The 109,819-nt window shown below is 40.6% G+C and overlaps 4 protein-coding genes across 6 annotated transcripts; all 4 read right to left on the reverse strand.

The window, feature by feature from the left end:
• Window positions 1–7,838: 7,838 nt before the first annotated feature.
• On the reverse strand, window positions 7,839–14,084 carry epas1a (endothelial PAS domain protein 1a). The gene is made up of 9 exons (XM_075458227.1): window positions 14,059–14,084; window positions 13,229–13,395; window positions 12,189–12,427; window positions 12,025–12,109; window positions 11,808–11,905; window positions 11,524–11,687; window positions 9,190–9,296; window positions 8,938–9,106; window positions 7,839–7,902 (listed from the first exon to the last, which is right to left on the reverse strand). The coding sequence occupies exons 1-9, from the start codon at window positions 14,082–14,084 to the stop codon at window positions 7,839–7,841; spliced, it is 1,119 nt and encodes a 372-aa protein (XP_075314342.1).
• A 1,745-nt stretch (window positions 14,085–15,829) lies between these two features.
• Window positions 15,830–60,957, reverse strand: prkcea (protein kinase C, epsilon a). The gene is made up of 15 exons (XM_075458280.1): window positions 59,777–60,957; window positions 34,964–35,027; window positions 28,336–28,501; window positions 28,192–28,226; window positions 26,327–26,415; window positions 25,907–26,036; window positions 24,351–24,493; window positions 23,072–23,174; window positions 22,334–22,518; window positions 21,210–21,383; window positions 20,969–21,123; window positions 20,506–20,644; window positions 19,256–19,444; window positions 18,251–18,397; window positions 15,830–16,279 (listed from the first exon to the last, which is right to left on the reverse strand). Exons 1-15 carry the CDS (start codon window positions 60,119–60,121, stop codon window positions 16,130–16,132), a joined length of 2,214 nt encoding a protein of 737 aa, XP_075314395.1. The 5' UTR covers window positions 60,122–60,957; the 3' UTR covers window positions 15,830–16,129.
• Window positions 60,958–64,154: 3,197 nt separating this feature from the next.
• six3b (SIX homeobox 3b) lies at window positions 64,155–66,058 on the reverse strand. The gene is made up of 2 exons (XM_075457424.1): window positions 65,333–66,058; window positions 64,155–64,718 (listed from the first exon to the last, which is right to left on the reverse strand). The coding sequence occupies exons 1-2, from the start codon at window positions 66,025–66,027 to the stop codon at window positions 64,580–64,582; spliced, it is 834 nt and encodes a 277-aa protein (XP_075313539.1). The 5' UTR covers window positions 66,028–66,058; the 3' UTR covers window positions 64,155–64,579.
• An 11,918-nt stretch (window positions 66,059–77,976) lies between these two features.
• On the reverse strand, window positions 77,977–104,052 carry ppm1bb (protein phosphatase, Mg2+/Mn2+ dependent, 1Bb). Of its 3 annotated transcripts, none has more exons than XM_075456873.1 (6): window positions 103,669–104,052; window positions 90,316–91,165; window positions 86,247–86,364; window positions 85,928–86,039; window positions 85,007–85,064; window positions 77,977–78,904 (listed from the first exon to the last, which is right to left on the reverse strand). In XM_075456873.1, the coding sequence occupies exons 2-6, from the start codon at window positions 91,144–91,146 to the stop codon at window positions 78,875–78,877; spliced, it is 1,149 nt and encodes a 382-aa protein (XP_075312988.1). In that variant the 5' UTR covers window positions 91,147–91,165; window positions 103,669–104,052; the 3' UTR covers window positions 77,977–78,874. The 3 variants fall into 3 exon arrangements, with proteins under 3 accessions (XP_075312988.1, XP_075312987.1, XP_075312989.1); XM_075456872.1 differs by lacking the exon at window positions 77,977–78,904 and adding an exon at window positions 80,572–82,136; XM_075456874.1 differs by lacking the exon at window positions 77,977–78,904 and adding an exon at window positions 82,143–82,926.
• Between the last annotated feature and the right edge of the window lie 5,767 nt (window positions 104,053–109,819).

Raw genomic sequence — 109,819 nt, forward strand, 5'->3', positions numbered from 1 at the left:
ATCTTTATTTTATTATCATCGGTCAAGCGAACAAAGACAGCTTTAGAATTTTATCTTCCAGAAGACAAGATGGTTGCGTTACTTTAATGCAAAAGGGCCATCAATGGATTTAATATAATTCAAATATTTAAAGTGATTGCATGACAGACATGCAAAAATGAAGGAGAAATGCTTCACATTTATGCTACATTAAACACAGCACAATGTCATTTTGATTTTCAGAAGCATTAGCTTCCAGCTGCTGCATGATGCTCACCAGCCTGGTCATTCATTAGCTTTTCTATAGCACGGCTTGAAAGTCTTGTACTTTGTGGTTTGCGATCAAAGGGTCTATGCAAGGCCTGCTGTCATCAGCAGTTCCCTGACCTGTTGGGTGTGTCACACAGTTGTGAGGAGAGAAGGCAAGTCAGGTGGGAGATGCTGAGGAGGCCCATTATGCTTGCATCAGTCATTAACTTTCTTCATGGGCAGAAATGATTAACGAAGGAGATGACCTAGTTGCTGGAGTTTATGTTGGTATGTTGCATGCTATCATTTTCTGATAACAAGCAGGACACAGATTTTGTTAGTTTCCTAAAGGGTCCCATGAATTTCTTACAAACTCACCCAACAGCTGGTAAGACATTGGATTTAAAAGCACAAATGTCAATAGAAAACTTAGACAATCTGCAATTTTAGAGGAATTCATCTTCTCTGAATCATCAAAATGATACAGTTTGACAGACACAAGATAGTATTTTCCATCAATAAGGTGATTCCCAAGGAGCTATTAGACAAAAGCTTGGCATAGTGTGCAGTGTATTTTAAAGAAACTGTAGAAATGGGGGGACAATCTATCTAAGACGATCTACTGCAGGTAAACAGTGTCTCAATGTGATTTCTTTAAGAGACAGAAAAAAATCCAGCAAAGACTTGACACACAGGACCTGAGGGATGCATCTGGCCCTTGAGTAGATCCATTTATTGTTAACTAGAGCTGTTGAATGTTAAATGGTCTCCATTGAAGAAAAGGAAACAGGAAGAAAAAGCTGAGGTATGCCACAAGAACCTGGCTGAAAATCTGTGGAAACAGGTCTCATGGAGTGATGAATCCTCCCTAGAGAACCTTGACATTACTGAAGCAGGGTGGGAACAAAAGGCAGCCAACAGCCAAAGAGGAGCTTTGGAATGTCCCTCAAGAAGCATTTGGGCAGTTGTTGTGTCTAATCAAGAAGTCATAATTTTGAGCAGCTTTACATTTGTGGTGTGCATAAAATTTGAGTGAACAGAGGAACACCTGGAAAGCGTTTCAGAGACAGCTGCGATCAGAGACTATATTGCTATGATATCACTGTAGCCACAGAACTGAGAGGTTCTCTGTCTTTACTTTGATGTCAGCCACACATCGGTAAAGTTCAATGACCATCGCTTTTTAGTATTGCCCTCTTTGGTAGGTATCTACCAAAGGTATCTATCAACTCTTCCTTTGATGAAAACAATACAACTTTGATGTTGCAGCTGGCAAAAGTCAGAGTGTGTACGCATGTGTCTGTTTAGGTAGGGAAAGGTTGGTGTCTTTCTTTGGGCGGTGATGAGACAACCAAGATAGTAGCTCAACATACATTTCGTTAGAGGTTTTCTGACTCAGCAGAGGGGCAAAATATCAAGGGTACCAATCAGCCAATCAGCAGGGCTTTTTACATAGCCTTTATGCATATTACAAGCAGAATGTTTTCCAAAAAAAACGTGATGTCCCAGACTGTTGGACAGTAGACGCCAGCAGCAAATATCATGTAGGGTAATGTTTAACAATGTTTTCCAGGATGACACTGACCACGTAACCATGTGTCCTATCTATCTGCATGCACCGTCAAAGAACAGCAGAGTGCGTGAATGTTGCTTAACATTATCATTATTTCACACATATACACAAACGTGAACGCGTGTACATTGTTTACTGCTTGATATGTCAGAGTGCTGAGTTTGTCTCAATGAGGCCCTGACCGAAGCCTGCACCTGTGGACTCTGCACATGAGATAAGATTAAGTCTATTTCCTGGGATGCATGTACAAATATCAATTCATATGGATACACAGTAGTACAAATGCATACATTCTACATAGTACAGTATGAAGAGCAAGTTGATTAATAACTCAGCCGGTTGTAATTTTTCATACAGTACGCAGAGTTTTGTGGAGATTTGAGAATCAAGAGTAACCATGGCACTCATTACAAATGGCACATAATCAAGGCCTTCAATATACTAATGCAATAATGGTAGGGCTTATCTCCCAGTGTGTTGCGTACTGCCATGCCATATAACGGTTTTTATCAACTTTTAAAGCTGATATCTGTACAGCAAGTTGAGATGAAACAACTGTGCATTTGAAAGTATTCACTGTACAGTCTGAACATTCATATCCCTGTTTGTTCTCTTTGTTCTCTCAAATAGATAAGCACACAGCAGTAAAGATAAAGTCCGGCAAAGGTGCAAGACAAAAACAGCATGCAAAGGAAAAGGAGAGATTGTCTACATACTGAGAGTCAAGCTGCAGAAATGTTAGAATATAACGCAAACTGCAGAGATCTGTGATATCCTGGTTACTGGCCATACAAAAACGTAATTCCATACGATTGGTGCTGTGGCTAAGAAATGTGAAATATGTGCTCACATTTCTTTAATGTGAGCTTCGTGTCCTTATAAGTGTTGCATCAATTAAGTTTGAGGAAAACAGTGCTCAAAATCCTGGACAACCTCCCCTTTTCCATTCTGACAGCAATCTCAGATCAATAAAGATTTTCACACTGGAACATGCTTTTCAACACACAGTCAAAAACAAGCTTTATATTCTTTGTTTTGTACAGGTCCCTAATCACAGAGCTGTACCCCCAAATCCACCGTCTCTGTGATAAGTTTTCATTTTTGATCATTTCTTATGTCTTATTTTGCCTTTTGTGTTAATTTTCCATCCAATTGGGTTGTTTTATGTCACATTTTGGTCACTTTGTGCCTGGCGTTGGTCATTTTATATCTTCTCAGAGTTGTTTTATGACTTCAGCGGAGTCATTCTGCATCTTTGTGATCACTTAAGGACTCTCGATGATCTTTTTTTGCTGGCATTTAGTCTCTTTGTGATAATTTTGCATCCATTCATACAAGTCTGTTTTGTGTGCTATGTGTGTTCCTCAGATAAACTGTATATTCAATTTCTAGAATAGGTTGGGCAGTGCTTGGAAGGCCTTTTCAATACTGACAAGTTCTGAGATTTTAGTGTATATTTTTTATTAATTCAATTAATGGGAATATCAATTCCCATACAAATGTATGATGGTATTAGCACCATCGCCTCACAAGAAGAGGGTTCCTGGTACAAATCCCGGCTGGGGCCTTTCTGTGTAGAGTTTGCATTGTCCCCAGGAGTGAGTGTGCATGGTTATTTGGACTACTCTATCAGCAAAAACTAATTATAACTTTTGACAGCACAGCCATTGGATTATCCAATAAACCTAACACTTTGTTTCTGGAGTGATTATTCTTTTAAAGCTATAAGTATCTTGAAGGATATTCTTTTGATTTATTAAAAAAAATTCAGAACATTTTGTCTTTATTTCTTTTACTATACAGTTTGGAGGAAAAACGTCCATTGAGTCTCTAAAGAGACACGGAGAAAAATAAAGTAATAGAATAAAAATTAGGACATTAATTATGCAAAATCCTACATTCATTTCTCTCAAAGTAAACTATCTTTTATTCTCCAGCATCCCATCAAGGGCTCAGATGCTTCCAAAGGTTTCAGGAGTGAGACAAAAATGTCTACAATCTAACACAAAAGCAGCTTCGGCACAAGACCACCTTGCATAAAACTTCGGCCAATATTTGCGTGATTTTTTTTGTTTGTTTCTTATTTATCATTTTTAGGTTTCTTTTTATGTTTATCTCGTGTTTTTTTTCTTCAGTATTTGCTGCTGTAATGGTGCTACTTCTTAACATTAGATTTTCAGAAGAAAGTAAAAAAAGTAAAAAGCACTGTACAAAGAGCAAAAGCCTGTTTTTCTGTGATGTTAATCAGTTAAAGAACTTTGAACATGGACTTTTGGAACCGATATCTGTTAAGTTCAGCTCAGGTGTTTCTCATCATTATCATGTCAAAAAAGACCAGTTAGAGAAACTTTTAATAACTGGGTGGAAATAACCACGTGAAGGACGAGAACTTTAGTGCCTTGGATTATTAGAGCAATATATTTTCAATCACCACACCGGTGCACCAGTTTCCAGCTTGTGTGCTCCCGTTCATCTTTTATTCGTCCCTTTCGCTTTCTGTTTTCCTCATTGCACTGACACCCTTTGATTTATCAGGGCCTGTGTCAAAGGGTGGACACTGCCGAATCATTGGCTGACAGCCTGACAACTCCCACCCAATCATAGGGGTGTGACCAGGGGAGGAGTGCAGGGTAAGAGGGGGTATGTGAGTTGAAGTAAACAAGGGCCTGTTCAGCTGAGTCACATGGTGCTTTAAATGGAACAGAAAGTGTCTGTTGGATAATGTGGTTAAAGTTCTGTTTCTGCCCATGTTCGTTCCTTTTCTTTTTTAATTTCAGACCATCAAGCAATCACTACTGCAGCCATTTAAATCCACTTTATAGTATATTGCACAGACATGGTTGAACTAAAGTGATCAGGCCTCTTAAACAACATGAAAGGTCACACACTCCCCAGTCGCTGAGGTCATCCTGAGAATGAGCTTCAGTATCAAGATTTACTGGTTTTGCAGAGGGATAGAGGTAAATGATAAAGAATCTTTTTAAGAGAGAAGTAGGTTGAGGAGTTAATGTTAAACATGCGCTAGCTTCACTGTGAATAATCACTAGAGATCAAAGTTCAAATAATCTCTGAGAAGGATAAACATTTCCAGGTAATTAGACCCCAATACAGTTGTCTTACACATACTGCCAGGGCCTTGATAATGATAGAAGCAGCCTCAGATGGACTGTACGGCACATTTGTTTTTACAGAGTTTGGTGTGGCTTTAATACATTTCACCCCACTTCATCCCTTACTTGTGACCAACCCTCAATTAATCAACTAAGAGCCCCATGTGCCAGAGGACCACACCTCCATTATTATTCAGAACTTTTGTGTGGAAGGGTTCCTCCATATCAAATTTTTTGCCTAATCCTGATATGGGATTTCATCCCTAAAAACACAGCAGTTATAGTAGATCTATACTTCATTACAGACTAAAGCTCAAAGATTTAAAAAAAAAGAGATAAAGACAAAGAAAAGGCATTTTTGGTTCTATAGTTCTTGACACTCTATGGTATTATGTTTTTCTGTTCTACTCTACACAGTATAAATAGTAAGGAGCTGCCAGAGGACAGCACTTCCTCACACTAAAGACCACAAGAGGATCTGCATAACTAAAACGGTTCGCCAGCAACTTACCAACCATGCAGATAGTTTCACAAACTGAACAAATCACCAATACAAACTTTAAAAAGAAGCCCTGGCACAACCTCCCTTGTCTGACATTGTTACCGACCTCAAATGGAGCTCAGAAGATATCGCCTCGTTTAATTTGTATGGTTTGGTTGTTTGTTTCACAAAGCTAGTATTCTTATGATACATCTTTGACTCAATTGAACAAATATATTTATATGGTTAACACAATAAATTATTTTAGATGCTTCAATAAAACAACTTTTTATTTCTGTAGATGTTTACAGTTTTATACCTAATAACATGTATGTGCACGTAGCAACCAAACTGGTTATCTGTAGAAATAATAAGTGAATTATACAGCCAGAGTCGCTCAACTTACCTCTTTAGACTTCCCCTCTTCTAAGTGCTCCTTGGAAGAAGTCGTGTCTGACATTTCCACTCTGCTCAACCATGTAAAGGATGCTAATTTCAGTAACTACAGTTAAACACTAGATGGTGCAACTAGGTCAGTCCAACATGCTACTGTCTGGCTGCATAGGTGAGAGAAGATGATAGAAATCAAAGGAAGCCCTTTGCTTTAATGCCACGATGAGCTTCCAAAAAGTTGATACACATATTTTGGAGAACTAATAATGGATTCATTAGTACTGAATGTTATGCTGGATCATTAGAAATCTGACATCAACTGGTAAAGGATCGTTAGTAAATACATTTAAACATAGTGTATAATTTAAATTTCAAATCTCTACTTTTTTTTCTTTTTTTTTTTTATAGTTTTGTACCATCTTGACACAAGGGTACAATTTGCAGAATCAACGCATTGTTTTTAAAGTGATTGCTTTCACCACTGTGGAGATAAGGAAAGGGTGAAAAGTTATCTCAGACAATCAAGAGCAAATAGAACTCAAGCGTTTTCTATCGGCAGATTATCCAACCCAGCCTCAGGGCGCGTATGATAGTGACGTTGGTCCACAGCACAAAACGTTTGCTTCACAAAATCCATTTTCATTTAGGGGAGCTTATGTGATGATGTATAAGTTCAACGTCCGCCTCGCATTCTCTCTGCCTGATGAGTTTGTTTCATTGAACACTGGATTTGCCCACTTATAAGGACGCCCAGTCTGATTTTCCTACAAGAGACCACAGGATCGAGATCCAGCTGATGTTTTCAACAGCCCTTTCCTCGTTATTTATTACTTGTGAAAGCTTAGGGGAAAAACTGATTAACGTGATTAGGTTTAGATGTTTCTGAATACATGTTGTGTTCAACTGTTTGAAAGATAGAAATGTTTAGTGCTGAGATAGTCTAATATTCAGGCATCACCATTACAATAATAAACAAATAATAAAATTAGGACACAAGCATGTTTCAGGCAGGTACGAACACAGCTTAACATTTACTTGTAAGAGAGGGCGGCCAAGTCTGTGACTGTTCTGCTGAGTAGTTAAATGTGGTTTTCACCTCACTTGGCTCAGTAAAATTTGACCATGTTGCGAAGTATCACAGTGAGCAGAGAAGGAGCCGAAGAGTGGGGGAGAAGACTGACATTTAATGCCAAGAGCCACAATGTATGTTTGGTATGAGGTCACATAGCAAAATTTGATATTGTGAGTCCGTAATTCCTCATTTTCTTACAGTGATTATAGTCCGTCTGCATTTTGCTTTTCCATTTTGATTCAGTTTTACACCAGTCAAGTCAGTTGAACTGAAACTTAAAATGCTGTGTGTGTGTTTGTGTGTGTGTGTGTGTGTGTGTGTGTGTGTGTGTGTGTGTGTGTGTGTGTGTGTGTGTGTGTGTGTGTGTGTGTGTGTGTGCGTTCGCACTTAGAAACCGAGAGGTAAAAAGTTGATAAAGTTCCCACGAGAACTTTCCTATCGAATGTCTCTATTCAGGAAGCTGCGGCTTTGACTTGCGACTACTCACATCTCCTCATCAGCACAGAGCACATCACTCTGTGTGAACCCTATATGTACTACGCGTGTCAGGTGGCCCAGAAGGAAACCCCATAGGAAGTACGGTAAGGCTCAGAGAGGTCATGAAAAAGTCAAACAACCTGCTCACATAAACATATTTCACTACACCCGTCAACTGTCTGTCAACCACAGTCTACACAAAAAAAAGTTCTAGTTTTCTCTTTAGAAGACAGAAGTGCTACTGCAAAGATTATGCAACTGTGTGACACAACTGAGAAATGATGGGCTACTGTGTCTACCTGAAATATCACTGAACTTTTATTACAACATGTCTCTAATCTGCAGTTCAAATAATTGCAGCTGTAAGAGGAACACACAATAATCCACTTTGACTGAGAAAGTTCACATTTAATGAGAGTTAGATAAACTAGCAAAATATTAGAAATTTACTGAAACAGGAAGAGCAGATTGCTGTTCTTTAGTTGGGTTCTGCAGACTCTGCTTTCAGCACAGGTATCTGTTGACAGTCTGGTCCAAGGAGAGCTGCAGAGACGGCTCCTCCACTCCACTGCGACACGGGCACATAAAGCACACAGCATTAAACATTTGTAAAAGATGATACTCTAGAAACAACTAAAACCTGCTTTATTTGCAAAATTTCCACTGAAAAGCACCAAAACTGCATGCAACACGCATCTTATGCATGTTTGAGTGTGTTAAATGTAACACAGTCATTCTACAATGCTTTCTATCAGTCAAAAGAAGTATAGTAAAGCCAAAACCAATTTCTAAACTAATTTGGGCTATATATTAATTTTGATGGATATTCTCGTACTTTTTTCCACTAAAACTAATCAAGTTTGATCAAAAATACTTAAACTATAATGAAACTAATCTTTACTTACAGCCCTGAAACAAATACTTGAGTGCTATAAATCGCAGCATATCAAGATCAACTTCAACTTGCCTATCTGTGGTCCAGAATTTTTTATTTATAGTCAAAGTTACAATTTCACATTAATGAGCAAGCAACAGAAACTGGCTTTTGAAAACCGTCTTGTTAGAGATTATTCCAGGTCAATTAAAATCCAGTCGAACAGCAAAAGCGAAGAATATTAAAAAAAGATTTTTTCAAATTGAATTGGGTTCTTTTTTTGTGTTAGGCACGTTATTTAGAGTGAAAGTAAGGGGATTTAAGAGGAATTTTCAGGAAGTACTGAATGTCCATGGCTATTTTTCTACATTTCCAACTAGCAAAGGTAAAAAAAAAACAGAGTCAGTAACAGCCGCAAAACTGTAACAGTTAAATGACTATAGCTTTTTGGACAAGAGACACTTTTGAAACACACAGAGATCTATTGTCCCGATCACCATGACGGAGAGAGATTTCACAATGTGTCATGAAACATTGATATTACTAAACCAGTGAAAAAATGCAACTGAAACAAAAGGGTGATTTATGACTTCAGCCAGTCGAGTATCATTAGTGTTGTACAGTTCTAAATGTTCAAAACATTTTTCTTGCAGATTTGTCGTATTAGTGCAGTTTTAACTATCTGCAAAAAGCTTCTCGTGGAAAACTGACGTGAAATGATGCACGCACCTGAGGACATAAGTAACGCAGAGGATGCAGAGCGGCTGGTTAGAGCTGTGCCTGGACCTGGGAGTTCGGATACTGGGGATGACAGCACTGTGACTCTCCACCCAAACATAACCGCCCCCTCTCACCAGCATCCTGTACTGACCGCTGACTGACTGACTCTTCAAACACACTGCAGAGACAGGTGTAAAAGTCACAGGCGTGAACTGTGACAATGTGTGCAGTTTGTGAGCGTGTGGGTGCGTTGGCGCTTACAGTTGAGATGATTTTTGTTCAAACAGTTTGTGTCCAAAGTGTGACAGAGATCGTAGATGGAACGGCCCAGCAGCTCCTCAGGCCTGTAACCTAAAAGAGAAGTGACTCTGCACAAGCAAGAAAACATGCAGAAGAAGAAGAAGAAGCATTTGAGCATTAACAAAGCTCACGTTTGACTATTTTCAGGAAGTTGACAAGAACATAGGCAGCAAACCAAACCAGTTTATGGTTCACTGATACACGCACTCATAGCTCTCAACTTAAGTTGAGAAAGCCTCTCTAAATCTTTGTCACACAAAATGAACAAAACAAAATGCAGTTTCACAAAGTCTTGTACTTTCTTTAAACGGAAATAGACATATTTGGTATCTTTAGGAGGTCCTAAGTGTCGGTTTGAATGACGCTTGGCTGCACAGTATGAGCCTAGTGTAACAGATTATGCTCTGTAGAGGTTTTGTGTTCCAAACATAGATTGTCTACAACTCTATTTGTTTAGAACTGTCCTACATCATATTGAGTTATTATTTACTCAATTAACTATAAAACCACACCACAGCATATTCAACTTTTCAAAAGTATCTAAATCACACTTTTTTAAAGCATGAATGTGGAGCCTTGACACTCCCGCTGTACACCGCTACGCTGCTACAACAATGGTGACTTGTTGACCAGAATTGTGAATTCTGGTCCAGAACAGTTGATGTATGACGTGAAATACGTTTTATTTGAATGTTTTCATCCTTTTTTCTGTTCCATTAAGTATGGCTCTGCGTTAAAAACAGGAATACAGGAATAATGAAGTCCCGAAAAATACCATGAGTACAAATAGATAAAAGGATTGACCCACTCGATCTCCATTTAATTGGGACAGTATGTATTTTCACCATATTTATTCAACAATTCTTTGTTACTGAATATGTGTATCTTTTAATCTTTGTGTACACATATTGGTTTATTCATCAAGAAACATTTTTATTTAATGACTTTTTGTATTCCTGTGTAAACAAAGTGGGTGGTGCTCACCTCAGATGTTAACAGAAAGCTTAGGAGGGTGGGATTGTTGCGGCTCTACTTCAAACTGTTAAAATAGCTACTTTGTTAAAGAATTGTTTGTTTGAAGTGCTCTTTGGGTGGGGGAAAATAAACCTGAATGTGAAAAAAAACTCTAAGGCGCTCTCGTTTGGTGAAATCATTTAAAGTGCCTTTATTTTCAGGGCATACTCACAGTGACTTCTAAAACACTATTCTCCAAGCTGAGAATTCCTGTTGGTTGAATTCCACTAGGAAAGGACCTTGAACTCCATTAAATCGGTCTGACTTCTTGAAAAAGGCTAAGCCAAAACACGATGGTGTTTCAGAAGTCATTATGACTGTGCCTTTAAAAGTAAAGGCCTTTGAAATGTTTTTTTTATTATAAAGAGACTGCCTTGGAGTTTTTTGACATTCTCGCTACAGCATTAGTCTTAGTTTTCCATAGGCCATTTATCTATAAGTCGAGGACCATCATTCATTCAGTTTTTGTCAGGCATAGTGTGGAGTTAGGACTGAACACCTATTAACAAACCCCTGCAGAAATGTTGAAATAAATAAATGCATCAATGCATAGAAAATAATCCATCCATCCATCCATCCACTGCTACATATCCAGAAGCAGGTTGCAGGGACAGCAGATCCCCAAACCTCCGTCTCACCATCCACATCATCCAGCTCTTTTCCGAGGGGACGCTGAGGCATTCCCAAGCCAGCCGAGACATATAATGTGTGTATTTATAGAGTCACAGCAGACCCAAGATTCCCCAAGCGTAGAAATAAATAGAAGAAGTGCAAAAACAATGCAGTGACGTTTAAAGAGAGACGTGTGAGACGCCTCGATCTAGTTGACACGCTCTCAGATGGTTCACGCAGCCGTCTACGTTACTTTTTTTTTTAAACCAGGGTTTACAAATGATTGTTTTGATCTCGTGGAGAATTACAGAAAAAAGAAAGTGAAGAAAATTTCCGTCGTCCACATTGTTAACTTTGTTCTAAGTGAGATAACTATTTACAAAACGAACATGAAGCGCTGTTAAACAGGATGCGAAACTGGCTAGACTAGACTTTTGAAACCACAGGAATCGCCCCCCCTGGCCAACAGACAGAACGCAGATTTAGAGACTTCCTAAATATAATGCATGAAGATCCTATACTGTGAACAGTGTCTTTTTCTATTCCTAAAATGTGTGCATATATTCATTTGTGCACATGATAGCTTTCATCTTCCATTCCACAGAAAATTCAGCTTATTCACAAGTTCAAGTAACGCAGGAATGGAGGAGCTCACGTGTGTATACGCACCTCTGGTCACAGTATGTGAACCTCATGTCCATGCTGTGCTGGCTTGTGAATGTGTGTGTGTTGAGGAGTGTGTGTGAGAGGGGCAGAGGCCGGCAGGTCAGGAGTACACAGGAAACCGAAGACGAGGCCACACACATCTTCGCTCTGCCCTGACAGTGCAGGACCTGAAGTCACAGATCCCAGAACCAAAACATTAAAAAACTTCACCGGAATCTTTTTTGACACTAATGATGTTTTGAGGGGCAGAAATGTTTCAGTTTAAAGTTGCATTGTTTCTCTTCAACCTTCCAGGTCGCAGACTTGAGGCTGGTGCTCCTCCCTCTGTGCGTCAGAGCGCTTTTTATCCTCAAGACAAAGTCCCTCTTCTGACTGCAACAAACTTCTAGAAAAAGAAAAACAAGACATTTACTGAGCTACATGGATGAACCTGTGAAAATCTGCAAAAACAGAACACACAGACCGCTCAACCGAACTCCCCTGAGTGTTAACACACACACACACCTGCAGTCAGACGCAGATTATTTCGGATTTCCTCATGATCACAGGGGTGTGTATACTCAAAGATATTGTGCCCCATCAACTCCGTCTGTCAGAAAACAACGAGCAAATTTATCTTTAAATCCTGAAACATTATTCTTATACTGACTGCATGAGTTTAGTCTCACCTGTGTCAAGCCCATGTATTTGCTGACATTATCTGACAGGAAGATCATGTCTCCCTCAGTGGACAAGACCATCAGAAATCCCTCCAGAATCCTCAGGTACATGTTTGACTCCTCCGACAACATGAGTTCCTTTGTCTCTTTCTCCTCCTTATCCAATCGTCCATTTCTATTCAGTTCCTTGGCCCCTTCCACCCCTGGTAGATATGTGTGCCTTGTCCCTGCATTTGTCCCAGAAGTTTCTAAAACAGAGAAACGTCGGATTATCTCCAAAAAACAGAGTTTCTTGCTTGAGAAACTTTTCTATTCCATATTTTGTTTGTAGTGTTTGTAGGAACTATAAATACAGGAGAACAAAAGGCTGTGGTGTGTTTTTATAATCACTGCTCGCATTGCCTGTTGCAGGTGTTATAAAGGATTTCCTAAGTGAAACTACCAGTTAGGCACCATTGTTTTCAGAAGAAAAAATACCATTTTAAAGTGTATTTTTACATGTCTGGACTTATTCTAAATAAACACGTTGGGCGGAAATAAGAATTCATGTATGAATTGCTCCAGAACCTTTGGAGGGTTCATTGTGCAGTTTTTAAATAATTTTTAGGGCAGGAGAGTTTTTTTTTTTTTTTTACATCTGTGATCTGTAAAACTAACTCATCTTCATAATGTATTGATTAGACATAGCAAGAGCACATGCACAGACACATTAAAAAGGCGTTCAGTGGAAATTTCATGACTGCATTTGTCTTACATGAAGACATTGGGTCCTACGCATTCTGAGATTTTTCAGGTGCCAAATCTATAAAAAAAAAAATGTTTTGAGCAAAAAATGAAGCAAGTGAAAGTGAGAAAGTGCTGCCACAGCATATGTTACATATGTTTTATATGTTTTACATTTAAATGCACCTTTTACCAACATCTGCCCGATTCTGAAACATACTACTTTTCCTACTTTTTAATCTCCTGATCTAGTTTGTTGAAAGTACAAATAACCAGAGATGGTGTTGCTGATCTCTTTTTAACAGGTACGACGTCTGTTTTCTTACCTTTGAGCAGCGTGTGCATGCGTATGTAGCTGAGGGTGAGGCGGATGATAGAGGGTTTGTCCATGTGAGTTTGGACAGAGGGCTGCAGTGGCAAGAGACGAGATAAATCTCCAAACACGTCAGACTCTACTCGCCGTCTCCGTCTGGCTGCCTCACGGCTGATGGCTCTACGGAGAGCAGAAGTCAGGAAAAAGAAAAAAACGACAGTAACTTAACAGAAATAACTGAAATAACAAATGCACTGTACACTATCAATCTTTTAACTTGAGATTTATCTACATTCATGTGATGAAATTACAATGAGCACTTTAGAGGTGAATTTACTTCAAAGCACACCTACAACGTAATGATACTTCGCAGAAGTGTTTTCACTTTGTCAGAACTTTAGACTATTTTAGACGATAATATTTATCTCTTCCAGTGCACCTTTGCCTTGTACTGTTGTTACTTTGCAGATTTGGATTAAGTTGTTGGTTAGATGGGACCTAAAACTGCAAAAACACCATGAGTGCATGGTGGTTGGGGGGAAAAATAGCTATTTAAGTACTTAACTTTTAATGTTTCAACTTGATGGCACAGTGACTTTTTGACCTCAACTAAAAGGGTTTTAGAACGTTTCTCAATACGTAGGGAAGCATGTCCCACTTCTTCAATATCCAGTTTCAGCTTATTTTCATGCCTTTCCCTACTTTTACTAGCACTGCTAATACCGTTTTGCTTTAGATTTTGATTGCACGGCTTTAACTTGTACTTTCCTCCCCTTTAAAATCTTTTTTTCTCAAAAAATATTTTCCAAAACATGAAGTTTCTCAATGCAACACACTCTTTACCTTCTTCTCTCCTTGTCAGCCGTCATCGTGTCCTGCAGGAGTCTCCAGGTGTAGGCATGGTGAGAGCTGGCTCGGAAAAGTTGTGATGGTTCACAGCTCTAGCGGGAGTCCAGAAGAAGCTCCAAATCGCACCATCACAGGTAGCCTAATTCATCGGTGAGGCAATTAGTGGTGTCATGTGTCACAAGGCAAGTGCTTCCTGCAGCGCGGGCGATTTGGGCTGACTCCAGTGAGCGTCTCCTCTCCCCTCTGCATGCAAATCACCTACAGGGTGCAGTGATAGGACAGCTGGCCAGGAAGAGCATCACACACCTCCTCCCTCCACTCTACCCTCCCCTCTCTAACAGAAACTTTTGAGCATCCCTCAGATTTGCCTCTGTAAAGCAGGGGCAACACAAAAAACACAAAAAAAGAAAGGCAAAAAAGACACAGAAGCCCCTGGGATTGATGTAGACAGCTCAGTGTTTTATTGGAATCAGACCAGACAGGACTAGCCCGGCTGTTGCACTACATTTTGGCACAGAGTAAGATAGTGTGACCAGGAACAGCCCTACCCCTGGGTGCACAAAGCTTCACTACACACCGACTCTACTGCACAGACAGCAACCAGCTCGTCTTCTCATCACTGTACAACAGTCCTTCTCAGTGTGTGCATGTGTTTGTAAGAGAGACAGTGAGGAGGAGGGGGAGGGCTTGAAGAAGAGTCTGTGTGTGGTATTCGGTGTGTGCGTGTCTGAAATGAGAGGTAATTCAGCTGCTGGTTCTCCACATTTCCTATCAACCGGCTGTAACAGACCTATAATGGTATAGTTATAGTAATATACATAAAGGTTTCCTCATGATACACTGTACAATAATAATAATAATAATTATAATGATAAAAAATAGAGAGCAAAAAGAAATAAAAGCCATTCTTGAAAAAAAGCTAAAGAGAGAAAAGCAAGTGGTTTTGGCAAAGAGAAAGAGAGATGGCTGCTGGAGGTGGAAAAAGGGAATTGGTGCTTTGGAGAAGGGAAGCAAAGGAGGGAGGCTGAAAACACTGATGGTAGCTATAGAAACAGAAATGCTGAGGACAAAAAGTCACAAGACAGGGAGGAAAAAAAAGAAAGTTCACACATTCATGCACACAAAAATGTACATTCACGATTTTATTTTTATTTAAAAAAAAAAAAAAAAAAAACAACCACGGGCCAACACATTCACACCAGTAGGGCAGGCATGGAGTCTGAAACGAGCAGATGGATGAAATATCCGGACACTGAGCTTTTCACTGCTACACAGGCCGCCTGTAACGCTCTGCTCCACATAATTAGTTCAATAGCCTGTAACATTCACTTTATATACACAGGACAGGAGGACAGAGATTGTGCGACAGTGAAAGAAATATTTCAATCCCACAAAAAAAAAGAAGACATTTCAAAGAGGAAAAAAAAGAAAACACACAAAAATAAACACATGAACAAACAAACCATAAAATATATAGATAGTCATGGTATTGCACAAAGGGAATTTGGCCCTAACTGGTCCACAATAAGGACAGTAATAACACAGGTAGGGTGCTTGTCCATGCGCCACGACGCTCCTTTACTAGCAGACAATACCAACACGATACAGCCATTTAACACAGGCTATATACAGGCCTCAGCACCCAGCACCTTCAGTTCACATGTGTACAGGTGCCGGAGAGAGAAGCAGTGTAAGTGTGAGTGTCTGGTTGTCTGAGCTTGTGGATGTCTGAGAGCATCTCAAAGATTGTAGTGTTTGTGTGTAAATCTGCGTTAAAAGGGTGCGGGTGAGAGTGTGTGTGAGAGCGTGTGCAGCTGTGCATATTCATATTTATTCTCATAGTCATATTCATAATAAACCCAGGCAACAATAACAACACAATGCAAGAAATAATATTCCAAAAGTAACAACAACCAATAGCTTCAAAGAAAAGGAGTGACCGTGTTTATGTGTGTGTGTTTTGTACATGGAATTACGGTTCTACTGAGTGTAAGCATGTGTACGTACGAGCATGCCATGTAAAGTGTTGCTGATCAGTGTGTGTGTGTGTGTGTGTGCGTGCGCGCTAGGTCTGCGCCTCCTCGGGGGCGCAGTAGGAGAAGTCCTTGAACTCTTCCTGGTTGATCTGTCGGATGATGGCCTCGTCCGTAGGTGTCAGCACCGGGTCCTCCTTGGTGAAGTCCTGGTCAAAGTTATTCACATCTCGCTTGGTTTTCTGCCGGAGCACACACACACAAATAAAAGGGGAAGGAGTCAGAGAGAGAAACTGCACAACAATGTAAAGACTTACAACTGACATGTATACAGCGACACCGTCTGACCACTGAGACTTACTGCATGTTTGTCTGAGTACAACTGAAAGACTACAACAGTCGTTTCCGTCCAGATAACATAAAACAGTACTGACTGCAAATACATCTAACAACGGCTTGGAAAATGTTTTTCAGTAATAAGGACCAGTAAGAGAAAATGTGAAGTTGACACCAAGCCATGTAACTGGGTTTGTTTATGCACCTTATTGTGAGTCGAGTCAAATTATTTGATATGGCACATTAAAAAGCTGAGGCACAACGATGACACTGGCAATTAAAAAGACTATAAAAACTATAAAAGTTAAAAACAGAAAGGGAACAGGTATACAATCAATTATAAAATCAATTAAAGAGATGAATACCAGAGTACATAAAATGCTAAAGACACTGAGAACTTGTATGTCTTCAGATGTGTTAGAATGATTTCTTAAATCTGTAAGGACACCACCAGCTGTCTTTTATATGGGGTTCTACATACTGACCTCAGAGATTTCCTGTAAAACTAACCTTTAAAGTCTCAGTCCATTTCTACTACACTTAACAAAATGATTAACATCTATCTGCAAGTTAAAAATACATTACAAAAGCAGTTTTTAACTCATTCAAAGACTATAGCACGTCTGTATTGACTAAGACTGTAAAATAAAGAAACAAAGGAAGGCATTTACCAGTGGTATGATTGGTTTATCAAACGTTGATGTCATATCGTGTCATATTTTGCCAAGAATCAGATTTTAGTATGATACCATCTTCTTAGATAGCAGATCTTACACACTATCACCTCTGGTGAGCTTGATTTCAAACTCGCACAAAGATCATCCACTCACCCCAAAAGCAAAGTTTGTAGTGTGATCAAACACAGCGGGAGTCCCCACCAAAAACCATGCCAACCATGCATTGGCATTACTCCCATGACCCCAAAGGCGGCAACCGGTAAATCAAAGTCTTTGAGTTGGTGGAGTGATTTGTCCGGTTAATTCCGATGACAAACCAGACTCCGGCATGCTAACCAGTTACATGACCCCGAGATGTTGGCAGCAAACCTCTTAGAGGGAAAAGTGGCTTTCGTCCAAACGGGATTGAGCAATTGTGACGCCCTTAGATGTCCGGGGATAGTGGATCAGCGTCTGTCTACCCTTCACAGAGAGGTGCGGCTAACCCGCTGAACACCACTGGTGATAAAGATTAGGTAGTGCAAGTTTTGCCCATGAACGAGGAATTACCAGAGACACGGGTCATAAGCTCATGTTGAATAAGTCCCTGCCCTGTGTTCATCCGTCGCTACAAAGCAGGAAGTTGTAACAAGGTTTCCTTAGGTGAAACCTGACGAAGGATCATTAACGGTTTGTTGGGCCGGCCCGCCCTGACATACTGGGACAGCAGTTTAGCTGTTATTTTCCAGATCATGCCAGTGGTCTCCTGCCTGGTCTGTTGCCAGCGGCACGTGGCTGTGATCACTGATAATCCAGACTGTCGCTGCCTATGCCTCCTTTCTGTCAATGCAGGTACCCTCCTGAGGCCTGCAGCCAGGGGGGGTGCCATGTCCAGACGTGCTTTCTCCCTCTGCGGTCAAACTGTCCTAGGCTGGGCTACGCTACTCCCTGGGAACACTGCTGTCTTCAGACACAAACAGCGTTAACGCTGCATTTCAGCTGGTGCCTCTTTTGCTGTCCAATCAGACTGTTTTCCTTCATGCAACCAGTCCTCACAAACAAGACTGGTCAGGTCTTCCCTGAGAGCAGACTTATTTTAATCTAGGAAACATATTTATCAAAAGACTGTTCATTTGTCACTTTTGTACATAAACAATAAATAAATTAAGCATCTGAAAGTGAGGTCTTAATATTAGAGTGTTTTTGTGAGTGAGTTCTTACAATCCGGGGTTTAAAGGGTGGTTTCACTTTTCTTTGCTCCAACATCACCCAATCAATCTCTCTGAAGAAGGGGTGGGTCTTGATGGCCTCCTCGCATCCCTGACTCACCGCACAGCCCAAACGCTTGGCTGGGTTCTTTGTCATGAACTGCACACAAAAACACACAAGTTTGGTTGGAATTAGCCTGAAAATCAGCCCCTTCATGACGGTCTACTGTGGTATCATCCATAAAATAGCAAGGACAGAAACAGAACGTTTGTTTGAGCAGAAAACATTTTTGGAACTAATAATAGAGCTGAGGCATTAATGGCTCTGTGGATGGTTTAAACTGTGACGCAGACATGGCGCTGTTCGCATTGATTTCTTTGGACAAGTCAAAAAGAGTGAAGAAACAGTCATTTCTAGCCTCTTGAAGAAAAAAAACTGTTTTGAAAATGGGTTTATCCTGCAACAGAACTAGCTCTGTACATCCCATATCATTGGAAGAACATTTGAGCGGTTGGTAAATTTATTACGAGTGATGAAAGAGGATTTTTAGGTAGACTCAAACGCTCAGCTTCATGAACCAAGCTATAAAAAAAAAAATTCAATCCAGTTTTAATTTCTTTTGACTGAAAAATCAGCTAATAAATGATAACTAAAACATCAAAGTTTTAAAAAAAAAGAAACAAAAACGTTTTAAAGTCAATTTTAAACAGTTTAGCAAAATTAACCCATATTGGCCCATAATGACACAGGTGTAGCAAATAATTGAAACTACAATAAAATGTTGGTACTTGAATGTGATATATGAGGTCCATTTGGTCGGTTTCATATTCCCTATAACTTTTCTTTAAGGACAAATTGGGTTCTTATGGGTTGATGCAATTCAATTTGCTTTACACCCTTCTCTAGCTCAAGGAATCAGAAGGGAGTCATGAGCAGAATTTATCAGCTCTTCAAACAAAGAAAAAAAAAAAAAGGAACAATGATGAAGTTTTTCTACAGTGAAGTGACGTCACATACCGCTCGAAGGATGGAAACAGCTTCCTTGCTGAGCCACACAGGATAGAGGACGTCATCATGGAGAATCGACTCAAACAAGTCGTCTTCGTTATCAGCTTCGAACGGAGGCTGTCCAGCCATCATCTCGTACATCAGCACCCCCAGTGCCCACCAGTCCACCGAGGCTCCGTACTCCAGCTCCTGCAGGATCTGAGAACAACAACACAACACAGGTCAACGTGGAGGACAGATTACTCACCTTCTGCCCCAGAGATATTCTGCAGCATTAGGCCCACTGAGGCAAAAACGTTCACTGGAGCACAGATGGACTCCAAAGTACAAAGATGCGACTTGTGTCACATCTGAGGCCTGATTGATGTCAGTTGGCAGAATGATTCTGGTTGAAACTGCATTAAAAGTAAATCGTTGTGTAAATTGAGGCCTAAACATTCGAGTGAAATCAAATTGGCCACAACTATTTAAAAGGAGACGAGGTCTTTAGGTAAAAAATGAAAGTGATTTGAGCTTGGTCATCTCTGGTTAAGAGACAGCCCCTGTCTCCAATGCGTCTGCTGGATGAAAAAACGTCCCCCCTTCAGAAATGACAGAAGGACACACAGAGGGAGAAGAGGAGGAATGAAGCAATGAGGGGAAAACGAGCCAGTCTGAACGGTGCAAGAAAAGTGAGAGTGAATGTGCTGTTGCGTTTCCTGGAGACAGGGCTACAGGAGTTAACTCCAGACCCCAACATTATCATTGATAGCTTTCAGACGGTTCAGGAACACAGTAACGAATGAGAGAGGAGAAAAAAAGAGGTGGATTTGTTGATCACAAATAGTAGCACCATCCAACCCTTCTGCAGCCCAGATGCTGAACTGTTAGTCATGGAGCTGCGTCCACACGACATACGGGAGAGCTTTCACATGCCACCTTAGTTGTTGTTTGCATTACTCCATCTGCTCACTAGGCAACGGCATGCGAGACGTCCACCTTTATAAAAGTATGAAGTATTTTTCTTCCGTGAATTATTAACTAAGGAAAATTATTTTGCAAATCAAGGTTAGAGCTAAAAATGTTTGTCAACAGTTTCTACATCTAAGAGAGGTCTGTTTTTTCCAATTTGTCCTAGGAGATATACTTAAATATGCATTCAGCTAATGAGTCGGGTCAGCTCTTGCAGCCTCTGATTCATCAGTGTTTCATAGGAAGGTTCAAGTCCACCAGTCTCCAACATGTGGCTGAAATGTATGAATACGAGAGACTCAGCTCACCTCTGGAGCGATGTAGTCAGGTGTGCCACAGAAGGTGGTTGTGGTCACCCCGTTCATGATGCCTTCTTTGCACATCCCGAAGTCTGCCAGCTTACAGTGGCCCTCTGCGTCTAAGAGGATGTTATCCAGCTTCAGATCCCTTTGAGAGAGAAAAAACACAGAGGAGATGGGGTGGGTTAGCGCAATCCGCCTCCCACAACTGTTTAAATTCATTGGGAGAAATTAAAATGCAACATATAAAAATGACCAACTACTAATCTGCATTCCTGGTAACTTTCACTGATAAGCAACTTCCTCAACTAAAATATTATTAACTTCTCCAAGCAGGATTTACCTCAAAAAGAGAGAAAAAAGGATGTGAATAGGATGATTGGAGGTTTTATCAGTTTTCCTGAGACAGCTTAGCGTGTCCTTGGGTAAAAAAAAAACCCCATAAAACCAAAGGAGGCATTGTGAATATTACCTGTATATGACTCCGTTTCGGTGCAAGAACATGAGGGCAGAGGTGACTTCAGCAGCGTAAAAACGAGAGCGAGACTCGTCAAACTTCCTGGATCGCTGTATCTGGAACATCAGATCTCCTCCATTCACATATTCCATTACAAAGAATAAACGGTCCTGCAGACGGAACAAGAGAGGAAGATGTACGAGACAGAAACGCAGAGAAGAACCTTTAAATGTGCATTCTTGTGTTGTGGTCCTACCCGTGTCTGGAAGCAGCAGTAGAGCTGGGTGAGGTAGGGGTGGCGGCGGGCGAGGGCCAGGATGCGCTTCTCGGTCATAGTGCAGTCCACGTCATCGTCCTGGAGAATCACGTCTTTCTTCAAAACTTTGACAGCATAAACTTCCTCTGTCCCCTTAAGCTCTGCCAACATCACCTGGAGAAGAGGTGGATAGTATGAAGTCACGTGTTCATTTTTCTACCCCTTGCATATACAGTTCCATTTTTGAGAAAATTCATTGCATTGAAGAACTGCAGACTCACTCCCTCCTTATATAAATATATAAAACTAATTATGTGGATCAAGCTGTGTACAGAGCATTAACATATCAATGTATGATCACCTTATAAGGCTCGTATTACAAACACATCAGCACATATTTGCTCGATTATACATTTGGAAGTTTAAAATCGTCTTAAGTCATTCTTTTGTGAGTCATGATTCTACCCATGCGGCAAGTGTTAGATCAATATCAAGTCTGTTTTAGCTCCGGTTTTGGTCCCTTTATGCACAAATAGAGAAAAAAATCTCTTTAGCAGCTAAATGTTCCACGATTAGTTACCTGCAGCCTACAGCTTTAAACACCAGCAGTTTTACGTAAGGGCTGATGGATGATAAGAGTGGAACCGAACCGCAAACCTGTGGGGCGCAGTGTGGCTAAACTTGTGAGCAGGTTTCACATGTACAGAGGTTGAAAGTTCGCACCATAGCAGACCCAGGTTCAAGTCTGGCCTGTGGCCTTTTGCAGCATGTCATGCCCCTCTCACTGCCAGATTTTCCACTCTCCTTACACTGATAATAAAAGCCACTAGGACCCACAAAATCTTATAAAAAGAGCAAATCTGCAGGCCAAGTAGTAGAAACAATGAGGTGAAAGAAGAGCCGAAGGGAACTACAGTCAGGTGGTTTAGTCACTACAAACAACCCACTGTGAGCTTTCACATCATATCCAGCGGAGGGTTAAAGTGAAAAATGTGAAAAACATCTCTTCACTGATAATGGAGCTGCTGGGTTGCCAATGTTAATAGAAAGCCATTTAATTATAAACATAATGAGCAGCAAACTAATAAACATCCCCCTCAAACGCCTCTTCCATGCCGCTGCACCTTGCCGAAGCTGCCTTTGCCAAGAACTTTGATAAAGTTGAAGTCCTTCAGGGTCCTCCTCTGGCTCTGTCCGTTCTCCCTGGCCGCCGAGGAGGAGGACGAAGAGGAGTTGGTGGAGGAGGAGTGCTGGGGCCCCTGCTGGTCGAGTGACAGCACGTCCTGCAGGCGATCTAACTCTGCCAAGTCTGTGGGTGTCATCGGAAAAAGCAAATCCGACATCAGTGAAAATCGTCTGACTGCCTTTTTTCTGTCAACTGTGGTGTTCTTTTAGAAACACTATTTATTTCCTATTGATTCCTCTTCAATAAACTTGAAAGTAAAAAAAAAAAAAAAGAAAAAAGAAATAATCAACAAATGCTGTATATCAAACTTGGGTGGGTTCGGTAACAGTATGCCAGGGCAGGGTGATAAAATAACAGCAGAGATCAGTGTTGTCATCACTGCTCGATGAAATACGGGAAAAGTTCGACAAAGAAAAAGTTAACTTTCCACTTCTCAGCTTGCAAAGTGTGATGAAGTGATGACTAACTGTGACAAACCAAATGGTGGTGGGCGGTGCAGGATTGTTTCTACAAAAACACACTGATGTACTCTTGAAAGGAGAGACAATGTTGTATTGAAATCAAATTGCTGCCTCTTACGAGTTGAATTAACACATTCAAACTTCATGCTGTTTGGAACCCATCTCCGAGGACCTTGAAAACTTTTTCAATAGTGCGTGTTTGCGTGTTGTGTTACCCTGCTGTGAGGGGGAGGTGGGAACAGCTGGCTGGCTGAAGCTGTTCTCCTCAGATTGAGATATCTCAGGAGGAGACTGGGGAGGGTCCTGCCCTGGAGTCAACTAGAAACAGAGAGAAAACATGATCATTCCTCTATAAATCTTTTACTTGCATCATGAGTCAGAGATCTGTATCTCTGTTTTCCAGCTAAAGCGTGTGACGCAAGTGAAACCAGCACCCCTGTAGCTCAGTAATTATCATGTTAGACGTATATTCCTGCTGCGTGAGAAAACTCGGCACAAGTCTTCAGAAAGAAAACAAGCTGTTGGGGATGTTTCTGATCCAACTCTTAAAAAAACACAAGAACACCTTCCTGACTCAGATCTCCAGTATAATAAATGAACTGCATGCTTTCACGTGATACTGACTCCTGTATTTTTGTATATATTGTCTGATATAACCTGCAGATAAAAAGCCATTCAAACAGATAATGCACCAGTGTCTACGCAGGAGTGATGAAAAGAATGTCTAAAAACTAAGGAACAAGATACTAAATAGTTATCATTATCCTCAACGTTGATATTGATCAGTCCATAATTTATCCACATACCTGCAGTCTAATTCACATGCAATGCCCTTGCTGAGCCCCTGGCATATGCAGATATGAAATACAATGCTTTTACTTGTACGTGTTCACTGGGCAAAATAAATCAAACACTTCAACTCACATGTAAAACATGCACACGTGATATAACAGTTTTTATATATTAACACTATACTCGAGATGCACAATATTTCATTTTCCTACACATCAAATATGCCGATAATGTGTTTCAAAGCTTTTATAAAACATTACAAACTCTGTGCAGCCCAACCAAAAAGAGATGAACATATCTAAAAACAAAACCACGAAAAAATGGACGATTAAAAGAAGAACCTCATTTCCAGTATCATGAAGGGCTTCATTGACCCCCAAATAATCAGATTACTGGCTGATCTGCAGATCTGACCTGAACATCCTCTGCATCTAACTTTCCAACAATAAGATAATATTCTAACCTATTCTGACTTGATGCAACATTAGCACAAAAGTACCTTTCAGACAACAAAACAAACAATGACAATAAAAAATCTATTGTTTTTTTTTTTTTTTTAGTTCACATTAGCAGAAAAATAAAGATTTGTGATTTTGGAATGCCCTTTTAACAACACCTTTGTGAAATGAATGTGTTGAGTAGTGGATTTAACTTTTAATTGTGATGGGCTGCATTTTGCAGTCCGTCAGTGGGACTCGTTACCTTCCTCCTGCGCTGTGCGGTGTTGGAGATCTTGTCAGGCGTCACCCCCAGGTCTGACAGGACCTTAGCGATTCCGCGGGCGTCCACACCACAGTTTGGAGCTACGTTGGTCTCACACCGCCTGTGCACGTTCATCTTACACACTGATAAAACAACAAGAGCGCATGAGAAAAATCTATTTTAGCCAAAGAAGAGGTTCGGACTCAAACAATGGACTTCTGTCGACAGAAAGGTGCGCTGGCAGGCCACAGGTGTCCATTAGTGTACTGTAAAACCTTTTGCTCGTGACATTTTACCTCTGGACAATTTTGTCTGTGACAATCCAGAAAAGCCAGTTCTTTCATACAAATATATTTTAGTCACAAGAACACAGGTACAGTGTTTGGATCTTCAATAGTACACAATAGCTAGAGAGCTATGAAAGCAGAAGGGTGATAGCTTGGCTGTGATGTTAATAAGTCTGCGACTATTATGACTCATGTTCCCTTTGACCTTTCTCAATATACAATATTATTGCTGACTATAGCTCTAAGTGACTGAGGTTATCACAAAATAAAACAATTCATTATTAATCGGTTCCAAGAAAATAAAATCCACTCTTCTACATATGAATCACTTTATAATCTGTCTGTCTACACTTTTCTACACTCAAATTTCTACATTCTTTAGCCTGTTTTTCAGCCATTTTTAATATCTGAGTACAAACATCTACTGGTTTTGAAATCCTGCAGTGAATATGTATGATGTTTTTTTTTTATCATGTATGGCATCATGTTCACAAATGTTTGTCAGACGATTGTAGCTCACACAAGTGAATTATGACCAAAATCAACAAACAGAAAATCAGCAGCATCACTGTCCAAGGAGAAAGCAAAGCTAACCTGTGCTATTGGTTCTCCTTTGACCTCTGCTTAACATAATGAATTAACAATATTGCAGCTTGTATCTCTTTTTATTAAGAAGAATCAAAAACCGTTTCTTCCAAAATTCAATATCCATGATGATCGCAAACTTTTCTACAACATCAAGCTCACTCAGACCTTCAGGGCTTCGCAAGCTGCCTCATCCAACAACCATGAAAAACCATAGACTCGATAAAAACATGGATACAGCCTCCAGACTGGAAAAGTGCCATTATTATGTTGCTTCCCTTGATTAGACAGCAGGGGGCAACACAAGTAATTTAAAAAAAAGAGGGCAAACTGTAGTTGAGATGGCCCTTTTCATGACATTTCAGTCGATTTGTTACCTGATTTTCTAATGAGTCTGGAGTATTAATAACTAAGTTTATGTCCTCTTCAAATCAAAATATTGTGAATTTAAAAAAAAAACAACTTTGGCCCCATTTAGAGTAAAATCAAAAAAGCATGGTATGATGCTGCCATACAATTTGTTGCCTTTGGGAGAAACTTGGGATTTATTGTCTTGTCCAAAGACACTTGAAACATATGGAGAGGATGTGTACTGAACCATACCACACTGCAAAAGAACCCTGTATAGTGCTCTGCCGAGTCGCAGTGAGTTCTCTGTAAATTCCCAGCTGTTCGTGAACTCACCTTTGCACTGCAGGCCCTGCCTCATGAGGCCCCACAGCAGGGAGCCACAGTGGTCACAGAAGGTGGGAACTTTGTAGTTGTGGATACTGAACTTATGGGGCATGTTAACACTGAACCGCTGCGAACCCACCTACAGAGGGAGACACACAAAAACACACACGCGTGTGTGGCGTGCGCACGCAAACAGGTCTTATCAGCATGTGGTTAAAGTGTGAACGCTATCTTAAGTAGGAAATTTATTCATGAAAACTTTGAATGGTGTTTCTGTCCAAATGCAGTTGTTCCAACAGGACTTCAAGATAAAGTTTGCATGATTTCTAATTAACCGTCTATCAACAAATAATGAATATCAAAAAGGATACATCCATCTCAAACATTTCCAAAGAATATTTGCATGTTTGCAAGCGTGTGCGTGTCTACCTCTTCAGGCGTGTCTTCCTGCTTCTTCATCCCAGCGCACTTTGTGATGATGAGCTCATGGCAGCGCTTGTGGACGACACACGTGCACACTGAAAGCACCGACATCACAAATATTGTTCAGTTCAGTCAAACAGAAATTTGCCTGGACTGCAGAATTTGAATCATGGAGGGGAATCAAATCTGTAATTAATGCTAATTTCAGTTTTGCAGCCAAACACTGCTTTATCCTAATTGAAAAGAACCCTGTTTTTTTTTACAGAAGCAGCTTAAAGGACTTTATACTGTACATACAATAAACTTTAAAAAGAATGTGGGTATATGAACATTCCTTAGAGTTCTGTGTTGCTGCAGTCTCTCATACATGAACAGGAAAGTTTACTGATTACTTGAGAGAGACCGAGGGCACTGATACTTTATTGTGGCTGATAATTCTCTTTATCACGGATCCTTGCTGGGAGTGAGAAAAAGTGAAAAGTGAATTAAATTACTATCATGACAACCATTTACGCTGTCTGAATTCCCTTTAATATGCCTTGAAAATGGAAAATCATTTTAAAAACAAGCTGAAATTTTCATGATAATATTGTTAGATGCTTCACAGCCATTATAGAAGAAACGTAGCACGCTACAAAACATTATACTAGACAATGCTGGAAACTTCTCAATGTCAATTTGTTAGAATGTATCATTTCAACGCTTTAAAGTCACTGCATATACTGTAACTTGTTAAAAATCTCTGGAAGTACACCTGCTATAGCCATCTTTGCCTCTTGGTTTAGGTATGTATTGCATAAAAAGAGAATATGCTGTGCTGATACTTTTTCAAGTTTTGATACTTTTATCATGAAGTGACACCTGAAAATATATATTTGTTTTAATCAATCATTCCCATTCTCTTGCAGTATATTTAAGAAGTGCAAAGAAACATTTTTCCTATGTTTTTTTTTCTCAGTGGGGACATTAAAGGGTTAAAGTGTTGTTAATGTAACACAGTCTACATGGATCTCAGAGTGATGAGCAACATATCAGCAGGACGGTCACTCAGGCAGCTTTAATGTCTCCTCTCAATCTACACAACTTACAGATTTGACCTTGCCAGGGTCCGTGACATCTGTTTGTGGCTGAAACACAAAAGTGCCAACTTTTTTTGGAATGCGTTGCTGCCATCAAATTCGAGATGAGCTAATCTTTTTCATTAAATGTCTCACTTTCTACTGTGAATAAAATATTGGTTTATGAGGTTTGGAACTGGCATTGTATAGTCCAGACAGTCCAGCTGGAATAACTGAGAACTGCATTTAAAGGCTCGTCAGAGGCCCAACTACTTCACCAAATGGGTTCTTTTAATACTCAGAAACTTTGGGGATTCTATAACTATGGTGTGTTTCATTCAGCTCTCACTGGCTGACCAGTAACAATTTCCAATAACACACCATCATATTTTCCAGAGCTGCATTCACTGCACATCTCTTTGCATGTGCAATGAACCTTTCTATTAAATGTACATGTTGTTCTACAGAGCTGTCCAGCATGAAGGGAAACTCTTGAAGCCTGGGCTGAAAAGCAATAAAGCACCTCAGCTTTAGTTTGGTAACATTTTGGCTTCCAGCAGAATTCTCAGGATGTTTGCATCCACAGAGAAAAAAAGCCATCTTGAAGTAATACTTGTAAAAAGTTTAATACTGTTACATATTCTGATGATTGCTGGTGTGATATAGTAAATGTATGATGCGGGGTGGTGGTTTGAAAACAAATCACAGCTGTCACTCAGCAACACGTAATCCCTCTTGTGTTCTTGTGCTTGAATAATGAATGAAGTGCAATGTTACTTGAGAAATTAGAACGTGCCAAAGAAAAGTACTCACCCTGACACTGGTATCCCTGCTTCCCCAGCACACCCCTATCAGATCACAGACAGAGGAGGCAGCATGTCAGCTGGGTTGGTTGAATGAAACTTAAGTGCAGATACTCCAAGTTAGGTAAGCCAGATGTGTTTGTGTGTTGCCTACCAGATAAAATCTCTGCAATGTGAGCAGTAGGTTGGCTGTCTCAGGTAGGTGGCCATGAACTTGTGCCCATTGACTTGATGAACGCGCCTTCGGACGGCGCCCTGCCGCCGGCGAGGACCGATTCTCTCGCGAAACACCCGCTCCTCATTTTCGTTGGTTCCCGAGGCTGTAAACGGATACAACAACAAAGATTTATGTGCAAAAAGGAATTTCTAAGTTTATTCTAGCTGAGTATTCACACACATACTTTCTTACAGTTTTATAAAACAGTTTTATTTCCATATATAGTTTGTAACAATACGGATCATTTGCATCATGTTGCTCAGGATGGTTAATCATTCAACGGCCTCTCATCTTCCTCTATCCCCCCTCCCGCAAACCCACACCTACCAGAGGCCTATACATACGTATGCGTGCAAGCTATTTATACTCCATGTGTGGGCACAAAAACGAAGGACAGCATATCAAAATACTCCTCCTCAGCGAGAACCGTCCAACCAGTCCTTCACTTCCTTTCTGCATCTCCCCGGGAAGATAAATGCTTTCCGAGGATAACCTTAAGACAAGAGAACCACCTCCACTCTTACTCCCACACACACTCCTTCTCTCTGCGCTCCTGTCCTATTTAGCCTTTCTTTCACTCTCCCAGCATCTCTCTCCAGGGTGCGTTGTACATGTGGTTACTGCTGAGCCTCTCCAGAGTTCCATTACAGACAGAATGTCTAGGGACTCTGGATGTGTGTGTGTGTGTGTTTGTGTGTGCGTGTGTGTGTGTGAAAATGTGAAAATGTGGGTTTTTTGTGCATTAGTGTATGCAAGATGGTGGTGTTGGCTTGAGGGGAACAGCAGCTAAACAGGCCATTACTGGAATCATATTGTTTTACATAATACATCATCCATCTGTCTGGAACACACATATACACAGAGCACACTGACAAGGAAAGGAGATGAGGCATAACAACACCCAAGAGTTATCGTCGTGGAGACAGATGTACTCTGGACCGGATGAATGACCAACTGGGTGGTGGTAATCCAATAAACACTCTCAAACACACACAAGTTCAGATTTGTCATAACAGACCAGTCGACAGTGAGGACCAAGCAAGGAAAGTACAACAAAAGTAAATAACAATACAACCAGGAGAGTAAACCTTATGCATGACAAATAATGGATGAGATGATATATTCTAACATTTGAAAAGCCTTTATTTTCTATTTTTCTAAGCTGTAGAAAAGACAGTAACAGCAGAGGATGGGCCACTTACCATTAAGCTGTAGCTGAAGTTAAGTTATGGTGAAGTAATAACCTTTTTGTGTAAAGATTAAGAATAACAGAAAGTCAAACATAAAAATCTGTTCGCTTTTGGTGTACGTTTCAAAAGTTTTTTATTGATAACAAAAGGATACTTTGTGCATGGAAATCATGAGACGACAAGTCTGAAAAAAGGATTCAGTCCTCAGACTGAAACAGGATAGTAAAGAAGACATTCAGTAGAAGCCATCTTATTGCAGGTATTGGTAGAGTGGTCGCCCCTTCAGCCGTAAGGTGGCTGGTTCAATCCCCAACTTGGGTTGATTCTAAATCTAACATTGCCTCACTGGTATATCACTTTGGACAAAAGCATTTGCTAAATTAATCTCATATAACACATTAGAAAGGCATACCAATCTACAAAATAGAACCAAATTTCCAAATATCACTATATAAAAGTTACAGGTTCTTGACAAAAATGTATTCAAAGCCATCTCAAGTACAGACTGTAGAAATAATGCCCCAAAGGATATCACTGCCTGATAAAAAAATTTAAATTGCCCATTGAGAGTATTATTTCCACTCTGCAGACGTTCTGTTTTCAGCTAGGATGCACTTGTAAATAAATCTGTGTAGATCAATTTACAAGGCATGTGAATAATTTGATAAAATATTTCATAATTAATACCAGGTCTCACAAAACTCCAATGGATAAACACGAGTTTGCAGTGAGACATGTATTACTTCAAAATGAACACCCATCAAGGGCCAGTGTTTGTTGATGTTTTTACTATAAGAAGAGTGGTAGTTAAAGTGCACTGATAGATCTGATGTTGTGACGCTAAAGATGAGTTTACATAAGAACAAACAAAAGGTACTTTTGGTCAAATAATGCATGATGCAATTTTATGGTTGTTGAAAGGTGCATTTTGCTGTTTAATAAATGCTGCACGTGTTTAATAACTGGATAAGCTTTTAACATTTATGTTAAGAAAAGATTTTCTGGAGAGGCTTAGCAACAGATCCAATAATACATCAACTTTTAATTTGTCCAATATCGAGACTTAATAGACATAAACTTTAAGTAGCACTGAAAAAAGACGTACCGAGCAGAATTGAAGCGTGCCCACTCCTTCTAAGGGGAAACATCTGTTCCACTGAAAGCAATCATTCTTAAAGGCTTTAATAACTGAAGTCGAGGCTTCCAGATTCACCGCACTTTTAGTTGCAGTTAAAGTCTGAAGCACAAGAAGATGAAGTGGCAAATAACAATCAGATAATAGATGAATATACTTGTACAATAGACGATGTGACTGAATCACAATAACCTGAAGGAAAAACCTGTATGTTTCTGTTTAATAAAATAGTACGCCAACATTCTCGAGATGGCAGCAATAAGTAAAGAGGACCTGAAGACACGGCTGACTGTGAAGCACTGAGAGAAGTTTAAAGGTCAATTTAGCAGGGTATCAAACTGGTTCACTGACTGATCACCATCCTTTCAGCATCTCTTGTACGTACTGGTGAAACTCTTCTTTTTCTTTTCCTGCTCTGAAGAAATCAGGTTAAAACTAGATCGGCCTCAGTGCTTAACAGCTGTTTGGGCTCTCATTGTGAATATCCACATTGGACATACAAGTGCAAGCTAAGTGACAGATTTATTTATTTATTTATTTTTCACAAAGCATATAGAAAATATGGACAATATGTGCAAAAGCATTAACTATTGTCACAAAATGATTTCAGCTCCTTTCTGATGAATAAGAGGCACTGGTTGACATCTTCACTAATTTATTATCACCAAGGAAAGATTGATCCTTTATCTCTTGGATATTTCAAGATTTACTTCTACCTTAATGCCCATATGGTAACGGCTGGAGTTGTGGAAACGTTATGGATGGGCGTTGAAAGTTGCATCAATGCCTGCTATATGGAAGTCTTCAAGCTTTTTAATTCTCATTCTATATCTTAACTGCATTGTTTTTTGTTTCTTTAGGAGTTTACAAAATATTTCATCCGTTAAAATCATGACATTGCACTGCAAAACAAAATTAAACGACTTGACAAACACCTTTAAATGCGAGTTGGACTGAGGAATCCCAGTGCAGTTTTGAAAAGAAACAAAAATGAATGAAGAAAGTGAGTACAGGGAATGCAGAAACGCAGAAGGAGAGGGTGCAGATGGTCAGATTAGGTGAGATTATTGTTATTCACTTCCCGAGACTGACAGATGCAGCAGGATTGAGAGGAGCAAAGAGGAGAAAAGAAAGAGAAGAAGGAGAGGAACATGTACTTCCAGCCTCTGAAGCTGCAGAGAACAGACTGCACCAAGGGGAAAAAATAAATCTGCTAAAAATACCACCTCTTCCTCTAGTTCTCACCCTCCATCTCTCCAGCCCTCACTGCTCTCCATCCCTTCTATTAGCACACACACACACCATTTGTTTTTATCAGCATACATTAACATGATGAGCTCTTGAGCCAGCTGAACTACGGGAGGAAGTTCAGGAGTGGGCGGAGAGTGGGTCGTGAGGTCACAACAGAGTGTCCAATCATCGATGAGGAGGGCATGACATGGATGCCTGAGTCTGGTGTGTGTGTCGGTGAGTGTGTGTGTGTGTGTGTGTGTGTGTAATCCGTAGCTCAATCTCACCTACTATTTTGAGAATCTACTCACTTTCTCATCTCTCTCTACTGATCCCTTTATCCATCTTTACACAGAGAAATATACTCTGCAGTGTTCTGCTGGGCTTCTCTGCCGCATTCACCTTCACTCAGGCTATCCCACAACCTTCACACACACACACACGCATATATATATATATATATATATATATATATATATATATATATATATGCATGCTTTCACTGCAGACAAAGAACTGTTTCTATTTATAACCAGGTGTGAAGCTACACAGATGCAAGGTAAAATCACTCTTATCAGGCAGCATGCGAGTGAGTGACTAAGTGTGGATGGAGTGGCGAGCAAACAGAGATATTCTGGATGTTTCCATATCTAATCAATGCAAACAAACAGAGGCAACTGGAAAAATAGAGCACAACAGAGAAAGATCAAGGATTTCTTCGGCTTTCTAGGAAAACACGACAGCCTCAAGGTTCATGTTCTGTTCCATCGCACCCCACGGCTTCTACTTTCAAGCAGTAACCTGGCAAGGATGCACATCAAGTGCGCTTGTTCAGCTTGTAACGTCTAGCCACTTGGGGGCAGCGGAAACAAGCCGCGGACAGAGCGCTGGCACATCATCCATTATCTTTTAATACCATTCCTGTGGCTAACTTGTTTTTTTTTTTTGTTTTTTTTTCTTCACAGAGTCAGCAGTTACAAAACAACAGCATTTATTTTGAGTTGTATGTCTGAGCCCCTGGCAGATGAAAGTCCAACATTTGCTGTCTTTTAGTTCTCTTTTAGGTCTCGACTGACTCCTCAGGGAAATATCTTGCTGTTTAGCTGCTGTTTATCATGAAGTCTCTACCAGTGTTTGTCAGATATGTGGTGTTGGACAGGTAGTGTAAGGTGGTTCTTTAAAGGTTTTTCACAGACAAGAACCCTGCATAAAGCATAGTGAGACTCGAGCTAAACAACAAGCTGAAAGAATATAAGATTAGATTTAATATTAACTTTTTTTAATGATTCAGGGCTTCCTGACAGCATTTTTCACCCATACAGGGGAAGAAAACTTATGAGGACAGAATTTCAAATGGCGAAATATTAGATCTATTTTATGATTATACTGCACATCTATTGTAACAGAATTTATATTTAGGCTTGTTGTCACTCACATCCGCATGAACAGATAACTAAACGGGCTTTACAGGCACAAGAAGTTTGGTCTCATCACCAAAATAGACATAAAAAAAAATAAATAAATAACACACAAAAGAAACCACAAAGAGACAAAATGGCAAAGAAGGCACAGAGACAGGCAGTAAAAAGATGCAAAATTAGATAAATGAGACACTACATAAAGCACATAAAAAGACAGCGAGGAGACACAACGTAGGTAAAAAGAGACAGTGAGTCAGTTGAGCCAAAAAAAAGAAATTACATGCAAAATTAGCAGTGAAGACAAGATGTAAAATTACATAAATGGAGACAAAAGAGTTTAGACTGGCACAAAACAAATTAGACAAAAAAAATAAGAATACCCATATTGAGACTCATCATAATGCATTTATATATATTATATCTAAGACACGCAGGTGGAAACGCAGAAACCGAAACTTTTGCATGTTTGAGGCCATTTCTAACTTTCTTTGAACTTGTTAGAAAATGTCATGAGGTTTAGAAAAGATGGCTGAGAAATTCTTGCGCACTTAGGAAGAGATGACCACGCTACAATAAGAATTTGTCCAGTGACACTAAACTGTGATATTGGTCTGCTTTTGACATCTTTTTGGTAATCATGGACGCTGCATCCTGTGGACTTAAGATGGGAACGACCATCCGACTTGTTATCAGTTCAAAAGCCTCCATCTCTGATGGTGTGGGGGTGCATTAGTGCCTATGGAACTGACAACTTGCACATCTGGAAAGGCACCATCGCTGCTGGAAAGTACGTACAGACTTCAGAGCGACATGTACTCCCGTTCAGAAAATGTAATTTTCATATGAGGCCTTGCATTTCTCAGCAAGACTATGCTTAACCGCATACTGCATCTGTTACAACAGCATGGCTTCGTGGCAGAAGAGTCCTGGTGCTGGACTGACCTGCCAGAACTTTAGCCAACTGAAAACTTTATGAACACAAAATAAACAAAATCTTTAGTATTTTATTGCTCTCTGTGTTTTATTATGAGTCTTTGAAAATCACTTGATTCCATTTTTTATTTACATTTTAGAATTAGGATTTCATCTGAGAAAAGTCATGATCATGCCCTGCATAGCGGCTGCAATCGTCCTAAATAAATTTCCAAACTGTTTTCCACCATTTAACTTCAACTTTATTGTTTTTTTTCCCCCCTTTCCTGTGTTCTCACTTTGTCAACTAGAGGCCCGTGTTTGCTGACATGTTGGCAGTACTCTCTAATACTGCTTCAGGTCTAAATGAGGCACTAACGCACTATTTTCCGATAACAAATAATGTATTCACTCAGAATTCTGAGCTTAAATGAAGTTAAATCAAACTGTGATGAGGTTCAAAATATGCTCGTAGAGATAAAATACTTGCAGCATATCATTTCTAATTAATCCCACCTTTCCAGACCTTTCGTTTCTGCATTTTCTACCTGCACCACACAGTTGTGAAACTAGGGGCCTTTATGTACGCATGGCTGTTTTTATGGCTGTCATGTGTGTTGTCTTTCTGTAACCGTCTCTTAATTTGCACCAGTTAAATGGTCTTGCAGTGATCTTACCCTCAGTGGAGGATCCGGACAGATCAATGACCACGTACACCTTCCCCTCTGGCTCCAAGTCAATCTGTGGCACACAAAGACGGAGAGAAACTCAACGTAAGTCTGTGAGAAATAACACAGCTGAATAGTGCGTTCATCCGGGGGCCGTCCTCCAGCGCAAACAAACACACCAGCACACACACACACACACAAGAGGTCATTATCTTCTCTGGAATTACACTCCAAACCACCACTTGTATCATTATCACCATTAGCATCCCTGTTTTTATCACCGTTTCTCTAACAGCATTACAGTCCCCATTTACTCCTTGTATTGACTGCAAATCTGTATCTGATGTGCTATCTGGATTCTTTGCATAATTCTTTGCAGGCACATCTTTTATTTAAAAGCTTTCCCATTATCTTGATCTTGCTCTTTGATCAGCGGAGCTGACAGATTTCACAAGACAGGTGATAAAAGTCGCATTAGTTTAACTTAAGCCATTTCCACACATGCACTGGCAGCCCTGAGATTTTCCAGACATAATTATCACCTGGAGGAGCTGTATGTAAGGGGGGAAAAAAGGGGGGAGAAAAAGCCCAAATGAAGAAGATTTTGTGTTTAGTCTGTTGGCGTCGTATTTTAAGGCATGGAAAATGTCCGAGTGAAGAACACGTGAAATGTCAAACATTACCAGAGTTCAGCTTGTAAACTGTGGGGATTGGACGTCTTATGAAACACATTTACAATAAATACAAACACACTCTTTCAGACTACATAGCCGAGCATTACCTTCACCGCTGTATATAAAGCATCACCAGTGGAACACTTTTGTCACATATTTCCACCATTATTATATCATTACAGTCATCCTAATGTTAAATCATCGGTGGCTGCATTATCGCTGATATTTGATGCTTTTTCATGGTCAATTTCAACTCAACAATACTGATGAACTGCACAAAATAACATCTAGTTTAAATCTTCACGTCTCCACGCTCAGTTCAAGTCTTGCTCTGTCGTACGTTTCTCACTTTTATACATTTTAAGGTGCAGCGATTTATCAAATCATGTGCAAACATAAACAGAATTACAGTATATAAGGTGAAAACAGAGTTTGGATACTTCAAATGAGATTGAAAGTCAATATTTGGTCTGAGCATCTTTCAACTTCCACACAGTCTGAACCCTCTTAGACCATCTTTAGTCTTTAGTAGTCTTCAGGAATAGTTCTGCAGGCTTCTAAAAGGACATCTGAAACTTTTTTTTTGGATGTTGGCTGCCTTTTGTTCCCTTCTCTGTCAAGATGATCCCACACTGCTTCAATAATGTTGAAGTTCGGGCTCTTGGGAGGATTCATCCCTCCATAAGACCTGTTACCACTGATTTTCAGTCCAGTTCTTGTGTCATTTGGCACAGCTCAGCCTTTTCTCTGGCTTCTTGACGGCCACCCTTCCATGGAGGTGATGCAAAAATATAAAATTTTTGTCTGTTAAACTGAATGATCTTTGCCATTTTTTGTAGATGCAACAATGTATCAAAAATGTACTGTCATCGTGATATCAGCGTGCACAATAACAATATTGCAACAGACTACTTGGACTGCAATAATTGGTAGGCTGAAGGCCATTTCCAATGCAGACATTTTGACTCGAAACGGATGGATGACCACACACTAGGGATGCACCGATACCGATACTGGTGTCGGGTATCGGGCTGATACTATTCTAACATACTCGTACTCGTACTCGTTAAAGTTAACCGATACCATGAATCGATACCAATTCATTTAGACCGCGATCAGAGGGTGTCCAAGTCCTGGTGTGCAATATACAACTACACAAAAATAATTATTTTTTAATTTACCATATTAGTACTTTGTATGTACTCATTTCATAATACAGAGGAAAACTCTATTCCTAAAAAAATTATTTAAAAAAAAAAAAAATCCTCAGACAACCCCACATTTCGCTGTTAGCGCAGTTGCGCAGGTGGGAATTATGAGACTGTGACACATCAAAGGCTGAAGGACAACATTAAAACCACCAACCACCAGTGCAGAGACTGCCGACAACCCACCACCAAAAAGAAAAGGAAAAAAAAACAATTGTCAGCCGACAGTATCATGAAAGTTACCGTCTTATGGCTTCAGTTGGACCGGGGAATGTCAAAAATCCTCAGCCCGAGTGCGTCCTGTCGGGAGCAGTTAGCTAATGCTAACTTAACTGCTAGTTAACTAATTCTTCTGCATCCAACTACCCAAGCATCTCCCACCACGTGATTGAGCAACTTCTTCCTTTCCCCGCTACCTGCCTGTGTGAGTTGGCGTTCTTAACCCTGGTTCACATGAAGAACAACAGGAGGTCACGGCTCTCTGTTGAACAGGACTTGCGAGTGACCCTCTGCTCAGTACCACCAAGGATTAAAGAAATCTGACAGGCACATGTATCTCACTAATTTGTAAGTAGGCTAAATATTTGCAATAGCACATGTTTCAGTGATTGCTGAAATGTTGCATTGATAATTTGTAGTTCAGGACCATGGGCAGTGCAGCTTCCTTGCATTGACAGTTCTCTGTGCTGAAATTCTGCGTTCTGAGTTTCCTTTGCCTCATTTTTAATTTTGTGACCTCTGGTTTAAATGAGTGTTGCTGCTTTGATCAAGCCTAATTTGATAAAGTTTCAAATTCATTTTTGAAATATTTCGTTAATATATAGTTGTCTTTGTCACATTTTATTTGGCATTAGTAAATAATTATGCACATTTACAGATATTTTACATGATATGAATGATAACACGTGTTATAAGGGCTATTTTGCACAATAGGTGCACCTTGAGATTTTTACTTGTCCTTTGGTGTGCCTTGCCAAACAAAAAGTTTGGGAACCACTGGGCTAGTGAAACCTGTCTTCCAATTCATTGCATTTTTTTGTGGTAGAAGTATCGGCATCGGTACTCGGTATCGGCAAGTACTCAGATCCAAGTATCGGTATCGTATCGGTTTGAAAAAAAATGGTATCGGTGCATCCCTACCACACGTATCAATGAGCCCTGCATTCTCCTGAAAGGAAGTTCTCCTTTTTTGCATGTTCTACCACTAACCCCATGCCCAAAAGGAGAAGTGGAATGTGGCCTCTGTTAATACATCTAACACCATATAGTCATCGCAATATTGATCAATGACTTCACGTTTAGCATGTTTTTATTAATGTTGTGAAGCTCTAGGTGCAACGAAAGAAATGAGAACTAATAATGTGTCTTTGCAACAGGCTGCTAGTTACAAAGTGCCAAAAAAACCTCAAAATTGGTTCTTTGCTAAGTTTTCTTTTATGTGTAGACGCAGCACTGCAGCACTGGTTCGTTACTTGAGTTCAGATGTCGTCTTTATACCTGAATGATTCATAGGTCACAACAAATGGTTTCACAAACAAACAAAAAAACGTTCCTCTCAAAACGGTACAAGGACTGGAGTGAGAATGAGTGAAAAAGCTTTCAGGAAACCTGGAGAATTGTTGCTCAAAACCACATTTAAAAGATTTCAGCTAAAGTCTGGATCCATGGTGACGTAATTATAATGAGTTGGACAGAATTCTTAATGTCTGAGCTCTAAAACTAATCTGTTCATCAACAACAACAAAAAAAAAAGTCTCAGTCTTCTGGTAATCTGATTTGAGTAATTTCACAGGAATCCTGTTTGCTACGGCTGCTGGTAACATAAAAGAAGCCTTTCGCTTATACGCTATAAGAAAAGTTTTCACTGACAGGTATTTTTCAAAAGTGCAGATTTATACACAAAAAAATGGCGGCCCTTCTTAATACGGCCCCATTCTGAGTGCAGACCCATTGTGAAGTTTGGTCTGTCGGTCGACAAGAGTCCCAAAACCTGGACTTAAACTGGGAAGATAAACATTTTTGCAACTTCTAGATGTCTGTTTCTTAAAATGGACTATGTCAATATAACTGATAACTTGAGAAGCCTAATTTTACTTCCCAAAAACAGGTTATGTCATGTATTCACTTGACCTTCCAGTAAATTGATTACAATCATTTCCTGTAACTGGTGCGCTGAGAACACACATAATTTTCATACTTAGATTAATAAAGCATAGAATTAACTTTCTGTATATTATCATAGTGGAAACTATGCTTTCATTAATCCTAGATGCAATACAACTGTTAACGGCAGCTTAATACAGTATACTATCTCAGTTAGTACTAGCAGGCTATTTAAATCCCTCTGCGATAGAAAGTCAGATCAACTGCTTGGCAAAATATTTGTTTGCTACGAGGAGTGAGCGGCCAACAGATTTGCAGAGCTGTATGTTGACAAAGTAGAGTCTCATCCAAATCTCTTATTTCTAGATCGTCAGTGAAGCCAGTCCCCTGTTGGCTGAAGGACCTCAGAATATTGAAAATTAAAATCTACATTTAGGGGAATGTGAAGAGTTGCCAAAACTAGAGGACGAGGAAGCAAAGCTGCCTGGATAGAGCATGATGGAACTATGAGATGTCTTGTGGAGCATCAATGATGGACCAAAATTACCCTAAGAAAAAAATAGACATGATTTGAATTCCCCTGTATCTTAAATGCTGCCTCCGCTGCAAATTTTGGGATATTTTGAAGGTGAATCAAGCTCGTATTAGCTCAATCATATTTTTGTCTTGTATAAAGACTTTTCTTTGGGTCTCATCCATTCTTTCGTGAACAATACAACAAAGGTGGTTCAAACACACCAAACAAAAAAAGCAGGTGAACACTATATGCAACTATATCTTAGTAACAGACGGTGTGTATTTAAGCTATTAAATATGTCATATCTGCCCTGTGCGATCTTTGTTTTTGAGCAAATTGAAAACTAATTCTCATTTCAATATTCCACCTCTTGAATTGATTCAAGAGGAATAAAATTGTATTGACAATAACAATGATAATACTAAATTAATTACTAATATAGTGTTATATAATGCAATACAAACATAATCCAAGTGATTTTGTTTCTGCTGTATTGACTGCAGATGTCCAATGTCTATAAAATGTCTATAAAGTGATACGGTTTCATTTTGAACACAGTTTGCTCACAGACTTTTCTGTCTTTTCAATTCCCTACTTGTATTTTGAGTCTGCTAAAAAAAAGAGAGATTAAACACATTATGAACAAAGTTAAATATTCATTCCTAAAACTAATAGTATATTTTATACTTTCTGTAGATTTTAAGATCGCTCCCATGTTGAACTCTTTTGGGCACAATAATCATAATCATGTAGTCCTTATATAATCCTTTTGAATGGGTCTTCTTTCTACAGTGTGACTTTGTTATCAAACTATTGTAAAACAATCTCATAAAATGAATAAAAAAGGCTCATCAACTGGGCCTGCATCACACTTACTATAAACAAAACTCAAAAAAATAATCCGTTGATTTAAGAACCCTTGATTCAGAGTAAATACTGTGGATCACGAAAAATCAGCAGCTAAAAAGTTAGAGCGTGTTGCCTTTGAATTAATGAGCCACAATAGACGTTTCACATCCTGCAAAGTGATAACTGCACACGCACCCATCCCACTGTTGGTGCACAACTATGTTCTGCACAGCTCTACAACACGGTACGTATGTTTAAAATCCATTTATACAAGACATGATCTCTACAGAAAGTCCTTTTTCTTTGCTTTCACCAGCACCAGGCAGTGACGCATTACTCACTAGTACCGCAAGGTGGTGATAATGTCCAGAACTGCACGCCAACCGCCACAAAACAACAAAATTAAAAGAACAAGTCACAACTGACTGTTAAAATGTGCGTGGGTCTGTGAAATTAGATACTACTGGTGCACAAGAAAAAAAGTTCAGATGGAACTACTCTGCCAGGTGAGGCCAACATGTCGTAAGTGCAACTCGACTATTTGAGAGTGAGGCAACCGAGAGAAGGTCCGAGTAAAGTTGGTGTTTGACGTTGAATTGCATCACTAAAGATTGTGATAGCAAAAGAAAAAAAAACAAGCGTTGTGAAATTCACGAAAAGGAACACGCTCTCTCTGTGGACATTTTCAGAGATGAGACACAAAACGTTCGTGGATTCATCAGTCTTTTTGTATGCAATATTTGCATTTTTCATTTGCATGTCATTTTGCCATAAAAATTCATGACAAACTTGCAGCAGAGGTAAAATAAAATGATTGGAGCAGCTTAAATATTAACATTCAGTCAGAGAGCAGAAGCTTCAGGTGCAGCTCAAGCGCCGTTTAACTGCCTTCTCTTGGTCATTTGGCTCAGTTGCTGGGGAAAAAAAAAATCACAAGATAGGAGCTGCAGGTAATTATTCCAGGTAAAACCCCGAAGAGGGTAAGTTTGGACAGCACCATTATTTATTCATTCAGGATGTATTAAGTGAGTAGGTTTAAATGGTTGAAAAATTTCCATTTTTTTTGCTTTAAACACATGTATACGTTTGACTTTTAGTCATTGAGAATAAATTATTAAACCACCACAACAAGCATTACACTGCCATTACTGTTTTGCTATTTATTAGCAAAATCACAAGTTATGACGAGTTCTACTGAAGTCTGATTTCACTTTGTACCACTGAGATGGAGGCTATTCCAAATGCAAAAATTTTAATAAGAAATACAAAGTCCGTGTACACACAGACTTTTTCAATGCATAATGACACAATCCACCTACAATATACACGCAATTAGAGAGATTAGAGAGAGCAACGGAGAGCGATGGAGAGACAGACGACACAGGAAGATAGAGGGCAGGAGAGAGTGAGAAAGAGAGGTTTAAATCCTCCGTTAAGCTCTGGGACAGCAGCAGATTCTCTTATGCAACAGTCAGACTCGCACACATTCACTTCCATGCATTGCTGAACATGACACACAAAGAACACAAACAAATACAAAATGAACTCTACACCCCCCCTCTCCTTCACTCCATCTACCCCTCCCCCGGTCCCTTGACATGCAGGCCCACTGCATGCAACCCCATTCAGCAAGAGAGGCATTCACAGAACTCGTACCTGCATTACACAGTAATATGCAGTGAAATTAACTCAACATGAACACGCCTACAAATAAACCTTTCATATTTTCTATTCTCTGGCTGCCTTTTCCTTTATGGTACATGGGTTTTAAAGCTTAACGTTTGCAAATTAAGATCAATGACACGGATAAACAAAAATAGTTGCGGTTTCCTTAAAAATGAAGGATTTTTATTTCTCTTTTTGCTGCCAGCTTCGTATCACTTAATAGTTTGATAATGTCAAGTAAAGCTAAAACGATCACCAAAGCAGAAGAAATATTCCGAAGTTATTGCAACTGAAAAATATTCAGTTGCTTTACGCCTTTTCCAAGCAGGAAATCTGCTACTTTTTAGCCTTATTTCATCATACTACACACCATGAAGTCAAGCAAAAACTGTTAGCGCACAGGTATCCTTTAGTTGTAACTGTATTATAAACAGCAGAATGGATTTGTGACCTATAAATGCCATTCAATTCTTGATGTCTACCCTTGAAAATTATGTGCTAATCCCTAAATGTAACCTATTGCATAACAGCACATCTTAGCGAGGATTTCAGCTGAAAGATGGACTCAGACTGATTTGGAATAAAGTGGAGCAAATGGGCACCACCATCATTGATTCAGCGCTCAGTTTGTGAGGTAGCACGCCAACCAAAACCTGGACTGTTTCCACGGTGCCAGTTACTGGCCACTTGAAAGTATTTTAAGCCATTGGGGGAAGTCTAAAGCATATTTCTTCAAGGCAAAAACAAGTTGCATTTGATCAAAAATACCGTATTTGTGACATTTACATTGATTCTCACCGCATGACTGTATAAAAAAAAAGTATTTTTATTCAATTTTCTGCCTTCAATTTGCTGCCTTTTACATCAGCAATTATTAACAGAACAAAGCAGCAAAAATAAAAACAAGATAGTATCAGTTTTAATATGATGGCTTGTTTTATTGAGCTATAGATCCTTTTTTCGGCCGACCCACATTGTTGATGGTTTATTCAAGCCCCTCATACTCCTTTTTCAACAGGAGTGGTTCCCGTGCGGGTTCAGTGCCCCATCTCAAACAAGTTCTCAGCATTTGGATGGCCAAAGAAGCAGGTCTCAGCAAAGAAAACTGGTTCCACGACCAAGAATAGCTTACTGGAGATTGGATTACTATGACCACCACGGGCAAGTAGAATCTCGTAACCACCATAAAAAAAGCAAAGTCAGAAAAGTGATGTTGATGTTGCGGGTTATGTTCCTCTACTTTCATAGTAGGCTGTAATGGCAAAAGTTTGCAAACCTGAAAGTTCTGCGCTGTATCTAACACAGAAGACACAACTGGAACGCAGCACAAAAATGGGTTAATGCGGATTATCTTCATCTTGTTTAAGGCCATAATTGTGAATTAAAATCAATTCAATTAATCGCCGAGCCCCATTCATAGACAAACTGCCTGCAATTTGGTAACGTGATTGAAAGCAGAAGATTAGCCATACTGGATATTTTCATCTGCTTTACCACCGAGTTTGTTTTCAACACACTACATACTCATGATAACTTGTAATATATATTTCTCTACATTTGTTGCATCATTGCTGATCAGTAAGGAGAGCTTCATTTTGGTATATATTTAAGAATAAGGATCAACTCGATAAGCTGATAAGTACTAAGTACTGTACTTCCTTGAAAGGAGGCCGAGGCCTTTATGTGTTTCAGCAGCTTAGAGTACCGGGACTGTATTTCCAACTGTTATTGTTATTGGTATGACTCGTTTCCACATACTGTGGACATACCTGTGTGTACGTATGCGAGTCAACCAGAAATCCATTCAGTTCTAAATGCTGAAATCTTTCATCTTTGGTACGCAAGTTGTCATGGCTGGTATGTTTTTTTTTTTGTCTTTCCTTACCTCCTTCCTAGCCGACCTGTATTAGGAGCTGGATTCTATTTGTTTGTGTACACCCCACCCCTGCCGTTAAAAAAGGGCTGGTTTTTAATTTAATCTCATTGTTTATTTGAGGCAATACAGTATCTTGATTTTTTTTAGGTGTATAATACAGTCAAAAGCTTTACACTTTTGGGATTTCATAAAACATATACTTGAGGTAACTATTTATGTACTGAACGACTGGTTTCATCATTAACAGTTCAGTGTAAGAGCATGGAAAAGGGTCTGATGACAGCATCTGTTGTTCTTTAAATTTCTGTCACTGATTAATCACCTCACCGTTTCAGCAACAGTAAAATTACTTGTACCGTGATAGAAGACTGCACCCACCTCACCACCCTGTTAAATGGATTGTAACGTGACTTGGATTTAACCTGCTGTGTGTACAGACACACACATACGCCGAGGTTCCCCCGCCCTGACAACAAAAGATGGGAGGAGGGAGAGCAGGAGAATCTAGTTTGCTTCATTAATCTTGTTAGGCCAATTAGGACACTGATACAGCCGGGGAGACCTCACAAACCCTCCCTCTGTAACACACACAGGGAGCAGAGTGTGTGAGTATTCAGGGATTTTAAAATGTACTTCAGAGGGAGGTTAACGTGAAACGCACATACTTGCTTAACTCTCGTACATTCGCTGCGCCTGATCACTCTCCAAACATGGAAACGCACACATGACTGACAGAATAAAACACACCATATGCAGCAGAGAAGAGAAGCACTCAACCAGGCAGACAGGCCACTCAAAGCTTGCATTATATCAATACTGTGAGGCTAACCCCCTCCCACTCTCCGTCCATCTAGCTCGCTATCGCTGTCCAACCAGACAGCTCTGTGTCTCTCTCAGCAGCGTTCAGTCTCAGTGACAGCCTCCCACATCCATCTGTCAAATGACAAATTTTGGCTTCGAGAGAGCTCGACCGCGTCCACACGATAACGTCTGTGTGTGTGTGTTTGTCCCTCTTTCTATCGAGCAGCAACTTGAGCACACACAGGAGGCCCATGCTGAGTGAGACAGCGTGAGAGTCATGCATCTTTAATGTAACATCACAGACGGCTAATAATGTAAGAGGAGCTGAGCTGTGTGGTGGTGGGGGAGACGAAGGGAGAGGCCAAATTCTCATTTGGTGTTTGACTGGGGGAGAAAAAAAAAAAAAAAAAAAAAAGCCCTGCAGTGTGTACAGGACAGGAGGAGAATTAGATTTAGGAGAATGGACATTCCCAATCAAATCATCAAGCCTGTTCAGTCATCTTGGAGATCACAAACACTGAAGACGAGTGTGAGATCCACAGATGGACTGGCAGAAGGCCTGATGAGAAGCCTATGAAGATCAGTCATCGTGGTCGAATGGAAACACCGTTAGCAAAAATTGGAGCTGCAGAAGGAAGCCGAAGATATTAGATACAATTCTATAACCAATGTCATAGCTTTCCTCATATTCTTTTATTCAATTCTGCCCCTGTATCTATTAACAGCACAGATTAAAGCACTGAATGCAGTGCTCAGTGTGGTTTAAACATCTTGAGTAGTAAAAACATCTGGCAAAGATGCAGCTGTTTGGCATTGAGGTCTTTTAAACCAGCTACAGAAAAATCAAAAACTGCTTGAACTTCTCAGTTTTTCTATAATAAAATGAGGTGTAACATTCTATGACAACAGCTTCGTGCTGTAGGAATGAAAAAACTAACAGGGAAACCGGTCTCACAGCAACAAATCCATGTCTCGATTTCTAACTTCGAAAGCAAATGTCTGACATTGCTCACTTCCTGGCTGAGAGATCAGTGAGGAGCTCGATTATCTGTCTGGTAAACAGAAGGTACAGAAGGGTTGTTGGCGCAGGCTTCACACTTTTAAAGTGCACAGAGATGGGAAAAAAGCCTAAAGAGCATCAACAGCGACAACAATCCGAACATACGGAATGACTTCATAGTTAGACCTAACCATCATAAATCATTAAACAAACATCACTTTAGCCTTTATACCGCTTTTAAATTCGGGTTATCTTAATTTAGCATAAAATTTGGAATCAACAAAAAGACGAGTATCCTGTCCTCATTACACCATAAAAACTAACCTTCTACCAGCACCTAAAAGCAATAAGTTCATTCATTATATCTCACTTGCAGATTTCATTCAAAAAGCACCTGCAAGAATGAAAATCTGCTGTTTTTATGGAGGCAATCTGTGCTGGACTGTGGATTTGTGCAGTTGCCAGGCAACCAAAAAAGACACCAGGACATAAGGACACATATTGCAGGATGTCTCAATTTTTGCATCATTTTTCTTTTTATGGATCAAACAGATCATTTTAGACACGTAATAACGTGTCCTCTTTAAACAGCTGTGTGCTAAACTAATCTAACCGGCCTCTGGGTGCACCTTTAATCTGCAGGATATGACTTTCCACTGCAAATATCAAACTATTTCTTTAAGTTGATCAAACTAGAACAGTAATCTAATATCTATAAGTGTCTACCTGTAGGATACCAACTTCTGTCTATCATTTATGCTCATTAACCATAAAACTAACTGCCTACTATACCTGTGTGAGAACGACACAATGACAATATCCTGTTAATCTGCAGAGGTTACAAAAAGACTTTCTTTCCCCGACTTCTCTCAAAAAAATGTTCGAGAGGACAAACCTTCTGCTTCTTGTCCAAATGACTGACTTCGCCCTCAAGGTAATCAATATAACTGTTCAAGTCTTGAAAGTGACATCTTATCGAGTCTCAAAGGTAAAAGCAAAACGCAGCAAACAAGGCATGTCCCCTGGATGGCCAACATAACAAGTTGTCGTTTGATCATAAAAGCTTGATTAAGGGCAACTGGACTTCTTTTTGGACTTGAAAGAAGTCCAGTTGCCCTTATTCAAGCTCTTATGATGACCATGACCTGGAAGACTGAGAATCTTCACCAACAAGTTGTCGTTTGGCCTAAATGCACCGTTCTAAATCACACATAAATCAGCCCTCAGAGACTGTCCCCTTTTAGTCCCCTGGATAATGTTTTCTTTTTGCACCACTTGTGTCGGGGAATATCAGGACTTCTCTGGCTTTCATTGGACACATAACATTTGTCACTGTAATGATGGCTTTGTGACCTTGTAGCAAAAAGTCGAATGGAAGATAAATGGAAACCTTACACAGCAACAAACGTACAAGAGACCTTTTTTTTTTCGTTTGCTGGGACGTCGCGTTAGGTCACAGTGGGTTAAGAATAACCTATGAACACTTGCTAAGTCATTGTTGAATTAACAAGAGGTGGAAACATTCAAGTGTAGTGCAAGATAGAATATACAAAAACCCTTATAATCAAATTTGAATCTATGAACTTCAACTTAGCTGTCATTTTCAGTTTAACAGAAATAACCCTGCACAACGCCCTTGACTAAAATAAAAGACCTAAATTTATCTAAAAATGCCCCTTATTTGGACATACAAAAAGAGAGACCACAGGGGCAAGAGAGAGAGAGGAGGGCAAAATGTATTGATGTCACCTGTCATTCCTGAGCTCTCAAATAACCTCCCATTTCTTGCCTTTCACAGAGAACTAAACGCCCTGCAGCATGCACATACATGCACACCCTGGGTTGACCTGCTTTGGCAGCACTGGGCAGAGCACCATGCTTGTCTCTGCGTGTGTGAGCGGGCGCTTTGTCACTGTGACAACAGCACATCTTAAATCCAGCCTGTCCTACTTAACCAGTAGGTCACCAAGGGGTGGAGCTCATGATGTCATTGTCCGCCGACTTGCCATGGCGAGGGAAAGGAGTCTCTGGGTCAGGAATAAAGTGGGGAATGATGGAAATACAGCTGTGACTACAAGGGTAATCAGAATCATGACAGAGGATGACAGTGGCACCGTGCTGCCCCTCATACGAAAGTATCATGATGCTGGTGGATGATATTTTTAAGTCTACCCCGTTCCTTTTCATAGTGGGCAGTGCAGGAAGTCAAGCCCACAACACCAGACCATGGATGTCTGTATCATGCATTCAGGCTTGATCCCTGAACTGTTAAACCCGTCATTTTCTTTTTCTTTTCTTCATGCTCATACTTTGGCAGAGGAGGCTTTAAAAAAAAGTAGATGATGCAACACAGCTAATACACAAACTTCCTCTATTTTTGACTCTGGTTCTCAGTTCCCTCAAAGGTCAGCACTGGCTCTTGACCTTTTTACTACTGTGAGCCAATCCCCCACCCTCTTGAGGACAAGAATATTTTCTAGCCACCCAACCCGCCGCAGGAAAGGCAAAAGCTAGACATACTCAATGCCACAGTCACCAACTGAGAAACACTGAAATAAAACTCAAAGCTCTATGTTAAAGTTCTTCAAAGTTTAACTAAACACTTTAATTTCACCTGTGCGGTGCAACCTGATTTAATAACCTGTGCATTTTGAAATTAAGTTTAAGATTATCACTATGACTTCTGAGGCACGTTTGGGGCTGATTCCTGACCCCATATGAGCCTCGGTGTAGCCTGAGATCATCTGGTGCGTCCGTCGGGCATTCCAAGATTGAAAACGATGAGGTGCGCCACATCTCTGTCCTAAATCTCTTGTATAAACTGACTTTTGTTTTTTCTTTCTTTGCTTTCACTTGGTTCCTGATGTGGTATCTTAGAGTATCTAAATTCTAAGGTTGTGTCATTTTATCAAATTTGATCATTTATTTTTCTAAATGTGCTAAGCATGTACACGTGTATATTTAAATGTATTTTGATATGCATTCATATGTAATGGATACATGCATGTATATGCATACATGTATTGTTTTTTTTTTGGTTATTTTTGCAATGCATTTCTGAGTTACTTTTTGGAGTAGCCATGGTAACAAACTGGCAAACATACCTCAGCAGAAGTTTGAGAAAAAAAAAAAAGTGTATAAGACTAAAATGAACTGACTCAAAATACATGGTTTCTTTTACTCCAAAGAGGCCCCACGTTTTAGTTCACACATCTGAAACAAACATATTAAAACTGGTTAAACCAGTTGCTTTAAAAGTTTGGTAGCTGGTAACTTATCATAGCCCGTCAGTCACTACACCTGGCTGCTGTGTATAATAATAATAATAAATTTTATTTATAACGCACTTTACATTTACAACAAAATCTCAAAGTGCTACAGTGGGATAAAAGACAAATATTAAGATCAAAAGCAATAAAAGTAGTGAGTCCTTTAAATGCCAAAAGAAATAAAAACAGGACAGAGCATTTAAAGGGAGATCATTAAAAACATTGGGTAAAAAGAAAGGTTTTCAGGGCTGTTTTAAAGTGTTTCACAGTCTGTGGAGTCCTCAGATGTGGAGGCAGAGCGTTCCACAGCTGAGGGGCAGCGCAGGAAAAGGCCCGGTCTCCCATGGTGCTCCCGCACCGAGTTCTGGGAGTGTGAAGAAGGTTGGTGTTGGAGGAACGGAGAGAGCATGAAGGACAGTGAGGGGTGAGAAGGTCTTTTTAAGTAAGATGGCGCATTACCATGCAGGCAGTGGAAGGTGAGCAGAGAGATTTTGTAAGTGATCCGGGCAGAGACGGGAAGCCAGTGAAGAGATTGGAGAACAGGGGTGATATGTTCATGTTTACGCACTCTCATCAGGATCCTGGCAGCACAGTTCTGAACATACTGTAATCTCTGTATGTCCTTGCCAGGAATCCCAACGAGAAGTCAAGTCTGGAGGAGACAGAGGCATGGACAAGCCTCTCTGCATCAGAAAGAGAGAGTAAGGGCCGGAGTTTTGCAATATTTCGGATGTGGAAGAATGAAATTTTGCAGATATGCTTAATATGGCTTTCAAAGGTGAGCTGTGGATAAAAAAATAACACCAAGATTGGTGACCATACTAGAAAGAGAAATGTTCTGGCTAGAGAAGGTAATGTTGAGAATTTTTTGTTGTTGAATTTGATGTAAAGTACCAATTTGAATCATTTCAGTTTTTGAACTGTTAAGATGGAGAAGATTTTGCTGCATCCATGCCTTTATCTCCTCCAGATAAGCTGTAAGTGTGGAGAGAGAGGATAATTGGCAAAGTGAGGGGGCTGGCAATGATGAAGATGGAATGGGTTGGGTCTCAGGCACATTGCTACCTTGCTTAAGGTAAAGCTGAGTATCATCAGCATAGCAATGAAAAGAGACCCCATAGCTGCTGATAATGCGCCCAAGTGGGACCATATACAGATTAAAAAGAAGAGGTCCAAGAACTGATCCTTGGGGCACACCACAGGAGACAGGATGGCTCAGTGATCTGGTACGACCAATGGAGACAAATTTGGATCTGTCCATCAGGTATGATCGGAACCAGTCCAGGGCCATGCCAGTGAGTCCTGCAAGGTGCTGTAGGCGGTGGAGAAGGATGTGGTGATCAACAGTGTCAAAGGCTGCTGACAAATCAAGAAGGATGAGAAGTGAAGAAGAGCCACGATCAGCAGTCATCAACTGCAGGATGGAGGAAAAGAGTACTTTGGAGTTACCAGGGTTATCTGAGACAACAGATGAATAAAATAGTGATCGGGATTTCTTGAGAGACCTTGCATACATCGTGCGATACTCCTGATAAGCTAGCTTGTGGACTAGCAGACCAGAGGCTAAAAAGCGTCTCTCGAGCACTCGACCAGCTGTCTTCATTTTCCTCAGCTCAGGGGTAAACCCGGGGGATGAGTGTGAAAAGGTAACTGTTCTCTGTCTAACAGGAGCATGATGGTCCAAGATGTTAGCGAGGCTGGTGTTATAAAAGTCAACTGCATTAATGGATACTGGAAGGGAGACAGGAATATGAATATTAAGGTCAGTAGCTAGAAGTTCAGAGTTGATCTTTTTCAGATTTCTAAAATAAATCTTCCGCTTTGGATTGGTGGCACGGTCCAGAAAGGGAAGCTCCAAATAAACAACTTTATGATCCGAGACTCCCGTGTCATAAACAGAGAGATGTTGCACAGTTAAGGAGTTTGTGATGACTACATCCAGAGTGTGTCCACGAGAGTGTGTTGGCAATTTGACATGTTGTTCCAAGTTCAAACAGTCCAGAAGATGAAGGAATTCAGCTGCTTGATGATTGGTGGGGGTATCAACATGGATGTTGAGATCCCCAAGTATGAGTGTGTTGGAATTTGTGGAGCAGAACATTGACAGGGTCTCAAACATCTCAGAGAAAAGGGAGGAATGAGGTTTGGGGGGCCTGTAGATGAGGAGCACTGTCATTGAATATGGTGGTTTGGAGCAGAAAGCCAAGCACTCGAAGGAGGACAGCTCAGGCAGAGTCACAGGAGAAAGGTCCAAATGATCTTTAAAAATGACAGCTAAGCCGCCGCCACGACCTGAGCTCCGTGTTCTCTGGAGATATTTATGTCCAGGAGGACAGGCCTCATTGAGAGTAAAAAAGCTATTTGGCTGATGCCAGGTCTCTGTAAGGCACATAGTATCCAGATCCTCATCCTGGATGTGCTCTTGGATGAGGCATGCTTTATTGGACAAGGATTGCACATTGAAGAGTTTGATTTTAAGACGAGACCCAGACATGTGTCTTCCAATAGGCCTGAGAAATTTAAAGTCCACTCCGCGTTTATTATCCGGCGCCCAGAGAGAAGGAGGATCCGCTGTAGAGCCACAGCGCTCTGATGACGTGAACGCCGTGCGCCAGAGCGCCCAGCTGACCGTCACGGATGACCCAGTCCGATGGATAATAAATTTTATCCAGGAGCTTCTGTGGACATAGGGAGGTCGTCGAAACAGGCCCAGCCTTTTGATAATGGAGATGTCCAGGGGACCGTCAGACACGTTGCCGTTATTGAGGCTCAACAACTCCGCAGCAGAATAGCTTAGCATCACGCTAGCCGAGGAGGGAGATTCAGCGTCACACAGTGGCACCTGGATGTTGAAAAATAATGTCCCCCGAACGGTTAAACCAATATCCAGGAACGCAGCGAGGTTCAAAGACAGCAGAATGTGTATCAAACACAATAAAAACAAAACGCTGTCATTCAGGCGGAGAAGCGGCGAACATATCACGCCAGCGTCCTCTCCCTGTTGCCCAATGAGCATGTGAGTGAGCTGATGCCAAGTGTCAACCAGTGGCTGGCTGACTTCTGATGCGGCCTGTGTCCCTGCGAAGAAACATTACACTGAGTGGTCATCGTGCCTCAGACTGCCAGTGGCTTCTAGCAGCCTCGGGGCTTTCAACCTTCAGCCTGACGTGTTTACATGTACACAGAGCTTACTTCTACACCTCATGTGCTGCTCTTTCACTCTCATCACTTTTTTCTCTCCTCTGCTCAGCCTTTCCCTCTCGCTCTTTAGTCTATTCTGTCTTCTTCCCTTTCACCTCCAAATACCCCCTTCTTCTTCCCTGCAAGAGGGAAAGAAAGATGATTCCTGCATTTGTTTTTAGTTCTATTTTACTACAGACAGTACATCAACAAATGCTGCCTTAAAGAAGGCATCTTTTCCAGGATGCCCATGCGTTTTACAAAAAGACAATACCAAAGCGCATTCTGCACACATTACCATGTATGATTGCGCTCTTTAAAAGGTATTTGCAGTAAAGAAATTGGACAATAACACACACAGCCACACACAAAAAGGAACAGTTAGACAAAATGAAACGTTGCAATGCTGCGGAACATCTTTTCATTATATGGGAGGCATAGCAACGTAAAAAAAAGTGGTAGAAGTTTTATTTCCTGACTTCTTTTGAAATGTGCTGCAGGTTGGATAACATGAAGTTTAAACGAGGTGTGAGGAAAGAGTCGTACGGGCTGAGATGTGGATCTGCAGCTCTGAAACTACAGCCGATGCTAATGCTGCAGACTCATCACTTTGTTTTACGGAGGCTGTATCTTTGATCATGTAAGATAATGAGATATAACATCAAATACTACTTTTTTATCTAGACGGTAAAGAAAAAATGTAAGGCAAAGCGAAGGTCACTAAAGTGAAACATCATGTTGTCACAGACTCTTCCCACTCGCCCTACTGTCCTCCTATTTATCCTCATGAATCCCAGGGAATTCAACTAGGTAAGTATAATTGTGGGAGGAGATAGTAAAGAAAGCACTTAAGCTCCTTTCCTCAAAATTTAGAGAATTTGAACAAGTCTTTATCGTCGCCACTTACACATCTCCAGGTCGTTTCAATGAGTTAAGAACCTCCTAAAGCAAAAGAGACCACTCGACCTATGCCCTGAAGAAAGCGAATCAGAGTAAGGCTCCGAACGCGTTTTGACTGAAAGGGAGCAACAGAAGTGTGACAACGATGATGCCTGCTGGGATGCTAATGGAGGGTGAATCAAATTTTGTGGTGAAACGCATGGTTTAATTGAGCATCTGTTTAGCGTTTTTGGGGAGCTATGAATGACATCACATCCAGGCTGAGTACGTTCCACCTGCAAGCACAATTTGTACCCGACCGGGCTACGTACAAACGCCATAGGAACTTTCACAGATGGACAATGCTGTGTGTGGCTGATTTAATCAGGTGCAAATTGACTGAAGTGCTAACAAACAGTCTGTTACTGAACTCCAATTGACCTCAGAGGTCTAAGTTTAAAATTTTCCTTTGTTCCTTAATTAGAATATGTAATAATTTGTTATTTAGCTGTTGGCTTGTTATTCCCAAACTGACGTGAAGATCCGGTGGTGACAAGAGCCCCCCAACGGGCATCGGTAGATGTTTTTGATGTTGATGTATGTTTTGTTTTTCTGTCACGTCAAAAAAAGAAGCTGGACTCTCTTGAGCCATGACTATCAGCTGGTCTAGAGTTTCTTCACCCCGTATGGCCACAGTGTTGTGAAACTGTTTGTTTTTGATAAACGAAGATAACAAATGGGAAAAGATTGCATGTGATATGCTAACATAGTCGTTTGTTTTCTGTCGTCACTGCAATCTTCCTTCTCGGGAAGTAAGTATATTAAAAAAAATCTGCCCGTTATAGGATCGTTTACTTTAATGAAAGAGTTGTGCACCATATCACCTTTTGATATTGTCCCTGTCTGCTTAAATAAAGATGTATTATATAAAATGTTCTACATTTAGTTGTTATATCATCATTATGCCAAATTTTACTGACTGGGTGCATCTGCTTATTAAATAAATATATAAACAAACACAGCAGCTAAATATAGCCCATTTTTACAAACATCTTATTTGAAAAAATTAAAAGATGAGACCCAGAACTTCGACTGTACTAATCATGGTTCAGACACTAACATACCCCAACTGCAACAGCAATGAACAGCTTTCTCTACCACCTCCGTAAGGGTATAATAATTCTATTTATTTCACTAAAAGAACTCCCTTAACCTTTACGCTAAAACTTCCACAACGGGTAACGTGAACAGAAAGCATGCGCGTGAACTAAACTGTTTGTACTTATATAAGGTATGTCAAGCCAATGTTGATCTAAAAAGCAGCTGTGAACTGTGCTGGATGATTATACGGGACATCTGATGGTACAGTGCTGCAAATAACTGAGTAAACCAGTCCAAGGTTTGAATTACGAAGCATAGTAGATAATTCTGTTCTGGTGAATACCTGCATACACCATCTCCACAATTATGATGGTGAGTAAAGTGGAATTTCCCTTGAAGAGCACCATACAAAGAAACCTTTATAGTGTCTCTATCTTTAAAGGCCATGAATTTCAAATCATTCTGATTTCTTAAAGAACCAAAGCCACTTCTGCTCTTTTCTTTGCTTTTTCCTTCCCCCAACTCTCACCTACCCATCCCTCTCTCTGGTGTATCTGTGGGTGAGAGGCTGTCACCAAGGGGACGGACTGTTGCTGTCGCCATGGGGATGGGCTCCGTGGAGCATCTCAATTACTGAGCGGGACAATTAATAAGCATCAAAGCCTGGTTAATATTTCACCAGCGGCGCACAGCAGGAACTTGCGCTTGGGTCCACAGGAGATGGAGAGGCGGTTGGAGACAAAAGAAAACGGGTTGCAGAGGGGATGGGGATGAGGGCTGAGACGAGAGAGATGGAGAGAGATGATGAGATGGGAAGCGAGAGGCAGCAAACGGGCGGAGGAAGTGCGAAAGCCTCAGTGTTCATCTGAACAGCAGGAAGTGTACCATTTGGCTGGACTCTGGGTCTCACTGTGGGTCCTTTCTTGAGTTTATGGCACCATGCTGAGTAATGTAATTACTACTGTATTAAGAAATTCTCATATTTATTCCTGTACATTTCAGTTTCTACCACTTTTCTTCCTTCTGTTATGCAGCCTACAAAGTGTAATTAACCAGCTCAAATTAATTTTTTGTGAGCAATTCAGTCTTTTAATCAGCAATTAACAGAAAATATGGCTGAGCCACTTGGAATGTCATAAGTCCAACTGTAAAATTGGTAACATGTGCCTACACGGTACTCATTTCCCTTTGCACACTGTGGCTATGTAAGCAGCAATTAACCAAATCCACTAAGGACAAACAGTTCAAACAAAATAGCTTACTATGCATAACTAAAACAATGCAAGAAAACAAAATGGTTAAATAAAGTGTGCAAGGTTACCACACTGATGCAGCTCCAGGAGATGAACACTACAGCCAAGTTTAAAGTTCCCACTACACATCTGATCTGCAACATCGTCTGGCTGATTTCTATCAAGCAGTTCAAGCCGTCATGAGGATAAGTCTCTCTTGTGTCATTAACAATACACTACACACAACACCAGCAGCTCCTGGCGAAACAATCCGTTTTGCTCACCTGCTTGTTGAAGAAAGTGATAGTTTCTCTTTACGGCTTCTCTCTCTCGAGTCTGTCCTCTAACTACAGACATAACAGAAACTTGGGTGTTTTAGGCAACATTCAGCCGCTCAGTTTCCTGTTGTTTCTTTATCGTGCTCTCTGTCATGTTGTTGTACGTTTGTCTCTTGCCTTTTCAAGGTCTCGTGTGTTGCGTCCCCTGACCCCGTCTCTGGCCTTCTCATTGGCTGTCGCTCCTCGCTGAAGGCTCACTCACGGCTCCTCCCTGCCAGCTAATTGAAACATGCTACACGCTCAAGTCTGAGATCGGGATATCTCTGGAAGCCTTTCATGCCACAACTTTAAAATATTCACCCAAAGCGACTAATGCCCGCCGACTTAACCACAGATTTGCCTCAGATCTGGGCCATTTGTCTGCAAAGTTCAACACTTTCTTTGCCATATAAGAATCAAGCTTAAAATCAAGAAAGGTGTGATAACAAATTATAACGACGTATATAGTTCAAACCCAGCCCAGCGCTGACTGGATAACATTCACATCAGGATGTTTATTTTAGACGGTCAATATAAAACCTCAGATGACCGCTGGGTGTTCGGTAATAGCATCAGAACCTCAGTCCAAATCAAACCGCAGCAAAATCAACGGCAGAACATGAGCTGGAGTTTATTCACTGAAAGAAAACCAGAAAGTTTGCTCACTTCGCACTAAACCTGAGGGGACTCGTGTGCACAAACCTATTTGTGTTGTCAGATTGACTTCAACAACACAGAAGAGATGAGCACACAGATTATAACACACAGAGGGAGCGTGACTCTACTCTCTGGTCAGAACATATTCACGCTGCTATCTCTTCACTTGTCAAATAGTTGTTTTCTCCTACATTATCAAGATGCGCATGTTGAGTCATTACAAAATTACCACAGTGAAGAAAAAGAGTGAATTTAGCGTATCCGAACATGTTCATATTGGACAACTTACTACTTACAGGTCTTTTTTAATTTTTGATGCAATGTTTTTTTTTTAAACTTGACAAAGAAATCTTTTTTTGATGAAAAAAGAAAAAAAGGAAAACCTCGCTGATTTGACCGCTTCTAAAACAACTTATTAAACAACTGAAATCCACATCCTTCCCTCCCGACAGGAGAGTGAAAAGTAGAAGAAGGTAAAAGCATGGGGAGGAAGCAGATAAAAGAAGATTTTAAGGCACACAAGTGTGGCAGGAAGGGGGAGATGATGGTTAGATGAAGAGAGCAGGAGGAGGGGGATAAGTGTTTATAAGATGAGAGGAATTCACTGTTGGGGAGGGGAGGATGAGGGAGACACGGGAGGCATGAGTGGTGAGTAATGGAGTAATGAAGGGAGGAGGACGGAGGGGAAGTGGGGGGGACTGCGTCACTCTGAGGCAGATGTATTGACATGCCGACTGGCTGATCAATAGGATGTGGTCAATCAAACAGAGATCCATATTCTCTGACCTTACTCTGGTTGGCTGAGGGACGAGGTGCGTGCAGGTCTATTTATACATGCTTACGTATGCTGATATAGCATATGGTTATCTAAGTAAATATCAATTAAAATCCCATTAACAAAACACACTGTTTCTCTATGAAAGCATACACACCTTTACAAGCTCACAATATGATTCTACAGTACTGCACCATGGAAATAAGCCTCCTAGGACTTCAGATTTGAGATCATATGTGGTCATATGTAAATCAAGCTGGGAGCAAGGTCTCTTATTAAATACTCTGACCTTTAGGAGTCTTATCATGTCATAAAAGTGCCATCTGACAGAGTAATGCTGTGATTAATGTGATGATTAAAAAGTTTTAAATGTTTGACTTTTAAATGTTGTGGTTAATAGGTTAACATGGCAAAAAGTCACTTGAACCAATTATTTTCTCCTTTTTAATGTCAAAGGTTATAATAAAGGTATTAGAATACATTTGTATTGACCGATGACAGGTTGAAATACTATAAACTTTTCTTTTAATGCCTAATTCATTGTTTCCCTGGCCTCAGAAGGAAACTAAACATCAAAAACAATCTGCATCTGCCAAATGATTATATTATATTATCATAAATTATTACAAAATGATTGTAAAAAGACAATATGTCCAAGAAAATATTATATTATTATAAAACATTTACATTACTTATAGGATACAAATTCTGAATCGATTCACAAACGTCCAAATTTCGATTATTTAAATAAAGTAATACAGACGGTTATAAAATGAGGAACTAAGATCTCCGGGACATTATGGGAAGATCACCAGGAGCGGACACGCCGCACAGAGGAAAACAGTGAGATCGCAGTGAGATACGAACAGCTCCTTCTAATTGAAAAGAAGACGTGTGGAAACACTTCGGCTTCTACAACGTCGGTGGCGCAAGAGAACTGGACAAGAGCCACATTATGATGACGTTTTCAAGGTGTAGTGCAGGGAAATATGATCCTCCGTGAACACGCTGCCTTTCATTTTCTATATCTGCTGCGGAGGCTCCGCAGCCAGCGCCGCAGCTGTGACGGAGCCGGTGGAAGCACAGTCATTGATTAGAACTGAAACGTATCAGCTCCGCTGCCGTGCTGGAGCACAGACGCAACACACACGCACCTGGTGGAAATTAGGGGTTAACTCGATTCTGCCCGACGCAACTTTCCAGTTTGCACGCATTTCCATTAGTTTCATAAAACATGATGGAAATGAATTCAACTCTTGTTTCTTATTACAAATGCACTGTTTTTCGAAATTGAAAGTTATGAATGTTTATTCAGTGAGACAAAAAGAAAAGTTGTAAAAAAGTGCATCAATATACATAAATTAAGGACCCATCAAAGACCCGTTTTATAATGAAATCGTAGCCCCTTAATCTTAATCATAATCGAATCGTGAGGTGCCCAAAGATTCTCACTTTTAGCTAGATGTAGACATATGTTTTGTTTATCTTTAATTGGATGTCTTCAGCTACCACAAAACTGCTACTGAAATCCTCCTCATCAGTCTTTTATTTACTATAAAGCAAATCGATGTAAAAAAAAAAGCGTAAAAGTGGAACCAACTCCAAACAAGCAGCTCTTTCTCCTCGTACACACATATCTACATGTGGTCGTCAAATTTCACAGTCCCAGGAAAAATCGGGGCATGACCACCAACTCTTATTGCTCAACATCCTTGTTGTTGTTTTTGCCATACAAGTTTAATTCCATGAAATAAAAACAAGGGCTCCTCTGCTTGCTTACGGGAAAAAAAAAAAGCCAGAAAGAATTTGAAGAATTGAGGATGACATCAGGTAAGAACTGAGATTCCCAAATCAGATGAAATGCAAGTCCAAACGTCTCCGTGTCTGAGAAAGACGCGGGAAAAGCTGCAAGATGTAAAACTAGATAAAACCATGGTCTCAGGCACATATTGGCGTGTATGAGACATCCAGCGGACAACATTTGGTGACACTTCATGTCTTTTTCAGACACCGAAGGGCTTCTTTTGAAGCATCATATGACCGTTCTGCAAATAGCCCGACATTAGCACCTGTTGTCAAGTTGGAAGTCAGTTGAAAGTGAGAACAGGTTGAACAACAAGAAGCTCCGCGCGGGCTTCACAGAAGTGGGACGACGATACAAGACAACATTATCAAAGTAGATCTAACTGAAGAAGCGCGCAGCATCTCAGCAGAGTTTGATGACAGTTATAAACTGGTGCACTGAAACAGAAAGTGACAGAGGGAGGTAAAGGTAATGAAAGCTGAATCCAAAAGAGCACAGAACAAAGGTAAGGTGAGAGTGCGACTAAAGGCCCTGAGTGTGGATGCTTACACGCAATCAGTCAGACTGTTATCGGTATTTATGTTCGTGTGAAATCACTTGCTCCAGTGATTAATGTCATGAAATTCAAGGATTCCCTCTTTCAGGTCAATTAATTTGGTATTTGTGTTAGAGAAACTCTTACTAGTGCCCATTGTGACACCACATATGAACCGTTAAAGCATGCACACTGTGGATAAAAGTCCATTCCACCGCCAAAAACACTCCATCAAATGTACTATTCAAACTATCTATTGAGCCCTGTACGTCATATGGCTTTTTGTGGTTAAATCTGACAGTTTTGTGCCTATTGTTTAATTTGCACATGCAAACCTGTGGCTGTCATTGCCCACACACCACTCGGCGTCAAACACATACCCAGTCTTCATAGTGCCTGGTTCCATTCTGCAGCAGGTCTTCCAGCTGGATGGTGCAGTTGGCAACAAAGTCATCATACCCAATGGGAGCATCATGGAAAACAGACAGCTCCAGGCTCCTTCCTTCGCGAACCTCGGTGCAGAACTCCTGGTGCCATGCTGGGCTGTTTGTCTTGGTTCTGGTGGCAGTCTGGCCAAGACGAGTCTGGTCCAGGTTCAGGGCCAGGTAGGGGTCCAGCAGGAAGGAGCCACTCTTCCCCACAGCGTGACGCAGGGCCCATGGGGTGGGCTTCAGGTCCACAGCCTCACACACTCGCACCTTCAACAGGCCACTGAACACAGGCATGGCTGCAGGGATACGTGTATGTGGGCGTGTGTGAGTGTGTAAAAGGATGAGGATGTGTGTGTGTTTAGGTTAGTCTGGCTGTTCCTGCTCCTGTACACAGAGTATTTCCTTCCAATGAGCGGGGTCACAGCACAGTCCTGCTACATCCCATAATGCCGCTGGCTCCTCAGACTCTCAGTCTAATACAGCCATATCAGAACACCGTGTTATCCACGCATACACACACAGGCGCTAACAGTGAAGCTAATTGATTTGTAATAGGCTGAAAGCTACAACGCAGACTCACACCCTTCTGAGTTTGCCTGCTGAACGCTCTCCCACCCGAGCGGCTGCCTTGTTTGTTTACGGTCGGTCCCGTGTGTGCCACGCAAAATTCCCGTTTCAGCGGAAACAGGCCAGGGATAGAAATGGCACAGAGGGGAAAATGCAGGTGAGGCGGCTCACATTCATGTGAGGTCCCGGAGTTTCGCCACGGTCCTTGTGTGTCTCTCCCGGGTCAGGGAGGGAGAGAGCGCGAGCAGCCGCGCCTAGCCATCCGAGATTGGTGCACCGTTTCCAGCCCGTCTCGGCTCGCTCGCTCCTCTCCGGGATAATCTCCTTGCTACGACCTCGCGCCGCCGCGATATCTGAGTGTCCTCTTGGAAAAGCAACACCTTTCCGCCTCCCTATTCAGTCTTTGTTGGGGCTCACGAGCACCCCAAACACATTACAGTGTTTGTCGTTCGTTTCGCTTTTTTCCTCCTTTCGGTCCATGCGCGCGCCCCTCGCTTCCCGTCCCCTCTCTCTTGAATCCGTCAGTGAGCGCGAGCTGCAGGAAATGCGCAAAACGCGTCACACGCGCTGCCGGGCTCTTGCGCCGGATGAGAGAGAAAGAGGCTTTGTGTTCGTGTGTCGGTGTGTGTGTGTGTGCGCGTGTGTTCAGATGGAAGAGGTATTTTCAAGAGACGTAGAGGGCGGATGGAATTCACCCGCAGGCATGGAGTGTGTTTGCGTGCGTGGAGTGTGTTTGTGTGAGCGCGCGCGTCATGGCCAGACAGCCAACAGTGGTAGTCAATCAGTCAGTCCTTATGCATGGTCACAGGCAGCCTCAGCCTCATACACAGAGACAAGAAAATCAGTCTGAGCTGACTAATCTATCTATCTGTAGTACTTAGCAAAAGTCTCGAGCCACCCCTTCTTTATTTATATCTTGCTTTGGAGCAAAATCAGCCAGAGTTTCTTAAAAAAAAATACTTCAAAGTGATATTGAACAATAGTTCTCCAGGTTTTCCGAAGTTTTTCCAAGGTTTTTTTGGACATTGGCTACTTTTTCATTCATTTTAAGTCTACTCCTTGTACCTGACCGTTTTCAGAGGAATGTGTTTCTTGTTTGTTAGGTCGGTTGGTTGTTTGCTGAGCCATTTAACACTGACTTATCAGCCGTCTAAGAGTAAAATAGGCCCCAAAGGTTAACATAACAAGAAAGCCTGGCATGGAACCTATTTGAAACTGAATCTCTCTGCATTTTGTTACTATCAGCTAGAAAAATCTACAAAAAAACCCCCAAAAATAACACAGTTTGACAGTCATTAAATAGTATTTTTTACACCTAAATGATTCCAAAAGAGCTATTAGCTGAAAACTTACCAACTCAGCATGGTGTGCAGTGTGTTCTTAAGGAATTGAGGAAACTGGACAAGTCGCCTCCCAGAAAGAGGGTTACTAGTTCAAATCTCAGCTGGGGTTCCTGGTTCGACCCCTCCTCTTGCCCCCTGCCCTCCTGAGACCCTGACCTGGGTTAAGCTGTGTAGAAAAAAGGTATGCCAAATGACACAAGAACTGGACTGAAAATCAGTGGCAACATGTTTTATGGAGCGATGAATTCTCAACATTACTGAAGCAATGTGGAATCATCTTGACAGGGAACGAAGCTAAAGCGAGTCAATGTCCCAAAAAAATAACTTTGGACTGTCCTTCAAGAAACCCAATGAACAATTCCTGAGGACTACAAAAAGAAATCAAAGAAAAAAATGAAATGATTTTTCCGGTTTTCCTGGTATAAAGAAATGGGGGATGGATGAAGACATTTGCACAGTAGGATCTATCTATCTTTATTTTTTTTAAACTACTTTGTTGCATAAGTTCTTCCTTTAACAAGACTTCCTTCAACAAGCGGGAGCCTAATTTTAAAAGCAGAAAGTTTTCTGATAACTGCTTCACAGTGCAGTCTAGCCTTTCTCACATTTTTATCTGATAATGTTGGAGGTGTTTTCAGTGGGGGAAAACTCGAGACAACCGGGTGTTTTTGGGGCTTTTTTTTTTTTGTTCGTTCGCTTTCAAAGAAGCATTCAGCTGTGCTCTGAGAAGCGTTCCTGATCCCATGCAGTGATTTTCTCTACAGAGTCAACTTTGCTTGTGATGCAGTGGCACCTGAGGGCCCAAAGATCACAGCCATTCAGTGTAATTTTCTGCAAGGACCCCCACAAACAGACATTTATCAGATTCCACAGGCCGTAAATACATGATTTCAAATGGATGATAAAATACTCAGATCTGTTTTTAGTGTAGCTGTCCCAATGTTTACTTCCAGAAGGTTCAGTCTCTCTATGATAATCTTTGATAACCTATTATTTTTATTATTCTTTGCCAGTTAACCTAAAAAAAAATTTTGTCAGATGTTTTTATCCGAAGCTTTTTTAAACGATAATAATAATGACAGAAAAGTACAAAACTTCCACCTGAACATGAGAGGTTGGTCTTCAGTCTTGGCCAGCAGCGCCATCTGTTGGTTCAAGGAACACATCGCCGACGCGATGACGCCATCGGTTTGTGATGTCACTCAATGGCGCATTCAAGTGGTCCTCGGAGATCAGAGGAAGTGATCCGTTTTGGTGCAAAAAGTCATTCACGCATTCGGCAGTGTGTCGATTGAAAGGCGATTCCCTTTTAAACCAGCGTCAACAGATGGATACCAGTTAAAACACGCAAAAACAAAATAAAATATCATTTTATCTCATGTTTTTACGTTGATTCAATTGAACTTTTAAACCACTCAACCATCCATCAAACTGGGTAAGAACAAAAACTATCAGTTGTTAGTCACAAAAAGACCCGCCGATGCTTTTTTAACAACTGGGTGGCGCTGTTGTATCTTATTACAGTAACGGGTCGTTTTCGGAGTAGAGTTTGATACTCATTTTAAGTCGGTAAACGACAAAAAAATTACAGACTGTAATTCACATGTTCTTTGTGTGGCACTTTAAAAGCAGTAGCTGAAATTAAGCGTGTTGTGGGGGTTTTGAAGCCTTTTAGTTTTTTTTGCAATGTTCTGGGAAATCCACCTTACTCAAAATCAAAGGAAATCTTTTTTTCATACTTTTTTTTGTCTTACGCATTTAACTGGTGTCCAACATCAACAAATTCAGTACAAATATATGAGTGTTTGGATGTTGTTTGTTGGAAAGATTTTTGCATAGTGTTTCTGTGTGTCTATAGATGGATCAGAAAACATTAAAACCTACATCTCTGGTAAATCCTTTTCTTTCTTTCTAAATGAACACGTGTAACACTTGCAAATCCACACCTGAATCATTTGCACTTGTCCATGTAATGAGTGAGGACAGTTTCTTAACACACTGCGAGGATTATTGGGATGCCTTACATCAATGAAAGATTCCAGCGGCATTAAACAAGAATTTGTAGCCATAGATACTATCATCAAAGTCTACCGGATCATCAGAAATATTTGTTTACATTAAAAAAAAAGGAAAAATAACTAACAGCCACAAAGTCCATGTGGCAATGACTTAACCCTTGTAATAACAGGGTTCATTCTTAGAGGACAAAATCCACATCATGTAAGATGACCTACACACACACACACACACACACACACACATACACACAGCCCTTAAAGAATAGTTCACATGACATTCTTGTATTAAATAATATTATTTATATAAAATACCAAAACATTTATTCAGCATCAAATTGAACATGACATTGCTTGACACAAACTGCACGTTGAACTTTAAATAAAGTTGAGGTGAGGGCAAAGAGACCAAAACAACTTTTGAAAACATACAAACAGTGTTAGACAAGGTGATGGGGGACTGATTGTCTATGGCAGAGTACATCCAAAGGTCCTCCAAGAGAGGAACAACTAGATTGATTTTAAAAGGTGACACATAACTAGAGGAAAATGAGAGTGATTTGCTCAGAGGCAGGTTTCAGTCTGTAAAAGTCCTGTTGGTGGTGGTCCTTGGGTTAAAGTCCAAGAAGATTCCACGTTGTTAGGTTGTTGGTGTACGCTGGGTATTGAACGGGGAGAATATTTAAAATTACTCTGTTTAAAGCCTCGAATATCTTTTGCAATACCAACCCCTGACCAGCTCCCCCCCAGTGCATCCTCTTTCTCAATCTTTTAGATCACGACGGACCTCACAGGCCTTTAAAAGTCCATTTCATCGAACAAAAGTTTCAGACATCCAAGTCAGAGTCACTGTCCGTCACTGAGAGGAAAGTTTCCCCATCAGCGCGCTCTGCGCTACCGTCCGGGCTGCAGTCTCCTCTGCTTAGTGCTCGTGAAGCATCTGGACACGTGCGGTGGTGCTGCAACCTGCAAATTAAGTGAAAATACAGTTTGATTGAGAATATGACACTGCGAAGTTGAAAATGATGGTGAAAAAATTGTGTATTAACCCTATTTAAAGTCTATCAAAAGAAAAACAAAACTCAGATCTAAATGTTAACTTTAGAAAACTCCTTCGTGTCATAGTGAAGTCTGCTTATTCACGGCGCGGTAAGCAATTTGCACCCGTCTGTGCACGTTTGGCTTTCGTGAGGATGACTGACCCGCACACTGACCCTGAAGCAAATAACAGGGAAAGGGGAAGATCGACCAGGTCAAACCCACAGAAAGAAAACAAAAACCTACATGCTGAATGGCTGTGCACTTTTACGCATGAATGGCCCTTTACGCGCAACACTGGCTTACTGTGGAGAATTGCTTGACGAAAAAGTAGGCTATATGAGTGACCAATAAAGAGCCTCGTAGCTTTGCAATGATTTCATAGCGGCACCAAAATGTCCAAATGCGTTGCAGACGTTCATAGGACATCTAACAAAATGTTAGAAATGGACACTGTGGAGTGCAGTAATTGGAAATGTTTCCAACTGACACTCATCAGGCAGCCAAGCAAAGTTCTGATATGTCAAGTCAAAGCCACTGACCTGTTTTTAGCTGCTGCAGCACGGTCCCTCTGTCTCCGGTTTTTGAACCAGTTCCCAACTTGCGTCGGTGTCAGTCCGGTGGCATGTGCCAGCTCACGCTTCTTCCCCGGGTTGGGGTATGGGTCCTGTAGGTACCACTCTCTCAGCAGACCCCGAGTGCGCTCTTTGAAGCAGTGAGTCTTCTGCTCTCCATCCCAGATTGTCCTCGGTAACGGAAACTTCTTCCTCACGCGGTACTTGTCCACGGGTCCAAGGGGCCTCCCTCTTAGCTTCTCTGCCTCCCGGTAGTGAGCTTCGAGCCACATCGCCTGCAGTTTACCGTGAGAGGCGCGCGTAAAGCGATGCGTCTCCAGGATGCGATAAAGCTCGCGGAAACTTCCCGTGTGGTATGCCACCACTGCGCGAGCCCGCTGCACGGACTCGTGCTCGGAGATGGAGTCGCGTCCGTCTGCGGTCACCGGGAGTGACCAGAGAAAGCGGGCCAGCCGCTCGATGTCTCCGGTCTCCTCCAACGTCTCGCACACGCTGGCGATCTGCGAGGCGGAGAAGCACAGTCCCGGGAGAGCCAAGGGAGGGCAAGCGGTGGGAGGGTCCTCCGGTGATCGGGAACGAGGCAGAACAGGGGGGGCATCCGCAAAGTGCGGCAGAAGGAGGTGAGAGGCTGAGAAAAAGTCGAGCGGCGACCTGAAAACCATCTGGATGTCAAAGTTAAGCCAAACATGAGATGAAGAGCGTTTCTCGAATAGACTGACTGAAATCTGCTGAAGACTGACTCTATAGCTCACCTGGGAGTCAGGGAGGGATCCTGGATTTGATCCCTCATTGGACACCCTGAGCTGATGGGAGGTTGTCATGACAGCGCTGTCAATCAAACTCAAAGGATTTATCCTTCTACTTATGCACAAGCTGGACACACACGAACTCTCATCTGAACTGCCTCTCTAATGTGACATATTAATCCTGCTTTGTTCTGTTATTTGATATTTCACAGACTTTGCCTTTCATAATGGCAACCAAAACTGATCAAGAAAGTAATTCAAAATGAGTGAAAACTGACCACAAACACCATCTCCAACACAAAAAAGGCAGAACAGATTATCCAGTTCCACATTTTGCATTGAAGAAAACGGTTTTCAGATAACCATGCTCTGTTGGAATCTTCAGGATTAACAGTATTTAATACTGTTACTGACTTCTCATGATTGAGTTTCGTGTCATTAGCCAAATAAAGGCCCACAATAATGCTGGATTCTCAAGTTGCAGGAATTTTTCAGTACAGTCCTGGTACCTGACCATTTTCAGGGGAATGTGTTTTTGTGTTTGCTAAGCAACTTAACAATGACCTTTGAACCATTCAAGCATAAAAAACCACCTAACTGAAGGGATGAACCATTAATATCAAAGATAATGCAATTTCACAGACATAAAATAGTACTTTTTTCAACAAATAGGTGATTCCCTAAGAGATACTAGCCACAAACGTGGTATATCTAAGCATAGTGTGTGACATTGGACAGGTGGAGGACAAAAGGAGAGGTGGCATGCCTAAAAAAAACTATCTACAGCAGATGAACAGTATCTGAATGTGATGTCTTCAAAAAATTGGAAAAAATCCAGCAAAGACCTGACACAGGACCTGAGAGAACGGAACAAAAGGCAGCCAACATCCAAAGAGGAGTTTTGGAATATCCTCCAAGAGGCCTGGAGAAGTATTCCTCAACACTACGTCAAGAAATTACAGGAAAGCTTGTCAAAGAGGGTTCAAGCTGTACCGACGAGTGAATGTGGGCACACCAAATACTGACTGTTAATATCATTTGAAGTGTACAAACTCCGTTTTTGCCTTGCATACTTTATTTTCATTTGTGTGTCAATATATCACTGCACCTATTTCCCATTTTGCAGGCAAAATCTGAAGAACTTATTAGAGGTGTAAGACTGTGTCACAGTGTACAAGAATTACCACAAGCAGCACATGATAATGACAACTTTTGATTTAAAGCGACAAAAACACACAACTTAGGTTTCCTTAAGCAGAGAAATGTCAAAATAATTAGATTACATCTAAAGAAGAAGACGAAGAAGAAAACTGAACTGAGGTGAACTCTCGTTGCTGTCGGCAATCAGCTAAATCTCATAACCTCTCAGGTCCTGACCGTAAGCTGCTTGCATCATTAATAGCAGTAATGCTGAGCGTACCGGTGTGATCGGAAATCTCATCCAGACCTGAAAGCGTATGTTTCTCTAAGTGGTCTCCCATCACTCTAATCACTTTTCTATTCTCTAATATCCATAAGTTTGGAGATTCGGGATTAGCATCGGGGTTATGCAGCCTGCTAACATTAGTGTAATGGAGCAACATATTCAATCAACATTAACATTTGGCAGCCCTGGATCATATGCTTTGGAGTGGGGCACACTTCACACTGCTCTGTGTGTGCGTACTTGCGTTCCACATGTCGTTGGAACAGCAATCTATTTATACAATCACACTGTGAGGACAGGCCTCATTTATGGGGACAAAAAAGCAACTCCATCTCCTGCAAATCATTACATATTTGCATGAATACTTGGTTTCAGGTTAAGCAATTAGGTATCATGATCAGATTGATAATTAAAAAAAAATAAATGTATACAAGTCAAGGTAATATCCACTGACGCAGTGGACACACAACTGTGTGCATGTGGATGAAGCTCGTATAAATTGAAGTGGAGTCATCAAACAGCGCTCAAACCTAAGCAGAAAAAAAAAACTCTTCCAAATGTCCCAGTGCAGATGTATTGGGCGTGAAAAAGGCGGTCAGCCCAGTTTAAAGGGTTAATGCCAATTACTACAACAGACAGATGTCCCTGTATGGTGATTTGAGGAGTGGTGTGCCAGTTTTTCACTCCGGATTAATCAGTCAAATGGGCTTTACCATAATAAAATAATCAGAAATTCAATATAAACAAAGAAAATTGATCTAAATCAAGAATGACAGTGTTGTTTATGTGTTTAAATTTTAGGTCAAACAGCTAGGGCAACACGAGTCAAAGGATATTAAACATGTACAGAATATACACATGTACAGATATTTTAAATGACTTTAAGAAATGCTGTTTGTTAAAGGAGGATTTTATTGCGTTCATTAGGGACATCATTCCCCACATGAAGACCCAGTCTGAAACCACTAACTGGGTACCACCTGAAGACTGCGTGCAGGTTGATAAATATTGCATGTGTGCAGCAATAAGCTCGGAGCCAGAACATTTCCCAGTAATTTACAACCCAATATGATAAGCTACACTTGTTTGTGTCTGTAACGTGGAAGCTACGGCCACAGAGAAGAAGAATCAAAGATTTAACAATAATGATCATCTCCTCCACATACATGGCTTCATACCACATTAAGACTGAACCTAAGGACCCACCACAACTTGGCTTTCTTGTCTAATAGTTTTCAGCAAAAATTTGTTTGAATATCAACACTCGAATGCGTAGAATTGGAATTTTTTTGTTGTTGTTGTTGTTGTTGTTGCTGTTTTTTCATTGCTTATCATCCTATGTTGCCTAAAAAGGGAATGTTGGCAAAGATCAGTGGTTCATTCAGAGGGTTTTCACTGTGACACTCAAACAGGAAGCCCGACTTCATGGCAGATCGTTAGATAGCTTCATGGGTCCACAGAATGAAATGTTAGTTTCACAACAGTTTAAAAAATTGTACAATGGCTGTTTTCTTTGCTCCGTTCCCTACATAGATACAGCTTAAGTTTCAATTTGTCAACACATCGACATCTCATGTCTCCATACCTATCCCAGGGTAACGGTGTCGACTTTCCACGTCTTGCACTATTTACATGGCCACAAATGTGTTTGTGATGTATGTTAAAAAACTGGTCTTTGTCTTGCAAGAGATCAATAGTTGGAGACTTGTCCTGTAAAATGTTTTCAACAGTTATTGTACTTTCCCACTTTCCTCCCACTTTAAGTTCCTTACTTTTCTACTTTGTCTCACTCAAAGTGGTTAGGGTTAGGAGTTCAAAAAGTTAGGGTATGAATGTTCATAGTAGGGTCTACATGTTGCAAAAGAAAGAAAGTTATAAAAAACTACACGGTTAGGGCTTTGACATTTTGATACTCACGTGTTGCGATACGTGTAATGTCCCGTAAACCCTGCCTGATGGTAATTAGCAGCCTACGGATACGTTACTATCGCCCAATTTACAGCCATGGAATGTGAATCTAAGATTTGGACAAGTGGAAAAATGTGTGTATTACACAGTTTTTCTCTCGTGAGGCTAAATTGGTATAGAACAGGTCAAGCTGGGATTTTTAATAAAAAGGTCTTGCAGATGAGTTCAGGGTTAGCTCTCTTTGCATTTGGATTCTTCGCAGACACATAGTCGCGTCACTCAGTCGGCTCTGTCTTCAGACAAATGTGCAGCATGTTCTTTCAGGTGTCGTAACAGCAGAACAATGGGAAAACACACACAACAGTCACGGTCAGAGCTCCTTCAATGTGAAAAGACATTCTTCTTATTAAAGCAGGAAGGACATGCCAAACATACTTGAGGAAAGATACTCAAGGTGTGTATGTTGTGGTGGTTGTTGTAGTGGTTACAATTAAGTTACTTCAGCCACCTCTCTATTTAGCAAAGGGACAATTATTAGGATGGAGGAGGGAATGCAGACCTGGCTAAAAGCGGATGGATGACACTACCAGGATGGCTGGAGGAGCACAGTGAAGAGACAAAGTGAATCACCGTTGCGTCTCCTTATACCTCATAAACAAAAGCCTAGCTCCTAATTAACCTCGCCGGTGACCTCTACAACTTAACACTAACCTCTTAAGCCCTGAAACTTTAACCCCCTTACCAGTCTCTTGGAAAGGGCCGTACATCCCCCTAACTCCCCCCAACCAAAGCCTCCTCGTTAAGCCACTAATCACTTCCTGAGTCTTTGTTGTGCTTTTGTGTTCTTGCGGGGCTGGAGGAGAATCTGGTAGACAATGGTACCCAAACAAAGGAGGGAGGGGGGTAAATTGTAGCAGACTGAGAGGGATGAAAATAAGGATGTGGAGAGGGTGTGAGGACAATGCTTTTTATACTAACCTGATGCTAAGCTCTCACTTAACCAAGACTCGCCTTAGACTCTTGGAACACTTATTTCTACTAGCAGGCGATGTTTTGTCGACAACAGGATTAATCAGTTAACTGAGAAAATAGTGAGAGATTGTTTGGCCTCCTCTCCATCAGACAAATGCAAGTACAAAAGAAATAAATCTCACTTCACATGTGGACAAATAGATGTAGCGTTGTGTTACGTTGTGTGTGTGTGCGTGTATGTGTGTGGTCACTATTTGATCCTATCTTGAACTATGTCAAAAAAATCTAAGGATGGCAGGTACTCAAGTAACTGTACCTGAGAGAATAATCCCACTGCCTGATTGGTTTGTAACTCTATACCCCATACAGAGCTAATCCTGCTCTTTTATCGGGGGAGGCGTTAGTTCAGTGAGTGCTCAGACAACCGGAGCGGTCACAAACACCTAACCAGGTTTGTGACACACAAACACACAAAGATGCTCACAAATATGTATCCAGATGGGTGACACAAGCACTAAACATAAACACCTTACGGCTGGATGAACAAACAAAAATAATCAGATAATTTGACTAATAATTTGTGTGCTCTCTGGGCTGCTTTAAGACTGTAGATTAGGACAGCTGGGCCAGATGTAAAGGCTTTAAAAACATAATTATTCTGTGTTTAGTTAGTTTCATCTCACCACTCAGAGTGCTTTTAATTAATAGCTTGGGTGAGATAAACAAAGAAGCGGCCTGACTAATAAACACCAGCGGCCAAAAATACAAACAGCTGGAGCCTGAGCAAACAACTGGCTGTCAGGTTTTCGGAGGCATGGTCGCACAGATTTAATAACTGCTCCCACAGCTAATACATTAACACCCTCCGGCTGCACATGTCCAGCTCAGTGGGTGAAGGAAATGAAACAGTGTGCCATAGGAAAGGAAATGAAGAGAACAAGATTAAAATTCTTGTTTTTTTTTCATCTGGATATAATGCTGTCAAAGATTCTGATGTCAGCTGAAATTTTCACACTGTCACAAGAGTTGAGATAATGATTCACCTCCTAATTTCTTTTGACATTTTTTTCCAGACATCGGTCCAGGCAATCTGTAACAAACTTGTGAAACTCATGGAGGTGTGTGGGGGGGGGTTATTAAACATTATGCAAATATATAATGTTAATTAGTAAATGTATGAGCAAATTTTTTGTCTTTAAAAACTGATTCTGTTTCAGGCTTTCACCGTACAAGTCGCAATCACTGAACATTTTACACAATGGTCAGCAGCAACTGTATTGTGGACATATTGTATTATGGGTAATGTAGGCCCGATACTCTTAAAGATATTGATAGGTGACTTATTTTTCTTGTTTTACTTGTAGTTCTCTTTGTGATTGCAGTATTTGAGTAAAGATGCAGGTAGAAATCAGGCTTGTGCATGTCTGTACAGTTTCCTGTTGATCATTAAAAAAGAAACAACAACCGAGCGTTTACATGGCTTTATGAATCTGTAAGAAAAGAATGTGAATACAGATTTTATGTCTTTGTTAGTTTGTAGAAATTTATACAATAGATATACATCAGAGTTTTATGCATCTGACCCCTGCTTTTTACGAGACTGTGTGGAAAAAACAAGCAAAGATTTTTTACAATTGTACTTTCATATCCAGACGATTTTTACAGGAGTGCAACACTCAGTTGCACATCAGTTGAGTACACTTTTAAATGATACCTAATCTAAGCTTTACAATACATGGCGTGTATATACATCAATTTTTTTTACAGGATTTTCTTGTTTCAAGAAAAAAATTGATTGCATGATTTCAAAATCTTGAAGCTCTACTCTAAATAATTAGTTATTCATTTGTTTAGACTTGCTGAAGTTTAGCCCTCTACGGTAGATTGAATCCTTTTTTTCTAATTTTTTTTTTTCTAAGCCTTACCAGTTTCTCGGTTTTAATTGGATTGGGTTGAAACTTGCATTGTACATCTACAAAAGCCTAAGTACTCTCGCTATAATTTGCAGTTGAGCAGTTGTAGCTGAATATTTTACACTTACACCATAGTAAAGGTCTGAGGGGGAACAAAAAGTAGCCTGATACAGACAGAATAGTCAACCTGTCACACACTGTATCAGTCTACTCTTTTGAAACTTGATTGCATTTACCACGAGCAAATATTAAAGAAAATGGAAATATTAAACAGCATTTAGTTAGGCTTAATTTATCACTGTTCATAGCCACGTTTGTAAAACGTGCCACATTTCAGACTGCACTTTCACTTTTTGTTTAACATATTTCATCCAGAAAAGAAACAAACAAACATGAAAATGAACTTGGACATTTACCGACAAATGAAATACATATGTTTCCAATACTCAGAGCAAAAATTTGTCAGTTGGATAGTATTGAGACATGATGGATGTAAAAGGGAAAACGCTGACGAGGCATTTGAAAAGTGGGGCGAGGCTGTGGGAGTAAAAAAAAAGGCAAAGAGTGGCAGAAATAAAATTAAGTTGGGGTCAAACTGAGTGAAAAGAGGAGGAATGCAAAAAGGGGAGGTTTTGTGAGGTAGAGGGAGGGAAAGAGAGGAACGTTGGGGGGGAGGAGGCTGGCTCCTGTCGTGTCTGGTGTGGTTGGGGGTAATCTGGTCTAATCTGCTGGATGTTAACCTATCTGAGCAGCAAGAGCCAGATTATCCCTCTAACAATGGCCGGCCGCTCATCTGCTAAATTACTCCACTCAAAATCATATGCTTAGACACATAAGCACGCACACGTCACTCTGGCTCAGACGCAGATTTTAGGGACCTGTCAGCGTATTATATTTCACTGAGTGCTCTCCTTTGAGCTCTTATTTGCTGAGTTGAAATTCAAGTTCAGAGTAGCAGTGTTCAGCTTGAAACACCTTTGCAGAAACACTCGCTTTCCATTCCTCTCACACGAGCACAAAATCTTTTACAGTGAAAAGACAGGACGAAGGCGGACAAAGGAGTGCATGTAAAGGAATAAATCGAGATGGAGATAAAGAGCGAGGAGATAGAAAAACACCTCTTGCACCTCCTTCCCAGCCCACAAAGCAATTCAGCAGAAGTTGTTCAGCGTGGCAGGGTCAACTGGGGCAGCTGATCTGGAAATGAAGGGGTGCACAAAAACTAATGGGACTGAATATCCTCGGTGGAAGGCACGTAACAAATAAAAAACTTTGATTATATTATGAATGTATGATACAAATAATTTAACAAAGAGCAGGTTACGAGTAAGTGGAACCTGTAAACTGAGTGTCTGAAGAAGCTCAAGCTTCATAATGGCAGCAGGTAAAAAAGGTTGTGGACTGAAAGACTTTCCAGAAGCTGCTGGAAAATTAAATAAGGAAGAGGATGGAAATAAGAAAAGAAGAATGTCATCTCTTGCTAGGATTAGGATGTAATTTAGGTAACAAATGCAAAGCCAAGTTTATAGTTATCATAAACTTATTATCTTACAGGTAAGTAGTACAGGTCAAATAAAAAGCAAACAAACAAAAAAGGACCACCGAAATGATGTGGGTGCTGTAGGAGGAAGTTAAGGGATTCATCACCTGGGTATCAGAGATGTTGGCTTCAACTAATCCGTTCAATAACAGCAGAACATTTTAACTAAAGAATGCAAACGTATTGGTGGCGCTAGAGGAAGAAAAAAGGACTAAAATGTGTGTCGATCCTCTGAAGATCATGATGTTTGCTTAGAGTGTGTAACAATCTAGAGAGGGGTATGCAAGAATGTACTTCAAGGGTTCAGATGTTGTCTAAAATGAAAACAATGATTTGCAAATAATTTGAAGCCGACATTGAAAATATTACAAATATATTAAGATAACATATTAAAATGTAACATTAATATTATATTTACTAAATGTAGAAATAACATGAAAAAATAACACTTTTTTTTTTTTTAAATAGTGATACAGGTGTGGTTACCACTGTGCTGCATCACCTTTAATTTGAACAGAACTTTAAAGTGTTTAGAACTGAGGGGACAGTTTCTGTAGTTCTGAAGAAATGTTTCCCTCCTTCTTATTTTATGCAGAATTCCAGAGGAGACTGTAAATAGGCTGTAGACTCCATTGTTGTACTAACAGTTTTGTAAGGAGATAAATATTTGCAGCGGGCCACAGGTCCAAACTGCAGGAAGGCCCGTTCACCAACAGAACTGTTCTACCTCAGAGCAATGCTGTAATGCAAGGAAAAGAAGCAGGACGGGACATTTTAAATCAACTTGGCCCAGATAAGACAACAAAGTTGTTCATCATGTCTTTTCTCCGCATGATAGAGTTTTGACTTGCATGCGCGGATGCAGCAAAGTAACTATTTCACAGATTATGTTTTTTATAATCTGAGCCCATTCAGTGATTTCCACTACAGAATTGTGTGTATTTATTTAATACAGGGCCTACTGGGGATCTGAGGATCATAGTCATTCAATATTAGATTTTTGCTTGGTCCCATGTGTACAGAGATTTCTTGAAATTCTCAGACTATTTTATTGATATTATACAATGCAGATTATAAGCATTGAATCCCTCACAATGTCATAACATTGATATGTTATCAACGTGTTGCTAACCTCATTAGCTGTGAGCATAAATTTCTCATAAAACATTCAAACGTATGAGTTTCAGCATTCAACATGTCTTTGTGCCATTTCAAACCAATTGCAAGTCACTGCATTCTGTTTTTATTTACATTTTACAGTCACAACTTTCTTGGAAGCATTTATCTATTTTTACATTGCTAAGTTATATTTGTGGTGGGCCTACTGGCGCTTAGAAACAACGTGATTGTTCAGCCAAAGACAGGGTTTATCTGTGTCTCTTTGACTCATCTTGTTGTCTTTTGTCATGTAGTTCTGGAAAAACAAATTAAAGTGAAAGAGATTAAAGACGGACTAAACGGGGGTGCCTCTACACAGTTTTAACAGGTCAGTGTCTGCCTATTGTTTTGTAATATCAGGCTTAAAATTGATTCAATGGGTGCATCAGCAGGCGCACTTTGTACCCCACCCACCATCAGCAAATTAAATTTACCCGTCATAATATATTTGGATCGCTCAGTCACACTAGCACACACGCGCCCTGCAATCGCATAATCCCATACCAGATTGAGAACACCTTTAAGATACAATATGATTATGATTAGGGATTATGATCAAATTATGACAGAGTGACAGATTAAGCAGGGGTAATATGTGTATGAGTGTGTGCAGGGGAGGTACGGTGGAGTTGTAGCTTACATGTTTTGATAAGAGTAAATACATTTGCGAAGTTCCTCAGCACAAGACTGTCACAGTAGACCTCTCAAGTACCCGTTTCAGTGACACCCATGAACTCACCTGTGGATGCATCGCTGCTCAGTCTGCGAGTTGTTCCACCATCTTGATCAAGAGTGAATTATTGCAACAAATGTTAGTCGTTGGCGTAACGAGTCTTAGCAGATCCCGTTACTGAGCGCCAGAGCAACTGTGGCATCTCTTTTCATCTACTTCAACCAACGGGACAACGTTTCAATTGCTCCCCCAAGGTGAAAGCTCCGACAGGGAATGTTTTAATCTGTAGGACCACGCAAAAAACAGATGATTTTGGGAAACTTGGTAGAGAGGTAGAGCATGACGCAAAGGAACAACTGATTAAGTCATTAAGATGACTTGCATCAAAACTGAGAAACTTGGTCTTATGTATTTCAGTATATGATTAAATAGCTACATGACAAACTCATCACCCTTAGATGTATTTTGTGCCCAGTAAATATTAGCAAGTTGATATGATGAATGCGGTTAACGTCCAAGCTTCTATAAAAAAAACAGCTGCACGTCGATTTAAATCCTGATGCATCTGAAGACATGAATACCTGGTGTGGCCTGGCATTATATACGGGAACTGCAACACCCTCCTCTGTTTGCATTGTTTCTTGTTGTAGACATAAAACATATAACCTTGGGCCCAATCCAAATTCTTCCCCATGGCCTTATCCCTCTGTATTGCAGAGGAAAAGGTACCCTTTTTCTTTTAGGAGTCAAGGACCTGAGGTCATCCAGTCGGGCAACTTGCCCCATAAAAATCCCTGCATGACCACTACTCTTTGATCCCTAAAAGAGAGGAATCTTATCTCTACAAAATGGGCCGAGTTGAAGGGCCGAGGGTAGGAATTGGGACTGGGCCTTAAAGGGATACTTTGGCATTTTTGAAGTAGGTTTGTGCAGCGTATTTAAGAGTGGCCGGTGTCTTACCTGCCGCACACAGCATTTACAAAACCCTCGTCAAAGACTCTTTTTTTCATCCTCACATGTGGATTTGCTGCTTGACATCAGAGTAAGCATCAGTATGAAAATCAAAGGCCTGAACCTCATACATACACCTGACCAATCAATACAGAGGAAATAAATCAACTTTGATCATGCTACTGAATCTGATGCACATCAGAGATTAAAAACTGTGTATATGCTATGATTAGAATAAATTAAGTAGAAATTGCCCATATTCCATATACCCACGCATCCCCTGTACTGCACCACTGGGTGCATGTTAAGGCCAGGAACCGAGCTGCAAATGTATAAATATTCTATTAATTGGCATCAGGCACTCCTGTGCATTATAAATGCATGTACATCACAGTGTGTCGTGTACCGTTTTCTTTAAAAGTGTAAAACTTTTCCATTTCTATGACTGTTACATGCTCATTTCAGAGTTGCATATTGTAGTTCTTTTCTCAGCTCTCTGCTGTTCACTTAAAATTTTAATAAATGTCCCCAAAGATTACTTACTTTTATACTTATCGACCTATTTATTACCTGAAGTAGGTGTCTGCACACATTTCCCCCAAACGGAGAGGTCTTAGGAGGCCACAGAGCAGGATCCCTGGAGCTGCCAGAACTTCAGCATCACAACACATGGACTACCCTCAACTGCTGACTTCACTGAAACACGAGTTTCTCGGAGTTGTCACAGGAAAAAAAAAAAAAAAAACTGGACAAAACAAGCTTTGACAGTTTAACATGGAAATTATGTGGGCTGCAAGTTTCTTGATGACGTGGCTGTCTTTACATTTGTTCTGAAGTGAAACTTGTCAACTCATCGACAGATTGCACAGCCCAGACAACAGAAATGATGCAACCTCTCGCAGTGAAATACGCAGCCACCACTGGGTCCTTGGCAGGTATTTTATTTCATATATAGACGCTTTTCTGTAATCAAATGTGAGTGCAATCAAACAACAGCAATACAAACATTACCAATGCAGTCTGAGAACCAGGAACAGGGTTAAAACAGGGAGTTCACTCACTCTACACAGCGAGCAGCTAGTAACCTCATGGACAACATTTAAAAAAGAAAACCTTTCCTCTGTCAGGACAGTCTGCTGTCATGTGCACCTCCGACTCCAATGCTGCTGAGGCTTACACTCTTCATACAGGAAGTCCAACCAGTGATACAACAACTGCCCCTCCCTCCCCCCACCCAACCCTTAAAAGCCAGAAGTCCAACTTGCACTTGGCTCTTCAGTGATAACCACCCATACCCCCCCCCCCCTCCCCCCCCCCCCCCCCCCCTCCCATCATGATTATCGTTGTCATCATCCTAATAGTATCAACGAAAATAAAATCAAAATCATTTCACTTCTCACACAGCAGGAGCCAATCAGAGTCCAGAGGTCCTTCGGGTTCTGTCAGTCTCAACCAATGGCTGTCCATCCAGAATGATTAGAAAACCACATAGCTGTACATGTGGAACCAAAGTCCTCATGCAGTGCCCTGCGAAGGTGGCACATCACATACGTGCACAGGTGGAAGTGGGGGCGGGCGGTGGGTGTTCATGGTTTTGTGTGTGTAAGAGAGTGGTGTGTGTGTATGTGTGTGTGTGTGTGTGTTTTTAAAGAGGGAAAAAGCAAGGTTGTTAGGCAATTATCAGACCCAAAAACACACACACACACACAAAAAAAGAAGTATTACATACAAAGTCTTTATCCACCATACGTGTCCTCTTGGCCCTCATTTAAACACTCTCACACACAGACCCTCTCACACATGCAAACCCACGCTCACAATAGGTCCTCATGTCATTGTGAAGTCATGTGTTCAATGTCAACATTCAAGAAAAGAAAGAAGAAAAAAAAAAAAAGAAACAAAGAAAAAAAAAAAAAAACACCTCAATGGTAAAAATCATCTCTACCATTCACAATGCTTCAGTTCATAAAATCTTGACATTTCTGAAAAGTGATTCGGCTTTTCCTCCGGGTTTAAAGCAGTATGCGTGTGTTTAGTTGTAGTCTTTGTCCCACTGCTGCCAACACACACACATGCACAACCAACATACGCACACTCACGCACTCCAGCACACACCACATGTCCTCTTTTAGTGGAGAAAGACATGGCGCAATGGAGAGACACTCCTCCTCCGGGTGGATGCACGGATCACCAGGAGGAGACCGGGGGGGTTGTTGCCATGGCTACCAGGGGTCATCCAGCTCACCAGCACTCTGCGGAGATAAAGGGGACAGACATGGAGACAGATGTGCGTTAGGTTTGTTGCTGCTGCGCCTTTCACCACAGTCAGTTGCTGCTCGTTAACAAATGGCAAAGTTTGAAGCTTCTTAAATCTACTCATACGGAATGGATAATGTTGGAAGAAAGTGATATTCCCCTGCCCAGTCTGTGCGCTCACACAACCAGAACCTCTGATGACTCACCTTGCGGAGAATCACGAGGCCAACTGTCAGACTGAAACACAGGGGAGGAATGAAGAGAATGGAGTCCCTAATGTCTATGCAGCGCCCCTCTTATTCCACTCTGCCAGCTCGCACATTGCAGCAGCGGGCGTTTATTTTGAGGTTTCACACACAAGAGCTGCCGTGGTTTAAGGGAGACAACTGATGAAAATGAAACAAGGGAGTCTCAACTGAACTAAAACTTGACAGAGAGCAAGGGAGGTGAGGGTGTATTCTGAGCTTCAACTGTTTTCCAAAAACTTTACAGGCTACAGACAACACACTGAACGCAGCAAAGACCATTTAAAAAAAAGTGTCCACTTTGTGTCCATGTTTCAAATGCCACTACATTGCCATTCAATGATCTTTTTTTAAATAAGTACGATAAATTTTGGCTGATTTTGGCAGCTTTTTTTAACCACCTATCACAACCCTAATCTATACATTTTCATGGTGACTGATTTGACACAGGACTAAAAATCAATAAACACAGCAATACAGTTTACAGTGAAAAAAAGACTCAATTATCAATTGAGTCAATAACAATTGACACAAATCATTGCATTACACCTCAAATATGATTTATTTGTTTATTTGTCCCTCGCGGGACCAATTTGTCCAACATAAGCACATATAGATACAACTCAGACATACACAAACACACACACATACACATACAGTGTTTAGCGTTACCTTGCCTCCGACTGTTAGGTGCTTTAGATTTTTGAAAAGATACGTACAGTGCATTATCAGAGTGGCTGGCACACGCTCACTCCCTCTAACTGTTTTTAAAGAGGAGTCAATGCTGCGTGTCAAGCAACCTGTTTCAAACTTTAACAAAAAGAATTAAGATTGTGTTTTCAACATGTCTGGTCACAACCCTCGAGGACTTCAATGTGCTGTATGCAGTCTTTTATCAAGTCGTGAAACTCAGAAAGCCACAGTTCACAGCAGCAGCTGTCAGAGGGAGCTGTGGAAGCTAAGTCCAGCACTGCGAACTGATGGCAGACCCTCTGTATGTGTGGCTGATTTTACACAAGCTAAGCATGGTGTTTAAGGCTGGAATGAACATCACTGCCTCAATGTGGACAGAAGAGTTTGACAATGTGACGAGAGGTGCGATTTCAGCAGCGTGATATCAACATTTTGAATCAAGAGTGACATATCCTTGAAATTAATCGACGGATATGTGGAAGACGCACTTGTTGTACAATCCAGCAGGGATCTCCACCTTTGGATTAACAGTTCATGAGAGAACTGATGATACTAATGGAGGCACTTCCACAGCCATCTTTCACTTGAATAACACAAATCATATACATGTCGACATAATAAACCATTTAAGTAAGGAAACAAAATAAACACTGCAGACTAAAGGTTACAAAGAACTATTACTTTATATTTAGTAGTTTGTAACATGTCAACTGGAGATGTTTGAAAAAAAAAAAAAAAAAAAAAAAAAAAAAGAAGTTAGTATTGGGCAGTCATAATTTCATTAAATGAAATATGTTGTTACCTAAAGCTGCATTTTTAATCGGATCTACAGTCTCTCCCCTTTTTCTTTGAAATGACCAAGATATCACGATGGCATTTACTCAGCTTGACTTCAATCTGCTCCTGTACTTGCTCCAAATTTTGCTTTAAATTTCTTACTTTTTTTTTTGTTCCGACTTTCACTTGATCTTTATATCCAGCCAATACTTTTGTTTTATGGTGTGCAGTGCGGCTTAAAGCTTTACAGGTCGTGTGGTTGGAGACTTAACTGACACATCTACATCCACCTGAATAATAACAACCAGGAACACATTCAACCATCGAATGAGTGTTTTTCCACAAAAGGAGTTCCAGTGCTGGTTCAGAGCCAGTGCCTAATTTAGAACCAGTTCTTTTTGTTTCGACCACCAAAGCTCTGGCTCCGGCCCTGAAAATCTGGTGCTACAGCAGCACCAATTCTTTGCTGGGCTGGAGAGAAAAAAAGATAAAGGCTTACATCGGGGGCTAGGTTTGGGGTTATAGAGACCAACCAGACCACCTAAAAAGGACTGCCATGCTTAAACATCCTACGCTTTTGGTAGTTCTACTCCGCTTAATTCAAGAAAGAAAAATGACACAAAAAAAAGCATCAAGCTATAACATATATGTGACTCATATATATGAAATGGAAGCAGCAGTGGAAGGACAAAAGCTGTGTTCCTTTCATTTTCCTCATGTATAATGTTACATATGTGAAGACTGCCAAATGGGCCGCGTAGAGCAGCATTGATTATCACCACTTTCAACTAGTTTTATAAGTAATGTTTGGAGCTATATCATAAACACTGTCAGGTCTTTTAATATCACCAGCTGTCAATTATAGATCACATTAGGAACAGCACGGTTAAAAAAAAAAAAAAAAAATCCCTGTTCTGTATTGTTCTAAGACACTAGAGGGAGGTTCAAAGATATACTGGAAGAGAAGTTGAAAGTGATGTAATGTCCTGGATCTGCGGAAGCTCTTTGGCTGTCGAAAATCAAACCAGCTCTTAGTTGCTGTTGTTTTTTTTTTGTTTTTTTTAAATATATATAAAACCAGCTTAGAACTGGTTCTAGCACCAGCCTGGACCCAGCACTACAACTGCTTTGGCTGAAAAGGGGCGTATGAGCCGAGTGCTTGTAAGGCTCTGTTCTGAAATGTGATGTAGAACCGCTGACCATTTTTTTTTAACACAGACTGTTTTGATCAGCTTTACATCACTTTACGAATCTATTTGCTCCAGAATATATCAAACTACCAGAACAGAATCACCGGGGAAGATTGTTCCATTGCTCAGTCATTCAAACCCATGCACACATGTACATACACACATACCAGACATACATATACATAAAAGACTGTGTTCTGAGTCCATAGATAGAGTACGCCTGGAAACAGTGCAGCACATCGTAAAGCTGCAGTTCAGAGTGCCTCCACTCCTGTTCTTTGTCAGTTCCTCCACTGTAAGCAGGTGTGGGGCGAGGCTGGGGGCTGGGAGGAGGAGGGGAGGGGATCAGCCATAAGCAAATACTGGAAAATGTTGACCATAGAATGCAAGGTTCACGTTGGCTTCACCAACCATTTCTGCATGTAATAATTAACGATTATTGATTGCTTTCTATTGTAAACATTTGTGTGGTCAATTTCTAAAAGCGACCAGCAAGTTTAGGAATTCAAGCCAAGGTGGAGAAACAAAAAAAGAAAAGAAAGAGTCCTCATTACATAGAGGGTGCAATACAGTATGAGTTCAAGACAGAATTTGAATACGCAGGAAGGCCATTTTTGTTGAATTATCAACATATATAGTTGAATAAACATGAAAGAGTAAATGATGGCCAGTGTGCCCATTCAAGCTCTGTGATGAGGGAAAGAGGAGGAGAGGTCATAGGCAAATCTGACAAAGCTCAAGTTGGGATGGATGAGTTGGTGGGTGGGTGCGTGCTCAGCCAGAGGAGAGATCAGACTCAGGGGCAGGCGCATCTTGGCTGGCCTCTAACTCTGCAGTGGCAGGTGAGGGCGGGGGCGAGGGGGGAGAGGGAGGGGAGGCTGTCTGCTCCTGGCCGTCGTCGTCATCGTCGTCGGGCGTCCTCATGCTCCCCCCTGCTCCCGTGACAGCACTCTCCCCCCGCAGGTGGTAGGCAGCCAGGGACTCCTCCAGCACCGTGCGGTACTGCCCCCGGTGGTGCAGGCGGAATTGCCGCAGAGCCTCCAAAAGATGAGCCGCCGCGCTGCCACCTCCCTCCTCACTCTCCTCCTCCTCCTCCTCTCCCCCCGCACAGGCCTGAGGTGACACGCCAGGGTCAGACTCTGCAGACAGGCTCCATGTTCAAACACACACCAGCATACATCCAAAAAGCAGCGGCACAATATTCAGACCACTGTCACGCTAATATTTACCACACAGCTGCGTGACAACGTCAAGAGACATTCTTGCACCACACACAGGCCCATGCAAACGCTACCTTTGACCCTGTGACCAATTACACTTAGTGATACTCACTGTGTAGAGGAACAGAGGGGGGAGGAGTTGGTCAGTACCCCCACGGGTCAAAGTAAAGTCCCTGCTAGTCAGAACTCAACTGACATCAATACAACAAATACGCTCGTGTGCATTTTTACATAAACGCACATCTTCACTCCTTCAGGCCTGTCATCGATCTCTTCTTCAGAATAAATATATTTCTAGAAACGCCTGCAGCCTTCATAACCATTCTAAAAATGCATGATATCACATCACTTCTTACGGCTGCAAATTCATTTTCTGAATCCAGGGATGATGCAGTGGAGATTATCTGAAAAAAACCCAACTTTTAGAAACATGATGCCGTCATGTTATTTTCAATTGATCTCAATAACCTCTGTGCTCTGTATCTGAATCAATAGAACATGTCATAGTTTAAAGATTTGAGGTTTTTTTTGAGTGCAGCCAATTCTGTTTTTGAATAGGCTATTCTGTTTTACTGAGCACACATCACAGCAATATTACTGAAAATATAATTCAAGGAGAGCATTTGTAACTGAACCTTTTCCACACAAATAGGAAAGTCTGCAGCACAAGACCCATAAGAAGCCGAATGACGTATAATTCAGCTTAGTTACTAAATGGGCATAATTTTTGTGACCTATGTACAGCCTTTCTTTTTTTCAAGTCATATATCAAAAAGAATATAATCTATGTGATGACAAAAAAACAAAAACAAAAAACAAACAAAAACTCTTCCACGACAAATCAGCGAGGACATTCAGCACCGGGACAAGTCTTTTGTAAATGCATTAAAGCCTTGTGAAAATTAGTTTACAAAGCTCCCCACCCCCTGCTGTGTCTCGAAGGACTACAATATCATATGTTTTAAAGGACTGCGTTTTTACTCTTTGTTACTATAACGGTTTTCCTGTATGAAAAAGACTGAATAAACACATTTGTTCTTCTTCTTTCTCTACTTATCATTATTCTTAGTATTACCAACTAGCAACCAACATTCTGCAACTCTTCGGCGCAGTGAGCAGTAGTTTTACTTTATATTCAATCAGAGAAACCACATGGTTTGCATAAGGACATTTCAAGCATAGTTCACTCTAATATTCAGGAATATTCTAGCTCAGTTACATGTTCCAAAGTGTTTACACTACTCAAAAAGCTGTGTTACACTTCACTTCAAAATGACTTAAGCTTGGTGTAAAGAAAATAACAGCTGATTTTCTGTCTGTTTGAGCTCATCCACTACGCTCAATCAGTTTTCTCCCTCATTTAGAGACCTGAAGAACATTCGAGTCCACCAGTGCAGACGGAGGGGTTCACAGTGGGAAAACAGGGGTGACAGATATTCACAGTGGCTCCTGACGTGCTGACTCTGTAAGCCATTACTCAATTTATCAGCACCATGCAATGCACATTTGAAATTATTTTTCATCAAGTTTATTCAACTGGTTTACCTCTAGCAGGTTTTCTATTGTCAAATTCAGATGCTCTACAATCCAGGTTCATCGACCAATGAGCCCTCTGAAATGTGAGGTTTAAAGGACATGTACTCATTGCTGAGAAGTTCAGAAGGTTTAAAGACGTCTTTCTGTAAAATCCTGTTTCAATGATAAACACAAAATTGACAAAGGCTATCGGTGCTTTTCAACATGGATTGCAGCTGCAGAGTTTCACTGAGCTTGCCAAGAATATTCTGTTTTGTTCCTCCACCCTCTTTCACACTTGAACAACATTAATTTTCCCACACATACACACACATATTCACACATATTCACACACAAAAAGCGTGTCCTGTCTTGGGCTAGTGTGTGTGTGTGTGGAGTCATGTTGAAGGGAGGCAAAAAAGGTAAAAGAGATGAGAGGTTCAGAGAGTTCAACTCACCCCTTCCTCTTCTCTGTGAGGATTCAGCCTGTTGTACACTGCTTCAATCACGCTCCGTCTGCAGACATGAAACCAGAAACCAGTTGGCTGCTTGGATATGAACAACTCCCAACATTATGCAGTCATTACTGGCAAATGTACATTGATTGAGATTGTAATGGAGCTTCGATGAGAATCAATGCATTATCTTTTTATTCAGGTACACCCTTGTTCTGATGAGTGTTACCTGACATATACAAGCTGTGGCTTAGAGGGCCAGTGTTATCAGCATTATCACTTTAATTTGAAATCATCAGCTGAAAATTGATCCTTTTTTTTTAAATTGTAACGATGAAAGAATGACGTAAACTATGCTGATTCATAGCCAAAGGTGACATCTTGAAATAGCATTTATTAAGAACATGGATTCAAATATATCCAATCTGACAGAATCTAAAATAGACAAAGAAAAAGGAAAACAAAAACAGAATTGTGATTTAGCAGTTTAAAATAGTTGCCTTTTAAATAAATCAACTGACGGCTGCGAGTTTGACAGTGGATTTACAAATACCATACAAATGGCTCTTTATGCAATCTATTTATTGAAAAAACGACAAATTAATTATTAATTAATTTCCCCATTAGTTAAACTGACAAAATATTCAGTTTGCAGTATCTCAAATGTGAAGATTGTCTGCTTTCCTTTTCATATCCGGCATGAAACCAGACCAAATAGAACAAGCTAAATGAAACAAATTAATTTGTTAAGTATCAGACTTGCACTTCATCTCATTAAATTATAGCCTGTGTATTCATTAGGATGCAACAACCGGATCGTAAGTTTCTAGGTAACAACAAAATACGTGATTAGTCAAGCCTGACAAACATTCCTGGTATGTTCTATGTGTGTAAAAAAAAAAATGCAATTTATTGTATATTTACTTGCTAGCCAGGCCTCCACCAGGTGGAAGGTTAGGGATGTTCTCTGAGGCAATGCTCCTTAGGACAGACACCAGGTCAGGGACTCCTGCCTCCCCACAGTTTCCCAGAAGCTCTACAAGCAAAAACAGAGAGCAAAGAGAAAAGGTTATGTTGATGCAAGGCTTATGGAATTTTACACACCGACTTTAGAGATTTAACCTCCTCTTTTCTTTACAGAGGGTGAGAAATCATCAATAGGCAGCATCCTGTAGCTGGCTGATTTGAAATATTTGTAATATATAATGACGTTTGTGTGTGTGTGCGTGTTCAAAATGCTGACCCTCAACACGAGTTTCTAGGTATTTATCCAACTCCTCTTCCTTCTTCACCGCCTCATCTGATATCTTAGGAGCACCGGGTAAAGACACCAACACCACGCTCATATTGTCCCTGCTCCCCTGCAGAAAAACAAGAGAAGACAGACCAGAGTTATATGAAATCTATATAAAATAAAATACATACTGTGCAATTGCCTTCAAAGATAACTTTTAAACATCTGTGACACAAACACATGATGGGATATATCCCTGTTGAAACCGATGCAAGGCAACCAACCACAGGTCAGAAGGTTTTTCCACTACTTTCTAAACAAAAGGAAAAAAAAATTAACACCGACTAAACATTAACTTATTGCTGTTAAAGCATAAAGTGAACAGGATGTAAATAATGAGGTTCAAGCATGCTATGCTCTACTTTGGATAACTTTAATGTTTCCTAAACATTGTAAGGACCGTGCTGACATTTAAAAAACTAACGTGTGAAGAAATAATGACTCACTAAGGCAGTCTTTCAATGAGTGGGTCTCTAACTTTTGCACATGGCTATTGCAAAATAGCCTATTGCTGTAGAGTTAATCCCATCTTTAAGTTATGATTTAGGGTTTTGTCGCGTTATGAAAAGAGGATAATTGCAGTAAAACAATTTCTGTGCTGCATACTGTTTCATAATGTCGCTCTTGTTTTGTCTTGTCTTGTAAATCCAGCGTACCCCTTTTTCTTCACAGTGGCGCGCTTTTGCCCCTCCCTAAAAGCCTAAACTCAGTCCATGCCAGGCTGTGGCATGTTTTAAGCTGTTCACAACAAGTTGACAATGAAAATGGAGTTGGTGAAAATAACCGAGCTCTTGGGAAACACGTTGATTTAAAGGAGTTGGATAATTAATAGCCATGTGTTCAAATACACAAGTTCAGTGAATACAAGATGTTTCCATTGTCAATGAGTAATGGTGTTAAGTACTTTGTTATGGTCAAGCGGCCCTACCACAGCTTCACTGTTCACCAGAAGGCGTCGGTTTATGGCCTTAAGTTATAACACAGTTTTAAAAAGTCACAGTTTCATAACCATTCAGCGGTTTTCTGTTCTTTTTTTTTTAAGGTTTGGTCAAAGACCAAAAGTGCTGAAGTAACTTAGGTTGTGTGCAGGAGAGCAACACTCCCCTTCCTCCTCTAGTTGGACATAACAATAATCAATATTTCAGCAATTATTATCCAATTGTTATTCTTAGTGACAGTATTAATAGTCAAGGTAATAGTAGTCAGTTACAATACATTGTTTGATCCATGTTTAATCCAGAAACTGTACATACATGCTTTTTTTTTTTATACGTTGTATAAAAATTAAATGGATTGTATTCAATGGAAAAATGTTGTTTTGTTCATTCAAACACATTTTAGAGCTGCACCTTTTACTGAAGATTATCAGAATCAGAATCTCCTAACGAGGGCAGTAATGTGCCGCAACATGCAGCAAAAGGTGAGCAACGATAGGGAAGAAGAACATTGTTTTTTAAAAATGACCCTTCAAATGTCTTTGGTGAAATGAAAAGCACTCGACATGGTTTGATAGACCCTCAGAATACACACTCGGAGCTGCGCTGATAATCACTGTAAAAGCTGCCGTTTCTTGTGTTTTGTGTATAAAAAAAAAATAAATAAAAAGAGGACAAGTAGAGACTTGAGGACGACATACAAGCAGACAGCACTGCATTGTTCTCTTTGTTTACCATCTTTCACAGGTTTTTCTCACATAGAGATAAAGATTAGATAAACGGCAATCTGTAACAAATCATTTGTTAACCCTTTCTGGAAAATTGCTTGAATTTGTCTTTAAGTACTGGGTTTTTGTTATTTCAGGACTACCAACTATCACTTTCACAGTTGAGTGCTTGAAAGGAAACATGGAGCTTTCTTTCTATTTAAAATGCCCTGAGACGAGTTTTCATTGTGAATTAGCCCTACGCAAACTAAAGTGAATTCAATTATTCCTCTGAAAATACATTTCTGGATTGATGGGCAAATTGACTCAGAAGGTGAAGTGGCTGTTGGTTTAATCCACATATCAAAGTGTGCTTGGGCAACGCACATAACCCCACATTGCCACTCATGTGCTCATCAGCGTGTGAATGTCTGTACAATGGAGAAAAATGCACTGCATCTATGAATGTGTGTACGAGAATAAGACAACAAAAACACAGTTAAGCCCAATGATGAATACATACTTTTAGTCTGGCTAAAGTATGTACAGTATGCGTTAGCTGCTCATTCTCTGGCTAGAGGCCAATGTACAACACTTGACAACATATTAACTGTCTTTTATAAAACACTTTCGAATAAGATAGGCCCCTGGCCTTCAACCAAACAAACAGTCACCTTGTCATTAGCTTGTAAAAGTCAATGTGGTCACAGTCACTTTTGGTAAGTGTACAGTGTCACATACATCACAAAAGTCAGTGGCAATGGAGAGGATTTATGACCGCGTGTGGCTGTTATTTGAGATAACCCATTCAGTAAGGTATAAATAACTTGTCTGCTGTGCACCCGCTGGTTCTTGGAGTACCCAAGACACCAAATATGAGATACATGGATGGTAAAAATCGAAGATGTGAACCGGTGAATGACTCAGTGGCGATTCTTGCTTTATCTTAAATGGATTGGTGTAAAAGCCTGTGGAAAACAAGAGTTCAAAACAAGCCTTGAGCCACCCCTGATTTCTTATATACTGCCAGGGAACCTGGGAATAGGAGCTGCGATTTATTACAATGTGGGCAACGATAAATGGAAATACAGTAAATAAGGCAAAAACAGTATGTACAATTCAAACATTCTTGAAAGTCAATATTCATGGTCTGAGCACCTTTATTCTTCAACACAGCCTGAACCCTCTTAGACAATCGTTCTTGTCATTTCTTTAAGTAGTCTTCAGGAATAATTCTCAAGGCTTCTTGAAGGACATTTCAAAGCTCTTCTTTGGATGTGGGCTGCCTTTAGTTCCCTTCTCTGTCAGCATGATCCCACACTGCTTCAATAATGTTGAGATCCGGGCCCTGGAGAGGATTCATCCCTCCGTAAGACCAGTTGCCACTGATTTTCAGTCCACTTCTTGTGTCATTTGGCATAGCTCAGCCTTTTCTCCATGTTTCCCTTCCTGAAGCTGCTTGACAGCCACCCTTCCATGGAGACCTTTCTGATGAGGCTGATCACCTAAACAACTGAGGTTCCAGTGTTAGGTCTTTGTTGGATGTCTTCCTACGGCTTTGGGACGTCACTTTCAAATACTGTTCATCTGCGGTATATAGTTATAGTGTTTGTTTGTTGTTTTTTTTTTTTTTTTAGGCCTGACACTTCTTTTGCCCAGGTTCCTCAAAACACACTATCCTGGGATATGTCACGTTTTTAGCTAATAGCTCTTTGGAATCACTTTGTCGGTGCAAAAGTATGATTTCATCAAGTTTATCACTTTAATTAGATGCATATTGTTATGCTTGAATAATTCTTGGGTCAGTCAAGGGGCACGTGATACAAATCCATTTTACTTAAAGTCTGGCTCCTTTGATGCAGTATGCAATATAGAAAGAAATGAGGGATAGCTCAAGACTTTTCCACAGTACTCCAACGTACACATATAAATGTGTATACATATGTATACTATAAACACACACTGACAGAGACACCCTTTGTTCTTGAAAAAAAATTCACCAATATTCCTAATTTTGATCGCTGAAATAAATTTATCTGAATGTGAAATGCATTTGACCACAAATGAGAACACTAAATCCTCAATTATTATATCAAAATTGCCAATAATACTCAAAAACACAATGACTCAATCAGATTTCAAAAGTGATTATTACATTATGCATTCATTGAGATGGAATTAAAAACTAATTTAAACATTATTTACAGTACACTGCCCATTACAACATCAGATTTCATAGCCTAAAACTCTAACCTGCAAAACACCAAATGTTACATATGAAATGTAATGGCTGAAAATAAAAAATTTAAACTGAAAGTAAAACACCCGTCTACATACGGTTAACGACATGTACATCAAATGTTGAAAGCGGCTTACCTTATGAAGACAGGTGTCCACCACTGCGTTACAGACCTTCTCCAGGTCGTCACAAACCAGCAGTCGTGAGCCGACAAACTCACACAGCTCCTCGTTGGACATCACGTCCCAGATTCCATCACATGCCAGCACCACAAACTCGTCTCCTTCAGCGGCTCTTTCTAACACACACACCTCGGGCTCAGGGCTCACCAGCTGCTCTGTGGGGCCCTTGCCATCCACACATTTATAATCGTAGTCCCCCAGGGCCCGGGACACAGCCAGGGAGCCGTTTACCCTTTGGATCATGACTGAGCCTCCTGCATTCTGGATGCGCTCCTTTTCGCGTGGATTACAGGGCTTGTGGTCCTGGGTGGAGAAGCCCACCTTCCCGTCTCGACTCAGCACGGCCCGTGAGTCGCCGCAGTTAATGAAGTAGAGGTGAGTTGGGCTGAGCAACACGCACACAGCTGTTGATCCGCTGCGGTCCAGGCCCTGTCGCAGGTCAGAGAAGTTGCGCATGTACTCATCAATGTTCAGGAAGCCCGAGCGGATGCCGTCCTTCACGCCCTCCACAGAGCCTGGTCCTGAACCAAACTCAGCCCCTCCTGACAAGATGTGTTCCAGAAGGTGCCCAGAACAGTAGTTGGCCACCCGAGAGCCGGCATGGCCATCGTAGACAGCAAAGAAGGACCAGTCGGCGAGTCCATGGGGAAGGCCCACCACAGCTGTGTGGGCATCCTCCATTTCCACTCGCCAGCCCTGCATGGAGCTCAGGCCATAGCGTAGACCATTGCCCTCACCATGGGCACTATGTTTCTCAGTCTTCGGCTTGTCTAGGAATGCACCCATTGCTGCCTATAGCTGGAGACTGCACAAGGGAAGAGGACAAAGATAAAGACTCAACTTTACATCATCACCAGCAAAGACAAAAATCAGCCTCATACAGAGTCAGACAATTTGATCATTACGTATCGCTGTACCATAAATCTACAGTAGAAAGAGTTAGAAACAGAGCTAGGCCGATAAAGTTGTTAAGTGGCGAAATCTGCTAATATCTACTTATGCCATGAATGTTGACGACAAAGTAACAACAATCTGAAGCATGGAATACTAATTACTGTTTGGAGATTTAAGGCATATTTGAAAATACAGTAACAATTACATTGCAGGACACCATCAAGATGACGGTCAACTGCATAGTTTGAGTACAAATAAACTTGGTAATGTACAGGGTTTTTGAATATGATAAAACCGACATAATTCGGGGCGCTGTAGAGCTCAACTGGTTAAGTTGGCGCCCCGTGTACAGAGGCTGTAGTTCCTTGATGCAGCTAGCCCAGGTTGGAGTCTCGGCCTGAGGCATTTTAATGCATGTCCACCCCACTCTCTCTGCCCCTTTTTCTGTACACCTACTTTCTACTATGGCCACTCGTGCCCATAAATCCTTTAAAATAAATAAATAAGTGACATAGTTCAAAATTAGGTTGAAATATAGGCATCTGGAGGATGTCGTTTACATTTTTTAATGAATCTAAACACACTAGCATTACACTTTACAAAGTGCGTTGACACAGTTACGGCACAACTCACAGAGTCCACTGAGCCCTAATTTTTTGGCTCCACTTCTGTCACGTCTACCTATGAGGTTGATCGGTGCCGTCTTGGCACATAAATAAACACAGAGATCCCATTTATAATGATAGACATAACTAAATATTTAAAAGTGTGGTTCTGTTACATGAAGAGTTGCTGTTGACAATGTTCTGTATCCACACAGACAGCGGAAAGCACACGCAATCTATCTGTGGATACTTCTATAAAGTCCATCAGGAACTTTGGTGAAGGAAATTCTCCTGCAGTGATCTTGGGTGGGTCAACAGTCAGCACTGTCTCATTATTATCATGAAAGTGTTCTTCATTTAGGCTCTGTGAGACTCTAAATCAGGGGTGTCCACATCCGATCCTCGAGGGCCGCTGTCCTGCAGGTTTTAGATGTTTCCTTGCTTCAACACACCTGATTCAGATCAATGCATCATTAGCAGGCTTGTGCAGAACATAATCTTTTGAAGAGATCCATTTCATCTGAATCAGGTGTGTTGAAGCAGAGAAAATCTAAAACCTGCAGGACAGCGGCCCTCAAGGACCGACTTTGGACATCCCTGCTGTAAATAGTCTAATTTACGGTCAAGTATTGTTGACCTAGTTTGTATTGTCCCTTTTAAAGAGAGTCTTTCAGACATTAAACACTCTGTAATGTTCCTCAGGGCGTCAGTCAAATATACTCTTGATAGTGATGGAGAAAACCACAGTTGGTGTGAGATATTTGCCATTCTCAGAAGACTAGACAGCAGAATTTACTGTATAATACCTGCATACTTAAAGAGAAAGAGTTTACTTATAACATATCTCATTGCCATCACAATTGACGTTCACCATAAACGTGATGTGAAACGTACAGCTAAACGGGATCGGCCGAAAATGTCACCTTTACATGCGTTTTTCGGCTTGTTTATCAGGACTAAATTACAACATATTTATGACACACACAGTAAAGAGCAGAGCCTGAACTGAATTTTTTTTTTGCAAACTAGCAAACAAAGTTATGCAAGTCTGCAACAAACCCTAACAATGTGTTAATCCATCAAAAATGAACGGGGAAGATAACTGTCAGATTCCTCCGAGAAAGAAGGCGGCAGATTAAAGCCAGAAAGGATTGGAGATGGGAAACATGTTCCAGACAGATTAAATACTTTCTCTGGTGGGTGTGTGTTGTGCAAATGCACACACACTTGTGGGCAATTTTAGAGAGCAGGAGAGAAAAGGGAAGTCAACATAGTGGTTCTAATTTAATTTAACCATTGCTGGCAGTTGCTTTGTCATGCATTTGATTACTCCATTGAGATGCATTTCTGAGCTTCAGAACGTCCATTAAACCCAAATTATTCCACAATTAATTTAAATTGGCGGTATGTTATTGGCATCATTTGAAACATCATAGGGCGGAGCAGTGTCCCAGACTAAAGTAAAGACTTCATGCTTACAAGGTACATAGAAATAGAAATGCCCTCCGAATGTAACCTATTTAACGTTCAGATCTCATACATATCATTTAATATAGCAAAATAAATTCAACTGGTTTAAAAGGGACCATCTGAGTGGCCCTTCTGCAGGTGTATTACCTGCATATGTGGTAGCTGACTCTTTCTGGCTGTCACATTAAACATGTGGCCTATATCATAGCTTCACAGCAGCCCTGAAGTTTGAGTCCAGAGACAACGGAGAGAAATTGAAATGTCAATATTTCTAATCATAAACAAACCAGTATTTGTCATTTTTCCACAAACTCACATGATGACTTCAGCAGCACAGCCCTAAAATAGATGTTACAAATGTGGTCAGTTACAGGGTTTGTGATTGTATTGGCATGGGCACTAGGAGAGGACTGCAGGAAGGCAATATGATACTACATGAAAATAATATCTGTTCAGGATTTACATAAACAAATCACTACATTAACATAAACAACAAGCTTTTGTGGCCTATCATAATGCAGAATGTGATATTTTAAGTTCTGTTCACAAATAAGAAAGTGAAACAAAACTGATTCATGTTGCCAGATCTATCTATATGCCTGGATCTGTAGAGCTCTGTTCATCAAAGTTTTGATGCCAACAGGTTAGTAGACAGCTTCCTACTGCATGTGCAGCGCGACTTTAATCACTCTTTGGCTGACGAGGAACAACAGAGTTGAGGATTAAACTGTAGCTGCAAAGCTTCCTCAAATAAACAGAGTCCATCTGAGCTTGGAAACAAGGTAACAAATACCATTAGTTAACTTACTGGCAGCATCAACAAAAGTAACAACAAAAAGTAAATCAAACTCTGACCTTGTGGCCACAGCAGTGACTAAAATCCTCCCCTGCCAAGAGCTCAGAGTGAATGAAATCAGACTTTGGTTAGTTCTTGGTTTTTCTGAAAAAACTTAACCACGATCAAAGGTTAAATTTACAATACTCTGCTGTCAGGGAGGCAGATGGCATCTGTGGTTTGCTATCAGTAAGGTGTGCTGGTTCAGGCAAAGGCCAGACAATATAAGACAAATCCAGTTTGATTAACACACTCAGGACCCTGAAGGGTTATCAGGGGCCAAAACAGTGACTGCAAAAAAGTCTGTAATATTATCAGGAGGGATTTCATTGCCCTGGTGTTTGGTTACAACAATTATTGAGGTAGTGTAAAAAAATACAGAATTTACTTTACAAAATAACCAACAAGGAATGTGCACTTGTACATATTTTGTCAATTCAGAGTCTTTCTCTACAACACTGTTGTAGTCCATAAGCAATCTGAACCCGACTTAACTTTTTGCTTGACAATCCTGAACTGCAGGCACCCTGGCTATGTAAACCGACTGGTCCAAAAATAGAAAAATTTATAAATAAAATGCAAATTACATGCAAAACCTCTAAAGTGGACTTTTTTTGCAGTATGTATTGTAATCATTGGCCAGGTTTCACAAATAATGCGAACAGAAGCTAAATCTCTAGAACCCGACAAGTCATTTTCGTCCATCATTTTCACATCCTAAACCGGCGGGGTAAAAAATAAAGCCAATGTGAATATGTCTTCAGCTGAGAAGCTGTTTTTTTAACTTGAAAATTATTCAAGTGAGACACATTCGCCTCTTCGTTCTCTACAAGAGTTGACCGGCGTCCTGCAGACACACGACCGTCAAGATGAACAAGCTGTCCATCGGGTTCCTTGCAGTTTTTCCTTCTTCTGGCTCTCCAGTTCACATCACAGGTGGCCAGTGCGGAGTCCAGTACCCAAACCAACAGCAGCACGAATGCGACCAACAGCGCCTGATTCGGGAGTGCCGCCACCCTCACCTTGATGATCCGCCAGGCTTTGGCAGGAGTGCACACACATTCACAGAACCTGACTAGTGGTTTTCCTTCTATGTAGCTTATTGTTAGCTTTGACGTTATATCCTCATATGTGAGTCGCTTTGGATAAAAAAAGTCTGCCAAATGCATAAACGTAAGTCGGTTCAGGATATCAATAGCAATACTCTGCCTTAGTGATTAATTCATCTTTTCATTTATTGAGACTGTTTTTTTCTTTAAAACAACAGAGACACACTGTAAATAGGTAAATGTTGTCAACCGGTTTAACTTGGCATTGCCATTAAAAAAAAATAAAAAATCATCCAAACTAATGAAGGATACCTCAATTTAAAAAAATAAAGAAATAAAACGCAAAGTATGCAACCAGTTTATATGATCAAATAGTGGCAATTCTTAATGGTTATGAGAGTAGAGTTTATAACAAATTAATTAACTTACTTAAAAGTTTGATGGAATCATGTTTTAAAAACATCCAAATTGACTTCAATTATCAAAATAATAAATGTGCATATGTAATCATTTTAATGAGGATTTCAGCAGAATTCCCACTTCCTATATTCCAAAGTGGTCCAATACAATTTTGCCATGTGGTTGAAATTTTTGACCCGTCTGTATTTTCTCGGCTTACTGATCAATTTTGACCACAAACACCATAAGATGGTGCATTGATCGCATTGATTTCCAGATCCCGTGGGTAATGTAGCACTCATGAGACCTGGAAATCGATGCAAAGCAATTCAAATTGAAAGCACCATAACAAGATACATATCATCCACTTGACATTACTTCTCACATGAGCTCACAAGTGGCATGACAGGCATGTGCCCAAAAAAGGCCGTTACATGCAAGGAGTGACTACAGTGTGTGTTTGTGTCTGCTCTGCGCATGTGTGCAGTGTCATACTCTATGTACCAGAGAAAGAGATGCTCTATAAATACTCCCGGCCGGTTTAGATTTCATGACCAGGGTGAAGCAGCGAGCCAGGCCATTCACATTTCTGCTGCTTTATTGCTGCATGATTGAACTAGGGCTGGGCGATATGGGAAAAAAAGTATATCACGATATGGATTGCTTTATATCCCGATAGCGATACATATCACGATATGCCACAACATAGGTTGCATTAGACTTTTTCATAGTCCGTTATTTTAACGGACAGGGTCGAAAAAAATCCGCCATCGCCTATTTTAACCAGTCATCTCGTTTTCCAATGTGGGAGTCGCAACCCCGAACCGGGAACAACACAGCGCAACTCTGGGCCATAAGAGTGAACAAACAGCTTTGTGAATACATGCTCTTTTACTCGACATTCACTGCTCGACATTCACAACTTTGAGGATGGAGTCCATTTTGCTGCGTCTGCTGTGTCTCGTTGCATTGCTTTAACAAAAACTGCAGATCTCTCTCTCTCTCACACACTGACGTGCGTCTGCTCAGTGTTCAGCGCTTTGGTCACCACAAGCACTTAAAAAAAAAAAAAAAAAAAAAAAGACGCGTGTAGAGATTTATCCAACAGATCAGGCTTTACCCTACTGTTTTTCGCGATGACAGTCAGGAAAGGTTGCGCTGTCAGTACAACTAACAGAGGAAACAGTAGTTCTTGGTACTCTAAAAGCCGGTCTGCAAATAGCCATAGCACTAGAACCTCCCTGGTAGTTCTACTCTGCACGGCTACTAGAAGGCTAGGCTAGCTTCAGTCCATCGGCCACGACTCACAACCAGCACATGTGTGCTAAAATACCCGCGACAGTGAACAACTTGATTTGTTATCAGTACCAAAGCAGTGTAGAATCATTGAACATCATGCACTCGGCGGTGCTATTATTAAGTAAACATGACTGACTTACCGGTACCCTTCCTTCAAACTTCCAAAAGTCTGTGAGCCTCTCTATATCCGTTCATCAATAGCCTATCCAATATGTTGTCAATTCGATCTGTTTATGGTCCTTGGTTATGTCAAACCTCGTCAGAGTGAGTGCTCCCTTTTTGGAAACCGCATAGGTGTGAGCGCTCTGTTCTTTAATATATAGCTATGTCTGTGGTGCTGCGACGTGCAGTTGAGCAAAGAGGAGCAAAGCAGACAGCTAAAACATATTGTTGACGTGTTTCCGACGCTTTTGCCTTGGAGAATATTTATCTTGTAAGTACTGCTATGGAGACTTAATTTGTTATGGTGGCGAAATGTATTCTGCTAGTTTTCAGTAGATGCTAACTGTTTCATTTTCATTGATCTCGGTTGCTAATCGAAACTTAGTTATACAACGCTTTGCTTGTATAGTGTTTAACAGTTGTGTTTCTGTCTGTAATTATTTTCAGTTTACAAAAAACAAATGAGAAAGAAGACAAGAGGACTTCATTAAAATACAGGAAAAGTCAAGCCTTGTGGTTTATTGAAGGACTTTTAATTGTTAGCTGGCTGTCTAGCTGTGCACAAGCATATGCACTGCGAGGAGAGCACAATGATGAAAAACAAAGTTTATCACGATAGAAAAAATAGAGGAGAAAGGTCACGATAGACATGTTTCTATCGTCCTCACGATATATATCGTCATATCGCCCAGCTCTAGATTGAACCACAACAGTTTTTCAGGCTCATCGTTACCATTTGGATGTCGCCTCCGTTATAATGTGAAAAAGTGTTCACATGTACGTGTTAAAGACGAATCTGTTACTTAACCAGCAGCGATTCTCTCTAAAAATAAAACAAACACACTGCCATTGCCTAGCAACCACCCACCCAGCAGTGCAAACATCCAGGCTGAGCTTCATTCAGCGACATCCCCCTCTCAACGTCTTTCTCTCACACACTCGGAACGACACACACACACACACACGCACTCAGCTGCTTGGCAGTGAGAGGAAGGGGGAGTTGCATCATCCATCCATTAAAGCAGTTGCAGCAGCCAGACCCTGAAAGGAGACGTGCAGACTGCTGGAGCACAGGCAGACACGAAGATTTTTTGCTGGCTGCAAATGGTACAACACACTGATGGGAAAAACTGCTCACACACATGGAAGAACAGAAAAATATCACCACTGAGACAGCAGACTGAAACTAGGAACTCGCAACCACTTAACCCCCTCATGCTGTGTCCCATGCTGCAACCACAGGTCGAAACCAACGCCTCCGATGCAAGACTCTCGTCTGCCAAAAACCACTCGCTTACAAGACGGAAGTTGAACGTCAGGGATTACATAATGCTGCAGAGAACCCAAACGTCGCTCTCAGAGCCAGAGCATTCTAAAGCCACACCTTCCCATTATATCAGTTCACACCCCTAAATGTAATCTTGCATGTTTAACACTGCCTGTTTTGTTAGGGGTTTTTTTTTCTAATCTTGCCAGACTTTCTTAACAAAGGTTCCTGGGAAGAAAACTGTTAACCTTCATTACAATCCTACTTTGACTTTGCCTCCATTTTTAGATTTCTTGAAAAACACACAGAACAAAAAGGTGGACAAATCCAACATGCAGGAGCAAAGTCTGCCCGTACTGCAGGCACCACAAATCAGATGAGCCGCACATTAAGAGATTAAGAGCCATTACTGCAAATTGTTGTTCCTCCCAAAACGTGCTTGTATCCTCCAGTAGTGGACAATAACTGGTCCAAACCTTTGACTTGTGATTACTTGTGTGGATACCTTGGAACTTGCCAAGATGGATTCTCTTAAGATCTCGTAAATTTCACCAGAATCCAACTGAAAGGAAAGCCAAAGGTTTCGCCAAAATGATTTTTACACTGCCCCAAATTTGCATCATGAACTAAAAACAATTATCTCAACTTGTTAGCGTGCAAATTAATCTTGATCATCTCTTTAAAAAGGGTGAACTATGATGCTTTAGATATAATGGAAATTGAGGCTGTCATTATTTTATTCCACTACATACATAAATATGTCTACTCCAGTATTCAGTCTAAATTCTACATGATCTAGCTACAACATTTCTAGTGACCCCAATTTATTGACCTCTTAAAGCCTAAATTTAACTGCATGTGGGCCCTCGTGGGTGTAAACTGTGAACCGTCCCTGTGAAGCTCAGTAAACCAGTCAGATGAAAGTAGTTTAAAGATTCTGAAAAGAGTGAGCTGGAAATGCCTAAGATAAAACATAAGCACAAGCCTGAGAGCCAGAGTATACACACTTCCAGCAGCGCTGTGATGTGGTTGAAAGGACTTACTTCAGTAGTAAAATAAACAGTTCCCAAATTAAATTGGTCACACCAACGTTTGTGGATTTTCTCGCATATTCAGGTCATTGCCTCTGGGCAGAGACACTCATTTTAGACTTTTTCAAATGTGTTTATGTGACGATTAGAGTACCAAAAGCAGAGTACTGATCGGCTCTTTTTGCAGGAGGCAGATATTGGTTCAGTAATTACCTGGAAAACTCCAAAAACATGTAACAAAACTAATTTCAGAGAGAAAAAGCACCACAAGCTGGAGAATATGCAGAATTTTGTTTAAATGCCAGTCTCTATCAGATCAAGAGTTCAAAGTCTCAAGAAATGTAGTTTATGACTTATGACTGAACATGTGACTAGTTTGCCGACTTCTTACCATTTCAAAGTTTGAAAAATAACCAGATATCATCAATTATCAAGCTCATCTATCCATTACAGTATATTATTATTCATGTGAATACATCTCTTATCAGTGACACAAAAGCTAGAAAACATGCAAAGACTGAAGCAAATGTGAGTATGCTTGAGGTTCCCAGTTTGCCTTAATTCATGAATATGGCTACAGTCTGCATGATTACGAACACAGTTAAGTCAAACAACAGTTACAGACTGATTTGGCTATTTAGCTGAACCAACGGCCTTGTAACAGTTTACATGCATGGCAGCGGAATCGAGTCACTGACTGAAGTATGCTCAACTGCATGAGAAAGCATTCAAGACATTCTGCTACTTCTAAATTTCTCTGTGGGAGACCATCGTGCATGTAAGTATAGCCAAATTCCCTGCATGTACCTTGTCTATAAGTTACTAGAGTGGCGATTTTCTCAAATGACGCTGCGAATATAAAAGCAGAATTTCATTAGAGCAGAGCGACAGTCAGGAAATTCTTTAGGCAACCACGAGTTGGCACCGTTTCGATGGGCTGATTTTTATGCACAATTTCTGACACATTTAGCTGCCTGATAAATAATAAAAAATAAAATGTGATTCAGAGCATCTCTCTTGGGATTTTGGCTGTATTTATAAACAGTTATACTTTGCTGTTTTTATAAAAAAGATGCAAAAAGATTGAACTTTAGAGCATTTGTCTGGCAGAGCATATACATCCAGGAGTGATTTGAACCCTAACTGCATTATCTGTGTGTGTTAACCAGCTTTAAGAAGCTCGATTTTGTATTATTTCAGTCAGACTAACATGTTTACATGCATTTCAAAAGTCTGCTTTTGGTCAGACTAACACAATAATCTTTTTTTTTTTTTCCCAACGTCATCTAAACGTAGTTTAGCGACTGTGAACAATAGAGATGACTATCTGGATGTCTGTAATCACAGCCCCACATGGATAAGAAATACCAGAGGAACTGAAAAAACTCTTTATGAAACTTCTTTATGAGCTTCACCACATCCACCTTCTTCTCCATGGAAATGGAAAACAGAGGAATAAAAAAATATTTGTTGCAGCAATAATAAAGAGGAATAGATTAGGTCATACCGTCACTAAAAGCTGCAGTGGCTATTCACAAAAAAAATAAAACCACTGTCTAAATCACACAAGCCTCGGCAGAAGATTAGTTACAACTACAACGGAACACTTTTCCAATGGAACACTTTTAGAGTATTTTAACGTGAAAAGCAAAGCAACACAAGTCCTAGAACAAGTAGAGAAAAGAAACTCACAGAAGAGCACCATTAAAAGCATACGCAGTGCTGAGAGAATAAAATTTTAAATCTTAACAATGAAAGGTGTACAGCCTCTTGCTGAGCTGAATTCCACCTATGGCACCAGTTGTTGTGACCATATTATCTAAATTTCTGAAGTATTGACTGAGATGAGGTACAAGTCTGAAGTCTGTACATTTAGGTGACATTTCACATGTGTTTCACTCTTATAGTATACTGTATAGTTTGTCTGTAAGCACAAACTGACATTTGTTTTTTCCCCCAAAGGTCTATAAAGAACACAAACCATACTAGTACCCCAACATAAACAGACAAGACATACCTCTTAACAGCTTATCAATCAGAGTATAGGTGGCGCAGTATCTCAGAAATATGCCTTCAGTTTGATTAGATACTTCTTGTACTAACAATCTATATAGACAAATCAAAGAAATGCCAACACTAAAGCCAATGGGCTCGTAATAGTTAAGAGTTCAAATTCTTCACAATATTGGAAGACGAACTTTGGCTTCTATCGCCCTTTGTGGTTTTCAGAGTATCTTGGTGTTCCCTGCAGTTCGGTCAGAGCACAGCTAATTCTGATAAGATCTGTTAAACACTAAAATAAGTTAGCTGATTGTCTCAGTCTCCTGGCACTGTGTTTCATCAGTCTTTATACAATGACTGCTGACTCAGATAAGCTTATCAGCTATTGAACTCCTCCTGTACCTGACTAGCAGGGCACAAGCACTACACCAAGTGATGTCATTTACTGGTCACCTGTGCACCTCATTGCAATCTGATATACTGGAGAGGGTGAGTGGGGCGGCTACATTTCAACACTGCACAATACAAAATTGATGATGACAATCACCATTTGCCTTAGCTGTGACAACATGCCGCTGCGGTATAGTCAGGATATATTAAATGGTTTAATCTGATAATATCTTGAAATTTGAACAAACATTTATCAGGACAGAAAAAAAAGTAGCAGAGTTGATTATTAGGTTTGATCAGTGGTAGCAATCAGAATCTAGCTACTGATTGTTCTCAAAACAAGAGTGCACATCCACAACAATAAAGTACACAAACCCAAATTCAATGTGCATTTATTCTGTAATAAGCATGCTAATGCAGGACTCTACTGCTCTTTATCTACTCCAAGATTAGGAGTTATTAACCAATCTCCTGTCGATGACCAGTGCAAACCCTTGTACATCTTACCCCACTTCCCTGTGTCAATATATCTATAGTGCTCTAATGCAGTCAAGAATAATGGCAATTTATGAAAGTGAGAGCTCTGAGAGAACATACTCTGCCAAGGCCTGTGCCATATATTTCAGTACTAAAGAAAGTGATCCCGATCTGCACCAAGTGATCCTTCTTTGCCTATGCTCTAGCTTTCCACCAAATCAACTTTCTAACAAATAGCATTTATCAAATACCTTTATGAAAAATATTACAAAGGCAAAAATGTATAACCAAGAGGCACCTGATGCATTAAGCGCAAGTGCCACATTAATTAATAAGCAAATCAATGAATATGGCTTATGGTAAGAGTTTAGCATAAGGCATACTCAATGACTATGAAATGCAATAGTGTTTTAAAAGCCATTTTCAGCTATCAACCGAGCTTGATCAAGAAACACATTCAGAAAAGCTACATACTGCTGTACATAATTATATCAATATTAAATAATTTAGATAATGAGCTTAAGAGAACTGGTTCAGTCTCGTTAGGAGCAGTGCTGCTGACAGTGAAGAATGGCTGTTCATAAACAACTTCCCAGCTTGTCAATATAATTCAGTAACATCCATCTAAGGTTAATTTCTAACTGACCCAAAGGACCTTTAATGAACGCACAAAATCGAAGGAATCCATAAAGTAACAATTACCTTCAAGAACCACCAAACACATCAGACCACACAGTACCAAATAGCATTGCACGGGTTTAACTTGAGGATTAATTATTGTCAGTAATCACAGCAGGATAGCTAACATTACTTGATGATATCATCGGGACATCTGGAAGTCTGCAATATGTTAAATCGTTACCGATATCACTAGGTTGCCAAGCTAACGTCACATGGCTAACAGTGGCACCCAAATGACAAAGTCCGTCATTAGCTAGTTATAGCTAGAGTAGCTATAACGTTACCATGCAAGTTTAGCTCACCTGGGACCGGACAAAGAACTGGAAACCAACGTCCCAACGTTAGACTGTGTACCCAAGTATTACTTTCAAATTGGCTTTATTCGAAACTACCTTACTAAAACAAGCCGAGTTACGCTGGACTTCAGATGCTTGGTCAGGTTTTAATTAGGAAGTGGTCTACTTGTGCGCTAACATCACTGCACAACAGTCTTTTAAGCATGGGCCAAATTTGTGGTTATTTGGAAATGCGTTTCTGTTTTAAACACTAATCCAGTTATCATATGCTGAACTCCCCTACACTTTACACTGTTGCCTATGAGCAAAGGCCTACTTTGTTGGTATGACAATATGAGCTAACGTTAGCTTCCATGCTAATAACCTAACAGCTAGCTGTCGTTGGAGCCAACAACTCTAGGTTGTCAAACTCGAGCTAATGACGTTAGCGCACATACTAGCATGCTACTTACGTTTTCCTGCTGATGTGCGAATGTAGATCCAATCTTGATTATGTGACTCTGCTTTTATGTGAAGATATATCGTTTACCTAGCCACCTACTAAGCTAATGTTAGCTAGCTAGCTATGATATGTTTCCTTATTTAACAAAAATAATCGAGATTGGCCTCAGTTGAGCGGCGATAATTCCTTTCTCGGTGGTTCCCTGCTTGGACAGCGTTGATTTTTACGCATGTTTGACGCCAGTTCTGTCTCTCACAATAAATGAAGACAAATGCGACCGTTCCAAAGCAAATATGGAACCTGAGAATTGGTTATATTATTATACAACACTGTCAAATCTAGCACTTTCTTCCATTGAAAGGCCAGAGCTATCCTTCGACTTTGGGTGCTGAACAAGAGGAGGTGTTATTTTTGGCATCTGCTTACTGATTGGTTACAATGGTTGGAAAATACGTCTCTTAATTGGCTGACTCTTGTGTCAATTAGCTCTGCCCCTGTCTATACCATATTGTCATTGGTCTATTACAAAGTTTTACGATGTACTGGAAATGCGGGATACACTTGTAAGCCGTACTGGCGTACACCGGAGCAGTTCTGAATAGGCGGAGTCGGTCTTTAAATAGTAAAGTTCAACTCCGAGGCCGAAATTGATCGAGCTCAACCGGTTGGCCAAGACTGAAGATGTATGTGAAACAAACCACATCTGCTTTCAGCTCAAAATATTAATCATCCTTAACGTTCCTTAAACAGCCATTGACAGGTCCGAGCGTCTCAAAGTAAATAACAAACGCGACATTACTCACATACAGCATGGACAATTGAAGAGGTGTTAGTCTTCAACACAAGTAGGAATAGTTATTATTACATCATACTAGCGATCATTTTTCTGTTCCAATTTTTCTATTCTATTTGGCTTGTCTTGTCTTGACAGCTTATTTTGACGTACATGTAAATGTTTGGATTACTGCTTCAAGTTTCATAATATTACGTTTTTTTCTTTCAAAAAAGAAAAAAAAACATACCAACTTTATAACCCGTGTCCCTTACATTACGCACAATGCCTGGGCTGGCTGATACTTAGATGCACTTATCTCTATCTGGTTCTCTGTGAATTCATCACACGAAACCAGTACCTTCAAGCCATGACTCTTTCATGTAATCTTCTGATTGTGCTCTGTGTTTCTTTGTTGTATCACTTTCTCTTTATATCTGGAAAATCACAGAAAGGAAGTGTTATCTTGTGACAAAGTGGGTGAGACCATTTGTCTCATTTATTAATACCATCTTTAGTTCACCGTACTTGTTTGTTTTCAATTATTTCACTATCAGCAATCATCATTTTACAGATACAGACTATCCCTTGTTTGTTTGTGTTTTGTATTATGTTTGGTTATATTTCATAGTTCAACATTAAATAAAAACTGACAAGTATTTTTAAATTCAGTTATAATTTATTGAATTATATTTCCTTTGAATAAGTTAAATTAACATTTAAGTGTGCTACTCACCATTTGGTATTTAATTTATGTGTGGTTAACATGTAGATGAAAAGGTAAAACAGGTAAGAGTGTTTTTACTGTAATTTGTATGATTGCTGACATGTGAAACAGTGAAGTTAGAAGCCAGTGGAGTCACCTCCTCTGTTGGTACAACCAAGGAGGCAGTGCCCAGTGAGGTGGGGCTATTTAAGCAGTGGCCTTTTGTCTGTTGCGAGGAGGGACTGCAACCATCGTGCTGATCGGGTGTAGCAATTTACATTTGATTTAATTTCTTTTTTTTTGATTAGTTCTAAGTTGAGTTTTATTAAGTTCAACTGTTAACTGTTCAGTTATATTTTTTGTTGTATATATATTTTTCTGCTACATGTGAAGCAGAAGGCACATGTGAATAAACACCTTGTGGTGATTTTTTTTTTGGACAAACTGCCGTGATTCTGCCTCCTACTTATGCCGCTCTGGTCAGCTTCCCAACATTTGATGGCAGAGGTGGTATCCAGGCCAGTAGGAGGCACAGAAGAAAATGTCAACCCGATAAAAGAAACTGACAAGTGAGCGTTTGAAAGAAGAGTCGCAAGATGGCGGTGACCAGCAAGGGGCAGCAGGTGGTCAACCGACGCAAAACAGCACGGCCGAACTATCGAATCTCCTTCACTGTCTGATGCAACAGCAGGCTGATTGCCGGTCATGTCCTCAATGCCATTTAACAGCACCAAGCAAGAAGGGAGATAGGGCCCCCCTTATTAACATGCCCATCATTGAGACACCCTTTTCCCGTATTGCCATGGACATTGTAGGTCCCCTCGAAAGAAGTAGTGCTGGCCATAGATACATACTAGTAGTTTTTGACTATGCCACAAGATATCCTGAAGCCTTTCCGCTGAAGAAGATCAAAACTCGACAGATCATCAACTGCCTCATCCAGCTGTTCTCCAGAGTGGGAATTCCAAGAGAGATTATCACCGACCAAGGCACCAACTTCACATCAAGTCTATTGAAACAGATCTACAGCATGCTAGGCATTCAAGGAGTGAAGACCAGTCCCTACCATCCACAAACAGATGGCCTCGTTGAGCGCTTTAACAAGACCCTCAAGTCCATGCTGAGGAAGTTTGTGAATGACTCTGGGTCAGACTGGAACCAGTGGCTTCCATTCTTGTTATTTGCATATAGGGAAGTCCCACAGGCATCAACTGGATTTTCACCTTTCCAACTGCTGTTTGGACATTCAGTGAGGGGTCCAATGGATGTCTTGAAGGAAGCCTGTGCCACAACAACAGTGCAGTGAACTTTCATATGTGTTGAAAATGAGAGACAAGCTGGACCAATTCCAAGAGCTCGCCAATGACAATCTGGCACAAGCACAGCAGAAGCAGAGCTATGACAAGGATTCAAGGAGAAGAGTGTTCCAGGAGGGCCAGAAAGTTCTCCTGTTGCTGCCAACATCAGACAGTGGTCTCCTTGCCAAGTGGCATATAAGATCACCAAAAAGACTGGCCATGTCACATATGAACCGTTTTTGCCAGATCGCCGGAAGAAACATCAGATCTATCACATAAATCTTTTGAAAGACTGGGTGGATCAGCCAGAACATTCTGGGACCCTGTTGGCACGTGCAGTTGTTGATGAGGAGGAGCTTCAAGAGCAGTATTTTCCCTCTGCAATGGATACACCAGTGTATCCTGATTTGTGTCACCTGCCAGCAAAGAAGCGTCAGGAGGGTCAGAAACACATGACAGAAGAACTGTTCAGTTTGAAACCAGGTTGTACACACCTCATCAAACATCACATCCGCCTGCATGCAGCTGATCAGCAACCCATCAGAGACACTACTTCTCGCATTCCAGCCAAACTTGTTCCTGAACTGAAGCAGGAAGTGGAGGAAATGCTGGCTATGGGAATCATCGATCCCTCATGGAGTGAGTGGTGCAGCCCTGTGGTGTTGGTGCCAAAGAAAGATGAGCCAAAACTGAGATTTTGTGTCAACTTTTCAAAATTGAATGCAGTTTCTGCTTTCGATCCATATCCAATGCCGAGGGTGGATTAGCTGATTGAGCACTTGGGACATGCCAATTTTCTGACAACCCTTGACCTTTGGAAAGGTTGCTGGCAAGTACCACTGACAGAAGCGTCAAAGGACAACAATGTTCAGAGTACCAGGGGGCTTATTCAGGTTCAGAATGGTGCCTTTTGGTTTACATGGAGCACCAGCAACATTCCAGAGACTGGTGCATGAGGTTTTGCGAGGTGCAGAGGACTATGCAGCAGCCTATATTGATGACATCGTTATTTACATCGAGACCTGGGGGGAGCATGTACAGCATCTTGCTGATGTCTTCCAAGTATCCACAGTGCTCGTCTGGTAATTAATGCAAAGAAATATCACATGGCAAAGCCTGAGGTGCAGTACCTTGGGTATGTGATTGGAGGTGGTGGTATCCGACCCCAAGTAGGTAAGGTGGATGCAACTTCACCATTACCTAACACCAAGAAAAGACCCAACTTTGCAACAAGATCTGCTGTGCTAACTGATATGACTCACAAATCTAGCCCAATAAAACTTAAATGGACTCAAGAGAATGAAGGTGCTTTTAAGGACTTGAAAAACTGCCTTTGTGAGAAACCGGTTTTGCAGTGTCCGGATTTCACTCTTACTTTTACTGTACAGAGAGATGCTTCTGGAGTAGGGCTTGGCACTGTCTTACTTCAAGGTGAAGCTGAAGATCTGTACAGTACATCAGCTGGAAACTGTTTCCAAGGGAAATGAGGTACTCAACTGTAGAGAAGGAAGCTCTAGCGATCAAATGGGCTTTAGACACTTATTTAGACACAGTATTACCTCATTGGTAAAGAGTTTATTCTTGAGACTGATCATCGTGCTTCAAAGTGGATACACAAGAAGAAAGACACCAATGCCAGAATTACCAGATGGTATTTGTCTCTCCAACCTTATTGTTTCCAGGTCCAGTATAGACCAGGACATAAGAATGTCATTGCTGACTTCTTGTTCCGTGACTGAGGAGTAATGGTCTTAAGGAGGGTGTGTGTTACAAAGTGGGTGAGACCATTTGTCTCATTTATTAATACCATCTTTAGTTCACCATACTTGTTTGTTTTCAATCATTTTACTATCAGTAATCATAATTTTTACAGATACAGACTATCCTGGATTTGTTTGTGTTTCGTATTAAGTTTGGTTATATTTCATAGTTCAACATCTTTGGTTTAAATAAAAACTGACAAGTATTGTTAAATTCAGTTATAATTTATTGAATTATATTTACTTAGAATAAGTTAAATTAACATTTAAGTGTGCTACTCACCATACCCACCATGTGCACAGAGACAAAGGGAGGAAGTGCTGCAATATTTCTGCTTTTATACTCTGGGGAACATGATTGGGGGACGTCATTGGACTAGTACACATCAGGAAGGTGAGACACATTAGGTTTAGATATTACTTAGGTTTATTTGGTATTTAATTTATGTGTGGTTAACATGTAGATGAAAAGGTAAAACAGGTAAGAGTGTTTTTACTGTAATTTGTATGATTGGTGACGTGTGAAACCGTGAAATGGTGAAGTTAGAAGCCAGTGGAGTCACCTCCTCTGTTGGTACAACCAAGGAGGCAGTGCCCAGTGAGGTGAGGCTATTTAAGCAGTGGCCTATTGTCTGTCGCGAGGAGGGAGTGCAACCATCGTGCTGATCGGGTGTAGCAATTTACATTTGATTTAATTTCTTTTGTTTATTTAGTTCAACTAAGTTAACTGTTCAGTTATATTTTTTGTTGTATATATATTTTTTTGCTACACGTGAAGCAGAAGGCACATGTGAATAAACACCTTGTGGTGATTATTTTTTTTTTGGACAAACTGCTGTGAATCTGCCTCCTACTTATGCTGCTCTGGTCAGCTTCCCAACATATCTCATTACTCATCACAGCAAATTCTAAAAATCAGGCCAATTTTCAAAAGGCAAACTTAAAGCGCAATCAATCTCACAGCATGAACCTGCAATAGATTTGAATAATTTTTTTTTTGTACAGATTAAATTACAACAAATATCATCTCAAGGCACTTTAAAGATGCAGTCCAATTCAAGCCAATAAGAATCCAATACATTATAATACAATCACAATCACACATCGCACAATGAATTACCAACAGCAAGGAACTTCCCACCGGTCGGCAGAAGTTTCAAAAATGTATTTTTAATGTCAAAACAACATCCTATACAGAACATATGAGGAATGATGGGTCAGTCAGAGGTCAATTGCTCATTTTTGTCCTGTAAACATTTAACCTGGCCAAGAGTGGGTTTAGTCTTGATCCTAATTCTCTTTCCTGGACTGACAAGAGCCTTGCAGGTCTTGTGGTTTTGTTTAAGGCAGACAGACACATTTCACAGTACACAAGTTCTGGCTGCTGTCATACTGTGTGTTTCTGTGACTCTGCAGTGTCATTTAGGACATTGTTCCAAAAATATAGTCTTCTTCTTAAAAATATCTGATTCCCTTTTTTATTTCAGATGCTTTGGGGTAATGTATCACTTTGTTAGTGTGTCAAGTGATGATATATGTCAGGAAATGTGTAGATAGAGACAAATGGGGAATGAAATCCATCAACAAAGGCCCAGGGCTAGCCTCAAACCAAATAGGCAATAGTT

Source organism: Odontesthes bonariensis, chromosome 23, assembly GCF_027942865.1.
Source record: "Odontesthes bonariensis isolate fOdoBon6 chromosome 23, fOdoBon6.hap1, whole genome shotgun sequence".
NCBI lineage: Eukaryota > Metazoa > Chordata > Actinopteri > Atheriniformes > Atherinopsidae > Odontesthes > Odontesthes bonariensis.

What these genes read in the sequence shown, in the direction of transcription:
- epas1a (XM_075458227.1), bottom strand. Translation starts at nt 14,084, where the DNA reads ATGACGGCTGACAAGGAGAGAAGAAG. An exon ending in CATGCACACGCTGCTCAAAG is followed by an intron (nt 12,428 to 13,228) that starts GTAAGAAAACAG and finishes TCTCTGTTTTAG; the next exon opens with AAACTTCTGGGACAAATGCA. An exon ending in TCAAGTCTGCGACCTGGAAG is followed by an intron (nt 11,688 to 11,807) that starts GTTGAAGAGAAA and finishes CTGTGACTTCAG; the next exon opens with GTCCTGCACTGTCAGGGCAG.
- six3b (XM_075457424.1), bottom strand. Translation starts at nt 66,027, where the DNA reads ATGGTTTTCAGGTCGCCGCTCGACTTTTTCTCAGCCTCTCACCTCCTT. An exon ending in GCTGCAGCAGCTAAAAACAG is followed by an intron (nt 64,719 to 65,332) that starts GTCAGTGGCTTT and finishes CTTAATTTGCAG; the next exon opens with GTTGCAGCACCACCGCACGT.
- prkcea (XM_075458280.1), bottom strand. Translation starts at nt 60,121, where the DNA reads ATGCCTGTGTTCAGTGGCCTGTTGAAGGTGCGAGTGTGTGAGGCTGTG. An exon ending in CTGTTTCCATCCTTCGAGCG is followed by an intron (nt 18,398 to 19,255) that starts GTATGTGACGTC and finishes TTTTGTGTGCAG; the next exon opens with TTCATGACAAAGAACCCAGC. An exon ending in CACCCTTTAAACCCCGGATT is followed by an intron (nt 16,280 to 18,250) that starts GTAAGAACTCAC and finishes GTGCTCCGGCAG; the next exon opens with AAAACCAAGCGAGATGTGAA.
- ppm1bb (XM_075456874.1), bottom strand. Translation starts at nt 91,146, where the DNA reads ATGGGTGCATTCCTAGACAAGCCGAAGACTGAGAAACATAGTGCCCAT. An exon ending in CCTAGAAACTCGTGTTGAGG is followed by an intron (nt 86,040 to 86,246) that starts GTCAGCATTTTG and finishes TTTTGCTTGTAG; the next exon opens with AGCTTCTGGGAAACTGTGGG. An exon ending in GGTGGAGGCCTGGCTAGCAA is followed by an intron (nt 85,065 to 85,927) that starts GTAAATATACAA and finishes TCATGTCTGCAG; the next exon opens with ACGGAGCGTGATTGAAGCAG.